The 144,179-nt window shown below is 47.6% G+C and overlaps 1 protein-coding gene across 1 annotated transcript; it reads right to left on the reverse strand.

Annotated features, from left to right (window-relative positions):
- Window positions 1-6,332: 6,332 nt before the first annotated feature.
- Window positions 6,333-103,908, reverse strand: PROM1 (prominin 1). The gene is given in 25 exon segments (XM_047798705.1): window positions 6,333-6,704; window positions 8,400-8,522; window positions 12,227-12,319; window positions 14,739-14,807; window positions 14,942-15,022; window positions 16,057-16,110; window positions 18,830-18,904; window positions 18,906-18,923; window positions 20,210-20,281; window positions 20,884-21,030; window positions 22,072-22,156; window positions 23,364-23,467; window positions 25,664-25,787; window positions 30,276-30,428; window positions 32,761-32,920; window positions 36,772-36,835; window positions 40,509-40,583; window positions 43,318-43,535; window positions 52,124-52,213; window positions 53,108-53,171; window positions 55,557-55,677; window positions 65,229-65,434; window positions 76,390-76,445; window positions 99,710-100,098; window positions 103,776-103,908. Coding segments are annotated over 24 exon segments (2,496 nt in total). The 5' UTR covers window positions 99,930-100,098; window positions 103,776-103,908; the 3' UTR covers window positions 6,333-6,680.
- Between the last annotated feature and the right edge of the window lie 40,271 nt (window positions 103,909-144,179).

A 144,179-nucleotide genomic window follows, 5' to 3' on the forward strand; every position in this document is an offset into this window, starting at 1 on the left:
CTGGCCGAATCTTGGGCGCCTGTGGAGACAAATGCCTTAGAGAGGACTGTAAGATACTATTGTGTCCAGAGAGTTCCCCATCCTGCATTAGTCCCTTGAGGAGCTGAAGACAAAGTTGGAAAGGCAAAGAGATTGTCTTAAAAAATGGAAATGGAACTTTCCAGAACATCAAGCCTGGTCCCACAGATGAGCGCTCCTAGATGAAGGCCATATCCTTAGGGATCCATGGCATCACCCTTGATTACTCCCCAGGGGCAGCCTTTGGCTACTGGAGAAGGCTCCCAGGAAACCCTGAGGGTGCTTGGGCCCGCATCCTTACAGAAGGCCCATCCCAGCTAAAAACTGATGGAGTCCACCGGGTGGCAGCAGCCACCAGTGCTGGTGACAGCCAAGGGGACGGGAAGAGTGTCAGGCCGTCAAGCCAGTCCGTAGTTCATCTGTCTTTCTGAAAGGAAACCAAGGCCTTTACAGCTTTAAGGGTGGGCCCTGCCCTTTTCCGCCCACTGGACTGCATGTGTCCTCTGCTGCCATCTTGTGGCTGCTTATGGCTTCTGGGGCCTTTGACACTTAACCTTGTAACTGGAATTGCTACTCTGTGCAAGTGGCAGATGTGGGCCACACCACAGCAGCACTTGAGACCAAGCTCTGCCATATTTGGGGACATCTGTACCCCTTACAGTTATAGAGGCCACGCCACTCTCAGCAAAGGGACCCTGGCAGAGGGGGTTAATGAACACGACATTCTGCAGACATTGCTGGTTCCTTCTCATTCTCAGCATCCTCCAGAGAGAGAAGGGACTTTGAAAGTCTTGGCTAGAAAAGGCGTCTGGACAGACCGTGCTGTCAGTGTCGTGGAGTCTCAGATTCAGCCAGACAGCATGCGCATCAGGGCAGCTGGTCCTCAGAGGGGTGCTACCAGCCCCTTCCCTTCCAAGTCCGCACCTCCGCGATTAGAGCCAGTGCCCGGGGATCCAAATGCAGACCTCCAGTATCTGAAAGACGGAGGTCTTAATGCCCATCCTGGCCCCCGAAGTCTGTGTGCAAACCATGCCAGGGGCACATGTACCACTGACTGACTGTCATCAGACTAGGAAGGGGAATGGGTGGTGACCACAGAGCCTCAAATTGAAATTGACCAAAATAATGTATTTGTAAATATATACGTGTGTGTATGTGCATATATATATATATATATGCATATATATATATATACACACACATATATATATATATATATGTTTGTGTGTGTGTGTGTGTGTGTGCGTGCATGCCTGGGTCACGTTGCTACACAGCAGAAATTGACAGAACATTGTAAATCAACTAAACTTTGATTTAAAAAAATTTTTTTTAATTAACCGAAAGGGACCACAATTTATCCTCTAAGCCTTCCCCTGGAAGTGCCAGCCTTCAGTAGACTCCAGAGTTTCAGAATACTTCCTGCAACCCGATTCTGCCTGTGCGATTAATTTTCCAGCCCGGAGACAGAGCCTGGCGCTTCCTCCTCCACCATCTTCCCTTTCCTTTCCTCTTTGAACTAGATGAAGCCACCTCTCCATGACATCTCGTGGATAGAATAGTTTGACCAGACTTTCTTGAACCCCCAGTGACAAGGAAGTCACTGCCTCACAAAGAAACATACTCTGCTATATACTGGAAGCTGACAATGTCACTGGCAGGTGACACTGGCTCCCTTTATGGAGTCTACTCAGCGCCAGCCACCAAGACCATCACATCCACCCAGGTACCCCCTCCTCATTTAACGGAGGCTAAGGGAGCTTGAGTTGCTTCTCAAGGGAGAGCCGCATTGGAACCGAGGTCCCTGAATCTGGTATCAGTCCATACTCTTTCTTGACGGTGTATATAAAATAACTTAAAAATCAAAACGGAGTAACTATGGTTCAGGCGTCCAAAATGGAGCTGGATGGCCATGGCAGATGCGGTTTCAGACATGTCCCTGAAACCTTGAGAACATGAATTTTCTCTGAACGGTATCAAACCCAAGGACACCACCAGCATTGCATTTGTAAAGTATTATCTGCCAGCAGCTGCTAGCTGCAAGCTGGAACTTGCAAAGTCCCCCTGCCCATCACAACTCATTAATCATTTCAAACCCCAACCAATCCTTGCTTAAAGAGCACTCTTACTTCTTGCCAGGTTCAATTTTTTTTTTTCCAAAGTTCTTGGGCTAGGGGTCATATTGGAGCTGCAGCTTCAGGCCTACACCACAGCCGCAGTAACACTGGACCCGAGCCACATCTGTGACCTATGGGGCAACGGAGACTATATCAGGTTCTTAACCTGCTGAGCCACAATGGGAACTCTGCCAGCTCCAATTCTAATGCTTGACAAACAACTTATGTAATCTCGTGGGTTTTTGCCTTTATAAGCTTCCCCCATTTTCTAGTCTGGTGCAACGCAATTCAAGTGCTTCCTCGTTACTAAACCAAACTTGGGTTGCTAGCCCATGTGCAGTAAAGCCAATTTACTGACACCAGGTTGTGGTGAAGAAAAGTGTAGCACTGATTGCGGGTGCCAAGCAAGAAGTCTAGGCAGCTAGTGTTTAAAAGACCTGTACCCCCTGATGGCTTTCAGGGAAAGGTTTTTAATTTTTAATTTTTTTTTATTTTTTGCTTTTTAGGGCCACACCCATGGCATATGGAGGCTCCCAGGCTAGGGGTTGAATCTGAGCCATAGCTGCCAGCCTACACCACAGCCACAGCAATGTGGGATCCAAGCCATGTCTACGACCTCCACCACAGCTCACAGCAACACCGGATCCTCAACCCACTGAGTGAGGCCAGGGATCGAACCTGAAACCTCACGGTTCCTAGTTGGATTCATTTCCTCTGTGCCACGACGGGAACTCCAAGGAAAGGTTTTTAAAAAACAGGATGAGGGAGAGGGTTGCAGGGTATGCGATTAGCTTATAGACACCCCTCCGATTGGTTGTGAGTGAGGCAACTGGAAGCCAACATCATCAACCTCCTGGTTCCAACTGGTCTGGGGTCTACGTACTTGTGGGCAGCATAGAGTTAACGTCTGCCACTGGTGGAGGCTTCAGTATCTGCAAAACAGCTCAAAAGATATGGCTCAGAATAGTATCTATAGACTTTAGGGAGAAACTCAGAGTCCCTGACTTTGTTTAATGGCTAACCTCTCTTTTTTTTTTTTTTTTGACTGTTTTCCTTCGTTTCTGCATTTTCTCACGTCTCTGAATAAATGCATTCTTTGGGACTTGGGGAAAGGCGAGGAGGCTGAAGGATTTCTACAAATAAGAGGCAGGCAGAGAACATGATGGGAGGGTGGGGGTGTCTGTCCCTGGACGGCGCACAGGGTCCTGCTCAGTTACATCTCTAATCTGTGGATCCTGAGCTGGACCCCTAACTCCAAATACACATTTCTTTATTTTAACTAGGTCTCAATTTCTGAAATTGTGGTTAACACTCTAAAGGGCTGTGGGGAATCAAAGGACTTAAGGCAGGAGCTTTGTACACAGGGGTTTGAGATCTTACTGGGGAGGGCAATAAAAGAATTGCTCATTTAGAAGAGGATGGAGACGCGGTGGGCATCACTGACCTGCCCAGTGGTTCAGGGAGGGGATGGTGTGCAGGACCCCTTTACCAGGAAGATGGGAGTAGAGGTGGGTATCTTAGATGGATGAATGGTGGGCTTGGGACCGGCCGTAAGTCATGGAAAACACCCCCACGACCACGTCCCCAGGACTGGCTCCACTTCCCCCTTTATTTCCTGCAGCGCTGACATAGTCACAGATTGCTTAACCAACAGGCTGGTGCCGTGGGGCTTCGCCACGTTTCTTGGACAAAAGCTCTTTCCTAAATGAATCAGGATCTTTTCTTTCAGGGCAATTTGAAATATTGCTTGGCCAACTCTGCATATCTTGGATTCATCTGGAAAACTTGTTAAAATACATATCCCCGAGCCTCACCCTCAAGAGACTCTGACTCAGTGTGTCTGCGGTGGAGTCAGAATTATCCTCTCTTGAGCTCTCCAAGTGATCTTTCTGGTCCTCAGGCCACATTTTGAGCAGCCGTGATTTACACTACATTTCATCATCAGAAACCATCAGACAGCTATCTGGTGGCTTTAGTTTGAAATGCTGTCAGTTTACGGTCTGTGCCAAAACCCACCCTAGCTTATGATATTATTGAGTCCAAGCTCATGCTGCTTCTCAAAGGGCAGGCCAATAAATCAGGAGATGAGCTGCTGGGGTAAGAAATGGTGACGTCACCTGGAAGGTCAGGAGACTGAGAAAGAGGGTAGATTGGTGTCCCCAAGAACCATCTCACCCAAGTTAGAACTCAGGCTTCTTTTATACTAAAACGGGGTTGGGGTGGGACGGGGCGGGGCGGGGGGTGGTGTGTGTGTCGCTGGTGTTGCAAACCTTTTGGTGCTGGAATCCTTTGTTCTTGCAGCTGTCCGCATGGATCTGGTGATCAGTTCCTACAAATCTCCAGCAAGAGAAATGTTATTCTCCATTCTGCAACCTTTTCTCTCGATATGAATGGAAAGGTGTTATGCCTTTAAAGGTCACAGCCTTGAGAATAGACGCTCCTGTATATTTCAGGCTAGAGGCAACATTCTTTTCAAAAGGTGCTGAGCCAGCACCTTTTTAAAAAATTCAACTGCAGCAAACTTCCCCTGACCTCCACAACCCCATAGCTTTCTGTCACTCATCAAATGTGTCGTCTTGGTTTCCGCCACTGACACTGAGCTCTCAGGAGGCTGGACTTGGTCTGTAAGCTCACTCTCCCCCATCCGATGTCTCGCACAGGGCTCGGGACATTGTTGCTGATCAGTGAGTATTTATTATTTGGATGAAATGGATGTAGAAGCTGAATTAGTAGTTCTCAACCCAGATTACATATGACAATTACCTGGGACATGTCTCAGAAATTCTAAGTTATTGGAGGCAGTGTTTCACAACCTTGGCTGTACACAGAATCACCTGGGAAATTTTTTATTTTTGTCTTTTGTCTTTTATAGGATCACATCAGCAGCATACGGAGGTTCCCAGGCTAGAGGTCTAATCAGAGCTGTTGCTGCCGGCCTATGCCAGAGCCACAGCAACTCAGGATCTGAGCTGCATCTGCGACCTACACCACAGCTCACGGCAATGCCAGATCCTTAACCCACTGAGCGAGGCCAGGGATCGAACCCGCAACCTCATGGTTCCTAGTCAGATACATTTCCGCTGTGCCACGACGGGAACTCCCACACCTGGGGAAAATTTTAAATCCACACCTTTAAGCCACACCCCTAACCGGCTGCATCAGAATCTCCTGGATAGGACCCAAGCATCAGTATTTTTTAAAGGTTCCCCTCTGGTGAGTCCACTGTGTAGCAGGGCTGGGCACCACTGAGTTAGATGGAGACACAATTTACGTGCATGAGCAGCGTCTTAGATAAAGACAAACATAAAATTAAGAGGGGAATGAGTCACTATTTTTCATAGTCTAATAACTTGTTTTATTTTCTGTCATTTCGGATTTTGGTCATTTAATTTCTGTGTGTACAGTGTTGCTCTCTTGTGGGTCCACTTCTCCATCTCTCTGGCTATTTGCTATTGCTGTTGAGTTATTGTACAGGCTGAATAATATCCGCCCCCAAAAGTACATCCACCTAGAACCCCTGAATGTTTGATAGCAGATTGTTTGCAGATGGGATACAGTTCAGGTGAGGATCCAACAGCTGGTGTCCTTAGGAGCTGAGGGAAATTTGGACACAGATAAACAAAGGAAAACAGGTGAGTACAGAGGCAGAGATTGGGGTTATGGGTCTACAAGCCAAGAAAGACCCAGGGGTGGCAGCAATCAGCCTCTAGGAAAGAGGCCCAGGACAGACTCCGCCCCCAGCCCCTCTGGGAGGAGCCATTTCTGGGGCTGTGTTGATTTCAGACTCCCGGTCTCCAGAACCGTACAAGAACATGTTTCTGTGGCTTGAAGCCACCCAGTTTGTGGAATGTGTGACAGCTGCTCTAAGAAGATAATACAGGAGTTCCCAACGTGGCACAGTGGTTAACGAATCCGACTAGGAACCATGAGGTTGTGGGTTCAATCCCTGGCCTTGCTCAGAGGGTTAAGGATCCAGCATTGCCGTGAGCCGTGGTGTAGGTTGCAGACGTGGCTCGGATCCCACGTTGCTGTGGCTCTGGCATAGGCTGGTGGCTACAGCTCCGATTCGACCCCTAGCCTGGGAACCTCCATATGCCACGGGAGCAGCCCTAGAAAAGGCAAAAAAAAGAAGATAATACAGAGACTTCCCTGACACCTGTAGTTGAGGTCTATCTTTCAGTAAGAAGATTGGAGTCAGAATTCTGAAACCATCCTTTTATTGTTCACACACACATCTGCTATCGGCTGTACTTTCCCTAACTAGGCGTCTAAGATCTCATGTGATGACTTGTGCCCAAATTCCTGTCTTGTTCCAAAGGCTAAACTGGGAATTAATGAACGTGTTACATACATATGGAAACTTTCACAGAAGGCTCAGATGGTTCAAGCAGAGCTTCGAAAAAGCAGGCGCGCGTGCTGTCCACTCTCAGGCCCCTCGGTGTGGTCTCACTGAGCTCTGTCAAGTCCGGAAGGGAAGGTTTCTTTTCCAATATTGGCAGACGTTGCAGATCAAGAATTCGTGCCGTTGGATGTGTTTAAAAACTTTGTTTAATCTGAGTGGCTCCATGTTGCCTATGAAGACCAATATTACCATTTTCCATACTGCAACAAAAATAAATACCCACAAAACAAAACACCATGTTATCTCTAAGGGGAAGTGTTTACATCGTGGATTACAAAGCCAACAGCATGGCCATAAAAAGTATACGACAATTTGTCACATCTACAAGGGAAGTAAAAAGGAGTATTTACATCCTGTTCCCTTTAAAAACCAAAGATCAAGACAGCCATTTTTATACAGGAATAAATGGAATTTAAAACATTTTCATTAATTCAACATGCGTTTCTTCGGTACTCTCCAAGTGCTAGACAGATCTCATTTTAAGAGGCCTCAGCATTTATTTTCATCCAGGCGTATTTGCTGCTATGTAATTTTAATATATTCATGTAGTGTAAAAGTTCATTTCTAATAATAAAACGCTTCCCAGTCCTACCTTATAAATACACGGCTTAAAAAAGAAAGGCTTACATTTTCATGGTATAGTTCCAATACCATGAAATACAAGAAAAGGAGATGAAATTATTTTGAATTACCACTGCAGCTCAATAGCTGCGCCCTCCACATTCTTACCCTAATCCAGATGCTGACAAAGCAACTTTGGAAGATGCACAGATTGAGAAGGAGGCGACGTGAGTAAAATGAACAAATTCTGAATTCAGGGTTACTGGACGGAGAGAGAGTGAAGGGCGGACCACGTCCAATCTGTCTGAGTGGCTTGATGTCGTCTATGAAAACTAACACTACCATTTTCCATAACAAAAATAAATACACCCCCCAAAACACCATGTTATCTCTGAGAGGAAGTATGTACATCGTTGGATGACAACGCCAACATCACGGCTAAAAAGAGTACACAACAATTTGTCAAATCTACAAAGTAAAAAGGGGTATTTACATTCTGTTCTCTTTAAAAACTAACGCTCGAAACAACAATTTTATACACTCATAACTTTAACACGGAACGTTTTCATTAATTCAACAAGTATTTCTTCAGTATTTTCCAAGGGTTACCTCTCACTTTAAGAGGCATCCGCATTTATTTTTATCTGGACATATCTGTTGTTACATAATTTTAATATATTCATTTAATTTGAAAAGTTCATCATCTAATAAGAAAACCCTCCCCGTCCTACCTGGTAAATATAGCTTAAAAAAGAAAAGGCTTACTCTTTCATGCATGTAGTTTCAACATTATAAAGTACAAAAAGGGAGATGAAGTTATTTTTAATTCCCATTACACCTCAATAGCTGCAACCTCCGTATTTTTACTCTAATACAGATGCTGACAGAGCCAATTCAGGAGACACGAGTATTGAGAAGGAGGCGAAAATGAACAAGTAAAAATGAACACATTCTGAACACAAGTTCACGAGACAGAGTGAAGGGTAAGCCATAGAGTCAGAATGAAAACGAGTAAATAGAGTTATAAAGTCAAGTGCCAAGTCCCCGAGACAGAGGAACTGCAAACAAGAAATAAGAAGGCTGGTTAAGGAAGCTGAGACAGTGAAACAAGTGGAAAAAGAATTCAAATAAGCCTACGAACATCAGTACGAAGAAAACATCCCAGGAGGGAAAACATCTCAAAGAAAACATCCTGCCGCCTTAAAAAACAGTCCAGTTCACCCTCATCAGAGCCCTTGTTTAGCAAAAGCTCCTGGAAGGTGGCACCACTGAGAAAAGGATCCCCCAGCATCTTACTTGTCTACCTTTCCGTCCTCATACACGTCTTCCGAATCCATTCGACGGTAGTACTTGGCCAGCTTTACAGCGAAAATTAGAGCCGGAAGCAACAATACGGTAGCTTTTCCTATGCCGAACCAAAACAAATTCTGGGAGGAAAAACAGATAATCAGGAGGATGAGACGCCTGAAGATGGGAAATGGAAAACAACGCTTGCTTGGGGAAAGTCATTTTCTGTGTGTGTGTGTGTGTGTTTTGTTGTTTTGTTTGTTTTTGCTTTTTAGGGCCACACCTGTGCCCTAAGGAAGTTCCCAGGCTAGGGGGTGAATTTGAGCTGCAGCTGCCGGCCTACCCTGCAGCCATGGCAGCGCAGGATCCCAGCCACATCCGTGACCTACGCCACAGCTCGCAGCAACTCAGGATTGTTAACCCACTGAGCGAGGCCAGGGATCGAACCCACAACCTCACGGTTCCTAGTCAGATTCGTTTCCTCTGCACCATGACGGGAACTCCATGTCCTCAATCTTTAAGGTCCATCATAGGCTGAATTCAATCCTGTTTTGTCTAAAAAGCAGTGGTAAAGTGTTTTGGGTTTTTTTGTTTTTTTTAAAAGGTAGCTTGGGGTTCCCATTGTGGTGTTGCAGAAGTGAATCTGACTAGCATCCATGAGGACACCGGTTCGATCCCTGGCCTCATTCAGTGGGTTAAGGATCTGGCATTGCTGTGAACTGTGGTGTAGGTTGTAGATGTGGCTCGGATCCCGCATTTCTGTGGCTGTGGTGTAGGCCAGCACCTGCAGCTCCGATTCAATCCCTAGCCTGGGAACTTTCATGTACCACGGGTGTGGCCCTAAAAAGCAAAAAAAAAAAAAAAAAATTAAATTTAAAAAATAAATAAAAAGACAGTTGCCATTGGGGTTAGTATATGCAAACTATTATATTTAAAATGGATAATCGATAAGCAATGAGGTCCTGCTGTACAGCACAGGGAACTATACCCAATCTCTTGGGATAGAACAAGATGGAAGATAACATGAGGGAAAAAAATGTATGTGTGTGTGTGTGTGTGTGTGTGACTGGGTCACTATGCTGTACGGCAGAAACTGACAACAGGTAAGTCAACTATAATTCAAAAAAAAGAGAGAGCGCCAGCGAGCTGTCCATGTCTCTAAGTCAGATTTCACATAGAAACACCCCGGTTTCCGTCTTTTCTCACAAAGTCTCAATTCAGATCTCCTAAAGCTAAGCCCTCCTTCCCACAGGGCGGCATCGGCTGGAGTTGAGCTCTCTCTTCAAAAGGGCCATCCGTCCTCAGTTGCTGCAGGTCCCGCCCCTAGCCATCCATCCTCAGTTGCTGTGCACGACTAGCATGGCCCTGTGGGGACCAGACACCAGCTAGTGCCTGACCCTGGCCTGCGTTGTAAACCTACAACCTGCCAGATCCCTAGGGCGACTCAGGTCAGCAGCCCCTGCCTTAGGATAACACTGAAGCAGCCCTCCCCAGCCTACCGCGAGGCAAAGAGCAGCTTAGACATAACGACAGGAGCCTAGACCCTCGGGCCTCAGCCCCTGAGTTTCTGCTTTGCTCCTGGCTGGGCTTTGTGTTGGATGGAGTGACACCTCTTGGCCTAGAATTTCCAGTAAATTTATTCTCCTTTCCTGCATGTTCTTTTATTGGTAGATTCCTAAGCTTTCAGCCTTGTTTTGAGAGGCTTTAGAGCTTTAGGACAGCCGTAGCTTTTACTGGAAGCTGCCTCAATCCTTCTGGGTACAATTAAGATATAAAAGAAACATGTTAGCCAGCCTGGAATCTATTTTCCTGGCAGAGTCAATGGCCAGACCTCTTCCTTACTATTTAAACCACCTACTACAAGAGCCTGTAGGAGCTCCAGTCCACAGGCTTCCCGAGAGCCTCCAGGGCCCTCGTCCGGTGGTCCTTGATGGTTTGGAAGAGGCATCTGCGTGTTGGGTATGGGACTGGCTGAGGAAAGGCAGTGGAGACTGGATTTGAAGAGGTCGATTCAGAACCAACCAGCCTAACCGAAGGCTCCCCTAAGGACAGCTTCAACCAAAGCCACCAGCTGGGGCTCCAAGCAGCAGATGGAAAGGGTAAGGGGGTGGAAGGGGAGGGAAGCTCCCAGGAGGCCAAGGTGTGGGGTCTGCATGGCTGGATCGGTGGCAGGATGGTTTCCACTTAGGTACAAAAGTCCATCCTGCAGACAGATGGATACGTGGATGTGGGACAGGGAGACGGATGGAGAGAGAGATCTGAAGGCACTGCGCCAGGCAGCCACCTGACCACCCTTCATTCATTCCAGGCAGCACTCCAGATGCCCAGGACACAGCAGTGAACACACAGGGCCGAGCTCATGGAGTTTACAGAGTCTAGTGTGTGTTGTGGGGGATGGGTCTTAAAGGGCCACACAAAGGTACGATTCAAACAGCAATAACATCTCTAAAGGAAAAGCAGAAAGTTCCATGGAAGTGTAGAAAAAGGAGTCCAATCTAGTTCAGAAGATCAGAAAAGGCTTCCTGGAAAAAAAATGTATGTTTGAGCTAGGACCCAAAAACTGAATGATGGTGGCTAATGATGGTGGCTAATGATGGTGGCTAATGATCACCAGGCGTGTGTTCATGTACCAGGAATGGGGTAAAGGGCTTTGCATGTGATCTCTCTTTGAATCATCAGAATTTTTCCAAGTCGCAGAGTTCGGAAAATGCAGATGTGGAATTTGAGTTCAGAGTCTGTGTTCTCCACCGTTACCTTACAAGACTTAAAGGAGTCAGCTGGGTGGGATATAGGTATGAAGGGGAGGAATGAGAGGAGGAGAGAAAACACATGCATCCAGTTTCTAGGCAGAGGAACTGGCACGTGCAAAGGCCCTGGGGTGGGGAAATTGAGATGTTTTTTAAAGAAATGAAAGAAAACACGTGTCTGGAGCACAGTGAGAAAAGTGGTCAAATTGCACAAAATGTGGCCACGGTAAGGTACCCAAACGTGCAGGGCCTAGTGTAAAACATTAAGGCTCCTGATCTTCATGAGATGTTGCGAGTAAGCCGCTGAGGTGCTTTAAGTGAAGGGAGTAAGGGGACTGACTTACGGAGACAGTCAGTGTGTGTGGAGGAGTGAACACAGCTGAGGAATAAACTTGACTCATTGGAACTTACCACTCAGTGCTAACGTCTCAAAGGGCTTGTAACTCAAACTTTAAAATGAGTTTGCTGTAGCTTTAGGGTTACACATATAGTTGCACCAAATTTCCTGTGGCATAGCGCAGCCTGCACGCCACTGACACCCTTTCTAATGATTCTGGACAAATGGGAGTTTTCTCCATGCAGGTCTCCTGCCTTCTGTACTAAAAATTCTAACTTATAAAGTATCAGAACACATTCATCTACCTTCTATTCTATTCTATCCTATCTTATCCTATCCTATCCAACTCTACTCTATGCCTGCTTTTTAGGGCCACATCTGCGGCATGTAGAAGTTCCCAGGCTAGGGATCGAATCCGAGATGTAGCGGCCAGCCGATGCCACAGCCACAGCAACTCGGGATCCGAGCTGCATCTGTGACCTACACCACAGCTCACAACAATGCCGGATCCTTAACCCACTGAGCGAGGCCAGGGATCAAACCCACAACCTCATGGTTCTTAGTCGGATTCGTTTCCGCTGAGCCACGAAGGGAACTCCTCATCTACATTTTAGATTCCAGGTCATGGATTCTACAGCTGTAACAGAATCAGTCAGACTATGCGATATTATAGTGTGAACTACAACCTGGGAGGGAAAAAAAAAAAAGCAAAAGTAATGAGTTTATTGCATCTTCTTCTTTTGAAAGATGAGATTCTTACCAGGGGGTCGATGACGTAGCCGCACAGAAAGATGTTAACCACAGAATCTAAAGCAGTGGCCACTGGTTTGCAGGCTGCGATTTGCTTGGTGACCTACGAGGGTAAGAAACACAGGCGAGCTGAGCCAAAGCCACAACATCCCAGGAGAATTAGACATGCCATTCACCACATCCCGATGCCCTCTGGTTATGGGGAGTGGACAGCCGCTTTCCCAGAGAGGTCAGCGGCCTAACAGTGAAAGCAAGAGCCCATTCTCTCCGAGCCTCGGTTTTCAGTTCCCCCGTTGGCTATTTAGAACAGCAGGGACCATCCGCCTGGACTCCCGAGAGAATAAAAGCATACACGAGGCCAGCCCAGTGCCTTGGTTGGAATTTCTGAACTTGTGGTTTTTTTGGTTTTTAGGGCCACACCTGCAGCCTATGGAGGTTCCCAGGCTGGGGGTCTAATTGGAGCTACAGCTGCCGGCCTACACCGCAGCCACAGCAACGCCAGACCTGAGCTGCATCTGCGACCTACACCACAGCTCACATAGAAAACAAATTTATGGTCTAAAGGGGAAAGAGGGGGAGGAGTAAATTGGTAATTTGGGATTAAGAGATACACACTACTATATATAAAATAGAGAAATAACAGGTCCCACTGTAAAGCACAGGGAACTATTTTCAATATCTTGTAATAACCTATAACAGAGAAGAAGCTGAATAAGTATATATGTACACTATATATATATATATATATATATATATATATATATATATATATAAAAAATATGGGTGTGTGTAACTCAATCATTTTGCTGTACATCTGAATCATTATAAAACTACTATATTCAATATAAAATTTTTAAAAAATAAAAAGGGGGCTAAGGGTCCTATTCTGTATGCTTTTCTGCACCTTGCTTGTCTCTCTTACTGACACCCTGTGCCCATCTCTCCAAGTCCCCTGGTATAGCTCTGACTCATTTTGTACCAATGGCATTTAATATTCCCACATGCGGCCTCCTTAGGATTTAACCATTTCTGCCAAGATTCGCTTTGGCTTCAGGGTGTCTGCCTTGAATCGCGGGGATGAGTGTGATCAAAACGTGGTCCTTTGTCAAGAGGAGGAGACACAGAGTGACGATGGTGACAGTGCATCTGCTTCCCCACTGCTGACCTGAATGTGTGCCCTGCACTGAGATGACCCTGAGGTCTTCGCCTCTGGGGGGTGGGGGGGTGGGGGTTGGGGGGTCAGCTCGTACATCAAGGTGGGGCCTTGAAGGAGAACCAGTACTTGGCCTAGAACGTGACAGCTTTAGGTTGAGTGTGGCTGGAACACAGGGAGGGTGGGACACAAGGAAGGGAGGAGTGGCTCACACAGGGAGGGGTCGGGAATCGAACATGAAAAGCCTGCTCAGGGCGGCCTAAATTTTCCTGAGTCACTAGACTTCTCAAAGTTCATCCTGGCTAACGGCACCTCCTAGGTGACTCAGCTGCAAGCACAGCCCCAGTGGAATAATCCGTAGTGGGGATCTGGCTTAAAGCCCAAGAAAACAAGAGGCATTTTCCTTTTTTTTTTTTTTTTTTGGCTTTTTAGGGCTGCACCTGTGGCATATGGAAGTTCCAGGCTACAGATGCCGGCCTACGCCACAGCCACAGCAACACGGGATCCAAGCCATGTCTGCAACCTACATCAAAGCTCATGGCCCTCATCCAACAGGACTGCTGTCTTGTAAAAGAAAAGGGAATCTGGAGGTCCTATCGTGGCGCAGCGGAAACAGATCCAACGAGGAACCATGAGGTTGCGGTTGGATCCCTGGCCTTGCTCAGTGGGTTAAGGATCTGGTGTTGCTGTGATGTGGTGTAGGTCGCAGACGAGGCTCGGATCCCGAGTTGCATCAGCTGTGGCGTAGGCCGGCAGCTACAGCTCCGATTCGACCCCTAGCCTGGGAACCTCCATATGCCACGGGTGCAGCCCTAAAAGGACAAACGACAAAAAAATATATGTATATATATAGAAGAGGGAATCTGCACAGAGACAGGTACAGAGGGAAGACGCCACTGACAAGCCAAGGAGAGAGGCCTCCGAAGAAACCAACCTGCAGACACTTTGATCTTGGACCTCCAGCCTCCAGACTGTGAGAAAATAAACTCCTGTCGTTTAAGCCACCCTGACACACCAACAACACAGCAGGGTCAGAGCTGCCCAGGATGTGTACAAAGCACAATGTCAAGAACCGTAGCATAAAGAGCTCACGGTTCACAGGGGAGACAGTCCAGGGGGCCAGGATCCCCACAGTTCTGAGCAGAGGGAGCTGCAGAAGGACACAGGGGTGAGCTCTCCAGGGGGCAGCCCCGGGAAGCCACCCTCCCTGCGGGGACCACACCTTCGCTGAGTCTTACGGTGCCTCCCCTCTCGGCCCCCACGTTCAAGGTCCTTTTGCTTATCTCCTATCTCATGACTGCAAATTTCACTGGCTTGCCTCCTGATCTTATCCTAGAAAACAGACGATCCCACGAGATAAACCACTTACCGAGTGCTTGACCCACTGCAGATACTGTTCGAAATAGCTCAGTATCATAGTCACATACCTCCTCCTTTCCTGGAAAGACAGCAAAGGGTAGTAAAACCAGTAAAATGACTCTACTGCCCTCTATTTAACCATGAGGTTACGGTCGCACGCACTCACGCACGCACGCACGCATTGGCATCCTTATTTTTCTAAAAAAAACTTACTTCGTGAACAACTGCGGTGATCATGTTGGTGACCAAGTTCTGAGTATCATTCACAAAGAAAAGGATATTTTGCATTCTCACCTGGAAAACAGCAATGCCATCAAGGGACAAAGGGATTTCGCGGGGACAGTTTACATGCCAACATGAGTACTACGTTAGCTCAGCCCCACACCCCACAACTGACTAGTTAAGAAGACCGTACTAGTTGTTCGTAATTAGTGATCCCCTCCCAGACTTGGGTCCCCGGATAAGTAGAGGTCCCCCCTGCCCACGATGGGGGGCTTGGCTGTGTGACTGCCTTGGTCAATGGAACGAACAGGAAGTGGCACCGTGCCAGTTCTGCCCAGTGATTTAAAGGGCAACCTGCGTTTCTATTCACCCGCTGAATTTCTGTCCTCCACTCCAAAGACACGAGGTGGCCCAGGACTGCTCCTTCAGGCTGGGTCTCTGAGTGGGAAAAGATGTGGAGTCGACCCCACAGTAAGAACAAAAGTTTGTGGTTCAAAGGTGCTGAGGTTTGGAGGCTGTTTGTCAAAACCTCTGCAAAAATGACTGATGTGCCTTCTCCACCTGTATCCTACACACCCAAACAGGGCTTGCTTCTGTGCCCCCAGAACGCGCCAGGATGCAGTCTGCATGCATATAGATGTCCTCACAGAAAGGAGACGGTGGGAGGTTTAAAATGAGTGGATAACCAAGACTTGGTTTTACCTAAAGTCCCTGCCACAACCTATATCTCTGAAAGTCTGTGTGTGTGTGTGGTTTTTTTCTTTTTTCTTCTTTTCATTTTTCTTTTTTCTTCTTTTCCTTTTTCTTTCCTTTTTAGGGCTCCATATACAGCATACAGAAGTTACGTTCCCGGACTAGGGGTCTAACGGGAGCTGCAGATGCTGCCTATGGCACAGCCATGGCAACACTGAATCCGAGCTGCATGTGCAACCTACGCCACAGCTTGCAGCCACGCCAGATCCTTAACCCACGGGGCAAGCCCAGGGATCCAAGCAGCATCCTCATGGACACTATGTCAGGTTCTTAACGCGCTGAGCCACAACGGGAACGCCTGTGTGTGCTTTTGTAGCAAGAGCCCATGACAGAAAAGGCAAACAAGTCCTTACCCCCAATCCAGCGGTCTTCTGTTGAAGTTCCTGCATGCATTGATACACAGCGCGCTGGTGAAAAAACATAGATCATGTTCCCCAACCTGTGACAAGAAGCTGTGAGATGACAGGCTTTGTGGCCCTCCCGCCCCGAGTCAGCCAGCAAATCTGACTCTGTTCTGTAACAGGTTCATTCTAGAAAAAAACCACAGATGCCAGTAACAACATGCACCTCACGTACCTTGGGTACAAAAAACCCTGGAGAGGAAAATCTGGATCCGTATTCTAGAGCTTCAGAGAGCACCAAGTTACACGAAAGGTATGTGCAAAACCGTTTCGAATCGGGCTTGCTGAAAGCAGCAGGTATTGCTTACAGTAAAACCCGCTGCACAAGAGTTGCTTCATTTGCATGACTTAGATGAGGAACTGGCAAACTTTATCACTTAAGGGCCAGAGAATGACTATTTTAGACTTCGGAGGCCATACCTATCCTGCCCTCATCGCTCAACCTTGCCCTTGTAACCAAAGGCAGTCACAGATCATCTGTAAACTAAGTGGGTGTGGCTGTGTTCCAATAAAACTTTATTTATAAAAACGGGCAGCAGCCCGGATGGGTCCGAGGGCTGCAGTTTTTGAGGCCATGGTTTGCTAACTCTGGCTTAGATGGTAGGTCACATCTACAGAACAACTTGCTTAACTACAGGTTGCCCCAGCTCTGAAAAGGCCAGGGAGACTGGTGTCAGCTTGAGGGGAAGCATTTAAGGAACGGGTCAAACCCAGCTGAAAATGTTAATTTGTGCTAAGCATAAACAAGTCCAGCAGAGAGAGAACTGTGATGAGCACAGCACACCAACGAAGAAAACTGTAGAGGAGAACTGCATGAACCAGAAAGTCAGGAGGAGGAGTTCCTGTTGTGGCGCAGCAGAAACAAAGCTGACTAGAACCAATGAGGACGCAGGTTTGATCCCTGGCCTCCCTCAGTAGGTTAAGGATCCGGCGTTGCCACGAGCTGTGGTGCAGACTGCAGACACAGCTTGGATCCTGCGTTGCTGCTGCTGTGGTGTAGGCTGGCAGCTACACCTCCGCTTCAACCCTAGCCTGGGACCTCCATATGCTGTGGGTGCAGCCCTAAAAAAAAAAAAAAGAAAGGAAAGTTAGGGGGAAAAATGAGGAGGGAGAGATGGTAAAAGCTAGTTCTAGAAGGTTCTGAAGTTGGAGTCAAGTGTCGGTCCTAACACAACTTTCAGATCTGTTGACACAATGCCTCGCAAAACTTGATTCTTTCCATAGATCAAAGAAGTGGAAACGAGGAGCAGGTCATTAACAGAGGGCCAGACCTCTTCCCCAGCCTCCCCTTCAGTAATCTCATGAACAAACCGTGTGAGCAAGACAGCATCTAAAGAAAGCTCAGAAGCGGTCGACAAGCCTGCACGTAAGCCGGCACGCGGTGGGGTTGGTAATGGCCCTGACCTTCTATCTCCAAGATTAACTGCAGATAACTTCCCTCTTTCCCTTTAAAAGCTTTCACCGCCAAGCAGACTCTTCGGAGAGGGTTTGGGGTGGACCCTGAGTCCGCCGTCACCCCGGATGGCCGGCATGCTGATGGAAGGCGATGTCCCTTTCTAGCCACATTTGTCTCTCTCTCGAGTATTGCATTTGGAGCAGTGAGCAGCCGGACCTGAGAGGAGTGACAGTCAGCTGCTGGGAACCTGAGCAGGCTGAGTCTGGAGCAAGGTTTCGATGGACAATGCAAACAAGCTTCCCCACACAAGCGCGAGGTACCGGCTCCTGTTTGCAGAGTCCCTGTGAAACATCAGACCTGTCACCTCCAAGTGCCAGGTCACAGCGTGGCAAGATCCATTCGTTCCCACCGTCTGAGAACCAGCAAACGGAAGGCTGCAAGACTCTAGGGGGACGGAAGCAAGATGTGAAAACAAGCCAACCTGACGGCAGAGGCCAGGTTCTGCCTCTGCTACCAACTGCCTACGGTTTAGGAAAGAAGCCAGAAGGCGATGAGAAGAAAAAGAAAAAGAAAAAAAAGTCGAGACGGCTGGATGCACGAGAGGCGCAAAGAACCTCAGAACAGGGAGCAGAGCTACATGGAGGAGGAAGAAAGGACACGGCCAGGCCTTCACACGCTTCCTGGCAGGGCACGGAGACAAGGGGTTTGATAATTATAACGTAAGAGGGAGTCTGGGCAGCACACCAGCGCTTCAGCCGCGGTGTGGCTGAGGCGAGGCTGTTGAAGGTCGTGGAACACGTGCACCATAATGAGGAAAGGAGCTGAAGCTAAGGGCTCGCACCCCAGGAAAGGCAGAGGAGGAGCGGGGACAACTGAAACTGTGTCTTCTTCAAAGCCCAGCTCCTGGCATTTATTTTAGAAACAGCTCCATGTCTTTTTTCTTTTTCTTTTTTTGCTATTTTAAGCCACTCCCGCAGCATACGGAGGTTCCCAGGCTAGGGGTCGAATCAGAGCTGTAGCCACCAGCCTACACCACACCCACAGCAACGTGGGATCTGAACCGCTTCTGAGACCTACACCACAGCTCAAGGCAATGCCGGATCCTTCACCCACTGATGGAGGCGGCCAGGGATCAAACCCACATCCTCATGGATCCTAGTCGGGTTCATTAACCGCTGAGCCACGACAGGAATCGGAAAAAACGGCTCCATTTCTTAGCCTGAGGTTGATGGCATTTGACCTGCACGTGAGAGGCTAGTATTGTCATTAGGCTACGTGAAATGGAGTTTCCCCGGGCACAGTGAAACATCAGGGGCTGTGGACTGTTACCAATAATCTTTGCAAAAGAACGACTTGGACATCATGAATCCTTCTTAAAGTTTCTGCATGACTTCTCAGGGAGTTTTCTCAAATTTCCAGGGGTCTACCAAGAGAATAAAGTACATAAGCATCAGTACCACCTTTCCAGACTCCGACAAGTATAAGCAGCAGCACTTACGTGATGATGAGGCCGGTGTGGGGCTGACTAGCAGGGACAGCACCAAAACACTTGTTTGTTTGTTTGCTTGTTTGTTTGCTTTTTAGGGCGGCACCCATGGCACATGGAAGTTCCCAGGCCAGGGGTCGAATCGGAGCTACAGCTGCCGGCCTACACCACAGCCACAGCAACACCAGATCTGAGCCACATCGGCAACCTACATCAAACCTCATGGCAACTCCAGATCCCCAACCCACTGAGCAAGGCCTGGGATCGAATCCGCATCCTCACAGATATCAGTTGGATTCATTTCCACTGTGAAACGAGTTGTGTCATTTCCTTGGTGTCAAGGGAACTCCAAGGCACCTCGTTTCAAATCAAGGAACCATGAAGTCTCAGCCACAACCCACACTCACGGGCTCTGAGCACCAGCGGCTGCCTTCCCTTCCCCACCTCGCTGTGCTACAGCCGCTGGAAAACCACTTTCCGTGGCTATAGCTCCATTTTACAGATGGGAAAGCTGAGGCTCAACTGAGAAACCTTTTCTTGAACCCACACATGAACAGTTTTTAGTCCAACAGGGTATAACAATCGTTCCTACCGCTCCCATTCCATAAATGAGGAAACTAAGGCCCAGAGAATCAAAATATCATGGCACAGGTTCCCATAGCTGGGAAGTGGCTGACTCCAGATTTCATTCCTGGTCTTCCTCCAGAGCTCAGGTTCCGCATCGCCATGCTCTGCTGCTTTGGGAAAGGGACTGGTTACAGCTGCATGTCGCCAGCCAGCAGAGGCGCTGGTGACAGGGAAGCTTATGGGGTTTGGATGGTGTCTCAGCCCCTCCCCTTATCCACTTACTATTGGCGATGCAAAGCACCAATGGGAACCTGCCTCCCACGTCCTGTTACCACTCCCCACACAGCAGGAAAAGCATGCGCATGGGTGTTTGGTGGTAGAGGGGCTGACGGTGCTAAGGCAGGAAGACAGCAGCACTGCGAGCAGAGGCTAGGAAAGGGTGCCCGCCCCCTGAGCCTCCTGGAAACACCCACACGCTCACGGGCTTTGGGGCCACGCAGCAGTGGCTGCTGATGGGAACTTTGAACATGTGCAGAGGCGCTTTTAAACAAACTACCTTTTGGTGTAAGGAGCCTCTTGCACAGCTTCTCTAAGAAGGGGATTGACTTTGGACATCTATGGCAAGGACAGCCTTGACCCTGACCATCTGAACTCACCAAATTACTGGCCTTTGCATCTAGATTATCTGCAAATGTCAGAAGATTCACTTGTGTGGGAGGTTTAGCCGTCTACAAAAGAGGCAGAAAAAGCCGTGTTAGGGACATGGGAGTTTTAAACCTCAACCACATGCAATAAGCAACAGGGTGACCACCGGACGGTACCCATAAAGTAAGCCAGACACTCTGCCGTAGGTGACACCTCTGCATTCACATTTATCCACGAAAGACAGTGTTATTTGTATTCAACCCTAAAGAGAAATGAAGTACTGATACATGTTATAAGGTACACACTGCATGAGAGGGACTGGTTAAGGTCCTCAGACATGAAAGGTCATATACTGCATGATACCATTCGCAGGAAATATCCAGAAAGGTAACGTCATAGAAGCAGGACACAGGGTGACGGCTGCCAGGGCTTGGGAATGGGGAGGAAAGCAATGCTTCACGGGAACAGGGGTTTCTTCTGGAAGGATGACGACGCCGTGGAACTAGATGGAGATGGGAGTTGTGCAACAGTGCAATTACACTAAATGCTAGTGAGTTGCTCACTCAGTAAAAGAGTTAATTTTATGTTATGTGAATCTCACTTCAAAAAAAATAAATACAAAAAAATGCAACCCATACAGATGCAGTGCTGTCATTTTCCACAAGCACGAACACACGCATCATACCTCAGCCATGACGGCGGCATAGTCTACTCTGTCTAATTCTAAGGAGTGGAAAGCCCTCAGGTTTCTTCTTCCTTCCTCATCCACCATCATTACATTCTTAATACTTATATTCATATTTTCAAAACTGCTGTATATGTCTCCGGTATACTGCATCATAAAAGAGAAAAGGTGGTATCAGTCCACGCTGCTCCAAGAATGTCACATACTTACGGCTTTAAAGGAGCAATACAATTACACAGACCAGAAGCCAAACACACACGCACCCAACTGGCATCTCTTGTCCTCTTCTCTCCCCTCCCACTCCTCCCGCCCCCCCACCCCTTCCCTGTGCCCCACGCCAAGCACTGTGTGAGGGGGTGGGATGCGGAACAGACTAACACTGCATCAAGAGGCAGGGGCATCCCAAAGGCACCTGAAGTGGCTGAGGGTGCTGCAAATGTTTTGGAATTAGACAGAGGGGAGGGGAGCACAGCCTCACAAATGTACTAAAGTCACTTTAAAATGGTTCATGAGGGAGTTCCCGTCGTGGCTCAGTGGTTAACAAATCCGACACGAGGAACCATGAGGTTGCAGGTTCGATCCCTGGCCTTGCTCAGTGGGTTAAGGATCCAGCATTGCCGTGAGCTGTGGTGTAGGCTGTAGACGTGGCTCAGATCCCATGTTGTTGTGGCTCTGGTGTAGGCCATCGGCTACAGCTCCAATTCAACCCCTAGCCTGGGAACCTCCATGTGCCGCGGGAGCGGCCCAAGGAATGGCAAAAAGACAAAAAAATAAAAAATAAATAAAATGGTTCATGATGTCCTATGTGAATTTCACCTCAATCAAAAAAAAAACAACAACCGGGAGTTACTGCCATAGCTCCTCGGTTAACGAACCCGACTAGAATCCATGAGGACGTGGCTTTGATCCCTGGCCTCGATCAGTGGGTTAAGGATCCAGCGTTACCATGAGCCATGGTGTAGGTCGAAGATGCAGTTCAGATCCTGCGTTGTTGTGGCTGTGGTGTAGGCCGGCAGCTACAGCTCCGATTCGACCCCAGCCTGGGAACCTCCATATGCTGCAAGTGCAGCCCTAAAAAGACCAAAAAAACAACAATGACAAAAAAAAAAAACTGGAATAATAATTTTAAAAAGACAACTGAATTAGTAAAGCAATATGCTAATTTCCTGATTGGTTCTAATGACTCACCTTTGTAATGTTGACCTGGTCAGTGATATTGTAGGCGTTCTCTAGCTTAAGTGTGGCATAAATGCTTTTATTTTCTTTGCAATCACTGAGGGAGTAAACAGAGAGATCAGGATCCAGAGAAGCAGATGTCCTCTGCTAAGGATGGAGAGAAAGGCTAACTGCTGCTCTCTGTGTAATCTATGAACACAGATGTGGCAAGTGGGTGTTGACAGCGCAGGCCAACACCCGTGGCCACATGAATTCCCCCAGTGCTCACGATTCCTGACCTCAATCCCTGCTTTATTAAACAGCCCATGGTTGGGACAGATAACACAGGACTGGTAATGGAGTTCCCGTTGTGGCTCAGTGGTTAACCAATTCAACTAGGAACCATGAGGTTGGGGGTTCGATCCCTGGCCTTGCTCAGTGGGTTTAGGATCCAGCGTTGCCGTGAGCTGTGGTGTAGGTTACAGATGTGGCTCGGATCCCGCGTTGCTGTGGCCCTGGCATAGGCCGGCGGCTACAGCTCTGATTCAACCCCTAGCCTGGGAACCTCCATATGCCGTGGGAGTGGCCCTAGAAAAGGCAAAAAGACAAAAAACAAAACAAAACAAACAAACAAACAAAACACAGGACTGGTAATTACTACATCCTTCTATTTAAACATCTAGCCATGACATTTCCATGTGGCTCAGTGGTAATGAACCCAACTAGGATCCATGAAGATGTGGGTTTGATCCCTGGCCTCGCTCGGTGGGTTAAGGATCGGGCATTGCCGTGAGCTGTGGTGTAGATCGCAGAGGTGGCTCAGATCTCGCATTGCTGGGGTCGTGGTGTAGGCTGGCGGCTATAGCTCGGATTAGACCCCTAGCCTGGGAACCTCCGTATACCCAGGGTGCAGCCCTAAAATAGCAAAACAAACAAACAACCGCCCCCCCCCCACAACCACCTATTCTGATTAGAGATGGTTTATTGATCATTCCTTTCAATGGACCCATACAATGAATTCTTGTTCTATGGCATTTTCTTGGGGCAGGAAGATTCCTAAGCAAGTTTTCCCATCAATGCATTTTAGGGTCACTTTCACCAGTGAGTGAGACAATGGGACAGCACCATTCTCATTCCTAGAAGGCTTCAGGAGAGGGATTATCATCTTTTTTGGTCTTACTGCTAAGACTAGAGAATGGATTAATTCTGAAACTAGCAAATGGGAAAGTCTGATCATTAAAATTAAAGGCACTCTGAAAGCAAAAGTCTCATTATAGAAAAATAGCATTCACGTACCAAAAAAATGCAAAATGCAATATCACTACCTGTAAACTTGTTCAAAAGTGATCTGAATATCCGAATTGTCGAATATCATGCCGGAGAGATAGTATTTCCAATCCTCCTTCAGTAAATACGGTGTGTCCAAAACCTAGAACAGATTTAAAAACTTTTTTTTTAATGGCAGTTTTACAGTAATATACATAGATATGATAAAAAGCATCATCTGTTAAATATACAGAATTTGGGGGATTTTCATATCATGGTTTTCCTCACTGATTTTCCACTCACAACCAGAAAATAACAGTGCGATTAATATAAACAGATCAACCACTGGACAGCACCAGTAGGTTTGGAGATTGCTTTTTTGGTTGGGGGGGAAACATTTCATTTTAGTAAAATAAACGTACTAGAAATGGGAGAAAAATAGACAATTTGATTCAGAATAGCTAACAGAAAGCCACAAAGCAGGAGACTCAATTCTCTACTACTTGTCTCTAGACTAAAGGAATTAAATCTGGGACATTTTCCACTTTACATTATATATTTTTAAGATGAGCTGATTAGTACACAACTGTATATATGCTTGAAGTGTGTAAACAGTTTCAAAATATCCTCTTTTTTTTTTTTTTAAGAATTCCTTTTTAACAATTTAACAAAGTACCAAAGATGATGAAGTCTGGCTTGATGTGTTATTATTTTTCCTCAAGAGGCCAAATGGAGATAATGTGACAAATTGATGCTTCCAACTTGATTTCCTTCAGTCGACTGAGTAATTAAAATACTACCACACTGGTTTATTTCAGCAGTCATTCATCTGATTTTATAAAAGATTTGAGGAGAATAAACATACACAATAAAACAGGAAAACAGAATTTTTTTTTTTTAATCAGAATCTGGAGAAAAACACTAAAAATCCAAGTTTAGGAGACAGGCATGTAGATTAATCAATGGAGCTAAACTTGAACCTGATGCCTTAGAGTCTGAAGTAGTTGGTTTAAGGGGGAGAGAGTTAAGTTCAAATTCAATTTGTAACAACCTCATCAGCTAGGAAGTATTTATTTATCAGTCTCTTGTACTTCAAATTTAGGGCCTTCAGGAGTTCCTGTCATGGCTCAGCAGTAACAAACCTGACTAGTATCCATGAAGATGTGGGTTCGATCCCTGGCCTCGGTCAGCGGGTCAGGGATCTGGCGTTGCTGTGAACTGTGGTGTAGGTTGCAGACGCAGCTCGGATCTGGTGTTGCTGTGGTTGTAGTATAGGCTGGAAGCTATAGCTCCAACTGGACCCCCAGCCTGGAAACTTCCATATGCTGCAGGTTCGGCCCTAAAAAGACCAAAAAAAAAAGGGGGGGGGCAGGCTTCAAGCCATCTGTGTGGCAGCTTCATCTGGGAAACTCTCTGAAATGTCTGAAATCTCTGGAAGCATGGTTAAGGAACCCAGGCATTTATCCTCTGATATTCTCGGCTATATTTAGGAACTATTACTGAGGAGAATTTAGTCTCCTCCTCCTCCTCAATCAACAATGATGAGCAGGCCTTAATTTCCGGTACTGATTTCACTTATGTTAAAAAAAAAAAAAAAAGAATACAGGAGTTCCCATCATGGCTCAGTAGAAGCGAATCAGACTAGCATCGATGAGGATTCAGGTTCGATCCCTGGCCTCGCTCAGTGGGTTAAGGATCCAGCGTTGCTGTGAGCTGTGAGGTACATCAAAGACTCGACTCGGATCTAGTGCTACTGTGGCTGTGGTGTAGGCCAGAGGCTATAGGTCTGATTCAACCCCTAGCCTGGGAACATCCATATGCTGTGGTTCTAAAAAGCCGAAAAAAAAGAATACAGTTGATCCTTCAACACCATGAATTTGAACTGCAAGGGTCCACTGTGCACACTTCTTCAACAGCTAATACTACAGTACTATGTGGACTGAGGCTGGTTGAGTGCAAGAAAGGGGTTACGGAGGAACCGTGCATGCGGAAGTGGAGCATAAGCTGTATGAGGACTCGGGGTGCATGGAGGGTCAGCCCTCCCACCCCCTGAAGTTCAAGGGTCAAGGGTAATGCCGTATTTTTTTCTCTGACAAATAAAAAGGATCTCAACTTATTAAATAAAAACCCACTGCTGGAGTTCCCTGGTGGCTCACTGGGTTAAGGATTGGCATTGTCACTGCTGTGGCTCCGATTCAATCCCTGGCCCTAGAACTTCTGCATGCCATCGGCGCAGCCAAAACTAACAAACACAAGCAAACCCAACTCCTCATCTTTTGCTCTTGGAGAAACCTACAAGATACGGGGAAATAAAATTTTGGCCCAAGCCATTCATCGTGGGCATGAAAACCATATTTACCTGGAATAACTTTTTGCTTTGATAAGGTTCACAGACCAGTTTTTCCATGTTTGCACCAAGGACAAAAGAAAGAACCACGAGGGTCATCAATAGCCAGCAAAAGAAGAAACTAAATCCAACTCCGCTGGGGAGGGAAAAAAAACAGAAAGAAAGTTAATAACTCTACAAGGCATCATTCAGTAACGCCTACCGGGACTTCTCATTCCACCTGCTCAGTGTATAAACTGACCTGGCGACGTCAGTTTCCTGCAGGTTAAACAGTCAGCGCCCCCAGGAGTGCAGACAGGAAGCCGTAAGCGCTGCATTCTCCAGCCCCAGGTGCCTCTTTAAGGGACATATATGACTTAGTCCTTGACCTGCCTGCAGCCCAGCGCTGGGGGTCAGAGGTGGGCTCTGGAGTCTGTGGAGTGGGGACTAAGGCTTTCTAGTGAGCGAGGAGGCTGTGAGGCAGTGTCAGTGAAAAACAGGGCTGCCCTATCAGGGAACAAAGGAGGCTGCAGCCACCAAGCCATCGCCTTACAGCGGCCCAAAGATGAGCCCTGGGGGAACTCAGAAAGGAATCAGGATGCCCGCCACCTAGCGGTCAGCGGCTGTAATGCCCCCACTTCAACCCCAGGCCCCCAGGAGACTCAGGATGAGAAAGCAAAGGATGCCAGCCCCAGAGAGCTGAGGTGCACGTCGCAGCAATGATTTCAGTAAGCTCCAACCTTTGTATCTTCCCATACATAGCAAAGCACTAAATTCCCTAGCTTGAGATGTCTGGTTTTCTTTCATTTACAGTCATCTTTGGATGTTCTGACTCCTTGGTTTTTGTTGCAGAAACTCCTACAGATCCTGGCTCCTCCCTCACCTCTTCAGAGAAGTGAGAGGCTGTGTTCTGGCTTAAGTCCCCAGGAAGTCCTTCAGATAAAACAGAGCTCTCAACTTTTAGGGTGTGCATTTTTTTTTTCAGTCAATGGTGGGAAAGGTACTCTTAGGCCCCTGAAAGGGCTGACGTAGTTTTGCAGCCAGAGAGATGGCAGGGAGCGGGCAGTGTGAATGGCAGCTGGAGAGGCTGGAATCCAGGGAAGAAGCTGCTGAAGACCTTTAGGCAGAGGAGGAAGGATGGAAGGACAAGTGTCCAGGTAGAGGAGGACGCCACTGAGCAGGCTGTTTCTGGACCCGGATGGTGGGCTGACACCATCAGCATCAGGGAGCAGAGTTAGCGGGTAAAGGAGGCATGCCCCGGGCATCAGCGGCACGCGGTGAGGACTTTGCACTGGAGGTGGAGGGATGGGGGCAGGGGTGGCAGGTGCCAGGGCTTGTCAGCAGCAGGGACAGGGAGGGAAGGGAAGATGGACTTTTGGTCATGTTGCCTGGGAGACGGCTTGGAGGAGATGCGGAGGAGGAGTCCGCTGGGTGTTTGGAGCACAGATGCCTGGATGACAAGTCTACTTTAGGGAATCAGCAGCTTAGAAATGGTGACTGATCCGGGGCTGGGGTTGGAGGGAGAAGCAGCTTAAGACTGGGCCTGGGGGGCGTCACCATTTGAGAGAAGAAGATGAAGAGAGAGAGAGAAGGGAGCTCCTGCCATCCTTGGACAGTGGGCAGGGTGGGCTGAGAGCACAGCGGGCAGGGGACAGCCCGAGATGGAGCCACCCCTCTGCCTCTGGCTCAGCAGGTGTGTGAGTGCAGGTGCCTCTGGAGGTTTGGGGGTGGAAAGTTGGTGATGGCTTCCACTTTCTCCGTGGAGAAAAAGGGAAAGCCATCTGCTAAGAGAAGAGGAAAATAAGGAGCATGGGCATATCAGAGTGGAAAGGCCATTGCGGAAGGAAGGCAGGCAGGCAGAGAGAGAGGGAGGGAGAGGGTGTGGGAAGCAGGGAAGAAGGAACTTGCAGGGCTCTGAAGAGTCCACTTGAGATGAGGAATTGTAATTTTGTATGGATCCTAATATGCCCTGTTGGGTGACTTCTCTCCAGCAGTGCTCAGTCGCCTGGTGAGAGCAAATTCTAAAAGCAATCCAGATGGAAGAGCCCCATCCTACACCGCCGCTGGTCCACAGCAGGAAGGGCCCTTAGATTTGTGAAGGCTGATGACAGCACTCCCTCGGGACAGGAGGGCAAGTACTCAGGGCACAATTAGAAATGCGTGCACAAGCTCTATTTGCTGGAGGGCCCGCGATCAGGCCGGACCTTCTCAGACTGACAGGGTGACTGAGTCAGGGAAGGTATAAAGAAGGGAAAGGCGTGTGCGCACTCTGCCGGGCAGCAGAGTTCCAGCCCTGCACCTTGGCGTGTGTGCATGTGCGTGGGTGTGAATATTAGAGTTACACAAATCATCAAAAGCTCCAAGAGAGGTGTGGCGTTCCCACTAAGGCTCAGCAGGTTAAGAACCCAACCAGTATCCATGAGGATGTGGGTTCAATCCCTGGCCTCACTCAGTGGGTTAAGGATCCAGCATTGCCACAAGCTGCGGCGTAGGTCACAGATGGGGCTAGGATCCGGCGTTGCTGTGGCTGTGACTCCCATGTGACCCCTAGTCTGGGAACTTCCATATGCCATGGGTCCAGTCCTAAAAAGAAAAAAAAAAAAAAAAACTAACTCTTCAAAACAAATCCGCTGCTCCAATGAGCATGCTGTCAACATTCCCAGCCTTTGCTTTCTCAACGCAGGTACCCAGAGCAGGAAAAGGCCCCTTCCTGCCAGGGGCCTGCTGCGTAAGGTCAGCAACATAAGAATGGCTGCTGTGCTTAAAAAGGAGGAGGAGGCGAAGAAGAAGAAAAAACAAGAACAGAAGGATGAGACGCAACGAAGCCTGCATGTGGCCAGCAGGACCTAAAATACTATCCGGACTCGATAGGAAAAGTTTGACTCACACGGTTATAATGACACACGCATGATGTTGTGGGCGCTCGCTGGACATCTTAGAAACTGGTCAGTGTCCGGGAGAGACAACCTCATTATCCTTTCAGTGGTCACGTGATCCCCGCCCACCCTCCCAACCCCCCCAGGAGCTGACTTCACACCACTCTGAATGCCTCTCACTATTAGCGCTAACACGGTGAAAATGCTTCTCTGCTCAGGATGCTTCTTCCATAGTTTGGTCTATTTCCTCTAAATAAGTCCTCGAAAATGGAAATGACCACACCAAGGGCCATGGTCTCCTTATGGCCCCTCCTAGAGCCTGACAAACTGCTCTCTGAAATACCTGCAACAGCTGAAACTGCCCCTGGCAACATCTGGCATTAGCTTTTCTTCAAAGGTCTGGATAATCTGGGCATTGTTTCAAGAGCTACAACTGGCAGTTTTATGATGGGGTTTCAGCCCCTTAAAACCCCCACCACTGATTCTCCATGAGCTTATCAGAAAAGTGAATGTTTGTTTCTTTTTTAGGGCTGCCACTGAGACACATGCAAGTTCCCAGGCTAGGGGTCAAGTCTGAGCTGCATCTGCGACCTACACCGCAGCTTGTGGCAATTCTTTAACCCACTGAGGGAGGCCAGGGATGGAACCCAAATCCTCACAGACACTACATCAGGTTCTTAATCTGCTGAGCTACAACGGGAACTCCCCAAAAAAGAGCATATTGAGCTGGAATCCAAACAGCTTCCCCTCTGGGAAGCTAATTTAAAGCTTTTAGCCTTGGTTATTGGTTTACATTTCCGGCTCCATCTCCAGTCCCACCCATCTCATGCTCGCTATGCTGTTACACCCTGGTAGTTTTTTCCTTCAAAAACATGAACTTGGATAGGAAAGATATGAATGCAATTGAAACAGAGACAATTGCTTCAGTCCCCTGCAGGCTCACTGTTTGCCGGTACCACACCTGATCTCATCACCAATTTAGGCTACTTGTCGAACTCCCAAGGGTGCCAGGTGGACAACCTCTTGTTCTAAATCAAGTTTCTCGAGGTTCAAAGTGAACAAGCTGGCTGACCCTACAGAACAGTGTCTGATACCAGGTCAGTCTTCAGCAAGTATCTGGTGAATGGGTGAATGAATGGATGAATAGATGGATGGATGAATGGATAGGTAGATGGATAGACAGACAGACAGATAGATATGGGGGAAAAAAGAATTAAGAATTAAGAAAGCAAACAGAGTGGGATGGACCAGGAGTTTGGGGTTAGTAGATGCAAACTATTACATTTAGAATGGATAAGCAATGAGGTCCTGCTGTACAGCACAGGGAACCACATCTAATCACTTGTGATGGAACATGATGGAAGGAAGATAATATGAAAAAAAGAATCATATATATATGACTGAGTCACTTTGCTATACAGCAGGAATTGACACAACACTGTAAATCAACTATACTTTAAAAATAAAAATTTTTTAAAAAGAAAGAAAACTTGGAAGTAACTTCCCTGATAGCTGCTGTAAAGAGGAGCTCACCACATATACATTCATATTCATATAAACATTGCTTTTCACCTTGTCTATCAAAGTGTAATCAATCTAGAGTTTTCCTTCGCTTTTTATGCTTCATGGGACTGCCCAAACCGCCCCCAGGCGGCCTACTTCACTGGAACCCCCAGGGCTTGGCCCAGAGGTCACCGGGTCCCTGTCCCACCAGGGTCACCTCCCTGCCTTTCCCCCCCGCGACACGGCCAGGAAGGGCAAACACTCACACCATGAGGAAGACGCCCCCGGTGTTGGAGATGAAGCCTCGTCCGGTTGGGCTGGCGTTCTGGTCGTAGCCGTATGTGCCACACAGCAAGCCCAGGGAGTAAAAAGTCGCTATGAGGGTCAGCAAACAGCACGCAACCAAGCAGCCCAGCCACCTGGTGGGGCAAGCACGGTGTTAGCAAACGTAAGAGGTGACATCCTCACGACACTAAAGCTGTCGGACCCGGGTGAGAACAGCTGGGTACCCCTCGGCAATCAGGTATCAGATCCCTCCGTTAATTCCCCAGAGGGGGACAGTGCTGTGAAAAGACCCCTTTCCACCTCGCGTTCGCCGGTCCAACCAAGGCGAAGTTTACCTTGGTTCTGCCGGACTCTCAGCGGCCATGGGGTTACTGTTTCCTTCCTTGGCTTTACTTCCATGGGGCCCAGAAGCAAGGCTACTGAGGACCATACCCCTCAAGACTTTACATCTTTTCACGGTCCCTGATGCTGTAAGTACGTATTATAGTGATGATGAGATGCGGACAGTCTATGACTAGACCAAAGATAAAGAAATAGGGGGGTCTTCCCCCCAGTCTTTCTTTAAATTGTTCTGCGGTTGCAGGAATATTTGGGAAGCGCGGAGAGAATGGTGTTCTTTCCTGAGCCAGAAACGCTCTGTGTAATGAGCGCACTGAATATTTTAGAATTTTAGGAGTGTCCTAAATCAAATGCCTGCAGAATGCAAGTCTCGAATTTGGAAAGGTCCTGAGAGCTGTTTTAGGATAATGGATCCTCAATTAAGTCTTACATTCCCGGAACGGGCATCAACCTTTTCCAGCAACCGAGGAGCATTCAAGGGTGGAAATGCTCTCCAGCCTCTAAAACGGTAAAAATGAAAAAGCCAACCAACCAACCAACCAAACAAACAAAAGAATTTACTTCTGCAACAAAAGCTGTCACTACAGCCTTTCATTCAATTAAGAACAAATTTGATAATTATAATAATAGCCACCAGCACCCATCCTGTGAGGTTTTGTTCCAGGCACCGAAGACACAAAATTAAATAAGCCATGGAACCTGGCCTTGGACAGTGAATGCATGCCTCATCGAGCTTCCTGAAATTTCTTTTAAAAATACTCTTAAGAGCCTGAGGGCAGGGAGGTGGGTGGAAGGAAGGGGGAGCTGGCTTGTCAGCAGGTCACTGTACCATCCCTTCCCTCTGTGAGACCCTGACCTCTATGAAGCTGTAACTTCATTGAGAAAGGGTCTGTCCTAGGTTTGTCCTGACACCTGTTGGGGTGGCCAAGCCACTGAGGAGGAAACAGCTTGCTGACTACAGATGGATGCTTAAGGGCAAGGTTAGGTGGGGTTCTGGAAAACCCACCTCTGCAAAGCTGTCGTCAGCTTTAAATACGTCACTTTACCTCCCTGAGCTCAATGTCCTTGTCTATGAAACGGTCTTCTAGGCAGAACCCGAGCCGGGAGGGGGGGTTGTATTAAAAGAGATCCATGCGGTCAGCATGTGGTAGGCATATCGTGACTCTTTCCTAAAGGCGAGCGACTATTGTTATTACTTTATTCTTTAGCCTGGGTTCTTGCATAATACATAACCCAAGTAGGAACGGAAGTCTCTGGAACTTTCGTGGGTCTGGGCAGTAGGTGCAGCTCCTGTGGGCGGGCGTGGGGCGGAGCCTTTCAGAGCGGAGCGTGCATCTTACACGCCCCTGGAAATACCTGAGCCTCCACATCTCCCCATCCCTTGCCCTCTTATCTGAGGGGACCAGCCTCCTCTCCCAGAGCCAGACCCTACCATTAGCGTTTTTCTAAAGAGCAAACGGCTGGGAAGGACAGCCGCTTCAGACCACTTGCTGGTTCCAAGGATGCTCTTTCTGTAAGAACCCACTTCTCTATATATTTATTTTATAACAAAAAAGAAAAAAATACTATCCAAATACCTTAATTCTTTTTACACTTTAAAATCCTGATACGCGCCTTCGATAATTATAATCAAGATTCCGGAAGCCACTAAAGACATCAAAATTGTAAAGTATTGACCATTTGGCTCAAGAATGCCCAGTCCTCAATTTTTTTTTTGAGGGGGGCTGTGCTGTACCCGTGGCATATGGAAGTTCCCAGGCTCGGGGTCAAACTGAAGCTACAGCTGCTGGCCTACACCACAGCCACAGCAATGAGGGATCGGAGCCACGTCTGCGACCTACACCACAGCTCACGGCAACACCGGATCCTTAACCCACTGAGCAAGACAAGGGATCGAACCCGTGTCCTCATGGATACTAGTTGGATTCGTTACCACTGAGCTACGACAGGAACTCCCCTCTTCAGTTTCTTAAATAAACATAAACCAGAGTGAACATGGAACACATTATGATGTCTTTGTACAATCTCCTCTCATAAGATCATTCTGGCTAAAATGTCAGATTTTTACCCTATTGCACTGCAAGTTTCACTCTCCTAGGGGACCTGCTCGGAGGAGGAGGCACTCACCTGTATAGATCATATTCCTCCAACACACGTAAATAGCGGTGGATGTAATCTTCCGCTTTCTTAAGGTAGCTAGTGAAATACGACAGCCTGTCCCGAATAGGAAACTCCTGGCTCGCAGTTTCGATATTTGAACCAATGGAATTCAAGGCCCTTTTGACATCTGGAAACAAAAGATGGCTCAGTTATGCATTTTCAAACCTAGAGGAAACAGGAACTGTGTTTTGGAACTCAACTGAAAAGCGTGAACCCTTTTTGGTTTTTTCCATGTTATGTATGTGTGTTCAAAGCATGAAAAAGTTCTAGAACAAGCATGAATGTAGCCAAGGCCATCGGAAAGCAATTACTTAACAAAACAGCAAGCTTATGAGAGCTGACCTTAATGACATGGTGCTGAAATCAAGCCAGAGTTTTCTTCTACTTACTTCACTAAAAAAAAAAAAAAAGTATCAAGTGATTAAAATGTACTGAGTGCTTACCACGGGCCAGGCATATTTTGTAAATGTTAACGCTTTTCTTAGTCCCATTTCACTCGCTGAGGCTCAGGGGGTTAAATCACCTGCCCACCTGTCTGTTTTTCAGAAAGCACTAGAAGGGGGATGAAAAAACTCGGGTTGATCTAATTGTTAAGCTTCTGTGAAGCGATTTTGGAAAAACAATTTCATAGTATAATAATTCTTCCATCTACAGAATGGCACTTGGGAACACACTAATTTTCCAGGACCAAGTTTTTGAACAAGGGGCCCCAGGTGACATTTTTGTCAACATTTTATTTGATTCAAAAAAAATGGAGACATGGTCAAGTCCATCTGTGTCTCTTACATGCAAAAAAGCAACCGTATTCCCAGCGGTCAACTTGTTCCTGTTAATATCCATCCTGATCTTTCAGAGAGGAGCTAAGTTCCAGTTTTCTGCAAAGTATTCCTCTGTCATGTCAGGTCCAGGGATCAAAGCCACCAGGGATGGGGGCTGTCACCTGGTCCGACACTCACACAAGATCGGAAGGTGGCTTTATCCACAGGGGTTCTTGACGGGGACATACTAAAAACATATGAATCAGTTCCAAGTCCCCTGAGCCGGAAAAGCAGATCAATGTCTTTGCAGCAACAGGAACAAGGTGGGCCGTCCTCACACCAGGACCCCAGGGTCCCTGTGGAATTTCGGGGACGTGGCAACACGGTCCACAGGGAAATTACACAACCACCGTGGGAATCTTTTTCAAAGTCGGTGGTTCACATCGGTATGAAAGTTCGAGAGCTCAGAGGAGAAGCACTCACAGTGGCTCAATGGCTTCTGTGCATCCTGCGCGGGCTGATCTGCAAGTCTGCTCTTGAACCCTGGGGTTTCTGGGAGTTTGAGAGACGTGGTCTGGAGACGCCCCCTCTCAACTCAGAATCCAGCCCCTTCTGCTTCTCGGGCTGTGCTGCCTTCCCCAAGCCTAGAGCCTGGGTGACTCTGTACGGCAAATACCCTCTTTGGGCCTCTGTTGGGAGGTTGCTTCCTCCAGGAAGCCTTCTGCTGCCCACTCCTCACCTCCGATGCCTTGGCCACCCCTGACCACGTTGGCAGAGGGTGATAAAGGACACCTCTATAACATGCCCCGCTGAAGGCTGGGCAAGGACAGGCCTTCCTCATCTCCCATCCCCAGAGCCCAGCAGCGCCTGGCACACGGCAGGCACTCCAACCAAATATGCGTGCTGGGTAGGAAGGAGGGCTCACGACAGGGGAGCCAAGGGTTATCTGTTTTGAAGGACATGAAGATTAGCGCTGGGTCTTTGGCCTCGTGGCACTCGCTCGGATTTGGGAAAACTCTGGCTTGTGACCGGGTAATGAAACTGTGTATAGCGGGCCTCGCTCACGCAAACCGCACGCCTCGCTTGGCCAGACTTACAAGGGTGGGCTGCAGGTATTTGGCAGAAGAGGTCCAGAAAGGGGCAACAAAAAACAGTAAACACAGAGATTAGCAGACAGGAGGCAATCAGAGGCACAGTGTGGGTCTGCCCTCAGAGGCTGGCCTAGGAAAGCGTGAACTTTGTGTGTGGTATCTTCATATTTTAAAGCAGCATCTTAGATTAAACAGAAGGGAACCCACAAAATAGCCACATTTCATGTAGTAGGACAAAATCCCTTTTATCCAAAGTCGTAATGGGTTGAAAGAACATTTTTTGGGGGAAAAAAATCAAATGCCTGTAAAACAATATTTTTCAACCAGTCAACAGATAAAAAGAAGCAGTGATAAGATGACTTAAAAAGAGAGAGAAAGAGAGAAGACAGTCTTACATAGTGTGACCTGGAGGTTGGCACTTGCCATCCGCCTCTACACGGACTGAATCATGAGCCACTGCAGGGGCCGGCCCTCAACACCCCCTGAAAGGAGCTCAGGGAGGAGACCAGGAGGGAGGCGCTCTGTGCTCTGGGAAAACTGGCAGAATAGGTGTTCAAGCAGTGAAGACATTTTCAGGAGAAGATTTGCTGAGCCCAATTCTTGCATCTCCTCGTAGCGAGACGAGCACTAAAATCCTTCCATGGTAACTGCTCCTAGAGACCAGCAGTGACCTTCACGAGACCAGCAGCGACCTTCTGCAACATGTGTGCTCGGGTGCATGGACCTCCCCCTCCACCAAAATCATACATTTACCGACATCCCTCTTACCTCTTTGGGGCGGTATTTCAGAGCTATCTGAAATGCTGCGTCCCGGGCTAGAGTCCTCATTTTGCCGCAAATCAAACGTAACTCAGAACTCTCACATTGTGCTTTTTTTTTTTTTTTTTTTTAAATCGACGACAGCATCAAAGGTGTCTTCTCTTAGCAAACACTCCTGGTTTCTTCCCAATTCCTGCACAAAGATCTGCCTACCCTGCATTCTTTCTCTGTACATTCACCCCAGAAACCATAACCTGAATTCAACATTGATTCGGTTCATTTGAGACCAGGGGGACTCTCTCAACATCAGCTCAGCTTCTCCAAGATTGTAAGCAACCTTAAGACCCTAAAGTAGCATTACATCGGCATCAGAAGGTCACAGCACATTTTCCTAAAGAGACAAATAAGTCCCTATACGGAGTATATTTTTTTTAAAAAAAGACATTTTAAGTTACATTAGAAAATAAAGTAAATTTACAGGGAACACAATCAAAATGGGACCCTCAAACTGTAAACACTGGCTGTGGTTGGCCCTGATTTCTCCTGATGTAGGAAGCCTGGCCATCGCACTGTGGCCCTTGGCCAGGCCACTTCTGGCCAGCGGGGGCAGGTTAATCAGTGTGTAACGGGATTATAATGTTTACAAATCCACCTCACTTGGTGAAGGCAGTATAATATCTGTTTGGTTGCTAAGGTTTCAGTGAGAGAATATCTTTTTTAAGATGGAAAAAGAACAATACCATTCTTTGGAGTTTTTTTTTTTTTTGTTTTTTCGTTTGTTTGTTTGTTTTGCTTTTTAGGGTCACACCTGCAGCATATGGAAGTTCTCAGACCAGAGGCTGAATCAGAGCTACAGCTGCCGGCCTACATTACAGCCACAGCAACTTGGGATCTGAGCCAGGTCTGCCACCTACACCACAGCTGACGGCAACGCCAGAGCCTTAGCCCACTGAGTGAGGTCAGGGATCGAACCCGCATCCTCATGGATCCTAGTTGGGTTCATTACTGCTAAGCCACGAAAGGAACTCCCCAATAATACCATTCTTTTTTTAGGGCCGCACCCATGGCATGTGGAGGTTCCCAGGCTAGGGGTCAAATCGGAGTTGCAGCTGCCAGCCTTCACCACAGCCACAGCAACGCAGGATCCAAGCCACATCTGCAACCTACACCACAGCTTGTGGCAACACCAGATCCTTAACCCACTGAGCGAGGCCAGGGATCGAACCCGAATCCTCACAGATCCTAGTTGGTTTCATTACCACTGAGCCATGATGGAAACTCCCAACAATACCATTCTTAACAATGCATTTCTTTGTGCTAAGCAGCCAACCCTTAATGAGGAGAGATACCAAATGGCTTGGGAATCTCACCTGCTATGATGTTCACAGTTTCATTTTGCACTCTCTCAGGTATGGTATAAAGATAATTATAGCCCTAAAAAATAGTTCAAAGTAAATTGATATACATAATAAGTCAAGAGCAATTCACTAGTATTCTCTCTCTCTCTCTTTTTTTTTTTGTCTTGTTAGGGCCGAACCCACGGCATATGGACGTTCCCAGGCTAGGGGTCAAATCAGAGTTGCAGCCACTGGCCTACACCACAGCCACAGCAACGCCAGATCTGAGCCACATGTGCAACCTACACCACAGCTCACAGCACTGCTGGATCCTTAACCCGCTGAGTGAGGCCATGGATCAAACCCACATCCTCATGGATATAAGTCAGATTTGTTACCACTGAGTCACAAAAGGAACTCCCACTAGTATTCATTTTTTCACTTAGGCTGGAGTAGAGAAGCAAATAAAAATGTAACATTCATCTTAAAACCTGAAATGGTCATGATATGGTCATTAAAAATCTAAAAAAAAATATTCCCCTTTAAAGAGGACTTTTTAAAAATTGTATCCATTCTTGGAGTTCCCTGGTGGCTCGGTGGGTTAATGATCTGGTGTGGTCACTGTTGTGGCTTGAGTTCAATCTCTGGCCCAGGAACTTCCACAGGCTACAGGTGGAACCCAAAACAAAGAAACAAACAAATAAATTGTACCCATTCAAAAGCATGTTTTAAAAAGTTTTTTTTTTTTTTTTTTTGCTTTTTAGGGCTGCACCAGAGGCACAAGGAGGTTCCCATACTAGGGGTCCAATCAGAGCTATGGCCGCCAGCCTACACCACAGCCACAGCAACTTGAAATCCAAGCTGTGTCTGCGACCTACACCACATCTCATGGCAACACTGGATCCTTAACCCACGGATCGAGGCCAGGGATTGAACTTGGGTCCTCATGGATTATCAGTCAGATTCGTTTCTACTGAGCCACAACGGGAACTCTTGTTTAAGAAGTTTTTAATGTTTAACTTTTTTTGTCTTTTTAGGGCTGCACCCGAGACATACAGAAGTTCCCAGGCTAGGGGTCAAATTGGAGCTGTAGCTGCCAGCCTACACCACAGTCACAGCAACTCAAGATCCTTAATCCACTGAGCAAGGCCAGGGATCAAACCATGTCCTCGTGGATACTAGTGGGGTTCATTAACCGCTGAGCCACGACAGGAACTCCCTAATAGTTAACGTTTAATGCATGTTAAAAGTTTACCTGGATCTATACCAGTGTTTCTCAACTGGGGGCAATTTTGTCCCCAAGGAGACATCTGGCAATGTCTGGAGACATTTCGGTTATCACAACTGTGGGGTGCTATTGGTATTGTGTGGGCACAGGCCAGGAGTGCAAATAAATCTCCAACAGTGCATAGGACAGTGCCTACAACAAAGAATCACCCAGCCCAAACTGTGCTTTGGCTGAGAAACTCTGATCTGTACAATACCCTACGTGCAGATACAAAGTGAATTTCTAAAAATAGAATCTCACTTTCGACTGCAATTACACAATAAAATTGGAGATCTAGTCTCATAGAAAATAATAATGTCCTAAACCACAACTTACAAAGAATACAAATTGTAGTGGGGCTAAAATGAACACCTGAACCACCACACCACGCTAGATCGCTTTGGGGCTAAATCCAGGACAGGAAAATGTCATTATTTCCAAGCAACTCAACTAAAGAGCCCGCCTTTCTTCTGGGAGGGGTTTAATTTGTGTCTCTTAACCATCTGCTGGTGTACTGGGGGGACCATATAATGATGACAGCCTCTGATGAACTTGAAGCTGTCCCCTTAAAATGCATGTGTGGAAATCCTAGCCCCCTAAGCCACGTTATTGGGAGGTGGGGCCTTTGGGAGGCTGTGAAGTCATGAGAGTGGGGCCTTCATGAATGGGATTAGAGTCCTTTGAAAAGGGACCTCTGAGAGCTCTCTCCCACGTGATACAATGAGAAAAAGGTTACCTGTAACCAGGAAGGGGTCCCCAGCTATGCTAGCAACCTGATCTTGGACTTCTGGCCACCAGAAGTGTGGGAGCACGTGTCTGATGTTTATACACCACCTAGTCTACGACTGCTTATCGCAGTCCAATCTAAGGCACAGGCTTTTTCTAACTTTGGATCACCGGTGCCTGCAAGTTTGACATTGGTGCCATAAAAGGAACACCCGTGACTTCTGTTTCCTCGCCAGAGCTTGTGCTGGTTCGGGTGCAACTCACCCCTCCTACTTTACCTGTGTTTGGACGTGCGGAGGGTACCCCCATCATAAGAGGTTTCACGGCTGGAAGGGGCCTCTGCTTCCATTCCTTCAGGTCACCAAGCAGGTGACATGAGAGTGCAAAGACCAAGACTCTCTCATGACTTGTTTTAGGGGACGATGACTTTGTCAGTATGTGTCGGTGAGTGTTTAATAGCTACTTGATGACTTTCTAGCACCCATGCTCAAAGACGGAGTCAAGAATAAAACAATTCTTTCCCCCTGCGGTTACTGGAGAAATCACAGTATTCTAGATCAGTGTGCTCCCTGCCTTTTGCTGCTGTTGTTTAGGGTTTACAGTCTAAGAAGGACAACCAAGACATGAAAGCAATTGTCACAGTTAAGCGGAACTTAAAAAAGAATATTTGCAGTGTTGTAAGAATGTATTTAAAGGGACACCCAGGAAAGGCATCATTAAGAAAGTGATACATAAAACGTAACGTAGCTAGTCCCTAGGAGCCCAAGAAGCCAGGCAAAGGAGAAGGAGAAAGAAGGGGGTGTCGGGCAGAGCACACAGAATGGGCGCTTGCACAGAAGGGGCAAGAAACAAGATCACTGCGGCTGAGTCTCGAGCAGAGTGGGAGAGCCTCTATTATCAGAATCAGTGGGCGGTCAACACCAGACCCAGCAAACTCTGAGCCCCAGGAGGGTGAGATTATGTTTCTCTTTTCATCTTTTATGATCCTAGCTTGGTGCTTTGCATATAATAGATGCATAATAAAAACATACTTCCAGAGTTCCTGTCGTGGCTCAGTGGTGAACGAATCCAACTAGGAACCATGAGGTTGTGGGTTCGATCCCTGGCCTCGCTCAGTGGGTTAAGGATCCGGCGTTGCCGTGAACTGTGGTGTAGGTCGCAGACATGGCTCGGATGCGGCGTTGCTGTGGCTGTGGTGTAGGCTGGTGGCTACAGCGCTGGTTCGACCCCTAGCCTGGGAACCTCCATATGCCGCAGGTGCAGCCCTAGAAAAGGCAAAAAGACAATAATAAGAAGAAATAAATAAATAAAAATATTCTGCAATTGGTAGGAACAAAATTACCTGGAGGATAATACCTTTCCTCCTTCTTAGCAACCCCTCTCCAGAGTTTTGCAGCTTTTTTACTGTTACCTATTTTCTCACGTATTAGTCTATTCTTTAAAATAATCTAGGGAGGTCCGGTTGTGGTTCAGTGGTAATGAACCCGACTAGTATCCATGAGGATGCAGATTTGATCCCTGACCTCACTCAGTGGGTTAAGTATTCAGCGTTGCCGTGAGCTGTGGTGTAGGTCGAAGATGTGGGTAGGATCCTGCATTGCTGTGGCTGTGGTGTAGTCCAGTGGCTGTGGGGTAGGCCTGCAGCTGCAGCTCCGATTCGACCCCTAGCCTGCGAACTTCCAACACGTTGCAGGTGCGGCCCTAAAAGAAATGATGATACTAAAATAAAATAACCTAAAATAAGCTACTGTATTTTTTTTTTCAAAAAAAAACATACCTGGTGGGCCAGGGCGGTCAAATTTGTTCGAAGAACAGCAGTAAGATTATTAATATGCTCTTCCAAAGATGGGAGCTGAAATTTTATAAAAGAAAATATAAGGCAAGGTGGCTACCCTCCAAATTACCTGTCATAACAAAAGGAGTCATCTTACATCCAAGTCCCAGAGTCTCTATGTGATAGGATAGGATCTCAGTTTCTTTTTCTTTTTTTTTTTTTCGGTCTTTTTGCTATTTCTTGGGCTGCTCCCGCGGCACATGGAGGTTCCCAGGCTAGGGGTCTAATCGGAGCTGTAGCCACCGGCCTACGCCAGAGCCACAGCAACGCGGGATCCGAGCCGCGTCTCCAACCTACACCACAGCTCACGGCAACACCGGACCCTTAACCCACTGAGCAAGGGCAGGGACCGAACCCGCAACCTCATGGTTCCTAGTCGGATTCGTTAACCACTGTGCCACGACGGGAACGCCTCAGTTTCTTTTGAACAATAAAGTACTGAGGAAAACACATGTAGCTCAGAATAGACTTTCCACGTGCTAATTTTTAGATGTTTGAATGTCTCCTGTTACAGTCAGCTACAAAACGAGGGAAAGAAATTTTACACAGATTGAGTATGCGTGACCTTACAGTTTCAGGAACTGAATATTATCGACCACAGCGGCACGAAACCTTTTAAAAAACATGTTTAGGGAGTTCCCGTCGTGGCGCAGTGGTTAACGAATCCGACTAGGAACCATGAGGTTGCGGGTTCGGTCCCTGCCCTTGCTCAGTGGGTTAAAGATCTGGCGTTGCCGTGAGCTGTGGTGTAGGCTGCAGACGCGGCTCGGATCCCGCGTTGCTGTGGCTCTGGCGTAGGCTGGAGGCTGCAGCTCTGATTCGACCCCTAGCCTGGGAACCTCCATATGCCGCGGGAGCGGCCCAAGAAATAGAAGCAACAACAACAACAACAACAACAACAACAAAAACATGTTTAAAAGTAATAAGTCAGTGGTTATATGGGTGAGTGGTCTGGAATAAATTTCTCATTTACAGTGTTATAGATGGATTTAAAGTGTCCTATCTCAGAGTTCCCGCTGTGGCACAACTGGATCGGAGGCATCTCTGCAGAGCCAGGACCAAGGTTCAATCCCCCATCCCAGCAGAGTGGGTTCAAGGATCCGGCTGGTATAGGTCGCAACTGAGGCTCAGACAACTCCATGAGCAGCGGGGCAGCCAAAAAAAAAAAAAGTGTCCCATCTCTTATCAATACTGGGACAATTATCATGGGCCTCCTGAAACGATATACTGAGAAGGACACAATGTCACCTTTGTGACATCTCTGACAAATACTTGAAACTCAAATCGAATCAGGAGGGACTGTCAGACAAGCCTAAATTGAAAATCATTCTAGAAAACCAATGGCAGTCTTCAAAAATGTTAATATTACCAAAGAAAAAAGATTGGGAAGCGGTTCCAGATTCAAGAAGTTAAAGACACGGGACAACTAAAGACGTTGTGTACTCTAGATTGGACCTTAGGAAAAAAAATTTTTTTTAAACAGAATTTTTTAGAAACATCGGCCAAATTTGAATACAAACTGTGGATTAGATGGTGGGGCTGGGTCAATGTTATATGTCGCAATTTTGGTCATCACGACGGTTATGCAAAGTTAGGAAAAACCCTGAAATAATTAAGGTTAAAGGGGCATAATGCCTGCAACTTACCCCCAAATGACTGAGAAGATGCCTAGGGCTGTAGCACATACATGGTGGGATGAATAGGAGATGACAGACACATAGATAAGCGGATGAAATAATACGATTAAGCAAATGGAGCAAAATGTTGACAACTGATGGATCTGGGCGAGAGCTGCAGATGGGGGTTCCTTGTACAGAACTTGCAAGTTATCTTCGTGGTTTAACAGCACATCGAAATGAAAAGGTAGCCCCAAAAGCACATGATTTAAAACGGTTTAAATGCAAGTGTAGGTCCTAGGCTCTGAAAAGATGCTGAATGACAACAAAAGTGATTGTAGCAGAGCCAACACAGACGCTGAATGTGCTTTGGGTTAATTTTACTCAAGCGCATCAAGCTATATTAAAACACTGTTTTATATAAAGTATGATATGGACATATCTGTACTGATACATTAAAAATCGTGAGTAGATGTGATTATTTTATCTACGCCCCAGAACTTTATATATTTCGGTTGCTCCAAATTCTTTTATTTCTTCTAATCTTATTGAGAATAGGGGAAATTATATTATATTTAGGCATATGTATGAAGACACTAGGCCCATCACTTTAAAGTATATTTTAATTTTTAAAGGTCTACGAAAATGCATGCTGCTTCCTTTTTCCCTTTCAAAGCTCAATTCATCACATGCAGAGAACAAACTAGTGGAGGTGGAAAGGGAAGGGGGAGGGGCAACATCAGGGCTGTGGATTACGTGGTACAAACCATTACGCATAAAATAAACTACAAGTATCCATTGTGCAGCAGAGGAAGTATGGCCAATGGTTCATAAAAGGTACACTGAAACTGTCAAAATAAAGTTAAAATTAAAAAAAGAAAAAATCTGAAAAAAAAAAAGGCTGAATTCATTCTGATATGTTTCATCCAATCAATGGCAGAGAAGCCTCGAGAAGGGCCTCCCGTTCTTCCTGCCCCCCACCCCCGCCGCAGCCATCCCAGTGGGGTGACAGGGTATCCCACCTCTGAAGGCGGATGGAGGGTCCCAGCCCCAGGATACCTGATGGGTGAGCCCATGCTTAGCCCTCCCCAAGCTGTCCCAGTGACACTGCCCTGGCGCCAGGTCACGCTCGTCACCTGATCAGGATTGATGCTGACGTTCACAAGGCCTAGACTGCTCCTGATGTCATTACAGGTGGTTTGCACTGGATCCGCACGGCACGTGGAGTCAGAGAGGGTTTGCTCCAAGCCCCTTCTCACGTCACTCAGGTTGTGGCCAAGTTGTGTCAATGACTGTCTCGTGTCCGTTAAGTTAAGGTTCGCTTGGACCAGGGATTCTCTGAGCGTTTTCAATTCTGTAGGAACACAGCCCGCTTCAGAACAGAGGCTCCCACTAGGCTGGCAGATGGAAAAATCCCTTCTCATCTACAACAGTGCCCTAAAGGGACTGGAGATGAACTTGCAGTTGACCGTGAAAGGCAACCAGCTGCCAGGGCCAGTCTGAGAGGGGAACACAGGGGTGCTGCTGGCCTCCTCCACCTCTACAGCTACTTCAATCAGCTCAGCTTCCCCAGCTGGGGGCTCTTTCGAGTAAGTATGAACCCAGGAATGTGGCTGGAGCTTGAGGGAGCAGCAGCCACGGGAAGAGGGGTGGCTGGCCCTAGCCTTGCCCGGCCTTAAAGAGGTCAGCTCAGACAAGCTAGCATCTTCAATCCCAAGCAGTTTCAACTCACATACAAACTGATCACCCGGCAGATTTCAGCCCTGAATATTCCAAGAGCTGGAATTAGACACGGCAACAGTTAAGATCACAAGTTGGGATGCAGGCAAGTCTAGGTACAGATCTCAGCTTTGCTACCTGCTGGGTAACTGGATGCCGGTTCCCGAACATTCTTTCGGCAATTTCCCCATCTGCAAATGGTGACACCACCACAGAATGTGGGGATCAGAATGACCAGATGGAAATTCCTCAATGGCAGTGAGTCCACCTGTTTTATTGTGGAAGCCCCATGGCCTAGGACTGTGTAGAACATTCTTCGACTAGGAAAACCCTCATAATTGTCTGCTCCCCTGACTTCTCTGGGATATAGAAACCCATATTCATGACTAGGGAGGTGGCAAACGACAGCTCTTTTCTACAGTGACTTAAAATCAGAGCAGTACATAAATACAATAAAATTTTTAAAAAAATCACAGCAGTAAAAGATGTGAAATTGAAATTAGAGCTCATTGCTTTTCTTCTAAGCAAATAAGTCTTCTAGGCTCACAAAACAGATGGCAGGACATCAGGCCACAACTGGGTGTTGCTAGGAAAAATGTGAAAGCCCTTCAAGCCTGGTTTCCCTAATCTTCCCTGCAACTGAATAAAACTCAGGGCTAAAACCACACGCACACACGCACACACACACACACTTTCATGGCCAACAGTAGTGTGAGGTCTCACCTCAGTTCTTCTACTCCGTTAGAGCACCTGTGGCAAACTCATCTCTTGGGACCTTGCTTTGCTCATCTGTAAATTAGGAAGTGACTGGGTCGTCTCCTGGTTGCTAGGAGAGTCTGTGATTCTAGACTGTGCCTTAGCAGGTTTGCTGCTAGAGATGGCACTACCCATATCAATCAAGATGGCACACCAACCTAGCTTTGAGGACTTACTCTGAGCCCCAGGAGGTTTCCAGAATTGGACTATCCAACCCTCCTTTCCAGATTCTATCACCTTATCTGAAAAGAAAAATCGTAGAGTCCTCTTCAAATAATCTCTTCTCTTGAATTTTGGTCCGGTCATATCGTACCAATAGTTGAGACTACGCTAATCATGAAGACTTTATTAAAGAGTCTCTCTGGGCCTCAGATTCTCCTCTTTTCCACTCACCTCCTAGGATTATCAGCAAAGCGTGGAGCTAGTACCCAGCTCATGCTAGAGGCTCGATAAATATCAACCATAGGGAAATGAGAAGCAAAGAATACAGCTACATCCAGAACCACATAACAGAACGCAAAAGAGCCTCCCCGAATAGAACTCACATCACACCTCACAGTTTAAATTCTGTGGTTTAATCTCTCATAGCCCCTTCCACTTGGACTTCAAGGTAAGTTATACTAAGGCAAGAAATATTGGATTGTGATGATCATTGTACAACTCCAGGTGTGATAAACTCATTGAGCAATGAAAAAAAAAAGGCAAGAAATAAACAACAACAATAAAAAATGATGGATGATAGAATGCGTTGATGGCCCGGAAAACATGGGTCCGATTAGGTACCATGTGCAGACCTTCCGGGCTGTGCGTACTATCCTGCCGGGTCCCAAGAAGGATTCAGAATTAACAAACACATGTGTTGCCCAAAGGCGTCGACACATTTTATAAAAAGTCTACGGGGTTATAACTCTGGGAGTCATTCCTAGCCCACCAACATCACATCTATTACGAATCTGAAGTCAGCGGAAAGATATTTGAGAGTCTCAGTTTTTAGCTAATTTACATTTTACCAGCTCATAGCACACTTCCCTTAGGGGCCCTGGCCTGCAGCTCAAATATGCTTTGCACAAATCCATTTGCATGTTTCTCCTTTCTCCAAAGGCCACTAGTCACATTAAGGCCGCAGAGAATTTTTAGCAAAAATTGGGCCAAAGCAGTTTATTAAGTCCATTTTAAGATGCCTGGAACACCAGAGGCTAAACGTTTAACTCATTCAGGCTGGGCTTTAAAATATATATATATAACTTCAATAATACAGGATGTACTAAAAAGAATAATAAAATCTGTTTTAATTGACTTCCATCCAGATAGAATTGGAATGCAAACATTAAAAACTGGGCAAAACGTGGGGGGAGAAATGATACAGGTCAACCACATTGCCTCGTTCAGATACCTTGGGGCAGCATTTACCTCTGCATCATTTTGGAGCAGGAAGCGATCTTGGCAGACTGATATTCCAAATGCACTGACTCATGAGGGATCTGGGGTGCAGAGGTGCCTCCCATCACCCTGTGGTCACATCAGCTCTTAAACTCCAGATTCCTACCTCCTCTTTCAAAGTTACACTGTGCTGTGTTGCCGTGGATGACACAGAAGCAGCCTACATCTTAGCACACCTGCATGTACCCAAATACCATCCACTATGGTCCAGGCAGCATCAGCTTTAGAGTCAGACCAGGGTCTGAATCCCAACTCACCACTTCCCAGCTACCGCATCTGGGACAAGTTTCATGACCTCTGAGCCTCGCTGTCTTAACTTGGTAACAACGGAGGTTAACCAGCCCCACCCCCAGAGTTCCTGTGAGCACTGACTGATATATACAAGAAAAGTGCCTGGTATGTGGCAGTGGCACGTGGCAGACCCTCAACACTCAACAGCTTTCTAAATTGTACTTCATGGCCCATCATTTCTACAAACTTGCTTTGATGGATGTTGCTGGGCTGACATCTCCGAAGCCATGTCACCCCTCTTCCATGCTGTAGCAGAGTCCCACCTGCAGCTGAAGGAGTGGGCCTTGACTGCCCCCAGCCAACCCATTCCCCCTACGTAGCACTGGTTCAGAGCTGGCCATGGGACCTTGGACGACACAACTGGAGGGAAACTGGTTGAACAGGAGGGCCAGTGTGACTAGAGTCAGCCCTCTTTCAACTGCAAGGCACGTCTGCATTAGGGTGATGCAGACATGGTAGAGAACAGCTGGATGGAAAGAATCTCAGCACTGGATCAAGCCTCACCTGAAGCTAGTGTCAGTTGCCTGAGTGAATAATCTACTTAGCTGAAAGCCAGACAGAGATAGGGACTTTCTGTATGAATCAGGTTCCTCAAAAATGTTTTATTCTCTTACTATTCTTAAATTTTATTTATAAGAAGATGAAAGAGATGACTGGAGACATTTGACTATAAAAGTTTGAGTCAGCCCAAAGGATTTTTAATCCGTTGGTCAAGTGCAAACACTGGAAGCTACAATGAGGGGACCTAAGGGACCATTGGCAAGAGGGATGCTGAGGGCAGTGGGGAGGGAAGGCATTTTCTGTGGCCACTGGCACGAGTGATGAACTCTCGAGATGAAAGAGTAAGGAGCCACCAGGCCCACCCTCTTTTCATAGTTCTGTTCCTGCCAGGTGAGGAATATTTCCTGCTGAGACACAGGACCGGGCGAGGTAGGGAGGGGTAGCTATGGAAGGAAAAGGTCTCTGTGGAAGAAGTCTGGGCGTCACTGTCATTCCTGCAGCAGAAATGCTCAAATAGCAAGTGACAAAGTAGTCACTAAAGGTTCTTCATTCAGGGAGTTCCTGTTGTGCAGCAGGAATGAATCCGACTAGTATCCATGAGGATGTGGGTTCCATCCTGGCCTTGCTCCAGTGGGTTGGGGATCCCGTGTTGCCAGGAGTTGTGGTGTAGGTCGCAGATGTGGCTCAGATCCTACGTTGCGGTGGCTGTGGTGTAGGCCGACAGCCGTAGCTCCAATTCAACCCCTAGCCTGGGAAGTTCCATATGCCATGGGTACGGCCCTAAAAAGCAAAAAAAAAAAAAAAAAAAAAAAAGATTATTCATTCAACTCTAATGACAAGCCAGAGCTCCTTGTTTCTGATGTAATCAGGTTACCTGGATAAACATGAACTATGTGAGGTGAAATCAGGGGTTCTTAACCTGGGGTCTGTGGAAGGAATTCAAAGGGATGTGTGCGCTTGGAAGAAAAAAGTCAAACTAAACCAAACTCACATCTTTAGTTCCACTAGACTCTCCTTACACTTTAGCCTTTGATTCTCTTATGAAAGTGGACAGTGGATCTCTGTTGGTGCCGCTGAACGTCGCTAAAGAAATCAGATTTTTTTTTTCTTTTTTTCTTTTTTTTTTTTTTTCTTTTTTTAAAGGGTCACACCCACGGCACATGGAGGTTCCCAGGATAGGGGTCTAATCAGAGCTACAGCTGCCGGCCACAGCAATGCCAGATCTGAGCCTCGTCTTCGACCTACCCCAGAGCTCACGGCAACAATGGATCCTTAACCCACTGATTGAGGCCAGGGATCGAATCCAGGACCTCATGGTTCCTATTCAGATTCGTTTCCACTGCGCCACCATGGGAACTCCAGAAGTATTTTCATGTAATGTTCAGTGTTGGCCGATACCTGGCAGTGTTGTGTCTGTTCATCATTACTTTGAAATTATGGCAGTTATTAGACCCTCTCCTAGAAACTATTAATGGGCTTAATGAACAAGCCCATATTATCCCATTATAAATTCACTTATTTTTATTTATTTAATTTTTTGTATTTTTAAGTCTGCACCTGAGGCATTTGGAGGTTCTCAGGCTAGGGGTCTAATCAGAGCTCTTGCTCCTAGCCTATGCCACAGACACAGCCACACCAGATCCAAGCCACGTCTGCGACCTACACTGCAGCTCACGGCAATGCCAGATCCTTAACCCACTGAGTGAGGCCAGGGATCGAACCTGCATCCTCATGGATACTAGTCGGATTCGTTTCTGCTGAGCCATGACGGGAACTCTGCAAATTCACTTTTTAAGTGTTTTAATATTTCATCCCAATTGGTCTCTTTTACGATCTTGTATCTTTCGTGTTACGCATTGTCAAACATTCTGGGGAAAGGTCCACAGAATTCGCCAGTCCACAGAACCAAAAAGGTTAGGAAGCCCTGATTTAAATCTCTGCTGTACCAGGGGCAGGCGGTCCTCCTTGGGCAGAACAGATAATATCTGTCTGCGCTTCACAGAGATGAATCTATCCTGAGCACTGTCTTGGTGAGAGACAGACCCCCCCCACCCCACCCCCGTAACCACCTGATGTTTAAGCCCAAATTCCTACATGCCTGGTCAAGGAGCAGCACCTTTTGAGTTTGTTTGGTTTTTTTCATTTCAAAGGGACTTAGTTTATGTAGATTGGATTTTCAACTGATCAAGCAAGAAAGACCTGCCAACTTTGAGGTGAAATTTGTTCTCCCTAATGAGCTCCTCGCAGCCTGCCGGTGCCATGAAGCACACCGATGCAGCCGCCAGGAGGAAGCTCTCCAAAGTGGGTGCCTCCCTGCTCCTTGGAACCCTGTGTCAGCAAAGGTCACTGCCTAGTTATACAAGAGGAGGTGTTTCTAATCTCTCTCTTGGGTTTGTTCTAAAGCAGAGAAGTAAGAGTCGATCAGTAGCAATAGAGAAGAAAAGCATCCAATTTAACCAAAGAGTGTAGATTCCAAGCTCTGGGCCTGTCACGTGACTTTTATCTGCAACATGGGGCTCCTTACAGCTTCCAGGGACCTCCTCAGGGACATTATGATGCTCACACGGTATAGCCTTTAAAAGATGTTTTACCAACCACAAAATCCCACACACACAACAGGCAGTGTCTTCTCACCTACAGAGGGATTGTGACCATACCACTGAGGTGGGAGGCAGTGCCAAAGATGAAAAGTGATTTTTTGGCACCGTTGGCTGGGTGATCATTTGGGAAGAAGGCTTGCGGGAACAGGGACTCCTCGGGTGCCAACCTATGACAACTGCTCCCAGGTGAAAAAAACTGTCAACACCCACGGAACAAGAGTCCTTGGCAATGCCCCCCTCCCCAGAGATGAGGCTCAAAGCAAGCCTTGGAACCTGCCCTCCAAAATCTTTTTTTGTTTTGTTTCAGCACAGATGCAAAACTGGGAGGAGGATTTGGGGGAAGCCCACCTTCCTGTGAGTAGAGGGGCCCCCCACCTCCCACATCAGGGACATCCTGGCTTTGGTGTAAAAATGGGCTGAAATCAAGGAGAGTGGTTTTCACTGTTTCAAACATCTTTTTAAGAGAGAAAGGTCCACTCTTTAATCTTTAAGCAGCGCTTAAACACCCTCCTTATGGAGACCCTGCCAAGTCTTTCCTTGGCTCATTGTATGACTAATGCCATTTAATTCTCAATAAAGGACAGTGACACATGGGTTTGGGGCCATCTCTTGGCCATGATCACAAAGAGTTCATTCTGGGTCATAAATGTGGTTATTGGAGGAAAGACATGCAATGCTCAGTTGTAAGAAAATGTACTAATTAACAGGAAGAAGAGGTTACACTCCCTGGACACTGAGCTCATTATCTAAAACGATGCCCCGATTAGCCCACTGTGCTATCATCCCTGTGAACTTATTCTTTCACTCATTATTTTTCAACTCATAGTTTTAAAGCTTTCAGGTTTTAAAGACAACCAGATCCCCGATTCAACAGCTCTTTTTACCTTCTTTCTTATGCTTTAACTTTAGTGAGACAAGGATGTATGTTAATCAACATTGTATTTAATGTGATTAACGTTCCTCTTTTCCCCAAAGAAGATGCTGATTAATCCAATGGTCTATACAATATATGCTGCCTTAAAATCAAGGAGTATCACAATCTGATAAGGAGTCACACAGAGCATGGCGTATATTGACTAGGGAATCAGAAGCTTTTCATTCTCCTACTTTTCCCTGTGCTGGAGCCTGGAGACAGTTTAGGAAAACAGCTGTCACTGTGGGATGTCCACTGAATTAGTTATCTATTGCTGCAGGATGGAATACTCCCAAAGTCAGCATCTTAAAACTGTGAAGGTTGGCGTTCCTGCTGTGGCTCAGTGGTAATGAACCCATGATAATCCACGAACCTGGCCTTGTTCAGTGGGTTAAGGATCCAGTGTTGCTGTGAGCTGCAGTGTGGGTGGCAGATGCAGCTCAGATCTGGCATTGCTACGACTGTGGTGAGACCAGTGGCTCCAGCTCTGATTCCACCCTAGCCTGGGAGTTTCCATATGCCGCAAGCGCCGCCCTAAATAGAAAACAAACAAACAACTGCAAAGGTTTATGATCTCACACAGTAACTGAGGGTCATACATGTGGGATTGGCTCAGCGGAGTGGTTGGGCTCAGGGTCTTTCCTGAGGTTTAGGCTGCAGTCACGCTGTCAGCTGTGGCTGCGTCCATCAGAGAACTGACTGGGGCTGGAGGATCAGCCTCCTCGGTCACCGACGTGACTGGCAGAGGCCTTAGTTCCTCACAGGGTGGGCAAGGAAGGAAGGAAGGACCCCTCCCCAGCCCATCTCCTTCCCTAAGAAATACGGTTAATGGACAGAAGCAAAATTAACCACAAGCTGAAGATTTATTTCACCTGAGTTCAAATGTATTCGTTGTAGGCTTGGGACAACTGGTATACACTAGTAATATCCCCGTAAGGATTAAAAACAAGAAAACTTTTTTTTAATTGTTTTCTTCTTCCCTCCATCTATCTTCCCTTATTCAGATACCACTGAGCCTCTGCTGTGACTGGCAAAGATTCAACCATAGGGGTAAGGCTCATTCTTAAGACAGGCCTTGCTGCTTTGTTTTATTTTATTATTTTATTGTATTCTTTGTCTTTCTAGGGCGACATATGGAAGTCCCAGGCTAGGGGTCCAATCGGAGCTGGAGCCACCAGCCTACGCCAGAGCCACGGCAACGCGGGATCTGAGCCACATCTGTGACACCACAGCTCACAGCAATGCCGGATCCTTAACCCACCGAGCAGGGCCAGGGATCCAACCTGCGTCCTCATGGATTCTACTCAGGTTTGTGAACTACTGGGCCATGATGGGAACTCCCAGGAACCCAATTTTTCTGGATAGAGGTAATATATACATTAGATGAAGAAGGTTCTGAGGCCTTTCAGGCAGAGGAAGTGCATGCGGTTCAGGACGACACCTTCCAGGGTTTCCATCAGAGTGAACACTGAGATCCGTGGCTGGAGTGGAAAGTGGGGTGTTGGCAGAAGAGACTGAAAGATAGGCCAGGGTCAGACGTGGAAGAAAGGGGGGGGAAGAGAAGTAGCGAGTGGGGGAGGAGGAAGGGGGGAGGGGAAGGAAGGAGGGGAGGGGAGGAAGCGGGGAGCACTAGGGCCTCACACCAGCTAATTCTCAGGGAGAACGAGGAAAGGGCAAGGGAGCCCGGGCGGCTGAGCCTTGGTCACCCTCGGCAGTGCTTACCTTCACCCATGGCCTTGGCGTCATCCAGCATAGGGATCAACTTAGGTTTGAGCTGTTGATAAATTCTGCTTCCCAGCAACACTTTAATATCTACATTCAAAGAAGCGTAGGGGCTGAGAGGGTGGGTTCTCTCCTTTTCCTCTTCCCTCGCCGTCTCTCCCCGAGGCAGGGTTTCCTTGCCTGGTTTAGTCCCTCCGGCCGGGACATGCCACTGTCCCCTGCAGGCCCCGCGCAGGCGCGGACTCGCGCAGGGAGTCCCCCTGGCACGCGGCCACGCCCCCGCCGGCTGCCCGCCGGCTGCCCCCCGGCAGAGCCGGGCTCTCTGTCCTGGGAAGGCTTCCTCGTCTTGATCCGTAGCCGTGTGCATCCCTGATCTGCCCAGCTGGACCAGGGGTTCTGAACCCAGGTCCTCTCGAAATTCGGGACCAGGTCACTCTTTGCTGTGGGGACTGTTCTGTGCCTTGTAGGATATTTGAGCCGCATCCCTGGCCTATACCAATGGGCCAGACCCAACTGGGACACTGAAAATGCCTCCAGATGTTGCCAGATGTTGTCTTGAGGGCAAAACAGCGCCTGGCTGCTAACCACGGAGCTGGGCTGTGTGTAAGCTCCCCATGGGCCCCCGGGGACATACACCACCCACCCCTCTATTCCAGAAGCCAAGGTCTCTCTGGAGGCCCCGTTTCCAGGCGGACCTGACAGAGACCCATTTCCTCTCTCACGTGGGGCATGAGGAGGAGGCACCTGTGAGGAAAGGACAGCCAGAGCATCCTTTCAATAAATGCTAGGGTTTAACCACTGAGTAACAAACAGCACACTGTCAATAACGCTGGGGAAATACTGTTTCGCTATCTTTCTATATTCACACCCAACCTGCAGAAACGGCATACTTCATTTCTTAGTCCGTGTTTTGTGACAGGTGGCCATGCTGTCTTCCAGCCAAAATGAACAAACAAATTCCAGGCAACTTTAAATTTTACTCACTATCCAGGTCCGAGAACACCCGTTCCTTAGTGGTGGTATACTGTTCTGCTATATAGTCGATTTGCTAAAAAAAAAAAAAAAGGGGGGGGGAGAGAGAGATTTAACATCCAAAAACTGTCCTGAATCATAGCATTTTTAAAAGAGAGCAAGTTCTTAGAGATATTTCTATTTTCTCACTCCCAGACTTGTTAACAACACACCAAGGCTGGAGTTGCCCTTGTGGCTCAGTGGGTTACGAACCCAACTAGGGTCCATGAGGTTGTGGGTTCGATCCCTGGCCTCACTCAGTGGATTAAGGATCCGGCGTTGCCGTGAGCTGTAGTGTAGTCGCAGACATGGCTCGGATCCCAAGTTGCTATGTCTTTGGCATAGAGAGGCGGCTACAGCTCCGATTAGACCCCTACCCTGGGAACCTCCATATGCCATGGTGCGGCCCTAGAAAAGATCAAAAAAAAAAAAAGAAGTATGATTTATTATTTCTCATTGCAGACTGGCCGTGTGCATCGCCTGGCTGGAGACAGATGGACCCCACTCTCTTCATGGTCTCTCCTCCCAGGTGGCCCGGCCTGGGTGTTTTCACATAGTGGTCCCTCCAGCAAGAGGACCAGAGGGGACACTGTCAGGTCTCTGGAAGCCTAAGGTCAAACCTAGCACAAGGTCATGTCCGCTGCATTCTTTTATCAAAGCAGGTTACAGATGCAGCCCAGATTTGAGGGAATGGAAAACAGATCCACCTCCTGAAGGGAGGAACTACAAAGAATTCAAGGCCATGTGAAGCCTACCATCCTAGGATCATTTTATTTAGCAGCTATTACTGGCCTCTGCTGGGGCCACTTATCCTGCCTCCTACTGTGTCCTAGGGGACCTATTTCCTCACCTCTGCCACACTGGCTGTTATCATTTTTAAATAAAATACCTATTTCCAATCTTCTCAGTGAAAAAGTACATCATCATTTAATTTTTTTATTTCTCTAATTACTAGAATAAGGTTAAATATCTCATGATTTCGAGGCCAGTTATATCTCCTCTGTAAATCAACTACTGACATTCTCTGCCCAACTTTTTATAGGTTTGTTAGCGCTCTTTCATCTATTTCCAACCAAATGAATTCCCCCAGTCATAACACTTTGCTCTCTTGCCAAGATTATGAAAGCAGTCCCCAAGTTCACAGCCATGGTTGCGAAGTGTTTAACTTTACCAGCTTTTTAAGAAAAGTATTTTACTTTGGCCTCTTTAGAGTGATGGGTAAAAAAATATTAGGAATGTTCACTTACAAATTGGGGAAATGAAGCATTTCCCTTTCTCCATGGGCAAGAAAACTATGAATAAAATTAGCTTCTATAATCTCAATATTAAAAAATTCCTACGCTTGGAGTTCCTGTTGTGGCTCGGCAGGGTAAGAACCCAACTAGCATCCAGGAGGACGAGGGTTGAACCCTGGCCTCGCTCAATGGATTAAGGATCCAGCATTGTCAAAAGCTGCGGTGTAGGTTGCAGACACAGCTTGGATCTGGGGTTGCTGTGGTTGTGGCAGAGGCCGGCAGCTGCAGCTCTGATTCCACCTCTAGACCAGGAACTTCCATATGCTGCAGGTGTACTGTAAAAAGAAAAAATAACAATAATTAAAAATAAAAAATTCCTGCACTCTTTGCCAACCACATAGTTTAAAACTAATACTATATTTAATGTGTTGGCATTTTTTTAGACCATACTAAACTTGGAAGAACACATCCTTGCGTGAGGAGGCTGTGGGTTCTTGCAGGCTCTTATTAGTGATTTAATAGGATGGCATCCTTCTTCTCTCTGAATGTTGCCACCTGGAATTCAGCATCATCTGTTTGAGTTGGTTTCTGCTGAAAGGTTTATAAAAATGTTCTGAATAAGCAAGCTCTCAGTGTGCTTCTATGATATAGAAAAAAGTGCCTGCAGGCCGCCCTCTCCTCTTTTCCCAAGGACAACTTTGGTGTGTGTGTGTGTGTGTGCTTCCCAAGGAATTTTACACACCTATACAGAATGAGCAAATAAATGTTTATAAAACCAAAAGGTTTCCTGACCAGAGTAACCGCAAGCAAACATGGGGGAGTTAATGATAGCGCCAAAAAAGAATGGACGGTGGTACCACAATTTTTCTTTCTAAAAAAATACGAGACCCTTAAAAGGGTGAAGCGCTTTTGTAAGAAGAGCTACAGTTTTACGTTATACTTTAATAAAATAAAGTGTAATAAATTGAAATGCAATAAAAACACCGATTTTGAAATTATGCTTCATACTCTTTTGAAAATTACTTGCCAGGCCTTTATTCCTTCATCTGTGAAATTAAAAGATAACACTTGTCTACACTGATTACTGGGTTTCTAGACGGTCCAAATGAGATTCCAACCAAACACACACAGGACATGTGAAAGGCCCCAGACACAAAGCATCATGGGATACACAGACTGGTCCTTACCTCTGGAGTTGTATTCAGGAACGTTCTCAAATCCTTGAAATTACTTTCTGACAATTTCCAAGTCTTCCCAATGTGAGTCCTCATGTGTTGATTTGCCACAAAACCATAGATGATACCGATGCTGCAGGAAGAGCAAAGAAGGGAAATCATTTACCGTGGAAGCCACGGCCCTGTGGCCGGGAGCAGAGCAGCCCCGCAGCCCGGAGGAGAAGCTCTTCTGTGCAGAGGCCCCTCCTCCCCAGCCCCCTGCAGCCTTCCTGCCCCGATCCCCCAGTCCACCCACCCACCACCCAACGTGGGCCACAGGACTCAGTCTGCTCAGAAAGACACACATCCGTTCGGAACACACAGTTCGGTTAAACATGAGTCTTACAAATGAACAATGTTCACATAAGTTGTAGGAGAAACAGAAGTTACAAAGGTCAAAAGGCAGGGTGTGGAATACAGCCCCACTTCTGTACAGATGCTCAGTTCAGGCACACAGCCTCCTCTCGGTGCAGAGGCGTGGATGCGCACACATGCTTGCGTACCTCCGCTCCCCTCAAGGAGACTCTAAGGAAAAATACTAAAATGACAAGAACAGTTTGGGCTTTCTAAGGTTTGGGGTTAATCTAAGGGTCTTCATTAGTGATTGCATTGTCCGGGTTGAAAAGAACATGGCTTACTTTAGCACCGAAACGGGACATGAGAAGCTACCATCCATAGACTACAGGCTATGTCATCCCATTTTATATGAAATACAAAACCAAGCAAAATGATGGCGCTCTGAGTCAGTGGCTATACATGGAGGAGGGGTGGGTAGCGACATAGTCAGTGTATTCACTTCACGGAAATTCATACATATGTTCTCATGATGCGAACAATTTTCTCCACTAAACGTACTTCCACAGAGTTTAAAAAAACACTGCATGAAAAGCTACTCTACATGAAAATTAAAAAAAAACAACAACAACACTTTTTTTGAGCCAGTCTACATTTAATCATTTTAAGGGCCCTTAAGGTTGACCAGTTACTAACAATCCCTTGACTAAATTAATTTGACTAACTGGTTTGTTTTGTGTCAAAGCCTTAAAACATTAAAATGTTACATTTAAAATTGCTAATCGCTGAGTTCCTGTTGCAGCTCAACGGGTTAAGAACTGGATTAGTATCCACGAGGATGCCGGTTTAATCCCTAGCCCTGCTCGGTAGGTTAAGGATCTGGCACTGCCCCAAGCTGTGGCACAGATCACAGATGTGGCTTGGATCTGGCATTGCTGCAGCTGTGGTATAGGCCAGCAGCTGCAGCTCTGATTCGACCCCTAGCCTGGGAACTTCCATATGCTGCAAATGGGGCCCTAAAAAATAAATAAATAAATAATAAAAAATTTAAAAATTGCTAATTGCCAAGGCCCTGTTGGATTTAACCACTAGATGGCAGCAAGCAACTACATAAACTCAGAACACACCCCCTAGAGGTCACATGGTTTGCAGTAAACTGTTAGTTTGTAACCATCCAATGGAAGGTGTGAATATGTTTCTAGAAAAAAAAGTTTTGCAAATAATTGGCAAACTTCGGGGAAAAAAATTCTTATGCAGAATACGAATACTTCTGCTTCTTTACCAAAAGCAATATCGTAGGCAGCCTGCATTCATATATTTACAGGTACGATGGCCAAGTATCCATTTTTGCCCCCAAAGTTCCACGTTCCCAGGAAAGCTCTCAGTCTTGGGTCAATGGGGAGTCTCTCACCCCATTTCCATCATGAATCATTCCAAAGAGCCTTGCTGGTCTCACTTAAAACATTTTTTCCCACAGCAGTACTACTATAGGTGCACTAGGTTTTCCAAACTAACCCCCAAAGTCCATGGCACAAGGTTGAAGAGCTTCCTCGTGGTGAACCAGCTGCCGTGGAATGTGCGCCAGAGCAGGCGCAGGAGGTGTGCAGTCTAGTCTCACACCCCATCTCGCACAGAAGGTCCCTTAAGAAGGTCCCTTTCCCTCTATGAGCTTCGGCTGGTATCACAAAACTGAAAATAGATGAGATCAGGGCTTCTCAAGCTGCAAAGGAGAGGGGGACCAGGGGTCCACGAGGTCTCTACAGTTTTCCAGTTTGGGTTGATGCTGATGATAAGCTTTAAAAAAAGTGAAATTAACGATATTCTCTGACTTTTGGAAGGACCACCTTAGAATCCGTTTTTGTGGATCTCAAGTCCACAATGGTATTTATGAGGCTGACATGACATAGCAATAGTAATTTTTAAATGATGTACTCATACAAAATAAGGCCAAAGGGTCCCAAAGAATAACGTTGGGGCAAGCGTCAACAGAAGGAAAAAAAGGTGAGTCACAGTAACGTATCTGGAGCTTTATTTATTGACCACCCCGAGTTTACACCTTCTCTCCCATGACAAGTCGGGATCACCAGCTGAATATACCAGTCCACCACAGGATTCCACACCACACTGGGGGTCCTTGCTCTCTCCCCTTATCAGATCCAAATTATGTGTCATGTGCCATGCTCCAGGCCCATTTTGTCCTATCAATAGTTGCTTCTTTGTTGACCCTGGGTAGTGGAGGGACTCATGTCCACGGAGTGTGCTCGTGGATTTAAGGGCTGGGCTTGGTGTCATTTGGTCCATGTAGCAGACTAGCCATATGTTAGGAGTGTCCAAGTCAGAAACAGGCTTTGTTCCTTATGGAATAAATGCCTTTTCTCAAAGATCACCCATCAGTAAACATGGCATTGCAATACAATGCTGAATTTCAGTGCCATGTGTTTAAAAAGACACATTTCTGCTACTCAGTTATGGGGTCCAACTCAAATGAAAGCCTTGATGGTTTTTTAAAAAGCGTGTACTAAATGCAATTCTGGGATGGAATTCAGAAATTTTCAGAGCTGATTTTCAGACCCATAGCTCATTGTAATTATATATTTAAATTAAAGATGGCAAATTCAGATGCCTACGGGGCAGGCAGAAAGCATGAAGAGCAAAGGGTCTGGTGTGGGCTCGTGGGACCTGGAGGATAAAAGATGGGGGTGGGGCAGGTGCTCTGTGGCTCCAGCAAGTGCTACCGTGATGGAAGGCTGGTATTTCCAGATCTTCCAGTGATTCATAAAAATCTGGCAATCTGGATTTGTATGTAAAACTTTTCATGTAACTTCTTCCCCGTTTTTAAATATTAGCAACAAATAGAAGAAAGCACTTTAAATACTGCACAAACCAACTGATGGTCTCCATTTGCAATCTCAAATTTAAAACTCCTATTTAAACACAGAGGATTTCAAAGCTATGACTTTTGTTGCTACTGATTTAGACACTCCATATTATTCAGTGTTCTTTTAAGCAAAATAAAGAAACAAATAAATCATAGGCATTCCCATCAAGGCTCAGCGGTTAATGAACCCAACTAGCATCCATGAGGATGCAGGTTCACTCCCTGGCCTCGATCAGTGGGTTAAGGATCCAGCGTTGTCACGAGCCATAGTATAGGCCGCAGACATGGCTTGGAGGCCACATTGCTGTGGCTGTGGTATAGGCCGGCGGCTACAACTCCAATTAGACCCCTAGCCTGGGAACCTCCATATGCCTCAGGTGTGGCCCTAAAGAGCCAAAAACAACAACAACAACAAAAACCACATAAATTCATTTTTTTTTAAACAACCACCAGTTAACTATTACGATATGAGGCTAATAAGGGAAATTCACCTCACACAAAAAGGGAATAAAATTTCAATCAAAGGATAGCCAAATGACTACAGTTCTCCCATATTTGATATAAAAGCCTTTAAGCTATCAAAAACATGTACTTTTATGCAGTACTACAAAATCTCTTGACATTTTTAGTACAAGGTGGGAGTTTATTTTTAAGACATATTAGCACTACATTTTTCCATGTTTTACATGGACAGATCAATTTACTCTCATACTTCAAATTAATTAAAGTTTTTAAAGGCATGGCTAACCTTTTACATTTATAACAATTTTTTCTACCAATTTCTACTGATGATGAAATTAGACAATAAGAGCCAAATAAGAACTTTCAGTCTGTAACTGATCTCCTCCGTTTTAAAAGTAATTGTTCCATTTCAATTTATACTTGAAATAAGCAGCCCTCTCATTAGGAAAGTCTCATGATTTTCAAGCATGCAGGCTCAATTTCTTTTCTAGAAGCTTGTGGCCTCCAAGCCAGGAATGGACATCATATCCTAGAACTGTGAAAAAATAGCCACATCTTCCTAAAAGTGACTGGGATTCAATTTTCATCACAGGAATTGGCACGAACTGACTTATCTTACTGGGAAACTTACAAATGCTTCTCTCCTGGAGAAATAAAGGCACAGCTGTTGCTCTTTGTTGTTCCTGTTAACCTTTTTGAAATTCCGAAAAATGCAGGGATGACAAGCACAAAGTAAAGAAAGGAGAGGAAAGTTGGCTTTTTCTGGAGTAAGTCTCATCTGCTGGAACAGTCCACAGCGAGACATGGAAATGTAATCTTCTGCTGATGGTCAAACAGACTTACGTAAACATCCGTCGGCATCTGTGGAACTGGAACATTCCACAGCTGCCTTTGGAAAAGCTCAGAGAGAGAACACGGCCACATATATTCCATAGATCCTAGGGCATCTTTCTCCTTAAAATCTACACCTCTCTCAATGAAAAAGAAAAGACTTCATTTCTTTAAAGATGGATGGATGCAAGGAAAATCAGAGTACTCAAGTCTAATTTAAAAAACCGACGTCATGGTTAATTGTAACACTTCGTATAGAGCCATAAAATGGAACTGAGCCTGCTAGAAGGCAAATGGACTACTCTGGGCTTCTGAAGGGATTTTTTAAAAATTATATACAAAGATTATTTATCAGTAGTATCCAATATGATACTACTGGGCAACATAAGCAGAGGCTAACACCTCTTTTTCTGTCTTTCTGCTTCTGATTTTATTGACATTCTTTCCCCTCTTATTTATCTGATCTTCTGATTTTGTGGATGTACTTTCTTCTCACATAATAAGGAGATCTTTGCTTTCCCCTGGTCATTAATCTTCTTGGCTAGTTTTGATTACTTGCAAACAATGCATAAGTATTATTCAAACCATGATGTTGAAGATGCTTGCAAACCAATAGATGTTTCAAAAGGAAGACAACAAAGCAGCTATTTTAAGTTAAAAAAAAAGAGAAAGAAGCTTAAAGTTCTAGTCTGAATTTAAAGTAAACAAAACAAAAAATAAAACTATCTCAAATATTACTCTTATTTAGACCAACTTATAATTCATACATAAATTCAATGAATTATGTAAAATAAATTAGTTTTAAATTTGACACAGCCTCAAATAATTGATCAACTTTGGTTTAATTAGAGTGAAAATTTAAATTGTGATATTGATTAATAAGTTTTACTTGGGTGGGAAAAACATCCTAATTGAATGCATAAGATGTATTTTATAAAATAATTTTCTGGAGTTGCCGTTGTGGCACAGCGGAAACAAAACCCACTAGTAACCATGAGGTTGTGGGTTTGATCACTGGCCTCGCTCAGTGGGTTAAGGATCCGGCGTTGCTGTGGCTGTGGCATAGGCCAGCAGCTGTAGCTCCGATTTGACCCCTAGCCTGGGAACTTCCATATGCCACAGGTGTGGCCATTAAAAAGCAAAATGAAAATAAAAATAGAAACCCAATACAGGACAAATGAGCCATTAAAAAAAACAAAAACAAACAGAAAACAGGAGTTCCCATCATGGCTCAGCGGTGAATGAATCCGACTAGGAACCATGAGTTTGTGGGTTCGATCCCTGGCCTCGATCAGTGGGTTAAGGATCCAGCGTTCCCATGACCTGTGGTGTAGGTCACAGACTCGGCTCGGATCTGGTATTGCTATGGCTGTGGTGTAGGCTGGCAGCTTTAGCTCTGATTCAACCCCTAGCCTGGGAACTTCCATATGCCACAGGTGTGGCCTTAAAAAGCAAGAGAAAAAAAAAAAAAAAGGGAAAAAAACCCCCAAAACTAAAAGCCCATTATTACACGTGTGAACATTTATTTGGGCAAATGAGTATATGCAATAAAGAATTTCCCTGAAATGTATCATGCGTATTTATAGTGAAAACTGTTAAATCGTTAAATTATGCCGGAGTTCCCATCATGGCACAGTGGTTAATGAATCTGACTAGGAACCACGAGATTTTGGGTTTGATCCCTGGCCTTGCTCAGTGGGTTAAGGATCTGGCATTGCCATGAGTTGTGGTGTGGGTCGCAGACACGGCTTGGATCCCACATTGCTGTGTCTCTGGCGTAGGCCGGTGGCTACAGCTCCAATTAGACCCCTAGCCTGGGAATCTCCATATGCCATGGGAGCGGCTCAAGAAAAGGCCAAAAAAAAAAAAAAATTGTTAAATTATGCCAATAAGAAGCCCTAAGGGTAAGTCTTTTCAAACGACACTTCATCACCTGAACCTCATCTTTGATGTCCAGGATGTATTAAGAGGAAAAAGGCATGGCTGTCCAAGACTTTGGATAAACAAAGGATGTAAATTTCAGGCTTAGAGGAAATGCACAAGGGTCTGACCTGCGTTGGTGCTTATAAGTGACATTCTTCTGGTAGATGGGGAGGCTGTAACTACTCCCACAGCTGTGAGGTCTGCGCATTCCTGAAAATACTTCAAATGCAACGTGGAGACAAGGGCCAACTTGAATTACCCCATCCTAAGCTGCCTTTCCGAATTCACGTGAAGAAACGGCCAGATTCAAATTATGTACAGAGACAACACACATGGGGGAACAGGAGAGAAAGACCCCCACATCCCCAACTTGCAAAGAAAATACACACAGAAACTCCCTGGTGGTCAAACAAGGGTGCAGGAAATCAGCTAACACATTCGCTTGATCCTGTTTTAAGTACACGGTTAAGGTCTATCACTTCTCTATTTTCAGCAGACATGTCTTTGTTCAAAAAAACTGACTACCCTGGCAGTGGCAGTGCATCAGCTTTTGCTTTTTGTGGGAATTTTTGTTGTTGTTGTTGTTCAAGTTTAATTTGTTGTATACTTCATTCTGTAGGTCACACCTGAGTACAGCAGACCCTTCAAAGAGGCAAGAGGTCTGGCTGCAGTAAGAAGTGAGTTCGGGCGTTCCCGTTGTGGCTTGGCGGAAACGAACCCGACTAGTATCCGTGAGGATGCGGGTTTGATCCCTGGCCCTGATAAGTGGGTTAAGCATCCAGTGTTGCTGTGAGCTGTGGTGTAGATCACAGATGCATCTCGGATCCCAAGTTGCTGCAGCTGTGGCGAAGGCCGGCAACTGCAGCTCCAATTTGACCCCTAGCCTGGGAGCCTCCATATGCTGAGGGTTGGACCCTAAAAAGAAAAAAAAAAAGAAGAAGAAGAAGACTAAGTGAGTTAGCGTCCCTCCCCTTCACAACCATCAATTTCCTTCCCAGAGGGAACAGCCTGCATTGCCAGGGTCTCAGCAACCCTCTCCCATAAGCTCTGTGCCAAAGTGTACGTGTCTCCCTCCTTTTTTGTCTTTAATCATCTGCGCTGTGTCCTACACAGGGTCTGCCAGCCACTTTTCTCACTGCATCTCACCTGGGGACTCTAGAGCCGGCCAGCGCTTTCCAATCAATGAATGTACTGCCTCCCAGTGCCCAGCTCCCCGGAGCAGACATCTCCCCAGGCCCCTACGGATGGCCACACTTAAAAAGACCTTTTCTTCTGGGGTTTGCAGCTAGAACTTCAGGACTTGAAATTGTCCTGTTTAATTGTGTTTAGTTTCTGCTGCCTTCAGTTTTCTGCTTAAATTCCCTCATGTCAGTTATTTCGCAAAAACACGAGAAGCCCTACTCACGGCGCAAAGGCACACGGAGGAGGACGTGATGCCACTTCTCCGAGGCCTGGCATTATTCACGTCGCAGGCACTCGGTTTCTGGACATGACACCCTGGCTGAGTGGATGACGGAATGTGGAAAGATGACCAAATGTCACAACCGGGGCCCAGTATCAAGAAGCACATGCCTCAGCTGAGGAATCTGCTTCGGACTCAGCTAAACATCCCCGACTTAAAAGCAGTCGGAGTAGTTCTGACCTGTCGGTCAACTGGAAAACCTTTGGCAGCAGTAGCAGCTGCAGAAGAAACATCCTTCACCATGAAGTGGGCTCCAGACTTCGGGAGAGGGGTCCACCTTATTTCCAAAGGGAAGAACACATACTGAACCAGAAACCTGCACATTCTACGACCGGGTAAGTACATCACCAGAGTACAGGTTTCTGCCTGCATATCACCAGGCAGAGACACTGAAGGAAATGTTTAATTTTATTTACGTATTTATTTATTGGTCTTTTTTTTTTAGGGCCACACCCGCAGCATATGAAGGTTCCCGGACGAGGGGTGGAATCGGAGCCGGCCTACCCCACAGCCACAGCAACATGGGATCTGAGCGACGTCTTCGACCTGCATCAGAGCTCATGACAACGCCTGATCCTTCACCCACTGAGCGAGGCCAGGGATCGAACCTGCATCTTCATGGATATGAGTCAAATTCGTTTCTGCTGCGCCCTGAGAAGAACTCCTGAAGGAAATGTTTAATGAAAATAGTACACCATAGGAGCTGGACTTTTAGATTTATTTATGTATGATGTATAAATAATTCTTATTTATTTTTAACTCAATAATAGAGTCTTGACGCTGTGTTTTTAAAGTTATAATTTTGAAGATAGTTTTCTAAGGAAGCTGTGCATGTGACGATAAAGGGGACGATAAAGGGTAATTATCACCCTCGACGGGGAAAAAGGTGTAATGAACTGATTTCTTTCACATAAAAACCTGCATTGAACAGAACATTGTAAATCAATCATAATAAAAAAATTTTTTAAAGAAAACAGAAAAATAGGATTTAAAAAAGTGCAAAAAAACCCTGCATTGAACAACTTTGATAAAAAGACAAAGAACAAACGCTGAGGGTTCCAGCGTAATTGCAAATTCAAGAAAACTGGGTATATGATTAGAAAGTTAATTCCATCCTAAAAATATTCTCAAATTTCCCAATTCAGGGACTCGAGCCATCCCTCAAGACCCCTTCAGGACAGATAAATCAACGAGCAAATACTTGCTTTGAGGGTTCCCTTCATGGCTCAGTGGTCAATGAATCCAACTAGGAACGATGAGGTTGTAGGTTCGATCCCTGGCCTTGCTCAGGGGGTTAAGGATCCAGCATTGCTGTGATGTGGTGTAGGTCGCAGACGTGTCTCAGAGTTGCTGTGGCTCTGGTGTTGGCGGAGGGCTACAGCTCCAATGAGACCCCTAGCCTGGGAACCTCCATATGCCTCGGGTGCAGCCCTAGAAAAGACAAAAAAAAAAAAAAAAAAAACTTGCTCTGCCTTCCCAGACGCTGCTATTTAAGAAGAAGGGGACGCTGCCTGGGAGGCAAATGCTTTCTGCAGTCCCAGATTTAGCAGATGTCTTCAAGACGGAAAAACCACCAAAGGACTAGCTTATCACGTAGGCTAGAGCAGCTGATTACAACGCTAACTTCTGCCTATAGTGACATCTTTCCGAGCTGTCCTGGGCAAGCATTTTTGTCCTCGCTCTTCTGTTTTGTTTGTTTGCTCCAAACTCATGTGCTTAAGAGTTAAAACACGGGAGGTTTTCTCATCGACCTAGAACACAACCAACTGTGGCCCCAGTTCACCAGTTTACTTGCCTTATAAGTAGACATATCACCAAGAGGGAAACAGCAAAGTACTTTCTGAGGAAGTTTCCGTTTTTCTTCTGTCGCTGGTGCATTTCTCCACCGCACTTGTTACAGCAGCGGCAGGAACAAAAGATAAGCCCCACCAGAGGCATTAGGATAATAAACAGCAACCCCAGGACAGCACAGATAATAATCCCGATTTCATAGTAGATAATCTGCAGATCAAAGAAAAGAGTCAGCAATACTATAACACAAGATTACACACAGAACATCCCACAGGGTATATATTCCAGGTTTTTGAACATATTTGTCATCATGAGTCAAATCGTAAGGGGAGTGTGTGTGTGTGTATCCATTTTGAAGATCCTTCTTGAAACAGAGGAAGCAGAGATTTGAGTCATCACAACATGAGATCAAGCAGTTTGTATCTTTTTCAACTCCCATGAAAAACACCAAAGGCAGGGTCAAGTTGCAAAGAGTCTAAATCCAACCCCAAGGTGTTTTGTTTTTATTTCACTTTCTTTTGGCTACATCAGCGGCATGAGGAAGTCCCCAGACCAGGGATTGAACCTGAGCCACAGCTGCAACTAGAGCTACAGCAGTGACAATGTCAAGTCCTTATCCCCTAGGCCACCAGGGAACTCCTATTTTGTTTGTTTTTAAATGGCATGACTAATTTTGGTAGGAGTCCTTGCATAATAAATAATCTATACCAAGGATACTTTTCACCAGAAAAAAAAATGGAACCAGTAGTACTCATTAAGGATTCAGAGTAATTTGGATTGCATCAGTTAATGACAAATTCATAGCAAGTTACAAAATAATCTGGAACGTATCTAAACTTAGAAAAAAAGGCTCAGACTTTTTGAATCAGACTTGATACCCACAGGCCAATAATAATGGACTTTGTGAGGTCATCATGAACATTACAGATAATGTATGACTCGCGATAAGGTGCCAAGTAAAATGCCTGGTATGGAGCAGACACTCCCTAAGTGCCCCTCAGGCCAGGCCGCTGCGATTGGGCTCGGCAGCCTAGGTCTCAGATCCTTCCTAGGCTCCTCGGAACTAGAACAATCTCTGGACACAATTAGGTGACTAAACATAACTTCCATCATCACTGCTGGCTTTATTCCAGACTAAATAAAAATTATTGCAACTGGATGATAAAACTTGATCTTGTTCCAATTCACGTACCCAGCTCCTCACATTTCCATAAAGGGAGACATTTGAAAAGAAGGGCAGAAAATTACAGGTTGGCAGTTTGCAGCTAATGGGCTAGCTGGATAGCAATTCGTTCTGAAGCCAAGCCGAGAGAAGAAAAACAAAACCCAAGTCTTGTTCCTAGGAGCGAATGAATGCCGTGTCTTGGGAGAGAGGACTGCACGTGGAGTCAGGAGGCGGCGTTAAATCCCAGCAGGGGGCTTCTGAGTCCCTCAACCAGAAAATGGTACGTTAGCATGAATGTTGTAAGTATATTGTGAGGGACAGATGAGTAATTTAATGTGTAAACGACAGGCCAAGTGCCCAGCCTACAGCAAACGGTCAATCAATATTAGCTAATTCCGGGGACAAATGCTTATTAAGCTGGGAGCACATGGCACTAAAATATCAATCACTTCTGTTTTAAGGTTAAAATGCTAAAAAGAAAAAAAAAAGGGAATTTTTTGCTGCATTCATCAAACATGCTTCTGCTTAAACTAAGTTGGACTCCCTGGCCAGGAAGCGTCATTATTTGCTAGCGTGTAGCCCTCTCTTGAGGACTCACATCCTTGGCTACTTGAGAAACCAGCCCCAGACACTCCAAACTCTCACTTCGTTTGCTATCACTTCTCAGCAAATATCTTAAATTGTTAAAGGAATTTCAAATCTTTTCTGAACCCCGGGAGGCACCAGATCCCAAACCCAGGAAAAGAGGGTGTATCGAAATGTTTTAAATGCATGATCTTTACCTCCAAATACAAATTTTATATTGCATACACAACTTTTCCAGGGTTGCTGACTAAATACTGGGTCAAACAGTATCAGGAACATGCTCTGTCATTTCGAGAGTTGGTCTGGCAAGGACCTAAATTATTTTCTGATACACCCAAGCTGTCCATAGCACTCTGGATTGTTAAAGAGAGGATCAAGATTTAAATGTGCCGAGATGGGTCACTACCCTTTTGTGGACTGCTAATGCTGAAAAAGAACATGAAAGGTGACTGCAGACTCAAAAAAGGAAACAAGTAATTTTAAAAACCATCACAATGGAGCAGACAGTGAACAGAAAGTTCTGGAATGAGTCTCACACCCCTCTGGAGCTTTGGACAGAGCAACATGAAATGGCAGGGGAGGACGTTACCTTCAGAGTCAAGACTATGTTTTCCGGCTGTGGCCGTCCAAGCCGTTGCAGAGTTTATGCAAGCAGAGGCAGCGTGCATCAAGAAAATGGAAACGTTACTGGAATGATTAACCACAACCGAGACCATTAATTACATCTGACAGATCAAATTCAGGGCGAGAACGATGACAAAGGACAGGAACATAAAAGGAAAGTTTATCAGAGAAACAAGGGCTCGCATTTGAATTGACATCTGGCTTTCGCGAAAGGTTCTTTATCAGTCCGTTTGTCAGTTATGGATTGGGGAGTGTGAGGAAAGGTTGCAAATGCCTGACTCACTAACCACGTGGCCTCTATCAAATAGAGAGTCATCAGATGCCCAGAAGGTGCCACCTTCCAAGTGTCGGTTCTAAAATGACAGTCTGAGGGGATCATTCTTGCGTGACAGCATTCCATGGATTCCCACCACATTTAAATCAAACTCCTCCCTGAGGTCCTATGTTATTCAAGCCTGGCTTCATGTCCCCATTCTCCTTGACCATCCTAGTCCCCAGAAAGCATCATGCTCGCTCCCCTTCCTCACTCTGGGCTCCCTCCTCCTGTCCTCCTTGCCCAGGGCATTATTCCCATCACGCTTCCCAGATGAAACGCAAGCCTAAGTCTGGATGTTGCCTCCTCCAGGAAGTCTGCCTAGATAATAACCAGGTCTGGGTTTGCCAGGGAGTCCCTACACGTGTCCTTTCACAGCGCTGATCTCACTTAGAGGGGCAGCTCCCATGTGACCGTTTCTGGAGCCACGCAGTGGCTGCAGGAAACATGACAATCACAACTCTGTCCCAGGCGCCCAGCCCGGGACCTGGCAGAGGACAGTTGCCTGATCACAATTGGGTAGAATAATGAATTGAGGGAACAGGAGCCACACCACATTAGGCCAACAATTCCTAAGCTGCATCCAGAGAGGGGGCTGGGCAGTGATGGGGATGGATTGACCTACAATGATGTAAAGCAAAATTCGCTCAATTTATACGACTATTTTTTTCTTTTTCTTTCTTTGGAAGAGGGAGGTGGTAGATACATGGAGGGGACAAAGTCATTACTGTTGTTATGGCTGACCTATTTTAGCCTCACGTGGCTGCATAACATCAGGTAGCCCCATGGCGTTTCCCAGATGACGTTTCTGAAACTGTCTGGTCCAGGAAATCAACATGCGGAAGCTATCGCTTTAGCGGGCAGCTTTTCACAGATGTGGAAGAACAATGTTTGGCCGCCTCGCGGCACATGGAGTTCATGCACCAGGGATCAGATCCCAGCCTCAGGTGTGACCTTGATCCTTTGACCCACTTTGCCAGGCTGGCAATTGAACCTGCACCAATCCCGTTGTGCCACAGTGGGAACTCCTCAGTATTAAACACCTTTAAAGGCATCCCAAATATTGCGGTGGGTGCTTCAGATACACAGGCCCCCAGGGTTCCACGGGGCATCTCAAAGGACCCCAGCCTGCCCTCCTGGGCCTGGGGAAGCCTCGCCAACAGGAAGCATCTCACAGTGTGTGTTTAAAAGGCTGACTTCAGGCTCCTCCCTGGGAGCAAGGGTCAGGACATTTGGGTAAGACCAGGGATCTGCCTTGAACATGAGCCCCAAGTCATGGCAGAGCCACCTGGAAGTGACAAGAGTCTGCGGATTCCTCCATGTTCATTTCTCACCCGAGTCAGGCTGCCCTGACACTTCTGCGAGGCTGCCAACTCGGCCCCCGGTGGAGCTGGGTGCATTTTCACCTCTTCCTGTTCAAGCTGGCCGCCACACGTCCTGGGCTGATCCCCTGTGCAACAGCACAGCGTCGGTCCTGGCCCTGCAGCTCAGCGTCTGCGTGCCCCTACTCCAATCAACTGCCCAACGTCACCCAGGAACCTTCTGAATTACATCGATAACCAGCCAGCCCTGACCCTACATGGGAACCTGCAGGGGACAGGACTTGGTGACAATGCCTCCTGAGCCTTCGTTACCATGTGGACAGAATGGGAATAAGCAGGGATTCTATTTCACGCGGTTATTACAAAGACGACCTGAAAAGCCAGGGACAAGCAACCTGCTTTGTGCGTCATTGTGTGCTAAGCGCTCGCCATGTACTATTTAATGTATATTAAGTGGCAGTGTCTGCCAGAGTAAGGCTCAATCAATAATAATAATAATAATAATAATTCATGATCTCATTATTCTCCTACTTGAGCTCCAACGAGCCTCAGACAATGACCTGGGTCATGCACTGCTTTCTATCTAAACACTGTCTGAGATTCCCCAGAAGGGTCTTTTCTTGCATGGAAAGGAGGGTGTGTTCTTTTTTTCTTTTTTTTTCTTTTTTTTAATTTTTTTGGTCTTTTTGTCTTTTTAGGGCCACTCCTGCGGCATATGGAGGTTTCCAGGCTAGGGGTCCAATTGGAGCTGTAGCCGCCAGCCTACACCACAGCCACAGCAACGCAGGATCCGAGCTGCGTCTGCGACCTACACCACAAGTCATGGACATGCCAGATCCTTAACCCACCAAGTGAGGCCAGGGATCGAACCCACATCCTCATGGATGCTAGTTGGGTTCGCTAACCACTGAGCCACAAAGGGAACTTGTGTTCTTACAGGCAGCACATGGCTGCCTCCGGGAGGGCAGGAAACAAGGAACTAAGTCATTTATCTTTTGCAAACATGAAGGGTGGGTTCCAAATACCACCAAACCCCCTGGAATGATGACCTGACGTTTCCTAAGCGCCGAAGGCCTATGTCTGTTAGCACTAGTCAGGGCAGGAAAAGCCTCAGGGACAAGCCCCAAGCCCTGTGTTTGCCCCCAGAAGGAGCTCCAAGAAAGGGGAGGGGGTAGCTAAGAAATGGAATGAATGATACAGACCAGCTAAATCTAAAGGAGAGTCAGCCAAGAGGCTGCCGCGGAGATGACCTGTGGCCACATGGAAACCAACTCAGGGAGTCACCTCAAGGACACTCGCTTTCCTGCCACCAATGATGCTCAGAGTAAAAAGGATGGCACTTTGCGGGGGGGGGGGGGGCTTAGAGAACGTTCCCTGAAAGGTTTTAGATGGGTGAGTGGCACTTACAAATTATCACGGGAGATAATCGTAAGTCACTAACTGAATCGCCGCAAACTCTGCATTCTTTGAGGATAGGACTTGTGTCTTTTTATTTAACTGAGCAGCCACTGCTCTGACAAGCCAGGCTGAGAGGCTCTTTCTGCAGAAACCCCAAGTGAGCAGTGAGGTGGCTAATGTTGCATTGTTTCCCTGGTTGGCACGTGGAGAATCTGGGGCGCCGGGGCCTCACCCACACTCTCGGTCTCCAAGGGGATGTATTCTTCAGTATCCGTGTGCTTGGCATGGCTCAGTTTTGCATTTTCATCATAGGGCTTGTTCCACGCTGGGCTGAGTGCCTCAGGACGGAATGGGTACACAAGCTGTGTCACCTCTACCTTAACATGCTGGCTGGGGACAGACTCCTTTTGTGGAGACTGAGTTCCCATTTGTAAATCACGTCCAAGGGCCGCCTGCTATAGAGCACGTGCTATACAAATGCCAGCAAACCAGGGTCATTCAAGCAGTTCCTCTGGCTTCTACAGCTTTCCTTGTGGCCCCATAATTCCAAATCCTCTTCCCCTCCTGGACCTCCACTTCGGCCTCATCATTTCTTCCCAGGGATCATTACTCACTGTAATATTTTATGGTTTAATAGGTAAGAGGTACAGCTCCAAGGCTGTCACACTCTTTGCTCACAACTCAAGACACTCAGATGGAAGCCGTTCCTTCCAAATCAGTGGCCTTAGGATGATGGCACAGTGGCCCGGACTGAGCCTCATTTTTGTTGGTGTGCCCGGAGCTAGACTGGCCGTGGGACAAGTCCCAGCTGCCATGTAGTCACCGAGTGACCTTAGGTAACTTCTCTAGATTGCCAGAGTGTAGGATTTTCTTGCATCTGCAAATGCAGAAATACGTCTGCCTTGGACAGATGTCGTTGTAAAGATAAGAAACAATAAAGAACTCCCAGTCTTTGCTTGGAACGCAGATGAGAAATGCAGCTCTTACGATCAAAAGGGGAGGATAACATCATTTAAGAACATGCTTTAAAAAAAAAGCTGGATTCCCGTCATAGCTCAGTGGTTAATGAACCTGACTAGTATCTGTGAGGATATGGGTTTGATCCTTGGCTTCCTTCAGTTGGTTAAGGATCCAGCATTGTCATGAGCTGTGATGTGGGTGACAGACACGGCTCAGATCCTGTGTTGCTGTGGCTGTGGTGCAGGCCAACAGCTACAGCTCCGATTTGACCCCTCGCCTGGGAACCTCCATATGCTTATAGGTGCAGCCCTAAAAAAAGACATAATACAAAATAATAATAATAATAAAAGCAATGCAGGTGTTCCTGTTGTAGCTCAGCAGGTTATAGGAACTTGACATAGTCTCCTTGAGGATGCGGGTTTCATCCCTGGCCTGGCTCAGTGGGTTGAGGATCCAGCATTGCCAAAAGCTGTGGTGTAGGTTGCAGATGCGGCTTGGATCCTGCATTACTGTGGCTGTGGCATGGGCGGGAAGGTGCAGCTCTTCTTCCTAGCCTGGGAATTTCCATATATCACAAGCACAGCCCTAAAAAAAATAAAAATAAGAAATAAAAAACAATGGAGACGCTTTGTGCTTTGGGCCAAATGTTTGCAAACGGAAGAATGGCTTTATTTTTCCTTGACTTTCATTTGCGTTTAAGCCTCATGTTAAATGCCACTCCACCGCGAAGTCTTTCCTGATTTCCCAAGTGCAAGTACACTCTCCGTCCTCTGAACGTTCACAGCCCTTGATCAGAACTCCTCATGTGATGCATATCCTTGCCCACTCCACAGCCAGCTGCTGTAACAAGATACTGCAGGCTGAGTGACTCAAACAGCAGAAATTCATTTTCTCATAGTTCTAGAGGCTGGCAAGTCTAAGATCAAGGGGAGGACCGGGTTGGCGCCTTCTAATGCCTCTCTCCTTGGTTTGCAGATGGCCATCTTCTTCCTTTTTTTTTCTTAATGATTTTTATTGTTTCCATTATGGCTGGTTTACAGTATTCTGTCAATTTTCTACAGTACAGCAAGGTGACCCAGTCACACATACATATATACATTCTTTTTTCTCGCATTATCATGCTCCATCATAAGTGACTAGATATAGTTCTCAGTGCTATACAGCAGCCTTTTTTTAGGGCCGCATCTGTGGCATATGGAGGTGCCCAGGCTAGGGGTCAAATTGGAGCTACAGCTGCCAGCCTACACCACAACCACAGCAACATCAGATCCAAGTCATGTCCGCAACATACACCACAGCTCACGGCAACGCCGGATCCTTAACCCACTGATCAAGGCCAGGGATAGAACCCTCAACCTCACAGTTACTAGTCGGATTCGTTTCCACTGAGCCACAACGGGAACTCCCCACCATCTTCTTCTCATGTCTTTACGTGGTCCTGGTCCTGGCTCTGCATGGGTCTGTGTCCTAATCTCTTCTCATCAGGATACCAGACTGGATTAAGACCCACCTTAATGACCCCATTTGAACTTAATTATCCCTTTAAAGACCTTATCTCTAAATACAATCCCATTCTGAGTTGGGGGGGGCAGGGGAGGAGGGGGGAAGGACTTCAACATACAAATTTGGGACACAATTCAGCCCACAGGATCCAAGCACATGCATGTCTTACCCCACGGCCTCCCTTTCACCAACTGAAAATTCTTGGAGTAAAGACCATGCTGCCCCCTGTTTATACCCATCATGCATTGCTTCTAGTAAGTACTTGATAAATACTGATTAAGTGAATACATTCAACAAAAAGGGAGACAATGTGTTTTTAAAAATCTCAGGGAGGAGAAGGGGCCCAAGGATCTTAAAGTACTTTTCACTTTCAGCTAAAGTGGAGAAAGGATGTGGGCCTGTGAAAAGAGAGTCTTATTTCCCTTCCAAGGTCAGGGCCGCCCCTCAGAACAAAGGTCTGCACTGCTGACTGCTTCTGAACTTCCTTATGAGGCAAGTTCACTGGAAGGGCCCCCAGCCCGAGGATCACAGACGCAGCTGCCCCGGCTCCTTGGCCACCTGAGGGCTCACCAGGAGATGACACTGAGCTCAGGACAAGGACAGCCAAAAAGACACCGGAGGGCCATTCACCTGGACAGAACGTACCTGTGTGACCATCCGATACAGAAGATGCTGCTGGTGTCCACCCATGTCCCCACGTCCCCCGGGGCCTTAACCACCTCAGTGTGCCCTCTCAGACTTCTTACTCCTGGCATCTGTGCTCAAAGACATCTTTCGGAACTGTGGAAGGTCAGAGTGCTTAGGGATTAACACTGTCCCCCGCCCCCAGCGGCCCTTAACAGATGCCTCTTCAGTCTCGGTATATAGATACCTCCGCTCTCTCACCTTCCTGGGGCAGTTCCCAGGCTCAGGTCTGCTGGGGTTTATCCCAGCGGCTCTGCAGGATGGAGCTCTGTCGCCCCCTGTGGTGGGTGACGGAATGGCAGCCCTCTGTAGGCTGCCCTCCCTCCCTGGTGTCACCGCCCATTTCGCAGCCAGTGTTCCCTGCACCTTCCAAACAAATGACTTGCCTGGTTTTTGGCTCAGGGTCTGCCTCAGGGGATGCTGACCGAACACACCCAACATGTATCTGATGAAAGCCAATCAGAAAGCTCCCTCCAAAGAAGCTCTGGCTTCTTTCATGTCTTTGCTTAACCAAAGCCTTGAATAAGGGAAAACCTGACCCCTTTCCACACCCAAGGTAGGTTTCAGTTCATTCGCGTGGGCCCAATTCTGTCTTTCTCTGCTCCACCACCAGCCCAACAATTTTTATCCACTTGTAAAGACACCTGAGGTGGAGAGGAAATCAGGAACCGGGGGGTGGGGACAACTTTAGAGGAACTCCGAATCTACCATCGAGCCAACCAGAAAGGACTCCAAGTCAGCGCCCCGATGGTGGCAGCCAACTCCAGCTCCTCCTTGACTGGCTGCTCAGTGTCATCTCTGGGTCTAAGGACCTGGCCCTCCCTGACCTAGCCCAGATGAAGATCAGCCTCTCACCCTCACCCATCCTTGGCAGGACTAGCTGGCATTCGGGCTAGGTTGCTAATGGCGTGCACATTTTTACTATAAATATAAAAGCAACAGTCATTTTATTCTGCCCAGGAAGGCAGGCAGACATGGACAATCATGTTTGGAAGATATAAGTGAAACCAGTGGCGCTGAAGAATGAAATGCTTTCCATGGTGCCAGGGAAGGCTGCAGGCCCTAGGGAGTAACTGGCTCATCCTCTTTCATGCATGTCAATGGCCTTGAGATAAGGCCTTCCTCTTTGGTTTCTGCATTCACTTTTTCCCTTGAGTATCATTTCATTGCAAATTGGGCATCATTTATTGCAAATATGAGGCCACTGTTACTACTGCTGGGCCATTAAAGAATGTCCAGTGGGGGAGTTCCCGCTGTGGCACAGTGGGTTAATGATCCCGTTTGTCTCTGTGGGGTTTCCAATTCCATTCCCAGCCCAGCGCAGTGGGTTAAGGATCTGGTGTTGCTGTAGCTATGGCATAGGTCAGAGCTGCAGATTTGATCCCTGGCCCAGGAACTTCCATATGCTGCGAGTATAGCCAAAAAAGGGGGGGGGGGGGGGAAAAAGAACACCCACTCGTACTTTTATTGCTCTTTTTTTTTCTTTTTATGGCCCCACCAGGCTAGGGGTCAAATTGGAGCCACAGCTGCGGGCCTACACCACAGCCATGGCCATGCTGGATCTGAGCAGCATCTGTGACCTACACCTCAGCTTGCAGCAATGCCAGATCCTTAACCCACTGAGCAAGGCCAGGAATCAAACCCACATCCTCATGGACACTATGTCAGGTTGTTAACCTGCTGAGCCACAAGTGGAACCCCTTTTATTATTATCCTGCTAACCACCTATGTCAGGAAAGGATGGAACTAGGTGTCTGACCTGCAGGACTAATAGCCCGACAAACAGATTCAACTATTTTTTATTATCCTAACATTCAGTGCAGCCAACACCTGTCTGTTTCCCTGGCAGCCGACATTCATCATAATCTAAAATCAAAAGAACACATTCTTCTGTTTAGGAAAGTTAATCCTAGATGCAAACAGAGTGATTAGCAGCGCCTGGGTATTAGAGACATGCAAGGTGCCCGGATGCTTTCTGACAATACTGTCCTCTCGTCTGAACCAGGCTTCAAGCCCCTCCCCTGCCCTGGCCCCAGTCCGTCCGACCTTCCTCTCCTTCCTCGCCCACCGGCTCCACCCAAGGGCTTCCTCCTCTCATACTCCGTCCTCTGCTCACGGGGTCCCACAGCCTGGAACATCACCAAAGCCATCTCCCCACCCACTTCCGCCCTGGTTATCTGCTTTACAGTGAACCCCAAAGTCACCTCCTCATGGAACAGCTCTGGTCAGAACTAATTATCTTTCCTCTGCAATCACGAATGCATGTATTACAAGTGCGCACCCCTGTTTCTAGGGATGCTCTGACCATTCCGTTCAATTAGGGAGTTCCCCTCCCTTGACTAAAAAAGTAGCACAAGATTTCCTTTATTAAAGAAATTTTAGTTTTTCAATAACACAGCTTGAAAGGCGAATGTTTCCTCAAATACTGCTTTCGAAATTTCTGCTGTAGTTCAAACGGGATTTATAAGGCATTTCAATATCCCATAAAATTTCTTAGCCAAAAAAGGTTACTAAATTCACAGATTCAATAACTGGTTGTTTAAACATTTATTTTCAAGTCAGCCAAAAGTTTGCTCATACTTATCTTTGATAACAGATACATCAAAATTACCTTCTCATAATCCTTGGAGAGGTCAAACTTCTTCTGTATAACTTTTCTTAAAATATCTGGGGAAAAAAGCCACAAAACAACGGCAAGATTACTTTTTAAGTAAAAAATAAATACAAATGCATACTTAGAATATAAAGGTCTATATATGCTTACACATTATTGTACCTCGATACAGTATTCTTACATTATTCCTTTCTTTTTTTTTTTCTTTTTAGGGCCACACCCACAGCATATGGAGGTTCCCAGGCTAGGGGTCGAATCGGAGCTACAGCTGCTGGCCTACACCACAGCCACAGCAATGCGGGATTCCCAACCCACTGAGTGAGGCCAGCCATCAAACCCGCATCCTCATGGATACTAGTCAGATTCGTTTCCACTGCACCACAATGGGAACTCCCCCCCTTTCTTAATGTAGCTAAACACCTGAGCTAATGAGGCTCTACCCAGAATTAAAGAATGTAGGATAAATGCATATGTATTTTTTTTGGCTGTGCCCAAAGCATACAAAAGTTCCCCAGCCAGGGATTGAACTTGTGCCGCAGCAATGACAATGCCAGATCCTTAACCACTAGGCCCACCAGGGAACTCCAAGGACAAATAGTCTTGACCTACAATTTCTCCGGTGGCCGGATAAGGTTGCCATGTTTGAGTTTTCAGTTTCTCACAATACACCTTAATACGAACCAGCAAATCACATACGCGTCATGAATAGTCACTGATAAAATGTTACACCGAAAATGCTAATTCTTTTTTTGTCAATAAATCAAGTTGCATGAATCCACCTGGTGACTGGCTGTTTAGCCATTCAAACTGCAACAGGAGAGAGACAGAAACCATATGTCCCCAAAGCCTCAAATCTTCAACCCTTGGTCTGTCAACCCTTGGTCTATATGAATACCTTAACCGAACACTGACTCACAAGGCTTAAAGTTTTAACGGGACCAATGTGCCTGATTTTTGCCCGTTACTTTACATGATCCACGTTGCCCTGACAGTAACATCGACCTCAGGGAATAACGAGTATCTAAACTCTAAAGGTGATTTTTAAGTTGGAAAATGCATTCACAGCTGCAGGCAGATTAGCAACATCAGATTTCCTTCGTGGATGGTGACTCAATTTATCCCTAAGGCTTTCTGCCCCATGAAATCGCTAATTCTTTTTATTTTTATTTTTTATTTTTGGTCTTTTGTTTTTTTAGGGCCGCACCCGAGGCATGCGGAGTTTCCCAGGCTAGGGGTCGAATTAGAGTTGTAGCTGCCGGCCTACACCACAGCCACGGCAACATCAGATCCAAACCGTGTCTGTGACCTACACCACAGCTCAGGGCAACACCAGATACTTAACCCACCGAGCAAGGCCAGGGATCCAACCCTCAACCTCATGGCTCCTAGTCGGATTCGTTTCCACTGTGCCACAACGGGAACTCCTGAAATTACTAATTCTTAACACTTTGGAACCACAAATGCAATTTAATCTTTAAGAATTCCACATTTACAGAGTATTTTACCAATGAAGGGAATTTTACAATTAACCTGATCCAAGAGTTCTGAACAGGAGCTGTCCCTCTTGTCTTATCTCCAAGCAGTGCCCGAATACCCTGAAATGCTCAGCGAAACCTGATTTTTCTGTGCATGTTCATTTAGGACATTTTAAAATTGTCACATAGGTCAGGGGCCACCCCAAATCCTGACTCACTCATCCAGTAATGATATGGCACAGCTGATGCCCAGATTGGGAGGGCAACTGGTCTAAAATCAGTGATTGGTGAGGCCAGACTCAGGCCAAGGCTTTCCTTCTCCTGGTTCAGGGTCCTTCCCACACTGCACACTGTCTCTCACCCCAGGAATGAGCTTCTGGAATGCTATGACTCTATCCTGTATGATCCTTCCTAAAATGTACTATGGGGGGCAGAGGAAACTCCACAGTGAGCCCTTTTTTAAAGCAAAGACATTCAGATTTACAGGCCAGGAAAAAAAGCAAGCCACTTCCCTACAGAACCTTCTGGAAAACAACCTCCCACATGTACAGAAAAGCTGGATACACGGAGTCGATCTTTAAAGGATGTGCTGCAGGAGAAGGGATTTTCAAACTGGTTGGTACCCCACGAACCCTCAATTTTCTCCCAGCAACTTGGGGGGTGGTGACCAGGGACAGAAAGGAGCCTGAGGCTGGGAGTTTCCGTTGTGGCTCAGGGGGGTTAAGAACCAGACATAGTGTCCCTGAGGATGAAGGTTTGATCCATGGCCTCACTCAGTGGGTTAAGGATCCAGGGTAGCTGTGACCTATGGCATAATGGGGCTCAGATCTGGTGTAGCTGTGGCTGTGGGGAGGCCTGCAGCTGCAGCTCTGCTTTGATCCCTAGCCTGGGAACTTCCATATGCTGCAGGTGCGGTCATAAGATGCAAAAAAAAAAAAAAAAAAAATTAAGCCTGAGGCTGCCCAGCCTCACAGATGACCTTGAACTAGTCTCTGCTGCACACACAGAGCAGGTGCTGCTCTCAAAGAGCTCCGAGGAGATGAGCCACAGAGTGAACGTGATCCTGCACTGATGGCAACCTCTGGGACACCGTGACATGCCTCCAAGTCAAACAGATGCTCCTATCAGTTTGCTTGAGGATCCCCCAGCTCCTCCCAAGTCCTTCTGGGTTCCCAGTGCTCCTGGGTGTCCCAGGCATGGTCCCAGCTACATTAAATGACAGCGCTCATCAGCAGTTATCCCTGTTCTTTGGCTGCCAGCTGGCCCTGACCCTCTGCCCAGGCTGATTCTTGCTGTGCTGGCAAAAAACCCAGCCCAAGACTTTGGAACAGAGATGTTCTCCCTTCCAGGGTCTAGACAGCATATCTTACAGAAATACACTGTGAGCCATGAGGTCATCTCAAATTTCCTAACAGTCATATTTTTTCCGTGTCTTTTTCTTTCAGGGCCACTCCCATGGCATATGGAGGTTCCCAGGATAGGGGCTGACTCAGAGCTACAGCTGCCGGCCTACGCCACAGCCACAGCAACATGGATCTGAGCCATGTCTGCAACGTACACCACAGCTCAGAGCAACACCGGATCCTTAACCCACTGAGCAAAGCCAGGGATCGAACCCGCGTCCTCATGGATACTAGTCGGGTTCATGAACCACTGAGCCACTATGGGAACTCCCCTTAGTAGCCATATTTAAAAGGTGATTAATACATTTAAAATTAATATGTTTTACTTCCTCCAAATACAGACAAAATCGCATCTTTTCAATATGTAATCAACACAAATATTAATGAGCTATTTTACAATCATTGTCATGCCAAGTGTCCAAAAGCCCAGTGTAGATGCTCTCTGGGGCACCTCAGTTCAGACAAGATGCAGTTCAAGGGTTTTGTGGCGACACATGGTCAGTGGCTCCTGCCCTGGACAGCACAGGCTCAGAGGCTGCAGGTCATGCTGCCCATGCTCACCCCAGAGCAATGCCACCTCCCCCCAAAGCCCCAAAGCTTCTATCTGCTTCCTTATCCCCGATTCCTTCCCAGGGAACGCTGTCACGAGGACACAGAATGAGCATCCCTCATGGTCAGGACCACGCTATCCATGCTTCCTTCCTTTGCCTTCCCTGCGTAGCTCTAATTAAGGCTGCCCACGGCATGCAGAAGTTCTCGGGCTAGGGATCAAACCTGTGCCACAGCAGCGACCTGAGCCATAGCAGTGACAGCCCCAGATCCTTCATCTGCTAGGCTACAGGGAACTCCTCAAATAGCTCTTAATCAGGGTAAATGCCATCGGAAATGCCTGCAAAACACAACCCAAGCATCTTTACTTGAAAAGCCCTGGCGTTAATCTTCTGTTGCTCATACTCCTTTTGGGAACCCACAGGACCCCAACTCCAGGAAATTCTGTCTCAGTTTTGGGAGGTTCACTGCTGGTAAGAATTTTGCATTGATCATGGTCCATCTTAGAAAAAGCATGTGGAAGAACTGGGGTCTCACTTTATTATTATTATTTTTTTGTTTGTTTTTTTTTTTTTTTTTTTTAGGTCCACACCTGTGGCATATGGAGGTTCCCAAGCTAGGGGTCGAATCGGAGCTGCAGCTGCCAGCCTACACCACAGCCACAGCAACACTGGATCCTTTGACCCACGGAGTGAGGCCCGAGAGTGAACCCACATCCTCATGGATACTAGTCAGGTTCTTAACCTGCTGAGCCACAACAGGAACTCGAGAGACTCCACTCTAGGTGGTTCTCGAGAGTCACACTCGTGCTACTGCATCCCTGTCTTTTTTCCTTGTCCTTGTCTCTCCCACATGCTCATTGAAGGCTTCTGGTGGAAACTATCTCAGCCTCTGGGTGGCCTGTGTCCTCAGGATGGAGGAGGCCATGGCTGGGTCGTGCTGGAGGATGTGACTCTGGTTGGCCTGTGAACTGGACCCAGGCGATCAGAAGCTCCGCACCCCCTCCCTTGCCCTTGGAAGATCACTCTGCGCACCCATCCCACACTAGGAGCCAGGTTCAAGGACGCGGACTCAAGAGAGTAATGTGTTCCTCAGACATCTGGATGGTCTAAGTGACTGATCCCAGGTCACTCCATGAACTTTGAAGATGGGGGTGCGGTGGAGAGATCTACTCATCTTGCAGCTGCTCAAGACGAGCCTTGTAGGTAAGATCCCGGCTTCTTACACCTGCCAGTCTGGAGAGACCCGCCTCTTTCTCAGTCCCTCCTTGCCCTCCGTGCACTGAGGCAAGTTTCACTTGGCTGCCTCCCAAAGCCACAAACCCATGTCTCAGCCAGTTCCACGGCTCCAGAGACGTTGGTGCTGTTGATGCTGCACAGACACAATACTTTGCCTGAAAAAGGTGCTGCTTTCTCCGCATAGATCAGTTGCGATCCCCGAATTCTGAGGCTAGCTGGCTGGACTGCCTGCTGAGAATTAGCCATTAGCCAGAGGGTGGCGGAGAGCACCCTCCAGAGGACATGGAAACCGGAAGCCTCGGCTTCACCTGGCTGCTGGTCCAAGGTGACCACCCTGTGACCAGCTCTGCAGGCTTCCACATGGACAGATTCTTCCTTAACGTTCCCCAGAGTGTCTCCCTGCTTCTCAGCTCTGAGAAGGCGGGCACAGCTCCAGACAGGTTACAAAGTGATGCCATGATGGCAGCAGGTTCCACCTATTGCCAGAATCCTGGTCACTGAAATCTGACTCAATCTTTGGGTCATTCAACAATATTCAACCACCACAGTAAGTGTCCACAGGGTGCCGGGAGCTGTGATCATGACAGAAGGGAATAAGACCCCTTGCTTAAGAAACCCATGGTCTTCTCATGCTGCCGCCGCCCCCTTGAGACTTCAGCAGGGACAACCCCCTCATCCTTCCAGAGCAGAGCGGGCATCTGCTGAGATGGTACCCGAAAGGCTCTGAGCCCTGGACCAGACAACTCCAGGAAGTGGTGAGCTCTCCTGTCCTGACCTGGGGTTGGGGGTAGGTCGTGCAGTCTGACTGCCCTGTTCACACGCTGATTCATTTCCCAACGATACCTCTTCCATGCTCTTTCCATACATAATCGTTCCAACCTGAAAGTTGCCTCTTAAGATAGAGCAGTGGGGAAGTTCCCCTTGTGGCTCAGTGGTAACAAGCCCGACTAGTATCCATGAGGACGCAGGTTCCATCCCTGGCCCTGCTCAGTGGGTTAAGGATCTGGTGTTGCCATGAGCTGTGGTGTAGGGCGAAGACGCAGCTCAGATCTCCAGTTGCTGTGGCTGTGGCATAGGCTGGCAGCTGTAGCTCCGATTGGACCCCTAGCCTGGGAACCTTCAGGTACCTCAGGTGTGGCCCTGAAAAGAAAAAAAAAAAAAAAGAAGATAGAGCAGTGGGAGGGAAATACGGAAGCAGGTGGATGAGGAAGTTATTTTCATGGAAGATCGCTTCTCCACATCTGGTTCTGTGGGTCCCTCTGGAATGAGTGACTGTCAGTCTCTCTGTTCAGCTCCTGAACCTTATAAAGTCTTCTTATCTGGGACTTACTTTGAATTTCAAGTGATGATGGAAATTAAGTCATGCGGCAGCAAGAGTGAATTCGGACCCCTTGGCTATACAACCAAGTTACAAAGCAGGTTGGTTTTGATTAGTTTTGTTTTGGGCTGTGTGTGTGTAATTTCTCTATGAGTTTTTTGATGTCAGAAGCCACACACACAACATAAAATAGAAAAACACCTTGTACAGGATCTGCCTGTAACAGATCCATCTTCCTTAGCTTAGACGGAACTCATCTTGGACAGAGATATTTCTCTTTCCTGACTTCTTGCAATATATATGTAGGTTCTAACTGAAGCTGGGCAAAGTACAAGCCCACTCCTGGAGTGTTCCCTTGCAAAGTGGATAGAAGACTTAAAAATCTCACTTGTTGGCAGCTGATTTATCAGATGTGTGACCAGCTTAAGTGCTCTTGAAAAGATTTTGCTGACAACAGCTATTTGACAAGACTTAACCTGGTTAGGTCCCTTAATTAAAAGCTGTACTACACTGTTCATCTTCTAAATTGTGTTCCTGCCATTTATTGGGCACAGAATCTCCCAAAAGTACTAATTTATATTAAAAAAGTTTTTGATAAAGATACAAACAGGCACTGAGTGCTGTAAATCATACAAGTATATGTGAAACAATATTATGAAAATGTAGTTGTTTTTCTTTTTACAGCCGCACCTGCAGCATACAGAGGTTCCCAGGCTAGGGGTCAAATCAGAGCTGCAGCTGCCGGCTTATGCCACAGCCACAGAAATGTCGGATCCAAGTTGCATCTGTGATCCACCCTGCAGTTTGCTGCAGTGCTGGATCCTTAATCCACTGAATGAGGCCAGGGATTGAACCCACATCCTCACAGAGGCAATGTCGGGTTCTTAACCCACTGAACCACAATGGAAACTCCCTATAATTCAGTTTCTTGATAAAATATTATATAAGGTTAATTTCATTCACGGTTGCTAGTTGTTTTGTTTTAAAAGGCTTTTTTTTTGGGGGGGGGGGGAGGGTGGAGGAAGGCCACGCTAGTGGCATGGGGAAGTTCCCAGGCCAGGGATCAAACCAGTGCTACTGGCAATCCTCAACCTGCCAAGCCACCAGGGTAATCCTTAAAAGGCTTTTAGTTAGTTTAATATTAGGTTATTTTAAGTTCTACCTGATATTTTCTAGTCTCTTTGACCAGATGCGACAATATAAGATTATTAACATTAAACCTAAAATTAAGTTATAGACCTGGAAGCATTATGATGTTAGCAGTAAGATTGGAAAGTAAAATATTCACAACAGGTTTTTCTTTAGGAACAAACCTTGGAAGGGGAATCATTTTTTTCTAAACCTCAGGTTCAATTCATTATTGTGAATTGAATATTCACAATAATATCCAATATTTAATTTATTATAATAAGATCTTATTAATAAAGATCACAGAGCCAGCCCTCTTGGGCACTGAAAGTGTTTACTTGGAAATGTGATTAACTAAGAGCATAAACAGTGCTAAGAGTCTCCCTGTGGAGACACCCACAGTGACCCTTACTGATCCCCAGTGGCAGGGTCTTAAAATCACACAGTGTAGGGGTCTCTGCTAAGAATAACTTAATTTGCTAATGTGTGCATTAAATCAGCACTGGTCAAAGTGAAAGAGATTATTCACCTTTTTTTTACTGAAGCTATTAGTCTTACAAGTAAAATAACATGATATTCAAGTTCAAGTCTTATAAACACTACGTTTGAAAATGCATAATATTAATAAGCTAAATATGCTTAACAATGAACTCTGTTTCTTTCCAGGCATGAAAGACTTCCATCCAGAGCAAATTCCTGAGGGGATGAGGGGCAGACAGGCAAACCAAGAGGAAGGCCCACCAAGTCCCAATAAAACACAAACCTAGACAGTTTGAAAAGTGTGAACTTCTTGGAGGTGCTATTGTGACATGGGTGTGGAAGAGCTGGAGGCCTTTTGCCCTGAGAAGAGTGTGTAGCACAGCGCTTGGCATGTAACAGACTAACAGGAAAAAGTTGGCATTCTTCACCTCCATCTCCTACTGCACACCCTTCACTGCTCTGCCCCCTCTGCCCCCTCTGCCCCAGTCCTTCAGCTTGTGGCACAGAACGAGTGTCACCAGAACCATGTGCGACCTGAGTTTCCCTGGCCCACTGCTTGATGCCCCAGCCTCCCCCTGGAGATAGGTGGGGCCCCATGAGTTGAGTTCTGGCCAATGGAATGTGGGCAGACAGGCGTGCATACACCTCCATGCCTGGCCTCCAACCTCCCACTAGACCCTTCCTGCTTGCCTTCTTTTCCCCTTTCCCAGGACCCACTGGAGAAGCCCGTGGAGAAATCCAAAGCCCAATGGGATGATGGAACATGACACCAAGTGTCCAGACCCTCCACTCATCACCTCTACACAGCACTGAGCCATGAGAGAGAAGCTGTTGTCATGGAAATTTAGGCTTGTTTGTTACAGCCAATGGTGTCACTTACCCTGACTAAAAAAGCCGTAGCCAATTAAGATCCCCATCATTTTCCACTGCAAGCCTCCTCTCCCAAGAGCCTAACCTGCCAGCTTTGACCAAATAAAAGCCATTTTTCTTAGGAGCAGGTATACATGCATGTAACACACACAGCAGACACACTTGGCGAAGCCAATGGCTTGGCACCAACGTAAACTGGGATTTTAAGAGACATCTTCATTCAAATTTAGACATACAATTTCTGTATTCGTGATCCAGCCATCCCACTCCTGGTCATCTTATCTGGAGAAGACTACAATTTGGAGAGATACATGCACTCCTATGTTCATAGCAGCACTATTTACAACAGCCAAGACATGGAAGCAGCCTAAATGTCCATCCACAGATGAATGGATAAGAAGATGTGGTACACATACACAATGGAATATTACCCAGCCAGAAAAAGTACAAAATAATACCATCTGCAGCAATAAGGAGGGATCTATAGATTATCATACTAAGTGAATTCAGACAAAGACAAATATATACTACTTACATGCAGCATCTTAAAAAAAAAAGATACAAATAAACTTATTTACAAAACAGAAATAGACCCTCAGATATAGAAAGCAAACTTAGGGCGACCAAAGAGGAAGGGGGGAGGATAAATGAACACATTAACATAAGAGGATGAGATTAACATATTAATACATGGGATTAACATACACTAACATATATAAACAGATCACCAACAAGGTCCTACTGGGTGGGTACTTCGGAGAAAGAACTCGGTGATCATCAACTCTGCCTCAAAAAAATGGGAGGACGTCGCTTCTTTGATTCTTCCGTGATGGGAACGGGGAGAGGGCTAGACTTTTCTCCAGCTACACACTCCCCACCCTCAGCCTCAGACATTGGGAATAACTGCATGTGTCAGTCCGGTTCTCCGAAGAAACAAAACTAGTCGGAGATGAGACAGAGACAGATGGTGACAAAACGGCAGAGAAAGCCTTCCGCTGCCACAGCCACTGAAGAGCTGCTGCCGTGGCTCTGGGCTCCCCCGCGGCCTTAGGCCACAAGGTGGGCAAGCGGAGGCAGGGCCACCACGGTGGGCACCTCACCAAGCACACCAAGGTCGTGCAGGACATGATCCAGGAGGTGTGCCACTTCGTGACTAATGAGCAGCGGGCCAAGGAGAGGCTCAAGGTCTCCGAGGACAAGTGGGCCTCAAGTTCATCGAGAAAAGCATGGGTACACATATCCATGCCAAGGGGAAGAGAGAGAGGAGCTGAGCCACGTCCTGGCACTCATGAGGAAAGCGGCAGCCTAGAAGGACTGAGTCCCCACCCCTCTGCCCCCTCCCCTCTGTGCCTAATAAAGCCTTTTCAGGGCGTGGAGGTGAGGTGGGCACAGGGAAGGTAGAGAAAAAAAGAGAAACAAGGAGAGGCAATGAGTAGGAGGGAGACTGAGTGTCAGGACTGTGGGTGTCAGCAAGTTTGAAATCTCAGGGCAGGTTGGAGACGCCAGCAGAGGTGCTATCACAGTCTTGAAGGTCAATTTCTTCGTCCCGTGGCATCCTGATTTTGCTCTGAAGACTTTTCAACCAATGGGATGGAGGCTGCCCACCTTATCCACAGAGGGTAAAATCCTTTTCGCTGAAAGTCCACCCCTTGTAGGTGCAACCCCCACCTACCAAGCGCGTTCACAGCAGCATCTGGATTAGCATTTCATTGAATCACCGGGCACCACAGCCTGGCCCGATGGACACAGAAGATTAACCACGACTCGGCTCACACCAGCTGTGTTCAGGGAACGGTATGCCCCACAGGTAGGAGCATCATTCATGGCAACTCTTGACAACCTGAGCCACAGCGGCCCAGTTCGTGTAAGGAAAGGGGCCACGTGTCATCTCTGAGGACAACTGACCTTGAATGATGGCCCTAAACAACCCCCGAATCGACTTGTGTTTGGCGTGTGCTGAACTAAAAGGCAGACAAATAAGGGCCTTTTGGAAAGATTTCCATCAAAAATGACAGCACTGAATTAGCTTGTCACCTGCAGGGTTAAGTGTCGCTTCTCTGAAGAACATCCTTCCCAAGCCCATCTTCCAGCAGCTCGGTTTGGTTAAATGCGCTCGCTGTCCTTTGACCTTAGAATGAACACGACCTGCCCGTTCTTTGGCTCACATTTTCCTATGGCTGGTGTGGGTGAGGATTTGGGGGCCCAAACAATGCAACCACCTTGAGTCCTAGAGTTCACCTTCTTTCCTTCTGGAGCGGCTGCGATGCGTCTGTCTGAATTTAGTCCTTGAGACAGAATGCATTTCAACAACCCCTTCCGGCAGCTGGCGACCCGTACATTTCCGTTTCAAGGTGCATATTCTTCTGCTGCTCAACTCCTCCATCAGCACGACCAACCCCTTTGGTTTAGTTTTTAATAAAGGGATTGATGCTTCCAACATTTGGAAGCCAAGCTGGGTTTATCAGAACGTCTCAAAATGCACCCCGCCCCCGCCTCCAAGTATATCACCAAGTATTCAAGAGGGCCAGCCCCCCTTTCCTGCACATAAAATACAATTCGAACACCCCCGGTGTGGGTTTTGCCTTCATTCCAGTTGTCACGTGACTGTGCAGGTCTCCTTCATTGACTGGAGTGGCTTCCCAGCAGGTCACATACGGCGGCTTGTTCTGGAATTAACGCTGGCTCCCTCTTCCAGAAAAGAATGCAGAAAAACGCCACACAGGAAGTGATTCTCGGGGCTACATCTGGGGACGAGTCTGACCCTTGTAGCTTTCCCCCGGCCACATGTTCACGCCAGCCCACGCCGAGGGATCCTATTTCACCATCAGGCAACAGGCAGCCAAGCCTGGGACTGGGCAGACCTGCCCTTAAATCATTTCAATTCCTTTAGAGGAAGCAGGCTCTCAGGTTGCACAGGAGGAGGGAGGCTTCTGGGGTCGCCTGGAGCTGGGACTCCGTGACAAAGAGGCAAGTCCGATAAGGGCTCAAGGCCCAGGGGCCTCCCTGATGATGGGAGGGACCGGGCAGGGGCCTCTGGGCCTGAGACTCAGAGGGGTCCAGCAGCCGTGTTGTCATCACTTGCAAGTCCAGGGAGGGAGGCAGGGGACACGGCCCAAATACTCGTGGGATCCTGGAGTACTCGGTTCGTTGCCTCCCTTAAGACATTCCTGGAAAGCGAAAGCTGTCTCTGCTGTTCCCTGGAGGAGCATTTGCCTTGAGGGTGCTTGTGTCATATTTTTTGGTCTACACTGAAGCCTATGTTACCGTACATACACTCCCACAAGAATGAGACTCAATTCCACCCCATTCTGACCCGCCCCATGACAGAGGAAGGCTCAGCTATTGGCCATGGCCTCCCCCACGGACAGAGGGTGGGATGGGAGCAGAGCCAAGGGGGATTTTTTTTTTTTCCTGTGTATACTTTGAGCTCACCTGAATGTTTAACAGACTATTAAACATTTTTTAAACAAAGTACTTTTATTGACATACTCCTCTACTCCTGTCTCAACCCCCCCCCAAAAAAAGACCATAAAAAGAGTTTGTTACCCTCTCAAGTGAAAAATCCTAATTCCTGTAAATGTTAATCAGATTTTACAGTCTCTTGTGCAGGAAGTGTGACCCCAAGCCATTTTTGCAGTAAGTCAGCATGCAGTATTTGTCACCAAAAAAAAAAAAAAAAAAAGAAAGAGGCTAAAATCTGCAAAAATTTAGATGCTGCCCAATAAACAATCACTGGAAAATAATCAAATATTCAAGAGCTAGAAAAGCCCAGTTTTGTCCCACCAAGTGTGTGGTCCACGCAAAAAATTACACTCTTCTAGTGTTTTGTTGCTAACGCACCAGAAGCGATTTGTTTGTGGCTTTGGCTCCATCCCCTTGCTTGTGCCAGCTGAGCTGGACAATCTCCAAGAATCTCTCATGTGTGTCCCCAAGTCACTTTCTGCTAGCTGTACTCGCTGAATATAATTTCGTAACTTAAATATTAGGCAAACAGAGAAAACCTGACCACGAGAAGCAACAACTGTTTACACAAACGCGAAATTGAATGTTTACGGAGTTGTTTTAAAAAGAGCTGTGGAGCGCACTGCGGGGGTGGCAATTCTGCAAGGCCACAGAGAAAACCAATAAGAATCTAGAAAAAGGAGCGGCACTTAGTTGACACCACCAATTCTTGTTACTTGAATAAAACCCAAACGGGGGTGGAAATCAGCGAAGTTGTGTTGTTAGGGAAACTCCTCTCTGGAGACTCATACTGGACACTCAGGTTGTTCCCTGGGGAATGAGGAGGTAGGTCCCCCCCCCACCAGCAGGGGGAACTGGCTAGATAAGAGGCGACATTATTGCTTTTCTTGGGTGTGCCACTCTGCTGAGGGGAGACAAGGGGCACATAAGCTTGTGGTCAGGCACAAAGAAATCACCGAAAATGTTCCCAAGCCTTAAAAGGCCACACGTGGGCTGGTATGTCCCCTTGGGACACCTGAAAGGCCCAGAAATGTGGAAGCATTTGCATTTGCTTGCAAGCTTCCACTGGATGCTCATACCAGAGACGGGGGCAGGGCAGGTAGCGGAGTAAGTGCCATTGGGGCAAAGCTGTGCAGGAGGTGACAAGCTACAGCTGGGAGGTGCACACAGAGGCCATATATTTCCCCAGCCATTTCTCTCGCACAAAGCAAAAGGGCACTCATGGGGCATCCCTCTCTGCCCCATGGCCAAGGCAAAATGTCACTGCTTCTAGGGTGGGATCAAAGCAAAACCCATCTGCCAGTGGCGAAGAGGCTGGGAGCCCTCCTGTCTATAGGACAGAAGCAAAGGCCTCAGGCGGGACAGGGTGGAAGAAAAACCCCTTTACTCCCAGGGAGGAAAGGACTCCTAGGGCAGAAAACTTGCTTACTCCCAACACCAAGGCAGATTCCAGGGAAGAGTCTGGCTGCCGTGATGGGAGGTACAGGAACACTGAGCGTGAGCAAGGGCCTCTCAGCGTATACAGAACAAACTCAAAACGGATGAGAGACGCCAATGTAAGGCTAGAAACCATAACATTCCAAGAAAAACACGGGCAGAATGCTCTTCGACATAAATCACTGCAATAGTTTTTTGGATCTGTCTCCTAAAGCAAACAAAAGCAAACACATACAAATGGGACCTGGTGTCACTTCCAAGCTTTTGCCTAGCAAAGGAAACAAACGGACACTACAAAAAGGCAACCTACTGAACAGGAGAACATACTGGCCAATCATGAGACTGAGAAGGGGTTAATAACCAAAATATATAAACAAGTCATACAAGTCAATACCAACCCCTCCAACAACCCAATTAACCCACGGGCGTATGAAAGGATGCTTAACAGTGAAAATCATCAGAGAAATGCAAATCAAAACTGCAATGAGATAGCACCTCACACCTGTCAGAATGGCTATCAGCAAAAAGGACACAAATAACGAATGCTGGTGAGGATGTGGAGAAAAGGGAACCCTTGCACACTGTGGATGGGCGTGTAAATTGGTATAGTCATTATGCAAAACACTATGGAGGTTCCTCAGAAAACACAGAGTTGCCACATGATACAGCGATCCCATTCTTGGGCGTATATCTGAAGAAAGTGAAAACACTAGTTGAAAAAATACACCCCATGGACATAGAAGTATTATTTACAATTGCCAAGATATGGAAGCAACCTAAGTGTCCATCGACAGATGAATGGATAAGGAAGATTGTTTTATACACACACACACACACACACACACACACACACAATGGAATGCCACTCAACCAACAAAAGAAAGAAATTTTACCATTTGCAACAACATGGACAGATTGGGAAGTATTATGCTCAGTGAAATAAGTCAGAGAAACACAAATACCATATATTATCACTTATATATTCCATCTCAAAAAAATGAAACAAACTAGTGGATGTAACAAAAAAGAAGCAGACTCACAGACACAGAGAACGAACTAGTGGGGAGAGGGACGTGGGGAGGGCAAGATTGGAGTAGGAGTTTAAGAAATATAAACTACTACGTATAAAATAAATCAGCTACCAGGACATATGGCACATCACATGGAATAGTGCGAAGATTTTACAACTTTAAATTGAATGTAATCAGGAGTTCCCGTCGTGGCCCAGTGGTTAGCGAATCCAACTAGGAACCGTGGGGTTGCAGGTTTGATCCCTGGCCTTGTTCAGTGGGTTAAGGATCCAGCATTGCCATGAGTTGTGGTGTAGGTCACAGAAGCGGCTTGGATCCCACGTTGCTGTGGCTCTGGCATAGGCCAGCGGCTACAGCTCTGATTAGACCCCCCAGCCTGGGAACCTCCATATGCCGCGGGAGCGGCCCTAGAAAAGGCAAAAAGACAAAAATAATAAATAAATTTAATATAATCTGTAAAAATTTGAATCACTGTGTTGTGCACCTGAAACTCATGTAATATTGGAAACCAACTGCACCTCAGTAAAAAAAGATATGCCTTAAAAAAAAATTTAATAGACACAAGTATGTCCCAGGCCCCATATTGGGTGCTAAGGACACAGAGGTGTAAAGATATAATCCTATGGTTAATAGGCTCATGATCTACGGGAAGAAAGATAAGTGGATAAAAAGCAGGCGTCCCGCGTGGGAAGATGGGTCATATGAGGTTCAATGTCAGCAGGCTAGGTCGGGGGAGTTGTGGGAAGTAAGGAAAGTGACAGAGCAGCAGACATTTGAGCTGCATCTTGAAATGCATCAAGTGAAAGGAAGGAGCTTCAGGGAGAGGGAACAGAGTTGGGGCCCAGCTCCTGAGCCTGGTTTGGTGAACCTGGCCTTGAACAAAGTCGACGAGCCACTCCTTGTGAAATGAGGGCAGAGCGATAAACTCAGAAAGAGACGGGGATGAGCAAGAGCCTGGTGGTCCCCAAAGACAACTTTCCAAACTCAATACAAAAACAACAACTGACATGATGAAAGATAATATGAGAAAAATTATGTGCGTACGTGTGCGCATATATATATATGTATATATAAAGAATTCTTTTTATCATCTGCTCTACAGCAGAAATTGACACACCATCTTTTTTTTTTTTTTTGTCTTTTTAGGGCTTTACCTGCTCCATATGGAGGTTCCCAGGCTAGGTGTCAAATCAGAGCTGCAGCCGCCAGCCCACACCACAGCCTCAGCAATGCCAGATCCGAGCCACGTCTGTGACCTCCACCACAGCTCATGGCAATGCCAGATCCCTGACCCACTGAGCGAAGCCAGGGATTTAACCTGCATCCTTATGGATCCTAGTCAAGCCACAACAGGGGCCTCCGCCACCACAGTGTAAATCATCCACACTTTAATTTAAAAAAAATATGTATATATATATATATATATATATATATATGTATATGTGTGTATATGATATATATGCGTGTATATATATGACTGAGTCTCCTTGCTGTACAGCAGAAATTGACACAACACTGTAAATAAACTATACTTGAAAAATTTTTTAAAAAGACAACTGCTTATATGTTTTGCATCCCTCCTAAGTATCAGAACACAAAACCCCAAGTGAAGAAGAAGGGAGTGAATGCCCAAAGGCCACCTTCTTGCAATTTAAACACCAAACAGACCAACCTCCGTGGATTGTACAGCTGTGCCTGTTGATGATCTCTGGGATGGGACTCCCCACAGCCGACAGTGGGGTGAGAGCAAAGCTTCACGGCGGCCCCGCCTGGGCACCCACGGACCCCACTGGGAACGCACGGGCTAAATCAAGCCTCCGCAGAAATGAAGGAAGCACACAGACCTTCCTCTTCTTGCTGCACATGGACATGAACCTTCCCTGCACTTTCCCAGCATCCAAGTCCCTGAGCCCTGTTCACGCCACTGACATCACCTTTGAGCCCCTGAGAAACACGAGACTGGGTGAGTTTCCCTCGTTGCTGGGATGTGGCACCAGCACACTCCTGATCCAGCAGAAAGCCCGCTAATGAATGGAAGAGAAATGGGAGAACGTCTCCACTTTAGACTCATCCCTGTGACCATCTGTGACAGCAGGAAGAACCCACGGGTGTGTCAGGCACATGAGTGCTGGGAACAGGACAGGATACGGGAAAATCGGAAGACATCACCTTAACCAAATCATCAAACTTAATTTCACCAATAATGGGACTAATCGACATCACGAACTTCCTGTTATGATCCACTGAGCGGATACAGCATTTGTGTAGTACCCCTGACAACATATTTCATTTGAATCTAATCATGTGAAATCAAGATAGATTCAAAGTGAGGGGCTTTTTGGGGCGGGGGGAATGGCTTAGGCAATTCAAAAAATGTGCTATGTTATATAAAGAAAAAAAGGCTCAGGAATGGTTCCAGGTTAAAGGAGACTAGATCTACACAGGTGAAGCAGGATTCTTGACTGCACACTGGATCTAGGAATAAAAACAATAAAGAACATTATGGGAAAATCTGAGCAGTGTAAACATGAACCGTATATTAGATAAAAGGGCTGAACAATGTTAAATTCTGAGTGTCGAGCTTGCCTGTAGTTACGGAGGAGAAAGACTTAATGAGATACATGCTGAAGTATTTAGTGGTGTGACAAAAACATCAACAGCTGATGAAACCAGGGAAAGGAAAGAGAGGTGACCAAGCCACATGTTTACAAAGAAAGCAGGATGCCAGGTAATATACTCGAAATATTATCATCTGTGGAGAAAAGACTACAGACACGTTTGCTTCCATAAGTAGAAAACAGATCGGAAAAGACACAGACCCACAAATGCACACACAAAACCTGACAACAAAAGCAGCCTGTAAAAGAGGCCTGTTGGATGGCTGAGAATCAGGAATGGGACAGAAGCTTCACACTGCAAACCCTTTTGTACTTTTAGGGTTTGAGCAATAGTAATTATCTGTCACCCATTCAAGAAATTAGTATTTTTTTTAGTTCAATGAAATGAAAGTGGAAAATACCAGTAATTTAAGTGAAAATAGGCAAAGCCTAGACCACGTAGTTCTTCGAAAAATAGAAACACAAATGGACCAAAGGCTGTGACTCCCTAGTGGTTAAAGATACACAAATTAAAACATCATGTTTTCTCTATAACATGTCAGATTGACCAGATAAAAAGTCTTAATAACCAGGGTTGGGAGTTCTCGTTGTGGCTCAGCAGAAATGAATCTGACTAGCATCCAGGAGGACGCAGGTTCAATCCCTGGCCGCGCTCAGTGAGTTAAGCATCCAGCGTTGCTGCGAGCTGTGGTGAAGGCCAGCAGCTACAACTCCGATTCAACCCCTAGCCTGGGAACCTCCATATGCCAAGGGTATGGCCCTAAAAAACAAAACAAAACAAACAAAAATAACCAGGGTTGGAAAAAGTATGGGGAAGGAAGCATTTTCATGTACTAATACTGGGAATACAAATTGGTATTCAAATTAGAGAACAATTTGGTAACATCGGGCAAAATTTTAAATGCACACAGCCCAGTATATATGCCACAATAATACCTTTCCCACGGATTCGTCCTATTGGTTGTACCTGCCCAGCTATGCAGGATACACATTCAAGAGCGGTGTTTGTAGCAGAGTTAGAAATAGCAGATAACTGGAAAGTCAGACGTCCACCGCTTTGTCTAAGCAACGGACCACTGCGGAGCAGTTGCAAGGATGAGAGATGAGACCTACAAACCACTGCTCTGGGAACAGGATAAACACAATGTTTCTTATAAAAGGCGACATGGCACAGCTCAAATGACACAGCTCAAACGAACGAGTAGAATCCATGGGTTTCAACACGGAGAGAAACCAAAAACCTACCAGTGAGATTTTTTTTTTTTTTAAAGCAGACACAACATAATACTCACACACAAAGCAACACTCTTTCCATACACAGCAAGTGCATAAAAACATGCCCTGAGAGGACACAAGTTTCTGTAGAGAAGGGAGGCAGGAGGGAAAGAGGGTTGAGGACGGTGTGTAACGGGGATTCCGATTCTGTCAGTGATGTTTTCTCTTTATGTTTGTTTGTTTGTTTATTTGAGGGCCACACCTGCGGCACATGGAAGTTCCCAGGCCAGGGGTCGAGTTAGAGTTACAGCTGCCAGCCTATACCACAGCCACAGCAATATGGGATCCGAGCCGCATGTGCGACCCACACCACAGCTCAAAACCGGAAAAGGCACTGCTCACCATCCACGTCAGATAACCTTCGGGAAGGTGTGTTTTCATGTGCAGTGAAAAGATCACAGTAACTTGTGATCTTTTTAAAAGCACTAGGTAAGATGTAGAATGTAGGAGATATAACTAATCCTGGACACGGGGTTCTCCATCTGCCACCAGCTAATTTTTGTTTTGTTTTGTTTTGTCTTTTTAGGGCCGCACCCACAGCATGTGGAGGTTCCCAGGCTAGGGGTCGAACTAGAGCTGCAGCCACCAGCCTGCACCACAGCCACAGAAACGCGGGATCCAAGCCACATCTTCCACCTACACCATAGCTCACAGAAACCCTGGATCCCTAACCTACTGAGCCCGGCCAGGGAGCGAACCTGCGTCCTCATGGATACTGGTCAGGTTCGTTACCGCTGAGCCGCAACAGAAACTCCTGCCACTGACCAGCTGTGTGCTTTGAACGTGGGATCTTGTCCTGACCTGGGTTTTCCCATCGTAAAGGGGGCTGTGATACATGGAAATAAGACCACCATCCACCACCATTATCTGCCTCCCAAAACTGTTGGGAAGTTCAAATGAGTTGAGACTTTGCCCAGCATCCCCTACAGCAGATCCTGGGGACGACAGGAAAGAACAGAGTAAACAAGAGTCTGTGAGGAGTTCCCGTCATGGCTCAGTGGTTAACGAATCCGACTAGGAACCATGAGGTTGTGGGTTCGATCCCTGGCCTTGCTCAGTGGGTTAACGATCCAGCGTTGCTATGAGCTGTGGTGCAGGTCACAGACGAGGCTCCGATCCCGAGTTGCTGTGGCTCTGGCGTAGGCCGGCAGCAACAGCTCTGATTCGACCCCTAGCCTGGGAACCTCCATATGCCGTGGGAGTAGCCCAAGAAATGGCAAAAAGACAAAAAAAAAAGTCTGTGAGATTCAGGTATTTTGTGGGAGTACAGACTACTCAGCAAACTAGCACTGCATCCAAGTCCTGGCTTCCAGGACGGGGTGGGACTTGCTGGGGAGACTCAGCCCACAAGACGTAAGGGCTACGAGAACTGCTTCTGACAAGGTAACTCCTTACAGCATGTTCCTGAGGAAGCAGCAACTCCTGGGGAGTTCCCGTCGGCACAATGGATAAGAACCCGACTACAGCAGCTAGGGTCACTGGGGGTATGGGTTCCACCCGAGCCAGGCACAGTGGGTTAAAGGCTCCAGAGTTGCTGCAGCTGCAGCGTGGGGTGCAACTATAGTTTCGATTCAATCCCTGACCCAGGAACTTCCATACAGGTGCGGCCATAACATTCAGAAAAAAAATTTAGAAAAGAGATCCCTCCTGGAGACACCTTTTTTTTTTTTTTTTTACATCCCTCCCGACACCAATTCTGGCATCAAATTTGGTCAATTCTCAAGTAATAGTAACTGCAGCCACGTTTCCTGAGGATTTTTCTCTGTGCCTTTCAGGCATGGTTTTAAACACAGGCTTTTCATGCATCATCTCCTTTAAGCCTCACAGGTAAAACCTTTAGAGGTGGGTATGATTAGTCATATTACATCTATGAGAACCGCGGCTCTGAAAGTTCAACATGGCCAAGGTCACCCTGCAGGTAAAAGGAAGGAGCTGGGAGTTAAGTCTTCTGGACATAAAACGGATCCTGCCTTCACTTCCCCCACTGCTTTTGCCTCATTCTACGTGAGTCCACCCCTCCCTGTGACCTACCCTACCAGCTGCTGTAGGATCCTTTTCCCCAAACCCAATTCCACTTCCACGCTGGCTCACAGCAGCCCGCAAGGTGCACCACAGGAGGCGGGGCCTTTCGATACTGCTGCTCAGGTGAGTGAAACCTTTGCTCATGCTGCCCAAAGGGAAAGGGGAGGGAGGAAGGAAAAGTTAGGAGTTTGGGATTAACAGATACACCCTAGTACATGTAAAATAGATAAACAACAAGGACCTACTGTGTAGCAGAGGGAACTCTACTCAATATTTTGTAATAACCTGGAGTTCCCATCGAGGCTCAGAGGTAACAAACCTGACTAGGATCCATGAGAATGCGGGTTCGAGCCCTGGCCTCCCTCAGTGGATTAAGGATCCAGTGTTGCCAAGAGCTGTGGTATAGCCTGCAGATGTGGCTCAGATCCCGTGTTGCTGTGGCTGTGGTGTAGGCCCACAGCTGTAGCTCCAATTCGACCCCTAGGCTGGGAACTTCCATGTGCCGCAGGTGTGGCCCTAAAAATCAATAAAATAAAATAAAATAAGAAATCTTTTGTTCTAATCTATAATGGAAAAGAAGCCGAAAAAGAATATACATATAACTGAATCAGTACACCTGAAACTGAGAAGACATCGTAAATCAACCACACTGCAATTTTTTCTTAAAAAGCTATATGCCAAGGGTGGGGGGGGAGACAAATCATGATTGTCTCATCATGTCCTTTATGTACAAACCACCTAGTGGACACTTTGAGACTATGATGAAGTCTGGTAACTGGGCGAATGGATATAAATAATGGGACGGTGGAAGAAAGCCAACACTCCAAGACCTCACCTGCTTATTCGATATTACATCCTCTAAGCAACCTGACAGGGGTAGGTACTGGTCTGCTCTGATCCACTTTTGAAACTTTTAGGAATTTACTTCTCCAAAGTAATAAGTACTCTTGAAAGTCAAGGGCCCGGCAAGTCTAAAGCCCTCAGCTCACGTGAGGATTTCAATTCTAGCCTAATTCTAGACTACTGGAGTTGAAAACTTGAGAAAGCCATGGAGACAGGATGTCCTTTAACCTGATCATTTGAAAGAAGACCTTTAGAAAATACTTGGGAGTTCCCACCATGGCGCAGCGGAAACAAATCCAACTAGGAACCATGAGGTTGTGGGTTCGATCTCTGGCCTCACTCAGTGGGTTGAGGATCCGGCATTGCCGTGAGCAGTGGTGTAGGTCACAGATGCGGCTCGGATCCAGCCTTGCTGTGGCCGTGGTATAGGCCGGCAGCTGCAGATCCGACTGGACCCCTAGCCTGGGAACCTCCATATGCCTCGAGTGTGGCCCTAAAAAAACAAAAGACAAAAAAAAAAAAAGAATACTGCTTTCCCTTGTGAAATATGTGTGAGGAAGCCTTCCCCTGAAATCTACAGGGAGAAAAATAGAACGACATATGGAAAGAGATTACAGGATTAAAACTAATTACATGATCCGCCCTAGAATGACATGTGGAGACGTCACAATCTTTTTAAAGTCACTGTAAATTCATAGTAAACAACTGAATTCTATGCCTTTTACAGAAAAAAAAAAAAAAAAAAAGTCCAGACTAAAAAACTAGTAGGCACATGTTTACTCAATTGCATTTACAGCAAGAGATATTTATGGAGAATAGAGAACTCATATTCAACATGAATTAATAAAATGCAGTTTATTTTCTACTTCTGTCCTTTGAATTTTCAAATGTAGTCTTTTAACCCATGATATAAACAGTAAGCAGTACCTGTCCAGGACTTTCTTCTATGCCAGAAGGGCTCAGAGTGACTTATTTCACTGAACTGAAATTTAACAAAAAATTGAGAATGACACTTCAAACTGTTACACTTGCTTAATCTGAGACAAATGTAAAAAATGCTTTTCAACATTAATGTATAGTAAAGATGCAACAAAAGGGATGGACTTGGAGGATATTACGCTTAGTAAAATAAGTCAGACAGAGAAAAACCAACACTGTATGATGTACAATCAAAAAAATAAAACAAATGAATATAAAGAGGCAGAGTAATGAAAATCTATAAACTGCCCATGATACAAACAAGTGCCCAAGTTCACTAAATCCATTCTATTTCTCCGCCCCATCCTCCTAGTCCCCCTCTTACACACACACACACACACACACACACACACACACATACACACACAATCTTCTTATGAACAACAGCTGACCAGCTAAGGAAAATGATAAAGATTACTAGAAATGTTATAATACTTAATAATCAAAGATAGTATCCAAATCTTTATAGTTTAAAGAACAAGCTTATTTAAGCTAGATCTAACATTAAATCAATAAAAATTTAAACTGCCAAACCCTAACAGCAGACACTTCCCATTGAAATTTTCATAATCTCGTTCCTGAAAACACACACACACACACACACCCCCGCAGGCTTCCGAGTACAAACGAGCGGCAATGGTAAGGCCAAGGAGTGTGTACACAGAAGAAAGTTCCCACCTGTCCTCACACCCAAACTCTTACAACTGAAGCAGTTTCCCCGGGAACAGGTGCGGGGTGGGGAGGGGGGCTGGCCCTGCCCTACGCAACGTCAAGACTGCATTTGCCATGAATGGAAGGGAGTCACGTTTATGACTTTAAACAGCCAAGAGAAGTCATTATTAGTCATCCAATGACAGAGAATTTGCATTTTTACCCTGACGTGCACCTCCAGTATGTACTTGAGAATAACTTAATTAATGCTCTACCCACCCTCCCCCAAAAAGAACAAGAAGGACAAAGACCTGGAAAAACAACAAAGTTAACAGTTTGATCTCATTTCTTCTCATCACCTTCCTGACAACCTATTGAACTCGGTTTTCTGCTCCCGTGCGATTCGATCACTTGGAATCTCCTACTTTAAAATACGATGACACTCCATGCTGATCGCATGGTCGTGAACAAGGCTGTGGGTGAGCCCATGCGCGTGGGTCTGGAGACAAACCTTGGCTTGGCCCGCAGTGGGCACTCACCTTCAGGGAAAGGGTTCGGCTGCACCAGGTGGAGGAAGACGTGCACGATCTGGAAGAGGATGTTGATGGGTCCAGCTTCATAAGACTCTTTGGTCTCGTACTTCACCAGCGGAAATTCAAATTTCAACCCAGCAGACCTGTCTGTGGATGTCAGCGGCCCCTCTGAAACGGTGTCCCCACACAGCCCCAGCAGCAGCAGGAAGCCGAGGACAGGGGCCATGGCTAGTGAGATGCCCCAGTCATGAGGTGGAACTGGGGGCCTCCCGCTTCAGAGCTTCTGGAAGCCTTGGGGGAGACAGCGGCGTGTGTCTGTGCAGAAGAGGCGGGGTGAGGACCGGGTCTGCGGCTGAGAAGGCTCTCCGGGGTGTCGGCAGCTCAAGGCACCATCCCTGGCAGGGAGAGAAGGGGGGGCGGGGGGTCACTAAGCGCTGGCAGCTTCCCTGGAGAAGAGGCTGCAAAGCTTTAGAGCAGCCCTCAGCCTAATCCGCTGCGGGGGAGGCAAACAGCGCCTGCTGCCGAGTGCACAGCAGGGAAGCTAGAAGGTTCCAGGCCAGGAGCCAGACCCCAAAACACCAGGTAGTGCAGTGAGTGTGCACACTTAGAAACTGACCTGTATGAAGCACTATATTCCAGATATGTTCTACCTGCTTCACAGAAATGATCCCATTTTACAGATGAGGAAACTGAGGCAAGGAGGATTTCAGCAACGTGCCTGAGGCCACGGCTGATTTAACAGTGGGGCAGAATTCAAACCCAGTAGTGTGCTTTCCGAGCCCAAATTCTAACCAGGTCTCTAAGACGCTCTTCCTACCGAGGCCTCCTTCTCAGTCAGGAAGCAGAGGCCCCCGGGGCCTAGACGAGATGCTTGCTTTTTCTCCAGTTCTGGGTTGTTCTCCTCATTTCTGGAGATACGTCTTAGTCCACCTTTTATTCCACTACCGTGCTCCTGGTATTTCTTCTCTCCACTCACCCCAGACCCAAACGAAGAGCATGCTCTCAAGGGCGGGGACCAGACTCTTTAAGGCTGGGTGACACGGGAATCTGTCTAGCACACTCGCCTGGTGGCTCTGATGGGAATCCCTGTCGCAAGTCACCACCTGGATAATTCCGGTCCAGGGGATGAGAGGCAGAGCAGAGGGGGGTTCCCACCACCCCCCACACACACCCCGGGAGAAGGGGGAACGCCAGGAACCTAAAATCATCTACCAACCCAGTGTCTAGGGAGGGCAGCTCGGACCCTGTCCTCTTGCGTTTCTACCCCAGGGTCAGTAAGAGCTCTGAGCATAAACTAAAGCCAAATATCGGCTTTGCTTGTGCGACGACATCAGGCCAGGTGAATCAAAACAAAACCTACCATATACACAATGGATTACGATTCGGCTATAAAAAAGAATGAAATAATGCCATTTGCAGCAACGTGGATGGAACTACAGATTGTCAAACTAAGTGAAATAAGCCAGACTGAGAAAAACAAATATCAAAGGATAGCATTTATATGTGGCATCTAAAAAAAATATGATGCAAAGGAACTTATTTACAAAACACCACTATATATAAAATAGATAACCAACTAGGACCTACTATATAGCACAGGGAACTAGACTCAATAGCTTGTAATAACCTATAATGGAAAAAATCTAAAAAAGAATATATATGTATAACAATGACTTTGCTGTACACCTGAAACTAACACAACATCAACTATATTTCAATTAAAAAAATTTCAAAGAGAAATGACATATAAATGTAGTCATACAGTTTTAAAAAAAAAACGAAAACAAAAACAAAAAAACAAAAACAAAAAAGACACCCAGAACCCCCCAGAGCAACTGGGATGCTCTGCCTGTCCTTTCTCTTCTGGGATCAGGAATATTCTGATTTTATTTTGTACATTAGATATACACTCACTAACTTTTCTTTTTCTGGCCACACCTGTGGCATATGGAAGTTCCCGGGCGAGGGGTCAAATCGAAGCTGCATGTGTGACCCAAGCCATAGCGCACGGCAACACCGGATCCTTAACCCATTGAGCGAGGCCAGGGATCCAACCTGCATCCTCACTGAGACGATGCCTCGTCCTTAGCCTGCTGAGCCACAACGGGAACTCTCAAATTTCAAACTAGAGTCATGTGCTCCTGAAACACACAGTGAGAAATGGGGGAGAGGGACCACCAAGGAAGCGACACATTGAACAAGGGACCAGAGCCCCTACCATCCACATCCTGCCAAACCAGAGAGCTCCAGACAAGCAGGAAGAGTCAGTATTCACAGTATTCATTCATGAGTTCCCCTGGTGGCCTAGTGGGTTGAGGATCCAGTATTGTTACTGACATGGCGAGGGTGCGACCCCAGGCCCTGGAACTTCCACATGCTGTGAGCTCGCCCCAAAAGAGAAAACCCCACAAAACATAGTATCCATCCTATCTCACATCCGGTCCCCTTAGATACCGCCTCCTCTCCTAAGCCCCCGTCCCCTCCAATCACTGCACAGACCTGCCCATGGAATGACCCCCCCCACCCTCCCATTATCAAATCCTGGGCCAGGGATCGCCAGCAGCACCCAAGGCCAACCTCATCGAATCCCAGCTTCCAAGTCTGTCTCATCCACAGACACACCAGGACCCTGGTCGGTGATTCCAAGAGGCAAAAACCCTGCCAGGCGCAGCCACTGCCAACGACCTGTCCTCGGCTCTAAGTGCTCTAGGCTTTCGCTCGTTCTCCCAGGAATCAGTGGTCCGCTCAGTCTTCAAATCATTTCAGATAAGAACAGATAAGAAGAAGGAAACAAAGCAAGTCAGCTTCAGCGAGGCCCGTCTCACATGGGGCAGGAGGAAGATGCGGGGGTGATTCAGGTAGAATAGGAGTAGCGAGCGTGCTCCTTCAGGCAGGCAGGTGGGCAGGTACCCACACACCACACACACCACACACGCGCTCACACTGCCACACAACTCACATACACACAACACTCATACACCAAGGAAACATGCCAGGTACACAGACTGCACTTACTGACATACACCACACATATAACCATGCAGAGGCACTCACAAATATCACACACAATCGCACACCACATATACACACACACACACACACCACGCTCACATTCTATCTGGTTTTCTGCTAAAGGGCTGTTAGGGGCACAGTAGCCAGAAGGATTAAAGGCTCAGCTGCTGAGAAAGGCTGACTTCCCGGTAATGCCACCAGGTCTCAGCGAGGGACACAGGGAGATGTCACAAGGCCCACAGGGGAGTTATGCATAACCATTTCCGGGTGCCCTCAGGGAAGAGCAGGGGAAAGGAAACCCCAAAGGCAATGCGAAGATGGGGTGTCCACTAAGGGCAGCACCAGAGGAGCATGACCAGGTTTCTTTACGCCTTTCTTCCGAGTGTACATCCCTCTTAAAGTTCAGACCCAATTTTAAGAACATATCAAAATCTCACTACCTAGGAAGCACTAGACAATGGATAAACGTCAAGTCCAAAAGGAAGAGGTTTGCATCCCAGTTTTAATCAGTCGTCCTAAAAAAGGTCTGGCCCCGCCTCCCCATGGAATCACACTGGGTAGAGGGCGCCACCCAGCGAGAAGCTCATGGAACTGCCCGCAGAAAAGCCAGGAAGGCTTCCCCCCAACCAACAGCTACATGAGCACAAAAACAGGATGTTTGTTGACAAGGCAGGTTATCAGATCTCACCTCATCTCTGAATATGTGGCCAGGTAATCTGCATTTTTCCCACCTTCCATTGCATCTGCAGCACATGGAATTTCCTAGTTGAATTGGAGCCAGAGCTGCAACCTATAACACAGCTGCAGCAACACTGGGTCCTTAACCCACTGTGCTGGGCCAAGGAATCAAACCCACACCTCCGCAAAGACAAGCCAGATCATTAATGCACTGCAGCACAGAAGAAATTCCTAACCTGCATTTTTAACACGCTCCCCTGGTGACGAGATTCTTAAGACAACTAAGGTTTGAGAGCCAGCACTGTTCTTGTGTTCTGACCTGGCTCATCCATGCCACTTTCCAAAGACACCTCAATCTTCCCCAAAATAACCACAGACCCACCTATGTAAAGCAAAAGCTCCCCAGGGGTCCTTCTTACACTGCGTGGAAGTGATCCAGCCCAACGGCTGTGTGGGGTCTGGGCTTCTTCACCTTCCCTGTGCCCGTGGAGCCTGGCACACAGCAGGCACTCAATAAGGACTGCTGAAATCAAAGGGCGGTGGGTAGAGGGAAGACCGACATAAATGGTCATGTTTACTTATTTCAAAATTGACCAGGCATTTGTTTCGAAACAGTCTACAGCCTCTGAAAGGGATGCATTGGATCCCTTGCCTCTGTCTCTGCCAACACAGGCAGCAGGGTGCCTCCTGCCGGGATTCACCCACAGAACAACTGGTCTACCATTCTGAGGCACCGTACTTTCAGCTGGGACCCCTGAAATAGCGGGCTTTAGAAACTGCTCCTTCAGGGCCTCTCTCTTCACACAGGCACTAGATTAATCGGTGAGACTGGCTCACCATTTTCTGGCTTACGGGGTGCAGATTCCGGGTTTCCACTCCAAACTCAATGAATTGAAACTGGAAAGGGGACTCAAGGACATGAATTTAAGGCAAAAACCTCACTTGATTCTGAGTCTGTGGTCCGAAGATCCGCACTTCCAGCCACACTGGTTTAAAAGCAAATATGATGATCATTCGGTTTCATTTCTTCTCTACTTTTTTTTGGATGGCATTTTTGATGTAGATTCTTTTAAAAGAATCTGTGTAAATGTTTTTATCTAGGGTTTATGGGGGGGGGGCGCAATGGGAGCTGCCCAACTTCTGAGCCCACCTTTGTGAGTCCTGTGGGTGGGAGCCCTGCCTCTCATTGTGAGGCGGGCTGAGGTACCCAAACTGAGCCCAAGCTCAACCAATCAGACGCTTACTCCTGGGCTTGTGCAAAAGACACACTAAAGCAGAGGTGGTATCTCCTTCAGCCTAGCAGTGATGATGGCATGTCGGCAGACACAGTCAGAGTCTCATGATGGGGGCCTGGCCGGCATCCATCAGGAGTCCCCTTGCAGGCCCTGAGTCCCAATCCTCCTGGCTACCCAGCCTTCCTGTCACTTCTCTAAGCCACTCAGAATCCAGTCCTTTTAAATGCTAAAATTGGAGTTGCCATCGTGGCTCAGTGGTTAACAAACCCGACTAGTAACCATGAGGTTGCAGGTTCGATCCCTGGCCTCGCTCAGTGGGTTAAGGATCCAGCGTCACCATGAGTTGTGGTGTAGGTCGCAGATGCAGCTGGGATCCCGTGTTGCTGTGGCTGTGGTGTAGGCTGGCAGCTACAGCTCCTATTCAACCCCTAGTCTGGGAACCTCATATGCCACCAGTGCAGCCCTAAAAAGACAAAAAGACAAAAAAATAAACAAATAAATAAATAAATGCTAAAATTACCCAGAGTTGGCTTCTGTCATTTGTAGCAAAGCAGCCAGAACCTTCATAAATCTCAGAGCCAGCTCTTGGTCCCTGTAAAACTGAATTCCTTCATATTTTAAGCCTTACTTACCAACAAAACAGGATTTGGTGTAAAAAAAAAAAAAAAAAGTTTATTTTCAACCTGTCCTTTGATGCACTTTGCTTCACCACACTAGACACACAGAAATAATCCAACCTGGAACTCACAAGGAAGTTCATTTTAAAGAATGATGGGACACATTAAGAAAACTAAATTAAAAGGCACTGCGGCAGGAACAAGAGCCCTCCTCTTGAGACAAGCATCTCCAGTCCCAGTGCTGCCTCTGTGACTGCAGTTGTTTACAATCGCCAATGCTTTTCCTTTTTGCTCAGCTGTACAAAGGGGTTTCAAAGAGCGACAGAGGGCTGGGGATGGAACAGGACAGCACGTGGCACACACACGTGGTATCAACAGAGCGTCTGTGCGTCCCCCCCCCCCATCAGCAATACTCCTCTTCCTCACAGGGTCGCCCTGACAGGCAGGTCAATTTCCAGGATATTGAAGGAGGAAACTCACAAATGAGTGAGAAAAGACTAAGTAGTCACTTCACACACACTGAATGGTAGGCGGTAGCCGATATTCAAGTCTTTGATGTCTACAGCAGCTGTTCGATTCTCCTGTGGGTCTATGTTGGGGCGTGGGGAGGGGACGTTCCACGACCTCAACCTCACACCTGCTTTTAAAACGAAGATCAGCCCTGCGCTCCGGAACCTGGGGGAGCAGAGGCAGGAGAAAGGTCAGCCACCGCCGCGGGCTCCAGGCACAACCTGTTGCTCCAGGCGGTGAGTGGCGCCCGCTCCCCCGACCTTTCCCTCCAACCCACCGCCGGGCCGGGCCCCTCCTGCCCTCGCTCCCTCCGCGGCGGTAGCTTCTGCCGGGCTGCGCGACAAAGGATGGGCGGCAGGGCGGGCGCGGGAAACAAGGAGACTGTTGGAATCCGCTGCCGCCTGGGAGAGGGGGTTGCCCGAGTAACTTGGCGCAGGTTCTTAGTCGCGGCGCAAATCCGAGTGGATGGGGGGGGGGGGGGGTCGGCATTCAGCGGGGGGGTTCCTGAGTGATGTGCCCCAAACCGCCGGGATCGGATCCCGCACCTCCCTCGGCGCGGGCCTTCAGAGAAACTGACCTCGGGCCCCTGACTCTCCCGCTCCGCGAAGCTCCTCCTCTGTCCACGCTTCCCTTTGTTGTCCTAACGGGCGCCTTACCGGCGGGGTGTGCCTCCACCATACAGTTCTCCAAGTGGCAATCGCCGAAGTCCCCGCACTGTGCACCCAAAGCGGACCCCTAGGGGGTGCTTCAAGCCGGAGATGTGTGTGCTCCCACATGGGCACGGCCGTGAGGCCTCCCACGGTACCCCCAGAGACCCCCTCCTGTGACTGTCGGTTGCACCTCGTATTCCTTTTAGCAAACCAAAGGAAGGTGACGCCTACTCTGTTCAGCCTGGAAGGGTCAGTGCCCCGCACTCCCATCCCACCCCCCAGCACTCTGCTCACCGCGAAACAGTTCCCAAGCTCAGGATGAACCTTACCCCCGTCCGCTGCTCTCCCAGAAAGCGAGCCCGAGGTCTCGGGGTCCTGGTCCCGCTCCAGCTCCCACCGCCTGCTCGCGCCCCGTAACGTGGTGAGCCACAGCCGCCAGCTCCCTTTCCATGGGTGGAAAGAAGACCCACCAGGCTGCTTGCAAAGTTTGCGCCTGTTTGCACCCTGCCCGGAACTCCCGCTGGCCCAGCGCCCGGTCCACCCCACAGGCCCTGCAGCCCCGCTGGCTCTGCAGCCCCGCTGGCTCCCCCGCCACTCTCGGGGCTCGTATCACCTGCAGCGGAGCCGGAGAGGGGGTGCGGAGGACTGGGAGGAAAAGGGAGCAGAACGAGCCCCTCCACTCCCCATTCCCTGCCCCCAGCTTTCTGGAAAGGGGTCGCTCTGCCTGTGGGTCGAGGCCGCAGACGCCTCCCGGGCTCCGGGGTGAGGACGCGGCCACTCACCGTGCGCCGGGTCCAGCTCTCTCGCAGCCCTCGCAGCCGCCGCCGCGGCCCCCCTTCCCTCCCAGTCCTGCTCGCCCGGCTCTGGCTCATGAATGATTTATGAGTCGGCTTCTAGGACCACCAGGAAGGCTTCCGGAGAGGCAGCCCCTCTGTCCCGAGCGCTGGCCAGACCCGGGGACGGGGCAGACCCAGAAAGGCTCCTGCCCTGGAGGCGCGCCGGCGGGACCCAGCGTGACCGCGGGGACCTGTTGCGGCCTCCCCGGCTCCCGGGCGGGGACTTGGGGGTGCGGCCTCGGGAATGCGCTGCTTCCCGAAAGGTACTCACCAGGCACGGAAGAGTTGAGCGCGCGGCCAGGCGCCGGTGGGACTGGCTCGGTACTTTAGAGAGAGCTAAGTCTGGGATCTGCACGTGCTTCCAATTGGACCAGTGGTGCAGCTCGGCCACGTCGCCCCAAGGGCACCCACTGGGACCTAGCTTACCCGTGCACGCCCTTCTCGCAGCACCGCGCCTCCTCCACCTCCACGCAGCGGAGCCGTCTGCTAGGAACGCCGCTACTCTCCTCAAAACCTCTCATTCGGAGTTCCCTTCGTGGCGCAGTGGTTAACGAGTCCGACTAGGAACCATGAGGTTGCGGGTTCGGTCCCTGCCCTTGCTCAGTGGGTTAACGATCGGTCCCTGCCCTTGCTCAGTGGGTTAACGATCCGGCGTTGCCGCGAGCTGTGGTGTAGGTTGTAGTCGCGGCTCGGATCCACGGCTCGGATCCCATGTTGCTGTGGCTGTGGTGTAGGCCGGTGGCTACAGCTCCGATTCGACCCCTAGCCTGGGAACCTCCATATCCGTGGGAGCGGCCCAAGAAATAGCAAAAAAGACAAAACAAAAAACAAACAAACAAAAAAACCTCTCATCCCTCCAGTTCCAATTCAAACCTGCCTCGGTTGACTCCCCCTTGCCGCTCTAGATGCTTCTGTTGCCAGATTCCAAGACTTTTTTTTTTTCCTAATTTATCCAAATAAAACAAAGCCCAAATCATTTGGTGCTTTGGTGTGTACCAATCCAAATGCTCATGGCTGGAACTATGAAATCTGCGAAAAGCAGCTCTGGCTCCCATATACGCACACAGGCATCCGCTCTAGCTCCCAGCACACTGAGCGCTTTAAATACTGATTTCACATTGGTCTCTTGGCTCTAAGTTGCCGGCCGTCCCCACAGACTGAGTTGTTCAAGACTTATGCCCAAAGCAACCACTCTCTTCTAACTGTGCTCACCCAAGGTTCATTCACCTCACGCCTCACTCCCAACTTCCAAGAATACCTGCTGGTAGGAAAAAGAAGACTTAGGGAAGAAAAGCACCTTCAAGACGGTGTCTAACACATTGGAGGTGCTTAATGTTTGTGATAATTTGGATGGATGGATGGAAGGATGGTCAGACAACTGAATGATGGAGAGGAATATTAACTTGATAGCTCTTTCACTTAACCCAGGATCTAGCATATGCGGGAAAGAATATTATTTCTGTGATCTGAGGTTTAAATTGATCTTAACTGTGCGTGCTTGACAACAGCAGTAGTGTTGAGAGCTAAAAACAATACTTGCTACAAATGAGGGACTCTGCCAAAGGCTTTATGGGCGTTATTTCATGTAATCTTAGCAATAATAACACATAGTATTATCTCCATCTTAAAGATGAGGCTAAAACGATTTCAGTAACTTGCCCAAGGTTGTCGTGCTATTAAGTGAAGCACTGAATTTGAACCCAGATGTGGCCTCCAGGGCCCATGATCATCCTAACACACCTGTGCACTGAAAGAAAACAGAAAACCCTCTGGGGCCTGTGCTCCCTCTCAGATAATGTAGTGTGGATTGAAATGACCAACCATCTGTTTTCTTGCAGACACTGAATGTTTCAACTGTTTTTATCTTATTTTATAACCCCCCCCCACCACTCTGTATGGACTATTGTAGGTTTTTAATAATTGATTGAATAAATAGTTAACAAAGAACATAATATTAAAACATGCTCTCAGTAGCCTTAGGCAGACAGTGACCAAGACCTAATGATTTGCTCCATTAAATTCACCTTGGAGCCCTCATCCTGCAATCCTGCTATTTAGTGCAACTGAATTTCTTTTCTTTGTTGTTTTTTTAATTGAAGTGTAGTCGATTTAAAATATTGTGCTAGTTTCAGTTATTTATTTTTTGCAGATTAGATTCCATTATAGGTTGTTACAAGATATTTACTATAATTCCCTATGCTAAACAACAGTAAATCCTTGTTGTTTAGCTATTTTATGTATAGCAGATCGTACCTGTGTTTTATTTTTGTTTTTTGGGGGTTTTTTGGGTTTTGTTTTTTTTGTTTTTTTGTCTTTTTAGGGCTGCACCCACGGCGTATGGACATTCCCAGGCTAGGGGTTGAAACCATCTGTAGCTGCTGGCCTACATCACAGCCATTAGCAACACTGGATCCAAGCCACATCTGCGACCTACACCACACAGCTCACGGCAATGCTGGATCCTTAACCCACTGAGCAAGGCCAGGGATCAAACATGCGTCCACATGGATGCTAGTCGGATTCATTTCCACTGAGCCACGAGGGGAACTCGGCAGTTTGTACCTGTTAATCCCATGCTCCTAATTGGCCCCTCCCCACCTTCGGTAAACATAAGTTTGTTTTCTATGTCTTCGAGTCTGTTTCTGGTTTGTTTGGGTTTTTTTTTTTTTTTTGCTTTTTAGGGCCACACCCACAACATATGGAAGTTCCCAGGCTAGGGGTCCAATCTGAGCTGTAGCTGCTGGCCTAGGCCACAGCCACAGCAACAAAAGATCCGAGCCCCATCTTCCAACCTACACCACAGCTCACAGCCACACTGGATCCTTCACCCACTGATCGAAGCCAGGGATGGAACCCGCATCTTCATGGATACTAGTTGGATTAGTTTCCACTGTGCCACAGCAGGAACTCCTGTCTGTTTCTGTTTTGTATATGGATTCATTTGTATTATTTTTATGATTCTGCATATAAATGATACTATCTAGTATTTGTCTTTCTTGTCTGACTTATTTTACTAACGATAATACTCTCTAGGTCCAGTCCTGTTAGTGCAATGGCAATATTTCATTCTTTTTTATGGCTGAATAATATTCCATTGTATATATGTACCACATCTTCTTTATCCATTCATCTGTCAATGGACATTTAGGTTATTTTTCAGGTCTTAGCTATTGTAAATAGTACTACAATGAACACTTGGGCTCATGTTATCTTTTCAAATTAGTTTTCATCTTTTCCAGGTATATGCCTAGGAATGGGGTTGCAGCATCATATAGTAACTAGCTCTGTTTTTAGTTTTTTGAGGAATCTGGATACTGTTTTCCACAAAAGTGGCTGCACCAGTTTACATTCCCACCAACAGTACAGGATGGTTCACTTTTCTGTCCACTCTCTCCAGCATTTATTTACTATTTGTATTATTTGTACTATTATTTGTTATTTGTGGTTTTGCTTTAGCACAACGGAATTTCTCTATTATCTGTTACATGCAAGGCCAGAGGGGGTGATGCTATTCCCGTATACACCCTCAGTCATTAGATGCAAAAATGAGGTGTCTCTTTCTGAAATTGCTCATTTTTCCTGCCAAAATGAAATCTAAACATGAGGCAGGAGTTCCCGTCATGGTGCAGTGGACACGAATCTGACTAGGGTCCAGGAGGATGCAGGTTCGATCCCTGGCCTCGCTCAGTGAGTTAGAGATCTCTCGTTGCCGTGAGCTGTAGTGTAGGTCACAGACGTGGCTCAGATGTGGCTGTGGTATGGGCCAGGGGCTACAGCTCCGATATGACCCCTAACCTGGGAACCTCCATGTGCCACAGGGGTGGCTCTAAAAAATAAAAAATAAATAAAAAATAGATAAATGTGGGCAGCATGGCATCCTAGAAAGAGCCACAAGATGCATTCTGGTTCGGTCACCAACTGCCAGTGTGGCCCCTGGTAAGTCGTGTAACCTCCCTGAGTTTCACATTCCTCCTTGGTCAGTAGCAGGGCTCAGTGACCACAAAGGGCTAGAGGCCACCCTTTTGGACAGTGCAGATACAGGATTTCCATCATCACAGACAGGTCTGCTGGATCGTGAACCATCATAAAGGAAAACGTAAAAGCAGGACTGAAGAAGGAAACAAGTTTCAAGGAAAGTTTCCAGGCTTACGTAACACTGGAAATGAAGGCGACTGATAATTGTTTGACATCAATCACTGTCAGGGTACATATACAACACATGGTCATTCCACAGTCCTCAATCTTTGACAAGATGTTCCTCGTAAAGGACTTTGGATATTTTTCTCTGCGTCTCTAGGACTAAAACAAAATAGGCTACTGAGTATATTATTCATGTTACCTTGACAATTTCTATCATGAATAACTATGTTCCTTCCAAAACGTGTTTGTATGGTCAAAAAATATGACATCATATGATCCTCTAGTAGAACATGTTTGTGTCATCGCCACATCCACTGCCTTGTCTTAAGACGGAAATTTGTGGCATTCCCGTCGTGGCTCAGTGGTTAATGAACCCGACTAGCATCCATAAGGACGTGAGTTCAATCCCTGGCCTCACTCAGTGGGTTAAGGATCTGGCGTTGCCGTGAGCTGTAGTGTAGGTCGAAGACACAGCTCAGATTGTGTGTTGCTTTGGCTCTAGTGTAGGCCAGTGGCTACAGCTCCAATTGGACCCCTAGCCTGGGGACCTCCATGTGTCACTGGTGCGGCCCTATAAAGACAAAAATACAAAAAGACAAAAAAAAAACACACACACACACATACATAAAACCTCAGGAGAAGATGGAAAACTCAGTCACAATTTAACGCAACGTGTGGGGTAGTTTTATATTTTATGTTCTGAATCTGTCTTTCAGAAACTGTTTTGAATAAATGCTTTATCTCTAAGGCTGGCTTTCATCTGTGCCTTTCCCTCTGACATCATTTTTTAACATCCACTAACACAAACAGGCTTCACAATTTGCCTTCAGTAACTGTATGGAAAAAATGAGAGCAGTAGAAGGTGAGAGAATTATAAAGCATTAGGATACTCACTCTCACTTTCTTAAGGAATGCGAGGCTCTTTCCAGCTAAATGCTACTAAGAGATTGCAGAAGAAGGCAGGCAGGGGCTTCACAATTTGCCTTTAGTAACTGTACGGAAAAAATGAGAGCAGTAGAAGGTGAGAGAATTATAAAGCATTAGGATACTCACTCTCACTTTCTTAAGGAAGGCAAGGCTCTTTCCAGCTAAATGCTACTAAGAGATTGCAGAAGGAGGCAGGCAGGAAAATTCCACAATTTCTGATTCTACAGTTTTCAGTTTGTATCATGTCTCATAAAAGATTCACCCAGGAACATTTAGTTTATACAGCACAAAATTTAGATCTAGATACACAGTGTTTTACTCCTTCAGAAGTAATTACTATTATTACTTTCCTCTAAAGAACTATTAATTTGAATTTATCTTTGTCACTATCTGAAAGCACTTATTAAGCATCTGTTAATCATTCACTCATTTATTCAGTAATATTTACTCAGCATCTACTGAAACAGAGCAGGATTCTGGAGGGCTCTCCTAGCTACCCAGATATATGGCTCAGATAATGTTCCAACTGCAGACAAGACCTGACAGCTACTTGGAAACATGTGATCAAGACAATCATCTCTGAAAATAGAAGGCTACCTGCTCCTCAAGACTAGCCCCTTCCTCTTTTCTTCAATATAATCTCCAAGCAAAGCCTGGGGAACTGGGAGTTGGATCTTTAGGACATGAGTCCGCCTTCTCCCCAGGAATGCCAGCTTCCTCAATAAAGCTATCTTTCTTTTTACCAACACTTCTCTCTCAGTATTGGATTCTTGGGCGATAAGCAGCCAAACCTGAGTTCCGTAACACAACTACTTGTCAGGGGCTAGAGACCTCAGTTACTCTGACTCAGGATATACTTATGAAAAGTCAGTCACATGTACAGTGTGTGGGCAGATGTGGGAGAGTTTTACATTTTATGTGTTGAATCTGTCTTCTGGTAACCATTTAAAAGAAACTTATGAAAAAAATCTTTTATCCAACACTATCTTTCCTCTTGTCCTTTGCCTATTTCCCTCATTGTGAGACTTTCTTAAAAAAAAAAAAAAAAGCATTTTCTGCAAAATTTCCTTTTGCTTCACAGTTTATCGGCTACCTAGGCTATAATCAGATATGTATTTTAAACCCACTAAGCTTTCTTCTAATTAAAGTGCTCTTCACTTTTGCCAGAGAAATTAAGGTGTTCAATTATAATCCCAACGCTACCCATGCCAGAGAGTGAAAGGAGGAGCTATGTTTGGTGGTGGAGTGGGGAAAGCACGGAAGGTGGAGGCTGAACAGACCTGGGAATGAGTCCAGCTCTGTTACTCCACTCACTCATTTACCCATTCTCTCATTCACTCATTCACTTACACGTGCTTTTAAGAGATGCTGACTGAGCACCTGTGGGCCAGGCTGAGCAAAGAGACAGGGCAGAGAATAAAACCAAGGACGCTCTTGGCCTCCCAAAGCCAAACTCCTCATAAAGGAGGCCATGAGACACAGAAGCCGACAAGTCAATAAGCACGTTCACTTCAGCAAGTACGTGACCTTGCTGACCTTCAGCTTCCTCGGCTACAAAACACAGGTTTTACAAAAGATTAAATGAGATGAGATATGCAACATACCTGGCACACAGTAGGCAATGAATGGCAGCTATCATTTCTGCTCTTGCTATTTTTCTGCCAAATTCTCTCCCGTCCCTACCCCCACATTTTAATTTCCAATTTCATAAATTAGGGGTGTAGGGATATTGTGTCCACAAGCTGAATGTCCATCCAGAAATATTTACATAATATGTCCTAAGGATTTTTAAGATTCCAAGCCAGAAAGGCTGAAGGAGCTGGAAATATTCTGACCTCTGCTCTGTAGAAAAAATTGTCCAAGACATGGAAATGTGCAAAGAGGATGACTGGGCATCTTTCCAATGGAGTGAGGGGCATGCTCTAAAGGACTTTCTGGGAATGATTTGATTCTACAGAGTTGTATATTTGATTGCATTTCTATTGACTAGGCTAAATCACAACTCTGTAAGGGCAGAAGTTAAAATTGTAGAACACCAGCAATAATGCAAATGGATATTCTCCAGGAGAGACATTTCATTTCCATCCTGTTGAAAACACAATCCCAAACATGACATTTCATTGCCCAAAGGACAGTGGCAAGTTTTGCAACTATTAGCAAATGTTCATTTCAGCATTCTCGAGGACAAAAAGCAGAATCATAGGTTTCAAAAGGAACCATCTGTAGGTATGTCATTTCTTCAAAGCATTTCAGAAGCCATGTAACGCCGTCTGAAAGTGCTAAAATGCATAACCCCCCAAAAGGATCTTAGAGGTACCTAATTTGAAGTGGTAGAGGAGTGAGGGCAGGGAAGGAGCAAGAAAGTAAAATTAAAGTTAATTCCAGGAGTTCCCCCTTACAGCTCAGTAGTAACAAACTCAGCTAATACCCATGAGGACATGGGTTCGATTCCTGGCCCTGCTCAGTGGGTTAAGGATCTGGTGTTGCCATGAGCTGCAGTGTAGATCAAAGAAGCAGCTTGGATCCCAACTTGCTGTGGCTGTGGTGTAGCCCGGCAGCTACAGTTCTGATCAACCCCTAGCCTGGGAACTTCCATGTGCTCCAGGTGCGGCCCTAAAAAAGACACACACAAAAAAATTACAAAGTTGATTCTAAGGAAAAGTCTCCTTGCAAAGAGACAAGAGAGGCAGATAATACTAGTGGATACTGCAAGGGTGCACTGATGTCAAATTTAAATCAGTAAAATAATTGAAGCTGGGTAATAAGGTATCGGGGGGGGGGTCTATTTTGTGCTGGTTTGAAGTTTTACATCATAGAAATACTTATTTATTTATTTATTGGCTTTTCTAGGGCCACACCCAAGGCATATGGAGGTACCCAGGCTAGGGGTTGAATCGGAACTACAGCTGCCAGCCTACACCACAGTCACAGTAATGCGGGATCCGAGCCACGTCTGCAACCTACACCACAGCTCATGGCAATGCCAGATCCTTAACCCACTGAGCAAAGCCAGGGATCGAACCTGCAACTTCATGTTTCCTAGTTGGATTCGTTAACCACTGCGCCATGACAGGAACTCCATAGAAAGATTTTTTCAAAAAAGAAAAAATAATGTCAATGGCTGGACCACTGGGAAATGGGAGGTGGCTGTGGCCTGTCTGCAAGCCCCAGCAAGGGTGTAATGGCTGCAGGGTTGAAGCCCCAGGGCTGAGTTGAGTGTGGGGTGAAAGACCAGAGTTAGCAAGCCAGGGCAAGCTCTGCCATCAGTCTCCTCTTGCCCACTTTTGTCACAGTAGTTCTTATGAAAGGAAAATGTCAAATGCTTCAAAAATTGAATAGGGAAGGGCCAGGGATGAAATGTCAAGTGTCTCTCAGTTACGGGCCACACAGCAACGAGGACTCTGGAAGAGACCAATCTGGGTTTCAGTCTGACTCTGGCACACCTACTGCCATGTGTCACCTTGGATGTGTTACCTAGCTCGCATGGGGCCTCAGTTTGCTCACCTGTAAAATGGAATGAATGCTGGCAGCACTGCTGGGTTTTGAGAGCATTAGTGAGGGAAGGTGTATATGGCCCCTGTCCTTGGAGGGTTCCAGTGGCTCTATCCTCCTGGCCACTCCTCCGTTGACTGTATTCAGGGCAAGACCACGATCCTTCTCAAGACTCCAGCCTTGCTCTCGCCATCCCACAGGTCTAAGGCTGGCTGGATGAGCTGGATAAAGCGGTATCACAAAGACCCCAGAGCTATAGGGTATAGGATGGTTCCGACACCTCCCATCTCCCACTTGCAACTGCAAGAAGGCAGCTCTTTGGTACGGCTGTGCTGCAAGGTGTCAAAGGACCACATCATCGCCGCAGCGTGTCACCTCCATAGCAAACCACCCACAGGTGTCCTACTGGTCTTCAGAGGCAGCAAGAAAACAGAACACGTGTCTGAAAATGAAATCAAGTTATGATTTTTCCTTTCGCCATTTTCCCAAAACTACAGGTTTGTTCCTTCTCCAGAATTTTCCATCTTAATTAATGGCTCTATCCAGTCTCCCAAGAGAGAATTCAACCTTGCCTATATTAAGTATTTGTCATTTGTTGATTTCTGTAACATGCAGCCCCTTTCCTGCTGGGACGAGCTCACCTTTGTGGGGAGCAGTAGTGGGTTGCAGTCCAGCATCTTCCACCACAAAAGCCAAAGAGTTATCCTCCCATTCACCTGTCGTGCACTCAAGGCATGGCTCTACCCAGGTTCAACCAGTTGGCCATTCCTGCCTGTGACTCTGACCTTCGAGTGTGTGTTGCTCCAAAGATGGTGGTGCCAGGTGCCAGGTGCCAGGTGCTCCAAAGGTGGTGGTGCCAGGTGCCAGGCTGTGTTCACTTCCCTAGATTCTGATTCAGTTCTCCAGATTCCTGTCAAGGCCAGGAGCCACCCAACATCCCTCCAGGATGCACAGATGTGGGGATCAGAGTCTCTTACCCAAACCGAGCCCTAAGTTGGATTCAAAGCAGCTATGAATATTCAGAGATTCATGAATCTTGTGACCTATTGCATCAGCTTCTGGATCTTACCCCTCTGGTCAGGAGAGTTTGAGCCCTCAGACCTCCCAGGGGAGCAGGCAGGCAAGAGGCTCCCTGGCGTCTCCGCCACTGTCCCCCAGGCAAAGCACATGGCGAAGGGTGAGATGGAGATGGGATGGCCAAGGCACTCAGCCCAAGATGGCAGCCTGGAAGGTCCACCTGGCCACTATTTCCCAGCAAGCCCCCTGCCCTTTCCTCTGCACACATCACTGAAATTCTAGATACCCACAAACTGAACGCTCTATGAGGGCAGCGGTGGTTACCTGCTTTGCTCACTAAAATATTCTACCAGCCTAGAACGGTGCCTGGCGCAGAGGAGGAGCTCAATAAATATGCCTTGAATGACTGAATATAGAATAAGCTCCCCAACAGGGTTCAAAGCCTGCTTTGCTACACGTTGGTTGAGTCACTTTAGACTAATCCCTTTACCTCTCAACACCTAAGCTTCCTCATTGGAAATGGGCCTCACTGTGCTTATGGCTGCCTCCAGGTATTTCAGAAGTAAAGGGAGGTATAAATTAGTATGCAAATAAAACTAAAGGTGACAGAGTTCCCGTCGTGGCTCAGTAGCATCCACAAGGCTGCAGGTTCCATCTCTGGCCCCAGTCAGTAGGTTAAGGATCCGGCATTGCCGTGAGCTGTGGTGTAGGTCGCAGACATGGTATTTTGCTGTGGCTGTGGTGTCAGCCAGCAGCTGCAGCTCCAATTCAACCCCTAGCCTGGGAACCTCCATATGCCGCGGGTGTGGCCCTAAAAAGACCAAATAAATAAATATTAAAACTAAAGATGACACTATGGAGGGTGCTTAGCACCCAGAAGGTTCTAATTTCTGTTCCCCTTTCTTTGTTGTCTTCCTTCTTCCCACCTCTTCTTCTAAAAATATGCACTGAATACCTTCTACATGTGCCAGACTCTCTACTTCAAGGGGACCAAATGCCCAAATGTCAGTTACGTTTTAGGTTATTAAATGAGATTTTCATGTAGGAAAAAAGAATCTATTTCCTACCCTAATTCAACATCTTAAACTGGCCCAGGAGAAGCCTTGACCTTGACTAGTAGTCAAGCAGCACAGAGACCATAAGCATGTGGCCAGAACTGCTCTTTGCCAACAATGCTCCACTCTCCCCGGCTGCTTCCACTCACACGCATCTTGAAGCAATGGCCTCCTCAGTAAAGATGACAATTCCCAGCCTTCCTCAAAGCCAGGTGTGCCCATATCCCCAAATTCTGGTCGCCCAGAATAAGGCAGGAGTGGGGTTTGCAATTCTGAGACGTGCTCTTGGAGGGCGTATTAATGAAGGTTCTCCAGAGAGACGGAGCCAATAGCATATCTCCGTGGAGACATATTACTAGGAAATGAGTCCTGTGATTTTGGAGGTGAAGCTCCTTGACCTGCTATCAGCAGATTGAAGCCCCCGGGAAGGCTGTGGGAGAATTCAGTCCAAGTCTGAAGGCTGGAGAACCGGGGGAGCTGATAATGTAAATCCCAGTCCAAGGTCAAGAGAAATGAAAGGAAATGTCCCAGCACAAGCAGGGGGGAAAAAGGGGGGAGAATCTCTTCTTCCTCCATCTTTTGTCCTATTCTAACCCTCCACATATTGGGCAATGCCCAAGCACACTGGGAAGGGTCATCAACTTTATTAAATCCACTGATTCAAATGCTAATCTCATCAGGAAACAGCCTCACAGACACACCCAGAAACAATGTTTAAACTGGGCACCTGGGGCCAGTCCAGGTGACACATAAAAGGAACCAGCATAGAGGGAGACGATCTCTCCTTCTTCATCTCTTCCTCTTATCTGCTGCCCTGAATTTGGACTGATGGCCGGCGCTCCAGCAGCCATATTGGGCCATGAGGTGAGCTTGAAAACGGAAGCCATGCACAGCAGAGCAACATGAAAGGAACAGTGGAGCATCACTCGAACCCCCACTCTGCCTTCCTCCCACCACTGTGATCATAAATGACAAACAAATCTCTATGAGGCTTAAGCTACAGTTATTTTTGTTGTTTCCTCTTGCTTCTAACCAAACTTCTTCATAAGTAAGAAAATGCCAATCTATCACATTCAATGGAAGACGGTGCATTCTGTGAGGGCTTTTTTATTTGTCATTCATTTCTGCCTTTATTAGCATAGTGTATTTGGACTTCCATTCTCCCTCCAACCACAGACTCTTCATTCAGGAATGGCCTGGCTCTAGTTGCTGCACATTTGATAGAGCAAGAGGCTGGGAGGAGGGAGGACAAATTCCAAATTTAAGGTGGAACAAAGCACTTCCCTCCTGTCATTTGCTTGTTCGTTTTCTCTTAACTAATGCTGACCGGCTCTGAGTCAGGTGCTCTGCAGTATCTCATCTAACCCTCACCAGCAACATGATGAGGGAGGCATCACCCCCACTTTCCAGATGAGGACACTGAGGTTCCCAGAGGTGAGAAAACAGCAGAGTGAGAATCAGAAGGAAATAATAAAAGTGTCCAGGTCCCAGTGGATAGACCGCTGGGATTGGTCAGTCACTTAGCCACTACCTACCGCGGTCCTACTGTGTGCCAAACACTGTTCTTAGAGTGGGTGGTCACCAAGGTAACATTTACAGAGCACCTCTTCCCTGACGTGTGAGCATCTCTGTTTCTGTAAAGAGGCCACATGGCCCCGCCAACACTCTCATGGTTGAGAAGGACGAATACCAGCCAGGGTACAGGGAGCTGGGTCTGGCTCCATCTCGCCACTTTCCAGCTGGGTGTCTTCAGATAAGTTGGTTAACCTCTCTGGTCTCTGTCTCTCCTTTCAGGGCCTCTGAGCGGTTCCCCTGCCTTTGTTTGTTTTCCTTTTGAGCGTTCCTTAATTCAGACCTGGTCAAAGATTGTCAGGCAGTGCTATTTAGAGTTGTCCAGGAAATTACACTCTCAGTGGAAATTCAGGAACCTTCCATTAGGCCCCCAGAATAATTCACATAAATAAACATGGGGTTTCAGTTGCAGTCTCCTTTTATAAAAGAGAGAAGACATCTGAGAAGGAATGGCTGTTAGAGTTGAAATAGTCACTGGAATCCTCTTCTCACCTCCTCCTTGACCTTTTTTTTAGGACCCTCCCCTGGGAAGAAGTCCCGTTCGGGTGTGTTTCCAAAATACATTCAGTGATGAAAATAACCTGGGGATCTTGATTAAACTAACAAGCAAACAGAACCAGGATTCCAAATGCATCTCAGAGTCGTGATTCTGTAGGTTGGAATGAGGCCAAGGACAGGTATTCTTAACAAGTGCCCAGGTCCTAGACCTAGAGATGGTTCGACTAAGCGAAGTAAGTCAGAAAGACCAAGGCAAACACCATATGATATCACTTACATACAAATTTAAAATATGACACGAATGAACGTATCTATGAAACAGAAAGAGACTCACAGACATAGAGAACAGACCTGAGGCTGCCAAATGGGGGGAGGGATAGGGGTTTGGGATGAGCAGATGCAAACTTTTTTATCTAGGATGGATAAACAACAAAGTCCTACCGTCCAGCACAGGGAACTATCTTCAATATCCTGTGATAAACCACAATAGAAAAGAATATGAAAAAGAATCTATACCTGTATAATTGAATCACTTTGCTGCACAGCAGAAATGAACACAACACTGTAAATCAACTATACTTCAATAAAATTTAAAAAAAAAAAGAAAAAAAAAAAAAGGCGCCCAGGTCCCGGGTAAACCAAGCCTTAAGTCCATGTCCTGAGGTTACAAGGGAGTTGGATTCAGAAGCCAGAATCCTGGTCTTTCTATTTATTAGCTGTGCAATCTTCGGCAAGTGTTCTACTCACCAGGTTTTCATGATCAAGAGTCCAAACTACCTCTGTCAAGAGACCGGGCGCCTGGCTGAAGCGCTGATGGGTGGAAAGTGAGAAGCCAGCCAGCCAGGTGGGTGTTCCAGAGCTCAGAGGGGACACTACCGAAGAACAGGGACCCCCTGCCCCAAAGGTGAGGCATGCCACCCAAGTGGACAGGGACCCCACAGCGGCACCCAGCAACCTGGTCTGGTCTTCGGGGACAGGAGGGGCTTCCCTGAGGAAAGGTGGTTAAGGAGGCGCAGGAGGACTAGGATTTAGCCAGGTGAGCAGGCAGGATGAGAGCACCGCAGGTAACAGGTCAAAGGCGCAGAGCTACCCACCTGAGCACAGGCCCCTTGAGGAGTCAAGGGTGGAATCCAGGAAACGCCGGGGTAGCGGGGGGGACCGGGGTGGGAGGGGGCGGCGGACCACGCGGGACTCCATTGCACATGTGCTCTCGTCTAGGGTGAAGGGAAGTCGCCCCAAGATGCGGAAAGGTCACGGTGCCAGGATATTGATATTTCCCGAGCCTCTGAATCTTCATCTGTGAACGAGGGGTCTCCCTGTGCCCCCCGCTCTCTCCCTTTCCCACCGGCAACCGGATCCTGTCCCTTTTTTGCTTAAAAGTCCCTGATGGTCGCCCTCCCAACCTCCACTCAGAGCGACATCCGACGCGTCCAGCGAGGCCCGGGCCCCGAGCACCCCTCCCCACAGGCTGTGCCCTAGTGCAGACCCCAGCCCATAATACCTGTTGAATAAGTCGCTGAGCAAGTCCTCTCTGGCAAGTCTGAGAAGCTTGAATAAGACAGAATTGCTGTATACAGAGCAGTGGGTTCATAAGCACCGAGTACTTCCTTGTTTCTTTCTACCTTCATCCCCGTCTTCCACACTCTGTTAAAGTCCTTCCGACAGTACCATCTGCCCCTGGGCCCCCAGTTGCTCCACTAGGCCCTCTGCCCTGCCTGCCGGCCCCTGGCCCTGTTCCCCACTGACCTGCAGGTTTTATGCCGCAGGCTTGGCTGTGTCCCCGGAGGACGCGGCGTGTGTGTCACAGTTACCACACACTGTGACTAAGGCTGTTGGGAGGTTGGCAACTCTAGTCATTGTCCTGCTGTCCCAGGACCCTGTGTGGTCAGGGCCTGGGTGTGGCCATAACCCTGGGCGGCATCAAATGCGTGCCAGGGCATGTAATGAACCTGGACCATTTTGCAGGGACAGAAAAAAACAAAACCCTTCCTTAAGCCTTGGCTGATGGCTTCTTTTCTCCTGACTGTGACCCAGGTGGACGGTTTTCATCTGAGTGTCTCCGGCAGTGACTTGGGATCAGGCATGGAAAGCCTGCAGTCCTCCCCCTACCCCCTCCTACAATCTACCTGCGAGATGCACAGAGACAGCAAGCAGTCTGCATGGGGAGGCCTGGGCAACCGTCTCACTTCTTACCCAGACCTCATAGGGATGTAAACAAGAAGTGAGGCCATGTGAAAGCCCCTCTGAGAAAGCAGAGACGTCGCTGCCAAAGGGTCTTTAAAATCTCCTGGATCACAAGTGTTGAACCTGAGGCTCCTCGTTGACTGAGGGGTTTGGACCGGGACCCTGAACCTGCGTGCCAGGCGGTGGTGGTCTCTGTGCTGGTCTGTGGACAGAGGGTGCTTGATTGTTTCAGCTTCTCAGAACTGACCTGCGTCAACCTCTGGCCCGGAGGAGAGAAATAACTCACCTGCATGGACAGCAGCTCAGCCTCCTGGGGCTCCCAGGACCTCGGTCCGCCAGGTCACCGGCATTGTTCAGAGCAAAAGGAGGGGCAGATGAGTAGCTGCAAACACAGAAACCATAAAGACCAAGCTTAGAAAAAAGGAAACAGAGCAAAAGAAAATCAACATGTTCGCCACAGTTGTTTCTGGGGAGAAGTGGGACAGAGCCTTTTTCTTTTTTCTTTTCTTTTTTTTTGTCTTTTTCTTTTCTCTTCTTTTAAGACATTTTCTGTTATCCCCAAATGTTCTATTTAAAAACGCTTTTGCCTGAAAGCATTATCATTAAAAGATGGATGCAAACTGTAACATTTGGAATGGATGGGCAATGGGGTCCTGCCGTACAGCACAGGGAACTGTGTGTGAGTTGCTGTACAAGAGAAATTGAAGAAATATTGTAAATCGACTATACTTTAAAAAAAGGTGGAGATTTTCTTTGAAGGAAAAAAAAAATCACTGCAATCCTATAAAAGTATCTTCATCCTACCCCTCTTTTTATATATATTTTTTAGGTTTAAAGTTTTTCTGTTGTTCAAGTTTGTAAGTGATACATTTTTGGTAACCAGGTTTTCTAGGAAAAAAGCATGAGGGTTTAAGAACGCATTAGTTTTCACTCTGGAAGTATTTAGTTTAAGGGATTCATGGATATGCTTTAAAGGACAGTTTTCATGTTCTCATATGTTCATTAAATGGCAGCGTGCATTATTTGGAAAGATGCTTTTTTATGGACCGCTTTTTATTCCATTTAAACTGTCTTAAAGTTTTATTTCATCAGGGACAGAGTGAAATTCCGTGAGCTAAGTTTGCCCTGCGACATCACTTCAGACCAACCCTGTTATTTTTCTATTCTTAGCTTTGATGGAGGTTTTAAAAATAAAACTTTAAACTGTGGCTTCAGCTGATGAGTCCAATGTGATAGCTACCAAACTTGGTAATTACAAGATTTCCTAGAATAAATTTAATTGGCATACAAATACTAGCAATCAGCTGTTACTGTCGCTATAAATCTGTCTTGCCTTTTCAAGCCCTGAGTAAATCTGTGCTTGTTGTTCATGCTTCCAGAAAAATGTTACTTAGGCATCATCAGTTTATGGAATCTCATTGTAGCCGCTTGCTTGGATTCATCTGGGGCAGATGTCTATGGAGTTCATTGAAATGCCCCCCCCCCTACACACACAAAAGACAACGTAGTTATTCTCATCCTTGGGGGAAAATGCCATTTATGATTTTTACCCCTTGGTGTTTTAGAATCAGGTTTGCAAATCCATGCCTGTTCACATCTAGCTACATCATCTTCTAGAATTTCATTCTGAATTGACAAGGATAAAAATAATTTGAATATAAGCCATTCAACTAAATAGAAGTCATTTTGTCTTTAAATACATAAGTCTGATTTTACACCCTTGTTTTATGTTTTACTAGCTGTGCACCCCTGGGCAGCTCATGCAACTTCTCTGACTCTCAATTACAAAAGAGAGACAGTATAATTCAAAAAGATACATGCACCCTGGTGTTCACGGCAGCACTATTCACAATAGCCAAGACATGGAAGCAACCTAAGTGTCCATCAACAGAGGACTGGATAAAGAAGATGTGGTACATATACACAATGGAATATTACTCAGCCATAAAAAGCATGAAATAATGCCATTTGCAATAACATGGATGGAACTAGAAATTATCATGCTAAGTGAAGTAAGAGAGACAAAGACAAATGTCATCTGAGATCACTAATATGTGAGATCTAACAGAAATGATACAGTAGAACTTACAAAACAGTAACAGACTCATAGATTTCAAAATCAAACTTGTGTTTAGCAAAGGAGAAACGTGGCGGGCGGAGGGAGAGATAAATTAGAGGGTTCAGATTGATATATACACACTATTGTGTATAAAACTGAGAAGGAACAAGGGCCTACTGAATAGCACACAGAAATTTACTCAGCATTTTGTAACAACCTATATGGGAAAAGAACCTGAAAAGGAATGGATATAAGTATATCTGTAACTGATTTACTTTATTCCTGAAATTAACACAGCTTTTGGAGTTCCTGTTGTGGTGCAGCAGAAAGGAAGCCAACTAGTGTACATGAGGACAAGGGTTCGATCCCTGGCCTCGCTCAGTGGGTTAAGGATCTGGCATTGCCTTGAGCTCTGACATAGGTCGCAGATGCAGCTGAGATCCTGCATTGTTGTGGCTGGAGTGTAGGCTGGCAGCTGCAGCTCGGATTCGACCCCTTGCGTGGGAACTTCCATATGCCACAAGTGCAATCCTAAAAAGCAAAAGAGCAAAAAAACACAACTTTGTAAGTCAACTGTCTTCCAATAAAATGTTGTAAAAAGGAGAGAGATGGTAATATACATGCCATAAGATATATGTGCTGTAAGACTGAAGTTTTTTGGAAAGAAGGGTTGGGGGACTGCAGTAGGTGACAGCACTGTTAGCACAGGGTAGAGCACACCCAGCACATTCACTTCCTTTCCCCATCTGCTCAGAGGAGAGTGTGCATTTTATCCAATTAAACAAGCATGATTTGAGCACTTATTATATGCAAAGTCCTCGAGATAACCAGCCCTTCATTCAAAATCTTTAAGAAGCTCATTGTCTTCTAAGGAGGACAGATCCCTCTTGTGTCCTAATTATGCCAGATTGGGAAACCTGCTTTCACTGAGGTCTAAGGTAAGCTGTGGCATAGGCTGGCAGCTGCCGCTCTGATTAGACCCCTAGCCTGGGAACCTCCATATGCCTTGGATACGGCCCTAAAAAGACCAAAAAAAAAAAAAAAAGTAGGGGAAAGACAAGAGCTACTTTTCACAGAGTGGTCTCTTGGAAGTGGTCCTTGAGCAGAGACCTAAGTTAATGAAGTTAATAAATACCTGTGGGAGGAGGGTTCCAGGGAACAGCATGGCAGGTGCAAAGGCCCTGAGACAGAGCCACGTCATAAGGTCATGGACCAGCAAGGGGCCTGGGTGCTTCCAGCTCTGTGCTAGGAGACAAGCTCGGAGATTTGAAGACACAGATGGAGGTTCCTAAACCCTAACCCCTGTGACTGCTCTACAATCACGCTCCAACTTTTTGAGCTTGGTCTTCCTGGAATTTGAACTTGAGCTTTCCAGAGAAGATTCTCCTGACCCCCTATCAGCTCCCTCTGCCCTTACAGGAGACCTGGGCCCTGATGTCACCCAGGGCACACAATCCTGGGCACAGGTCTTTGGAAAGGAAACTCATAGAGAAGGGATCTGGTCGCTTAGGTGGCTACACCTCCCCCACTGGTGTCCTTGTCAAGTTCTCGCCTTGATTCTCTAGGCTGGTGATGGGGAGGCAGACTCCCCAGTGAGGAGGGCCACAGCAGGCTCGGCTCTGGGATTCCCACTTCCCTCGGGGGGTTCCCTGGTGTCATGACACCCCTACCGGTCCTTTACGCTCTCAGCTCTAACCCTGAACACAGACGTTTCCATCACTTTGCCACAGCCCTGCTGACACCAGGCTGCATGGTTTAGCCAGATTTTATTGAGGACTTAGGGAACACCAAGGGACATAAATAGAATAACTGACAACTGCCACCGACATGGCTGCTTTCAGAACCCTCGAGGCCACCCACAGCTGTCCCCTGCCTGGCTCAGCCCCTTCCTGGGCAGCAGCGTCTGCTCCTCAGCACCAGGCCCCCCTCCCCGCTCCCCCTGGGGTCCAGGTCCCCACAGACGGGCCCACAGAAAAGCAGGTGGCCAGCTCCTCACCGGTTTAAGGCCCGCCTTCCAAGCCACTTCCTGTCCCAGCATCCTCCTCTTCCGCCTGATTGACATCAAGGACCACCTGGAGACTCCGCCCAGAACCCCAAGGGCTTGTAGGCTCAGCTTTGTCACATGAGTGAAACGGAGTCCCTCTAAAACCGAGTCCCCTTACTGAGTTTATGGTTAACCTCTCTATCCGAAACTTCGTTTCCCTTCTTGTCCCCGATCTTGTTCCCCTGAAGATTGAGGAATATCAAAGAAAAGAGGGGATTGGTGGGCAGTTTTCACTGTGGTCCAGTGGGTTAAGGATCTGGCTTGTCCCTATGGAGGCGCTGGTTCAATCCCTGGCCCTGCACAGTGGGTTAAGGATCTGGGGTTGCTGCAGCTGTGGCATGGGTCGAATCTCCTGGCCTGGGAACTTCCATATGCTGTGGATGTGGCCGAAAAAGATTTTTAAAAAGAGAGAGAAAAAAGAGGGGAGTTCCCTTGTGGCTGAGCAGGTTGAGAATCCAGGGTTGTCACAGCTGTGGCTTGGGTCGCTGCAGTGGAATGGGTTCAAGCCCTGGCTCAGGAACTTCCACCTGCCACCGGCGCAGCCAAGAAAGAGGGAATTGAAATCAAGAAGGATCCTGTGGGGTCCCTCCTGAGTACAAAAGCCCCTGGGCACCCCCCCCTTTTCTGTATTAAAAAAAAAAAACTCCCCTAGGCTTCCCCAAGTCCCAAAGAGCAGACTTGAGAGGTTAATGATGAGGACAGGAGTCAAGGACCCCTAGTTCCCCTTGAAGGTCCACAGAACCATCTTTGAGTTGTTCTGTAAGAACCAACACCCCCACCCAGACGGAGGGTGGTGACTACCTGCTGACCACAAGCTTGTTGACCCCAGACTGGTGGGCACCAGAAGGTGATGATGGAGACTCCTGACCCGCCATCCTTTTACCTCACCACCAACCAATCAGAAGAAGATCCACGGGCTGATCATGCAGCCCAACACCCTCTCCACCTTGCCTGAAAGCCATCAGGGCGTTTGAGTCTTTGTAGTGTGAGCTGCCCATTCGCCTCGCTTGGCGCCCGGCAAATAAACGCTTGTTTTGTTGCAAACACTGGCTTTGGGCACCTCAGGCACATGCGTCGTTGCTCAGTAACAAGAGCGCTGTTTCCTCAGGGCTCCTCAGAGGTCACCGTTCTCCTGCAGAAGGATTCCTCCCAGCTCTACCTGGTGTCCGGAGCTGCCTGGGGCAGGCGTTCCCACCTGGCCTGGCTCCAGGAAGCTCATCTCTGCTCAGCAGTCCCAGCATTGGGGGTGGGGGAATGGGAGGGGCTGAACTCTTGCCCCAAACTCTGCCTGCGGTGCTGAGTCTTTGGCTCTAGGGGCCAGTTGGCGCCCCAGGGGTGTCCTGAAGACCCACTAGTTACAAGCAGGGGAGGGGGGGTTGGCTCCTTTTACCCATCATGCCTTGAGCGGAAGAACTCTCGCCCTGTTTATGAGTTAGATACCAAAACAAATGGAGCAAAGCCGTTGTCCAAATTCAAAGGAGAGACAAAAGGAGCAGAGACTGCATGAGCTTAGAGGACAGAGACCAAGAGGGACTTGCCTTGTAACGCAGGTGTTTATACTGAGAGTGAATATATGTAAACTCGACAGACTGGATTCAAGACTATTCTTTATCTCAGACACAACACTTGTGATCCATGCTCTTCATTCCCAAGGCCAAGAGACTTGGCAAGGCTCCATTGCTGAGGAATGAGGTGCGGGGCTGGATGCAGACTGGCCCAACTCCAGACCTGGGATTTGATTTGATTTGGTTTGATTTTTGTCTTTTTGCCTTTTCTAGGGCCGCTCCCACGACATATGGAAGTTCCCGGGCTAGGGGTCGAATCAGAGCTGTAGCCACTGGCCTACACCACAGCCACAGCAACACGGGATCCGAGCCGTGTCTGCGACCTACACCACCGCTCATGGCAACGCTGGATCCTGAACCCACTGAGCAAGGCCAGGGATCAAACCCACAACCTCACGGTTCCTAGTCGGATTCGTTAACCACTGAGCCACGACAGGAACTCCAGACCTGGGATTTTTGGCTATGGCACCAGACTGCTTCCGAAGCAAATAAGCCTGAAGCTTGGAGGAGAGAAAACAAAATCTGGAAGAATTCACTGCAGCAGGTTTCTGGACCACCATGACATTGCATGTGGAGCTCATAGCTCATGGCTCACTGTCGAGGGCACAGTGGAATCATCTGGAACACAGTAGGGAACCACCAGCAAGAGTCCTACAGGGGTCATGACTACTGCCAAGGCAAGAAGAGAATGACAGAAGTGTCCCCAAGACCAGGGCTGCCACTGGCTTGAGGAGAGAGAGGAGAGCACGGTTCTGAACGCTTCCTCACCCCATCACCTGTCGTCATGGCAGCCGCCCACATGGGTTGAAGTGCATCCCCCAGAATTGATGTTGAAGTCCCCGCCCTTCGTAGCCCACGGTGGGGCCTTCTTTAGAAACAGGGTCTCTACAGAGGTAATGTGAAAAGATGAGGTCATTATGGTGTGCCCTGGTCCAACATGACTGGTGTCCTCATGGAAAGGGGACATCTGGACACAAAGACAGACATAGAGGGAAGACGGCGTGCCGAGATACAGGGAGAAGATGGTCGACTACCAGCCAAGGAGAAAGGCCTGGGACAGACCCTTCCCTGGCTGTGAGACGGTGCCTGCCTGTCTCCTGGGTCACCAGGGTGTATACTGGGTTACAGCAGCCCTAGAAAACGGATCCACACCCGACAAGGACAGCGTTATTGTCTCTGTGTTCCAGCTGGGGAGAGAGAGCTTCAGAGAGGTTTCCTTTCCCCCCTCAAGGGTCCCTGCATCCCAGAAGAGGCCGAGATTTGGCTGCTAAGCCTCTTCCCGCTGCCCCCAGCTGCTCTTCTGGGGGCGGGGTTGGGGGGGGTGGGGAGCCCTGGGCTCTTCCCATGCTCAGGGTCAGCTGCACCCTCGCGCTGCAGCAGAGGAGCCTCTGATTGCAATTATGATCGCTCACTGCCCTTCTGCCCTTAGGCAGCGACGATTCCAATTATCTCCTGGGAGGCCACACAGGACAGGACACCAGCTCAGGCGGGACAGGACACGTCCTTCCCGGAGGCAGAAGGCGCTCTGATTCCTGGGAGCCGGGAGGAGGAAAGCTTCCTTATTTACATCGCATCGCAAAGCCAACACACCCGGGAGCTGAACTAGGAAAGCAAATAAGGTGGCTGCGGGACATTTTTCAAAGTCAAAGCATGTGGCCCTCGGTGGCAGTCCCCTTTCTCACGCTGGGGTCATCCCATCCCATCACAGCTCAGGGTCACTGACCCGCTCCCAGCAGCCTGCTGCCCATCAGCCGTCCGCCCTTCCCAGCCTCTCATGCTGCTCCCAGGTCCCCCTTGGACTGGGAAGGAAGCCAGAGCTCAAGGAAGCAGAGAAAGCAGCCCAAACCCAGCCAGCCAGTTAGGCGAAGAGCTGAGATTCAAACACACCCTTTTCTGGTCCCGCCCTAGAAATCATGCCGGCACTGGGGTTGGGTGCTGAGGGCTTGCTGCCTGTAGGACGGAAGGAGAGGGAGAAAGATGACACGGGCCACCTTCCCAGCCTGTCTGGAGATCCTCTGCGCTCTCTCCTGTCTCTCACCGGCTCAGTCTCCTAAGAGTGTTATTGAAATTGGAAACCCGGTTGGTCCTGCGACTGAGGCCCCGAGGCCACAAAGCAGATGCAAATGCAACGTGACCATCCAGCCATGGCTACTTTTGTAAAACAGTCTTCTCCCCCAGGCAGCAGAGCCAAGAGAAAATTCTGGGTCATGAGATTGCTGGGGGGTGGGGGTGGGGGTGGGGGTGCTTCCAAGTTCTGCCACCTTATTTCCATCCCGATAATCCTGTGACCCAAGCTCTGGCATCTGCGGCTCAGGGAGACCCAGGGGGTCAGACGCAAAAGATGGAGGGGACTTGATGGGGAAAATGACTCCCCTTGAACGACCACATCACAGGTCAAGAACAACGGTTAAGTCCAGGAAAGGGAACAACAACAGTGACCCGCTGAGTGTGTGTGCGCGCGCGAGCACGCGCATGCACGCATGCGCGCACCCGCCTGGTCCTGGGGGGCTGCACCAGGATACGTCTGTGGGGCACCAAGGAGCAGACAGGAAGCGCGGGGACAGGTTTTCATCCAGAAAAGGCCTCTGCCAGAGCATGAGGCACAGTCTCAGGAAGAGAATTTCTCAACTGAAGCTGCTTCCTTGAGAAAGAGCTTCCTTAGTAGAGTCACAACTTTGCACAACCACCATTGCCGTCTAGCTCCAACTCATCTTCTTCACCCCGAAGGAAAGCCCCCTCCCGCTAAGCAGGTGCACCCCTTCCCCCTTCCAGCCCCTGGCTGCCCCCACCCCGCATCTGTCTTTATGGATTCACCTCTTCTGGATATTCCCCACAAATGAAACTGTCCGACTCCCTTTTCTATTTATTTTTTTAGTAAGATTTTTTGTTTTTTTCTTTGTAGTTGGTTTACAAGGGTCTGTCAGTTTTTGCCATACAGCAAAGTGACCCCGTCATACGTATACATACACGACTCCCTCTTCTTAACCGCCTGCAGAGCAACAGGTCGAGAAGGGCCGAACTGTGGTTTTCATCTTGACGTATGTTAACCTTTGTTGAGATTTTCATGTGTGTGCGATAATGAACCTCATATATTTCATGGTAGAATCTGGCAACTGAGAAAATCTCAAAGAAACTTGACATTGTTCCCAGCCCCATCCCTCAGAATAACTGTACTAACATTTCAGGGACAAATCTTCCACTTTTTCCCGAAGCAAATATTGATGAGCCTCTAGGCTACTCTACCCAGCTCTGTACCTCGGGTTGATTTCTTAACCTCTTTGTACCTCCTTTCCTCATGTGTACAATGGAGACGATAATGGTACCTACTCTGTGGGTTCATTGAGGGTATAGATGAATGAATAATACAGGTGAAGCACTGAAAACGGGGTGAGCCGCAGAATAAACACTCAGCCAATGTAGACACATCAGCTAGTGTCATATTTTTCCCCGAGCTCAATGTCATGGCAATTATTACATTTGCAGCAGAAGAAAGTGAAGGTCAGAGAGGTCAAGTAACTTTACAAAAGGTAAAAGGAAGCAGAATTTTTTTTTTTTTTTTTTTTTGCGAACCTGTGTGTGCCAGGTCATTATCCCTATTTCATGTTACAGAGAAGGTGAGTGGGTTCAAGGTCACACAGTGGGTCGGGGCAGAGATGGTTCTTAACAGGTTTGGTGTTTCCCTCCCTCCAGCCCCCTGCTTCCTCCCATGTCACGAAGACCCCTGATCTGGGATTTAGAGTCACGTGGCCAGGGCCCCTCACCTCCGTGTGGCTCCAGGCATCTGCTTCTGCCCACCTGCTTTCCCAGGGCTGCTGCTGGCTTCCTCCCTGGCTGCTTGCTCGGGCCATCTCTGGGCTGTAGCTGGAGATGCTCATGCAGGGCATCCCCAAAGCAGAGCGCAGGCAAACATCCTGCGGACGCAGGCTTGTCAGTCCCCGGGTCTCTGCCGCCAGAACTGCTCGGGTGCTGCTGGGAGACAGTCCAGGGCCCTCGAGCGAGGCCTCCCCCGGATACACCTGCTGCCAGCTCAGAGCCAGGCGCCTGGCCTCCCTTCGCAGACGCCATCCATTGAAGCCTCCCAACTCTGCCCTGGAGCCGGGCGAGCCCTGCGAAACACGGGGAAGTGCCTCAGGCCGCCTGGAAAAGCAAGGAAGATGGTTCGGGCCTGAGCCCGCAGCACCGCTAGTTCACCACGGTCAGTCTGTGATGCTGTTACCAAAACAATCCAGTGGGCTGTAGCACTTTCCCTGAGGTTCCCCAGGAGAGCTCTGAGGCTGCAGCCTTTTCCCAGGATGCTAATTAAAAATACAACCCTTACCGATACAGCACTGCCAATAATTCAACTTGAAGGGCCACGGGGACCCAGGGTTCAGGCTGCTGCTCAATTCTCTCCAGACCATGCTTGTTCCCGTGGCCCTCCGCCTTTCTGGAGGCCTCCAGAGACCAGAGTACTACTCAGAAGGAGCCGCTCCCTAGTCCCTGGGACTAGAGGCCTGCACAGCCACCCGGGGCCTAGCAGCCCCAAAGAGCCCCATCTGGGGGGCTGCCCGGCCGGCCTGCCCAGCAGGAGTTGGAAACAGGCCAGCCCTCCCTAGTGATGCTCCCAAGAGTCCTCCAGCTTTGGGGACTTTGCAGGACTCAGGGAGGTCTTCGGCTTTCTGAGCTCCCACGGCATCCACAGGTGAAGGCTTAGTTGTGAATTTATTATTATTATTATTATTATGTCTTTTCAGGGCCACGCCTGTGACATATGGAGGTTCCCAGGCTGGGTCGAATCAGAGCTACAGCCGCCAGCCTACACCACAGCCACAGCAACACGGGATCTGATGCATGTTTGTGACCTATACCACAGCTCATGGCAACGCCTGATCCATAACCCACTGAGTGGGGCCAGGGACCGAACTCGAGTCCTCATGGATACTAGTTGGGCTCATCACCTCTGAGCCACAGCCGGACCTCCTCAGTCGTGAATTTAGAGATTGCAACGCCTTGGACTCTGTCTTGAGGATGGTCAAGCACCCACTAGCTGATGACATGACCGAGCTCGTGTGCAGCCCTCTTGTGCTGTGCTGCACAGAATGGGGACACTGTTGGCGTTTGGGTGTGGCCTTGACACCTGGGAAGGCTCAGAAGGTCCACAAGGGATAGACCCGTGGGACGTGTGGTACCCCCGGGGCCTCTGCCTCCCAACTCTCTCCTGGGCCTCTCTGAACTAACAGAAACTCACTTAACATGCCTGGAAAACCCTCATCATCCAGGACCCGTGGAGAAAGTTCCCAGGACATGGAGGAGGTTCCCACGCCTTGGACTTTAATGGAGGAATCGGAGAACAAAGCAATGCTGTTGCAGGAAGGGGAACCCCTTCCAGGTTCTGAGCATGGGCGCTTGTCTGACACTGTCTAACACTGTCCCGGGAGACACTCATGCAGACCAAGCAAAAGACTTTGTTGGGAAGGGGCGCATGGGTGGAGAGCAGCAGGGTAAGGGAGCCCAGGAGAACGGCTCTGCCATGTGGCTCCCAGCCTCTGGTTTTATGGGAATGGGGTTAGTTTCTGGGTGGTCTGTGGCCAGTGGCCTTGCTTGGCCCATATTCGTTCTGACTCAGGGTCTCTCTCTTGGGGGCTGTGCACCTTAGAGCCAAGATGGATTCCAGCCCGGAGGATTCTGGGAGGTTGGTCCTCTCTCCTGTTGGGCCTCACCATATCCTTCCAGTTTGTTTTATAAGACATATTATGAGCTAGTGTCTCCAGCCCTTTTTTGGCCCCCTTCCAAATTCTCCATGTTCCTTATTGGGTCTCCGTTATGAGACTGTTTGTGCAAGCTGTCTCTTCCCCGGTTGGCAAAGCCCTGGCCAGATCTGGTCAGTCTCTCTCTCACATACTCGAGGGAGTGAATGTGGCTTAATTCGAGCCGTTTGTGGTCCCTTCATTCCCCGCATCCATGATCACTTAGCCATGGGCGTGGGATACAACCCTAGCTTCTGAGGCAGAAGAAGAGGTCCTTTAGGGATTTAGAGAGGGGTTTGGTCCTCGATGGAAAGGAGGTGAGGAGAAATTTCCCCTGCTGTTCTTGGACATCTCTCTGTGAAGCTATGCTCCTGAAGGCGGAGGCCACCCTCTTTCAACTATGAGGCATAGTGGGGACAAAGGCCAAAAAACCCAGAAGCAGGGTAGAAAGCAGCCAGGCATTTGATAAAATTAAGCAACCTACTCCTAGCTACCTTGGTACTACTTGGATAGGAGGTAATAAATCCTTAGTTGCTGAAGCCGTTGATTTCCAAACGTCGCATGCGTGAGCATCACTCAGGAAGCTTGTTAAAACGCAGGGATGTGAACTGGGGCTGGAATGAGGCTCCTGAATTTGCATTTCCGACAAACTCCCAGATGGTGCTGATGCTGAGCTGGGGACCACCACGGCTGAAAGTAATTTCAGTTGATGCTCTATTTCTTGCCACCCAAAGCATCTTAGCTACTAAGTGCTTTTGGCCAGTCCATGACAACCAATCACTTTACTTCAGAGTCCCCAAGCTCTGATGCAATACTCGTTCATTTGATCCTCACCCCAGGCCGAGGAGGAGGTGGCTTACTTTGCAGAAGAGGAAACTGAGACGTAGAAATTTGCATTTGCCAGAAGTCTTTTGTTTGCAACGGACAGAAACCTGGCTCCAAAGGAGTTTTAAACACAAAGGGGAAGTTGTTGACATAGGGATCGGAAAGAAGAGAGGCAGATCCAGGCACATTTGGACACAGGGCTTCAAATTATGTTGCCAGGGCTTTGTTTTATTCTTCCTGAGTGTTGACCACCTTTCTTCAAGTGGCAGAAAACCTGAGCAGTAGCAGTAGCAGTAGCATCTCGCACTGGATGGAGACCCAAGAGTGGACGGTCTTGCCCAGTGTCCACATACGAAGCCCCTGGACCACTCGCTGGGAGGTGACAATAGTTAGGAAATGACCCCAGGCGCCTGGCATGAGATGACGTAGCTCTGGTCAGGAAGGGAGCAGTTGGGCACACTTCTTTTTTTTTTTTTTTTTTTTTTGCTTTTGTAAGGACTGCACTTGAGACCTATGGAGGTTCCCAGGCTAGAGTTTGAATCAGAGCTACAGCTGCCGGCCTACGCCCCAGCCACAGCATCTCAGGATCTGAGCCGCCTCTGCCGCCTACACCACAGCTCATGGCAACGCCAGATCCTTAACCCACTGACCGAGGCCAGGGATCAAACCCACACCCTCATGGATACCAGTCAGGTTCGTTATGGCCACGCCAGGACAGAGACTCCCTTTTTTCATTTTTTATTTTTGTTCAGTCAGGCACATTTCAATTCAAATACCTCTGTAAGATTTTCATTTAAATATATTTAACAACCTGACAAAACTATTTTACCAGCATTCTTGTTACAGGGCTTGAACCTGAAAACGTGATCCCTGCGACTGTAGCTTGCATTTGACCCTCCAGCAGGCAGGTTAATTATTACCTCCTCCCTGAGTTCTTGGGGCCCCGAGAGCAGAAAGCCTTTCATTCATTCATTTCCTCAACAAATATTTGTTAGCCCTGCTGTGTGCCTGGCTCAGATAACGCTGCCTCTGTCCCAGTGAGGACATGGCATCTGGACAGGTGGGGTAGCTTCATGGCAGAAAGAAACCCAGTCCATCACACTCTCCTAAAATGTCCTTCTGTGATGGTAACAGTCAGCTTTGTCTTGGTTCTGACCGAAGACTGAATTTGGTCAAGTGCACATTTGGTGACCTCCAGAATGCACACACTGAACACACACACACACACACACACACACACGAGCGCGCGCGCGCTCATTATCCCGGTATTTCCAAGCCTCACCAAGCCGCAGTCATGACCACACTGACGGGCGTCTCTATGGTTTGCGCATCATTCTTCTGTTTATAGTCCAGGCCTTTCCCAAAGTGCATATTGGCTGGGTCAGAATGAGCTCCAATACCAGCTTCTGGACTATGTTCAGATCCCCTGAACTCCCCTCTGGACCTGAAGTCTTGAATCTGCCTTGTTTTGCCAAACTTCTGCTTCTCTTGTCAATTCTCTGGCAGAGATTCCCCAGCACTTTTGGGGGCTGTGTGACTTCCTTCATCTCTGGTTCATAGAAAGGCAGGGAAATCACAGTTGGAGTTCATGCCTGGCTCTCATTTCACTCCCGTATCATTTAAGCCTCAGGGTCAGCTTTCCTGCATGTAACCGAGCAATAAGCGGACAGGGCTTTATCTCTTTCTTAGGTAGCGGAGGAGTCTGGAGGCAGACTGCTCAGGGTAGAAGGCTGACTCCACGGCCATCAAGACTGAGAGTCCTTCTGGCTTTTTGCTTCTCTATCCTCACACCTCTTCAAGGTCAACCCCTGATCCACGTTCAGTACCTGGCAGCCAAGTTGGAGGCCACAGGAAGAGACAGTGGGAGAAGCAAAAGAGTACACTGCCCTCCTTGCAACGAGCTGTCCTGAAAGTTCCGCACAACGTGTGGACCTGGGTGTGTTTGTGTTACTGGGTATGGTTTTCTCTCCACTAACACTAACTTCCTTAGATGAGGACTATCCCACCTGGTTTTTGTGTTGTTTTTTTCTCTTTACAGTCACACCTGCATATATGGAAGTTCCCAGGCTATGGGTCGCATTGGAGCTGCAGCTGCCTGCGACACCAGATCCAAGCCTCATCTTTACCGACGCTGCTGCTTGCAGCAATGCCAGGTCCTTAACCCACTAAGTGAGGCCGGGAATCGAACCCAAATCCTCACGGAGACAATGTTGGATACTTAATACACTGAGCCACAGCAGGAACTCCATAGAATATCCCACCTTATAACTGTGTGGATTAGATGGTTTATTGCAGTTCAGATACCTAGCCAATGGAAAGGAGGCACCCTATCCTGCCTAACTTTTATAAAGTGTCCTTCTTTCTCTCCCAATCCTGCAGGCTGGAATGCAGGAGTGATGGCTGGAGCTCAGAAGGCGTTTTGGACCATGGGGTAGAGGGCGGAGGCCAGACGTGTTTGCATGCAAACGGACTGTGTTGTGAGAGAGACATGGGTGTCAGTCTTGATTGAGTGACTTATTTGAACTATTGTTGAAGCAGCTGAATAAATATTGTAACTAATACACAGATGGCCACCAACGCCCGGGCAATGAGGTATTAGAGGTCGTGCTTCCTTTGAGGGACTTAACAGGAGCTCCAGGCAGCTTTCGCTGACTGACGTACCTTTCCGCCCCAGCCCCCTGCCCAGAGATTCTGATACACCCAACACACTCTTGGAAATATTATAGGCATGATGGTATTGACGGACATGTATTAAATAAGATAACAATATAGACGCAAGAAAGACGTGGAGACTGGTGAAGCCAGAAGGCTCATGGTCACAGGGGCAGAAGCTAGACGATGAGAGGCAGAGGTGGCCTGAGATGATGACATTAGATTTGGACCATGCGTGGTCCATGCTGTGGGCCCAGTCATGGTGATGCTCATCTGTCAGATGAAGAAGCAGCAGCCAGAGAAAGGAGCAAATCTTGGCAGCACAGGATAGCTGAGTCCAGGCAGGAGCGTTTCTGGACAGAAGGAGAAAGGCAGCGGCAGCCCCGCAAGGTCAAAGTCAAGTGGGTCTGACAACAGCAGAGCAAGCGAGTGGGTCTGGGGTTCAGACGCCTCTGGTGCTACACGGGGTGATGCCCAGGGGGTGTAACAGGTAAGGCAGATGGCAGTTTCATCAAGTCTAAGTCTAAATAAATAACAAAAGAGGCAGCTGTGAAAACAGTTTTGATGGATCGGATCATTTCTTGGTAAAGAAAGGTTATAAAACCAGCTCTTACATTTCTCTGATGCTCGATGCCTTCCAGGAAGGACAGGCTGCAGAATTTGCAGGGCCCGGTGCAAAACCAGATGTGGGTCCCTTGTTCAAAACTTGTGAAAAATTTCAAGACGGTGACAGCCGAACTTTGAAATAAGTGTGAGGTCCTGTCCGACTGCACGGTTTGCTGGCGCAAGTTCAGGGTGGGGCCTGCAAGGCCACCCTCAGGTTCGGTAATTCACCAAAAAGACACACAGAGCCCAGCAAAGCCATCATTCTCACGGGTGTGGCTGATTACAGCAAAAGCTTACAGATTAGAATCAGCAGCATGAGGAGGAACCTGGGGCCGGGTCCAGGAGAATTCCAGAGGGCAGCTGCCTGTTGTCCTCTCCCAGGAGAGTCAGGACCTGCTCACTCCTCCCAGAACCCACGTGACACAGCACACACAGGGTTTTGCCAGCCAAGGCCACACACTGGACCCTCGGTGTCTAGAATCTTTTTCTTTTTTTTTTTCCCCACTTTTTAGGGCCGCACCCATAGCCTATGGAAGGTCCCAGGCTAGGGGTCCAATCGGAACTCCAGCTCCTGGCCTATGCCACAGACACAGCAACTGGGGATCCAAGCCACATCTGCGACCTATACTGGCTTGTGGCAACCCCGGATCCTTAATCCACTGAGCAAGGCCAGGGATCAAACCCGCATCCTCATGGATACCCATCAGGTTCTTAACCTGCTGAGCCCCAGTGGGATCTCCCAGAGTCTTTATGGGGGCCAGCCACGGAGACACTGCAAGACTGCCTGCGTGGCTGACTTTCCCATCCAGCCCCTTGGGGGAAAGGAGGGCGAGCTGATACTACTGGGTTCGAGGGTCCCCCCCAGATCACACTGTGAGTGAAAATTATCTGCATAGCCCCAAACCTGGGTAAACAAAGGCCCTTGTACCTGGCAGGACATTCCAAGGGCTTAGAGGTCACCTCCCAGGAGCCAGAGGCCACACCTTCCTTTGGGCAAAGGGAAGCGTATACTGCACACGTCTCTTCCTCCAACCTCTCTATCCATGACCCTGGGTGCCCCAGGCCCTTTCTTAGGAAGTCCTTCCCCAGCGCCTATCTGCCCACCAGCCCCAACCTTCTCTCTGCCTCTGGAAGTGGGCACAGCAGACACGGGGAGCGCTTGTTCCCAAGCAAGTCTGCTGAGACCCACTTCTTCCAAGTCACACAGGTTGTCCTCATGCCCCGGTGTCCTGGGACCTCGGCCAATGTCCCCTTGGCTGCCCCCAGCTGCCAGGGGCTGTGAACACGCTGATGGGCAGCAGGAGGAATCGGTCATTGGAAAGGCCAGAAGGCTGAGGTCAGCCCAACTTCAGCTCAAAAACGTTGAGATCTCAATTTTTTTTAAAACCCACCCAACCCTGCTGAAATTAACCGTCCAGCTTGGCCATCCAGCAGTCCTCAAGGGAGAAAACAGAGCCAGGGCTTGTGAATAAATTTCTGTAGAGCTTTACAAGTTGCCAAAAATAGCCTTCCTTCTCTGCACCAGGGAAACCAGCCAGACGTCCCAGGGCCTTGAGGACACCAGGGCGCTTCCTGCACCCACGACGTGGTAAAGGAGCCTTTAGTGCAGCTCAGAATTCCCTAAACTGCTGTCCTCCACCCTGACCCAGAGGTTAAGTCCTCCACGAGGCACCAGTGTTGTCCCCGAGACAGGAGACGGTTCTCCCCCAGCCCTGCCGCCAGCTGGGCCCATCTGCCGCGAGGAGCCTGGGACAGAGCCCATTGCTAAGGTAACCCAAGGCCCTGAGGGCAGACAGACACAGACTCACAGCAGCTGCCGCTGCTGGGCACGCAGCCTGTGCCCTGCTCCGGAGGGACTCCTGCGGGGGGCCCCTGCCAGCTGAGGCCTCTCCCCTGCCTGGGGAGAGCTGCTTGGAGAGAAGCTTCTCGGCCTCTGCACACTCCTGTTAGATCATGGGGACCCCTGGGACCTTGGGAACCATCTCTTCAACTGGGGAGACTGAGGCCAGGCAGCAAAGCTAGGACTCGAATTCCGTGGTCTCGACACCTGCTTCTCCTTGGGGTGACATCATGATGCGCCAGGTTCTCCGGGACCATAGAGAGGGGTGGAGCCCTGCTACCTTGGACGCTGCAGTCATTCATTCATTCATTCAGCAGACATTATTCCCTTATGGTTCTGGAGCAAGAAGTCCAAAGCCAAGGTGTTGCCAGGGCGGTGCTCCCTCCTAAGGCTCTAAGGGCCAGTCCTTCCTACCTCTTGCTGCTTCTGGGGCTTCCAGGTGTTCCTTGGCTGGTGGCTGCCTCACTTCAAACTCCTGAATGTGCCCTGAGCTGCTGAGGTGCAGGCTGGGCACAGCGAGACCAGAGCGTAGAGCTCAGGGACACCATGGACTGAGGGCTTGGCCCCTGAGCTTTGGGGAGTCACAGGCAAGCAGCAGTACCACTTTCCTAGAGCTGTCTTTTTTTTTTTTGTCTTTCTTTTCTTTTTGTTTTTTAGGGCCTCACCTGTGGCATATGAAAGTTCCCAGGCTGGGGGTTGAATCAGATCTTAAGCTGCCAGCCTACACCACAGCCACAGCAACGCCGGATCCTTAACCCACTGAGAGAGGCCAGGTCGAACCTGCATCTTCGTGGATATTAGTGGAGTTCTTAACCCACTGAGCCACAACAGGAACACCCCCCTGGAGCTGTCCTGATGCCAGCAAGGAGTAGTAGCCAGGAGAGCAACTGCACCCCTCTGGGGGCTGGTCAGACCAAGGGAAGTCAAGGAAGGACCCAGAGCTTTTCTGGAAAGATTTGCTGGTCAAGGGGACCTCCAGGGTGAATGCCAAGGGCAGGAGATGAGAAGAAGCTGTGAGAGGTCAGACAGGGCACCTAGTACGCCAAGAGCCCCAGGTGGTGACAAGGATGGGATGGAGGGGAGGGGGACATTCCCTGAAGAGCCCACAAAAGCACCTGATGACGGAAAGAGGAGAAAGACAGCTATAACAGGTGAATTGTATCCCCTCCACAAAAAAGTTGGGGTCCGAACCCTCAGTATCTGTGAATGTGACCTTTTTTGGGCATGGGGTGGTAGCTAATGTCATTCGTTAAGATGAGGTCACACCGGGGTAGGGTGGGATCTTAATCTGCTCTGACTGGGGTCCTTATAAGGAGAGGGAAATGTGGACACAGGCACAGAGAGAAGACAGAGGCAGAGACTGGAATGATGCTGTTACCACCAAGGACACCAGAGCTGGAAGCACCCTCCCGCGGGGACTTCAGAGGGAGCACAAATCTACCCAAAACCTTGATTTTGGACCTCTGGCCTCCAGGTTGTGGGAAGATACATTCCTATTCGTGAATGCGACCCAGCTTGTGGCACTCTGTTACGGCAGCCTTAGGAAATTAGCATGAGGACCAGCCTTTGAGCATCCGCCACATCGCAGGTGCTGGCAGCCAGATATTCCAACAGGAATTCCACAGAACGCTCTCATCTTCACCTCTTCTCTCTCTTTGCCCATCCTTCTCCTCCAGCTCCGGAGAAGCCAGACACAGCAAGGCTAAGAGGGAGGGAAGAGGGAAAGGTGAACTGAAAAACATACCACACCCCCCATTCCTGCCGCTGTTCTGCCTGAAATGGGGGGAAGGCACTCCTTCCAATGGGATGTGAGATGGAAAAGGGGGGGAAAAAAAGGGATCTGGCCTAGATGAGACTATCTGAAAAGAGTCTATCTGAAAATCGCTAGAACAAGCTTCAGATTCCACCTATATCACATGGGAAGTTGCCTTCCTGAGCCAAGGCTGGGAACGACTCCACAGGAAACGTGCAGGTAGAAATATTTGATGGGTTCTGATAGGAACCCTCTCCCGAAGCTTCAACGGGAGTTACTGTGCCTTTCTGAAGGTGTGGGGACGACAGGAGGTTATCTCTCATTCCCCTCCATCCTTTAGGTTTTCCTGTAAATGGAAAGAACACTCAGCTCAGCTTCACGGAAGTCTTGGATTCCTCTTCTCCAGGGACCAAAACCTAACCTGGAGGCCCTGGTCACTGCAGGGAAAGGATGCAGACTTCAAGGAATGGTAGAGCATACGCTCCGGCAACTGCTCCAGCTGGAGGCTGGCCAAGGAAGGTCATCGAATAGCCAGGGCAATATTCCGGGGTTGGGGAAGTACTTTCAGAGACGGGGAAAACCTTTGAGACTGGAGATGGTGATACAAATATCAGTGTAAACAGAGCAGGGTTTCCTGGTTGAGGGCATGGGTGCTGGAGTGGATGGTGTGGGTCTTTGTTGCTAGCCATCTGGGCAGTTGGGTAAGTGGCTTTACCATCAGGGTTTAACCACAGGGGAAAAGAAAACCCTCTAGTGGTTTCTAGGCAAAAAGAGAATTAATGCCCGGAATTAGGTGCTTACAAAGTCATCTAAAGGCTGTTGGGGAGCGAGGGGGGGGTGGGAGAGAGGAGAGGGAAGGGGGGGCTCTAGATGGCATCCTCAGGAGTGTTTAAAGAGTGGATAGGATTTGATTTCATCACTATGGTGAGACATAGAGACATGAAAATGACTGTTGTGAAGGAAGAAATGTGTTATTGCTATTCTTACAGATCCCTAGTAACGGGAGGCATAGCACGGTACGTAGGGCCACGTGGGGAAGCGCCAGGGTCAGCCAGAGGCGGAGGGAGCAAGGGCATAATATGAATAAGAGCCTTTGGTATGGTTTCCAGGGGAAGGAACTTGCTGCAGAGTAAGCAAGCTTGGGATTGGCTGGTGTCAGTAATTTCAGCAGACTCTGGGGCATAGATGCCATCCCTAGTTGTCTGGCTCTTGGCCTTGGGGTGATTAGGGCAGGTGGCTGGTGCCTCAGAAGGTGAAAGTCCTCAAGGAGGTGGTTGGGGGTATGGGCTCTGAACTGGCAGATTTGCAAAGGAAACTCATGCATGCAAACCAGCCATTGCCCGTCTCTAGGAATCAGCTATGCTGGGAGGGGCAGTAATAGCTCCAGGGTCACCAAAGCTCCAAGATATCAAAGCATTAAAAATAAAGAATAAGGGCATTCTCTTATGGTGCAGGAGGTTAAGGATCTGGAATTTTCACTGCAAAGGCTTGAGTCGTTGCTGTGGCACGGGTTCAGTCCCTGGCCCAGGAACTTCCACATGCCTGGGCACAGCCATAAATAAATAAATAAATAAAATACCGAAGAAGGAGTTTCCACTGTGGTAAAGTACCTTAAAAATCTAGCATTGCCACAGCCATGGTGTAGGTTGCAGCTGCAGCTCAGCTTTGATCCCTGACTTAGGAACTCCCATACACTTCAGGTGCAGCCAAAAAAAGAAAAAGAGCAAAAGATTTGATTCATACAAGAATATGATTTGTTTATTACTGAAGAACTGACTAATTGGATGAGCAATGGCTTCTGCAACCTTGTGGAAGGTGAGGAAACAGCCCACAAGGAAGCTATTAAGTTCAAGAGGATAAAAAGAGGTGTATAAACTGCTAGCAGAGCTAAAGGCACCAAGTCTTCAATTCCCAGTAGCTGCTGCCATTACTATTGCTGTGAAATCTGTAACTTGGACTACACAATGATCATATCATTAGGTTTGCATTTAAAAGGGAAAAAGTAGGAGTTCCCGTCGTGGTTTAGCAGAAATGAACCCGACTCGTATCCACGAGGATGTGGGTTTAACCTGTGGTCTCGTTCGGTGGCCAGCCTTGCTGTGAGCTGTGGTGTAGGTCGCAAATGTGGCTGGGATCTGGCTATAATGTGGCTGCGGTGTAGGCTGGCCCCTGCAGCTCCAATTTGACCCCTAGCCTGGTAACTTCTATATGCTGTGGGTGTGGTCCTAAAAAGCAAATAATAATAATAAAGAAAAGGGGGAAAGTCTGTGTTATTTTTATTATCCATTGATACCATACTCCCAGGAGCACAGTTCTGGTCACGCATGTGTACTTGGCAACTCTTAGAGGCACCAAGTTACACTAAACCTCAGTGTCCTGGGAATAAGGGAGTAGTTCTGAGCCTCATCTTTCCATGAGGGCTTGGCCCTGGCAGCGGTGATGTTGCCTGTGAGAGGACATAGCAAATATGCTTTCCAGCATCTTCTTGAAATATCCCAAGAGCTCTTTCATTCATGCAGAATTTTCTGCTGCCCACTAGGTAAGGAGCAGAATGAGGCAAATCCCAAATCCAACCAGGGAGAGCCAACCCAAGAGCATTCCCTTGAGTTGGGGAAACAAAATAAGGGAGCCCTTCAGTGGGGCGGGGTCTCAGAGGACAGCAAGGGTGGTGGACCACCCATCCCTCTCAAGCCAACACTCAGGCCAGTGCTGACTCTTTCAACCTGGCTTGTCCCTCCCAGTTTTCCCGATCGAAACTGCATTTCTCTCCCCTTTCACTCACAACATTTTTTGAATTTCTTTTTTGGCCACCCTGCAGCATATGGAGTTTCCAGGCCAGGGATCAGATCCCAGCTGCAGCTGCGAACTATGCCTTAGCTGCAGATGCTTAACCCGCTGTGCCGGGCTGGGGATTGAACCTGCATTCCAGGACTCCAGAGATGCTGCGGATCCCATTGAGCCATAGCAGGAACTTCTCACTCAC

Source organism: Phacochoerus africanus, chromosome 10 (genome assembly GCF_016906955.1).
Source record: "Phacochoerus africanus isolate WHEZ1 chromosome 10, ROS_Pafr_v1, whole genome shotgun sequence".
NCBI classification, from domain to species: domain Eukaryota; kingdom Metazoa; phylum Chordata; class Mammalia; order Artiodactyla; family Suidae; genus Phacochoerus; species Phacochoerus africanus.